The following is a 133170-nucleotide window of genomic DNA, read 5'->3' as shown; positions in this document are numbered from 1 at the left end:
TTTCCCTCCTCCAGTTCTAACCTCTCCCAGATTTCCCTCCCACTCTCAGGTCCCCAGGAATACTTGCACCTGGTTCTTCTGACCAGAAGGACAAGTTCTTCTGACAACTTATTCAGGCCACTCTGTTATCCAATTCCTAATGACTGGTGCTGCATTCTGGGCAAAATGGTGAGGGGGAAAAAAGAGTGAAAACAATAATGGAGACTTCTTCCATACTCTTTGGACCACTGGGCACCCTTCTGCCAGATTCCTCTGACAAGAGAGATTAGTCTTTCCTCGGTGCTTTAGGGCTCAGGCCCATAGCCACTGCGGTGACGTTCCAGACAGGGGCCACTCCTGTGTGAGAGGTAGGAGGGGGAAGAAAAGCAAAAAAGTCAGTGTGTAGCACACTCTTCAGCTCCTGGGGCCCCCTTTCCTGCTTTGGTCAAGAAAGGAGTTTTCTCTCAGAATTCTGATGTCTGTGTCTGTGTGCCATTCCATAACTGGGGCCACGATTAGGTCAAAACAGTGACATGAAAGAGGAAAAATAACCCCAAATATCCCAATACTGGTTTTTCTTAAATTTTGTCTTTCCTCTCCAACTTACCTTCCACTGTTTGCTCTTCAGATTCCTTAAGGAGTTGGGGTATTTTGTATTGGCTTTTAGCTACAGTTTGTGGGGAAAATAAATAGGCTGAGGGCTCACTTCATCTTGGCCAGAGAAGCCAGCCTCAGTAATATTCGACATCCAACAGTGAATTCTATATACAACTTGGATTAGGAATGCTGGTTATGTGGGGATTTTAGAGACTTTGAGGGAATCTGATTTGCTTTGTTTGTTAGTCTGCGTGTGACTCATTTGCATATTAGTAGCTTTCAGCCTTTCAGAAATCATAATGATCCAGGGTCCCAATTTTATGTTCCCATACTGGAAACATACCCTACTGCTCCTACAATCATTACCCGTAATACTTAGTGTCATTGTTGGCTTGTAGGTCTTTTTCCTCCTAGAGGTTCCTTGAGGGCAGAGAATTTATATCTGCCTTCTAGGCTTCTTCCAGTCTCTGGCACATAGCGGAAATGTGATTTTAAAAATGTGATTTTTAATTGTCTGACTTTGCCTTAAAATTGACTTCCTGATTCTTGGCATCATGAGTGATGCCAGTGAGTGGTATTTTTCTGGTTTTGTTAAACCTGTCCGCTAACAACAATATACCACGCGTCCCTGAGAACTGGCCTGGGACAACAGTGGCTCATCCCTGAGAAGGTCAACACTTCACAACCATGAGCATCCTGGAGCGAGTGGGAGAGGTCCCCGTGAATCTTGGCTACTTCAGAGACAGGTAAACTAAAGCAGCGGGAAGTCAGTTGTCTTTCCCTTCAACCCACAATTATTAATCACCGTGAAGAAATTGAAATGGAGAATCTGAGTCAACCCAGACCCATAATGGCAGTTCTGATTTCAATTTCCCTCAGCTGCATAGCGCACAGCTCAATAGACCTTCACAAGTCATTCACTTTTACTTTTGCATGAAGACATCATTTAAGAATACGTTTTCTGCCTTCCTCAGTGTCTCTGACTGCATTAATAACCAAGCACACGGAGTGCCATGCTTCACCGACATCACTGGGCTTGGCGCTGCTGTAGCATTTCCATTCTATGGTGGAACAAAAGCCTTCAACTGGTGTGTCTTTTTTTTTTTTTTAAGCTAAAAAAAAAAAGCATTTACATTCTACTGGTGTGTGAGTGCAGGCAAGGCAATTTCGTGTTATTTTCCAAGGCTTTTCCATACTTGGGGAACTCTGCATCCGAGAGGTACCAGCAAGATGTCACATCAGCCATTCACCTGCGTGTTCCAAATTGAGCACCTGCCCTGTCTGGTTAAATGAGACATTTGTCACACATCTCTGGGAACAGCTCCACACCATCAGGAACTACACTGAATCACACACACACACACACACAGCTCACACTGTCACCAAATTGCTTCAGATGGGAGTTTGATTTCCTCCAGAGAATCTTAAATTCCAGCAAATGGGTGCCTGTAAACAAAAAACACTTCAGACACCTGGGCCATGGACTTGGGCTTCAGGCAAGGCAGAGGGGCTGAGGTTACAGGGAATCCCTGTAGTCTGGAGAGCAGAGACCTGAGCTCCCTGGACGGGAAGCAGGATTCTCTTCTTTGCTGGTGAGCCTGCCGCGGGCCAGTGAGCTGCAGGACTCCATGAACATCTCTGCAGGTCCCTGCTGATTAGCCATTTCTGTGAGTTATCACTCACAGGAGTGCCAGTGCCTTCGTTCTCAGCCAGCTCTTCCTTGTTCATTTCCTTCCCCACCTGGTGGTCAGTGTCCCAGATCTGGGCCTTCAGATTCCTTTTAACTGTGCACAGGAAGACACGCGGCCGTGGTGATGACTTTCAGGAAGAAAGCTCACGGCTCCCCAGCGGAGGGGGCACCCCATGCCACGCTGCGTGGGAAGTACCGAGGCCAATCAGGAGGTGGAGGAAAGTGGTCGGAAATGTGGGCAAAGGGGGCTTTACTGTGGTTTCTATGGGAGGAAATGGGTAAGCAAATGTAAGTAAGTTTGGAATTGGTTAGTTTGAATAATTGCAGCCAGTGCTGGGGGAAAGGGGCTGTCCCTAGTTGCCTGATCCCTGGCTCTGGTGGTCAGAGCAGGTGGGTGATGGCCTGGAATGTGGGAGCATATAAAGTGGGTGGTTGGGGAGGGGGCCTAGGGATTGGTTAGTGTGTACATGAAAGGTGCCTTTGTAGATGCCTGTCATCTCCAGGAATTAGCTCACTCGGAGAGAGGCAGTCCTTCCAGGGTCAGCAGGTGCCCAGATGTCAAAGTGCCAAAATCCAGAAAATAAAAATTGTGGTTAATATGCTGTCTTTACCACTGCTTCTTCTGTCACTGGCTGTGTGAGAGGTACTCACAAAGCACTTCACCAAGTTAAACTCGACTGAATTGGGGGTCTGAATGTGTTGTCAAGAAATCACCCACTTCAGCTTCTGGAGCTCCCTTGAAAAAACACTGAATGGAAACTTCCCTACTTTTCAAATGATGCCTACGCTGCCCTCCAGTCTCTTTGCTACCCATTTTTGCTTGTGTCTATCAACCATAACTATTTTAATTATTTCACCTATGTCCTCAAATTTCTTGTGCTGATAGACCTCTCCAGAACTCCAGGGCTCACATTATTTCCCACCCCCAATCCAAAAGCTTTGGTCATTTTGACATTTTTGTGTGTTTTTAGCTGCTTCTCTTTTCTCCCCCTCCCCTGAAGGAAAAGCGTTGGTGCCAATGAGTCATACACAGAACATGGGCTTTTTTAGAGCCAAAAGGCCCTTAGAAATCCAAACTAGAGCGAGTTGCTTGCAAGAAAGGTGTTCTGCTGGTCAGGCAGGAGAGAAGCAGCTGCCAACAGGAAAGATAGATATGTGTCCTCAAAGAGTGGACTCCATCAGAGCAACATTGTAAGATGCTCAGCTACTTTCTTCTTTTAATTTCAAGACCCCCACTGATTTCCCTTATTTGCCCAGTTCTGGTTCTCCATGGGAACCATGCATGTGGGATCTGTTTGAAATGAGAAATTTATTCTGAAAACATTTACCAAGTACTTGTGAGAAGCCAGGCATTGAACTGGGTCTCAAGCATGCCAAGAAATTGTTTTCCTATTAAGGCGCATTTCATACCCTCAAGGAAAATGAAAGTAAGTAGAGAGTAAAGGCACCAAAATGCCATTGATTCTGCAATTGGAGTCTTTATTAGCATAGTGGGGACCTAAAACAAGAAGCGGAAATTTTCTTCCTGCCTATTTTTCTGATCTGGAGAACAAAATAGGGGATGTTGTAGAGAGTCTCTATACTTTTGCTATACACTCATATTTATCTTCTAATGTCTGATGTATCCAGAGACTCAGTGGAGAAAATTGTTATAACACCAAATTTCTTGCCTTTACTATGGTGACTATATTAATTTTCCCGCAGGAGGGAATGGTGTTGACAAAAAGTCTCTTCATGGAGGGTCTCTTTCTACTTCTCTATGGCTCTGCTTCTGGCATACTGTGGACCTATTGAATAGAAGTATGGGCGTGTGTGTGTGTGTGTGTGTGTGTGTGTGTGAAGATTTAAAAGTATGAAGGTATTTGACATAGAATATTTTATGTTATAGGAGTGTATGTGATTCCATAGTTATAAACCACCTAATATGAGACATGGCATTAGCTAAAATATTCTGAAATTGATATTTAAGTTTGTTTTTTCTTGGGTGGTGATAGTAGTGGGAAAATTCTGTCCAGAGAGAATCACCTGTTATGGTAAGTAAAAGCCATGGTCAATACAGAGAGCAGAATGCAGAAAATCTAAGGCAGTCCAGACTGACTCTCCAACCTATGTGGATGATCTTAAACCCCAAGTGTCCTACTAGAAATGTCCACACCGTGGCTCTACCCAATAAGAGGTTCTGGGAAGCTGTTCCAACATGGTGCAACCCAGACACCTACCATCTGCCAACCACCAATACTCTCCCTTCCCCTCCACATCTTCTCTCTTCAGCATTCCTCCCCTTCTCACCTTGTTTGAGGCAGTGGGAGTAGAAGGTAGGAAAAAGAGCAACAGAACCACTTATTAAAGAACCATGCCGGGGGCGCATGAGTGGGTCCTGGGACGGAGCCCCAGGTCGGACTCCTTGCTTGGCAAGGAAGTCTTCTCCCCTCCCCCTGCTCATGCTCTCTCTCGCTCTCTCACTCCCTCTCTTTCAAATAAATAAATAAAATCTTTTAAAGAAAATGAACCAAGTCACGAATCTTTGCCTCTGTTTGCCTTCTTGTTTTCTGATTCTGTGAAGGTAAAATCATCTGCTGTAAAAACAAATTTAGAGAAGTATTTGCAAAGTCCCACCAAGAGTAAACAGAGAGAGCCACCTCCCCCCCCCCGCCCCTTCCTCCACTCACTAGGCTGTGACATAAGGTAAAATTTGTGCACAGCACCTCAACTCCCTCCACGGTATTTAGGTTCGTTTCCAATTGAGAAACAGTCATTTATCTTTTTCAATTTGCTTTGCCTTTACTGGTGAAGAGTTTGTCAGAAGCCAAACTCCAAAGGTTGTATTGTCGTGTTTCTTATTTTATACTTGGAGGGAAAGACCACCTGAAAAGAATCAAAGTTATTTTAAAACTTAAAATACCATTATACTATAGCCATCCGCTGTTTTGCCAGATAAGCTATAGTCATATATTTAGGCTGTGTGCATTTTCTGAGTCTACCATAATGGCTTCTTCAAATTAAAGATCTAAGTTAGCCCTCATCAGAGAAACACCACCATTGCAAAGCTTCCCCAATTGGCCTCGTGAGGTGTTGGTAGTAGACTCTAGAGGGAACGGATGGTCCCTGAAGAATTAACAAAGTATTGAGTAGAGACTGGAAACCCAACCCAGTCAGCAGGTGCTCTGTGCTGAACAAGGACAAAAAGAACAACAGAAAGCATCCTGCTGGGCGCTTACTCTATTTTATATGTTTTATGGGTATTATCTCATTTTTTACTTCAAAAGTTCATTTTGAGGGATACCCCTTAATACCTCTAGTGTGTACAGAGAAAAATTTTAAGTGTCAAATGAATAGCTCAGTTGGTAAGTGATAGAGCAGGGATTCAAACCCAGTCTTAATCCACATCCTAATATTTTGTATTTGTTCCTCAGGACTTCCAATTTGGTGCTGGCTACCTAAGGAATAATTAAGAATATATTGAATGATTTTTGGATAAGTTAGCCATGTAGTACAGACAGAAAATAGGAGAAAAATGACCCAAGGGGATCACCAACCACCCTATCTCTGTTTTTCCCTTTAACCTGACCATTTTCCACATTATACCTTCATGCAACATTTACTGAGCATCTCGTATGTTCTGGGTACAGGGCTAGGTGGAGGAAACCAGAAGTAAATAAGACGCACATCCTGTAAGTGGTGCGAAGATCAATAAGAGGCTTCTGAAGGCAAACAGATCATTTTTAAGCAATCAGACAACATGGCAAGTGGTGTGGGATTAGCAGACCACGGAGGAACTAGGCAGGACCCACTTCCAAGAAGGGACTTCTGGGCAGAAAGGTGACGGATGAGCAGCAAGAGGAAGCCAGAGGACAGGGGAGACCTTATTAGATTGAAGGGACGATGCGAGCCCAGGTGGGACAAAGAGACGCTGTAGATTTCCGCAGTTTGTTATCGCTGAGTGAAACTTGTGATGTTGGCATCACCTGTGCTGTTGGACAGGGAGGCAAGGGTGAAAGTGAAAGAGAAGCTCCAGAGGCAGAAGGCGGAGGGAGAGAGACAGAAGTCATAGTGCAGACGGGGTAGGGCAAAGAAGAGCCAGGAAGACTGTTCTATCACCGTTTGCCGACATAATTACAACTAAAAGTGCAGTTCATGTCTGTGAGTTCTCTTTGTTTCTCTCCGAATTTCTCCTGTTACCTGTTAAAACAAATGCAAACTAGGTGCTTAACAATTTATTTCATGGCAGATGTTATGATACATCATAGCCAGCAGATGGCACTAAGCATATATAAAATGAATTTCTGCATGCTTTTAGTGGGTCTTACTAAAAAAAATTAATCCAGTTTTCATAATACAGTAAACCTTTTGATAAGTGTGGGGAACAAACAAGTCTGTATTTCAGATTAAGATAGTTTTGCTTTTCACAATATTGTAAAGAGAGTCTAACAAAGCCTAGCTCATCATTTAAAATAATTGGACTAGGCTAGATTAATATCCTGACCAAATTTCAGCATTTAACTCTTCATCTGCACAGTGTGAATGTACTGTGCCTTAATGGTTTGAATGCCTGGCCTCTACCTTTCTCAAATGACTTTTTTCCATTTGGAGAACCCTGAGATCTGATGAGGGTCCGGAACTTTGAGAAAAGACGGGCATTGCATAGGCATAAGGTCCGATCCCCTCTCTTGACAATAGCTGCTGTGCAAAAAGGCTCCTAGGAATTACCCTGAGCACCCCAGTAGGGTTCTAAAAAGAGAGGCGTTTCCTCGGTAGCACCATCTCTGAATGTCAGGAAAATTCATGGCCAAGTAGCATGAGTGAAAGTAGGCTTTCAGCAGTCAGTAAGGTTCTCTGTATTTGTAAACCCCACATACACAGGGAGGAACAGAATCTGTCAGACACCCCACCAGACTGAAACAGAAGCCCGAACTTGCTCTGCCTAGGATGTGGGCTAGCAATCTGCCTAGATGAGCTCATGTCTGTGAGGGCCTATTTAGCCAGAGCGACTCCATCTTGGATTAAACAGCCATTTTGTTGTTTATGCAGTAAAACTTAAACTGACCCTGCCTCCCCCCAGGGGACTTACTTAAAAGCAAGTCCGGGAAACTAGTATAATATGGTCGACCAGTCCCAGGTAACAGAGCCCAAATACAAGGGTGGGTCAGGTCAGGTGGAGATAACAGAGCCCAGATGCAGAGCGGAGTTGCAAGGAGTGTGAGCCCCATCTTTTGGGTGCCAATTCTGACCAAGGTGATAGGCTAGTTCAAATAGCTACTGTGGGGTGAATTGTAATTCAATTGGCCACCCATGTGTGACCTAGCATGACTGTGCAGCTTTCTCTGCGTGTTACAATCTCATTGGCCACCTGTGTGTGCCAGGCTCAACCACATGGCCTTTGCTCTATAAAAGTTAGTCTGTGAGGCTTGGAGGGGTTGCCCTCTCTGTAAGAAGCACCCCCCCCCACCCACTGGTCAGTTTGATTCTCGATGCTTGGCGCAAAATAAAGCTTTGCTTGACCTTCGCTTTATATCAGTCTCGCTCCTTTGATTAGGGACCTAACAATGTCCTCCAGGAAACAGAAGCTGAGATGGAGAAAGGAGGGCAAGGGGCTTGATGTCAGATATGGCCCTGAGAGGAAGTGAATTGGGTGAGGAAGCCTGACAGCTGCGAGGCCCATCCCAGACCCTGGAGAGGAGGAGCAAGGGATACCTGAGCCGGTCTGGGCTAAGTGAGGAGCTCCAAAGAAGAGGCTGCCTGTTTGGGGAGTCCAGCCCTGGGCGGAAATAGCCAGGCCCTCGCACCCGCCATGCTGTCACCCCTCAGGACTGCTCAGAAGAGTGGGGCCTCTTTGAGGCCAGGTCAGAAGCTGCCGGGGCTCAGGTTGGGGACAGTGGGCGAACTCTACTCTGGCCGCTGGACAGTAAGTTCCTCCCTGGAAGACTGTCCCAACGGTAATGTGCCTTTGTGGCTGCCACACAACACTAATTTAAAAAGACTTATTCTTGTTAGATCCCCTTTGTATCCGCTGGGCCTCTCCAATGACGCTGTATGACCAAGCTTCCCCCCACCGCCCCCCTCCCCCGGCAGAGGACCTATTTTTCCGTAGACGCCAGTTCCTACATCCTTGAGGATCCGATCAGTTCAGCGTCTTCCATGAAGGGCCTTTGCGGCTTCATCTGAGTCATCTCAGTATCTATCCATGCATTAGCATAGCTGTTCCGAGGAATTTTAAAAATAAGGGCCATTGTCTATACGCCTTCAAAGGGTACAAATGAATTTTAATCTCAGCCAAGCCTAATAAGTGAGTTCTCTTTGTTTCTGTCTGAAAAAGCTCCTCTAACATGATTCAAAGCCAAATGAAAAGGATCTTGTGATTTGCCTTTTCGGATTACTAATACCTCTCAGAGCCGCCTCCTGTGCACGTCCAATTCGAAGTTGCCTCGAGGTCTTCAGGAGTTAAGATGGACCGTAAGTATACTACTGGATGACCCACTCCCACATGGGGTTTCCTGCTGGATCCTCACGATTCCGGGAGGAAGGTATTATAAAGTTTCCAGAGACATGGAGCCCCGGAGCTGCCAGACTGGAGAGTAAGGGCGTGGGCTCAGTCTTCCCACGGCGGAGGCGGATTTCCCTTAAACCCTGCCACTTGCATGAGTTGCTTGTCTCTGTCCGGTTTACAGGAGGAACCTCAGCCTGCCCGGGCTTTCACGGAACCAAAGTGCACGTCCTGGACGGAGCCATGGGCCTCAGTGGTTCTGGGCTCTTGCATGTGCTGCTTCGCCTTCCTGGAAAGTGCCTTCCCCCTCCCCCATCCCATTGAGTTGGTTACTTCTTACCTTCTCTTTAAGATGCAGATCAAGCAGCATCCACGGGAGGAAAGTCTTCTGTGAAGTGACAGGGTCTGCTCAAGTATCCCTTCAGTTGTGCCAGGGCGTCTGTCAGAGATGGTTATCACCAGTTAGCATCTAAGCTCAAAACTGGATACTTGATTAGGCCTCATTTCAAAGAAAAGCAATGTCTCTTGTTCAATATTACTGAAACCCAGGCTAGAATTTTTTTTCTTTTGGAAAAAAACATCTCTTTATGGATGTGTTATTAAGTAGGTTCATTTTGTATTTCTTTCTAATTTTGGTATTTAATCACCAGAAGAGGTAAAAAAAAAAAAAGGTAAAAAAAAAGAGGGAAAAAAAAAAAAAAAGAAAGAAACAGGGAGCCTAATTTGAAGTCCTAATCAATGTACTATCTTCAAGTTGGACAGTAAAAATCTTGACATTAAAAAAAAATCCGATTTGTAATGTTTCTATATATTATATAGAACATGGATATCTAACAGACATAGTCTATCAAATCCACTGTGCTCGGTTGCAAATACAGAGTTCTCATCCTATGGAGGCTATTTTAAGGCCACGACAAAGCCATTAGATTGCTCATCTTGACAACAAAATGAATTATGAATTGTAATACAATTTCTATGAATGCTGTCTTTCTTCAAAGTCCAATGAACCATGATGTGGCAATTTTTAAAAAGCTGTACTAGAAAATCATCTTTTTTCTTTTCACTACTATTCAGGATTTTTCCAGCTTTTCCTTAGTGCATGTGAATTCCTTTCATAGAAAAAATTTTTAAATAATCAGATTTCCATCAAAATTTCTATTACGTTTTTGCTGTTCAATAAAGGCACTGTCACACCATCTGCTGTTTCAAGAAACTAATAAAACACGGGAGTGGAAGCTCAATGAAGTCTACAGTCTGACAGTGCTTGGCTAGCTAGACCTCAGTCATCAGAACAACTCCTGATGCTTGTTTAAGCACACGAGGGCTACTGAAAGAGAATCTGATGTTTAAGAACCATTGATGTGATATCAGAGCCGTACTTTGAAGGGTGTAAAATATATCAAACATTATAAAGCATATGTAGATCTTAAAGAACTATAAAATGAACACTTATCTACTTAACACCCAGTCAAGAACTTGAACAGGATGGTTGAAGCAGCCGAGGTCCCTCCTGGATTGCATTCTCTGCCAGAAGTGATCCCTAGCCTATGCTCTGCATTAATCGTGCCTGTGTTTTTACTGTTTTCCATCGATCTTTGCTTTTAGGCTATATATAAGTGGTGTACATATTTACACACGTGTCCCATGCCTGATAACTTAGTTTTTTATTCTTAACACTGTATTTGAGATTCAGTCTTCCTGATACATGAATAGATCATTTTCACTCCTGATATGATATTCCATTTTATTTGGTCTATTGGTGGTCCTTTAGGCTGTTTTCAGCTTCTGTCCTCCCAAGATAAAAATAATGCTTCTATAAATATTCTTTTTAAAGATTTAAGAAGTTTACTTATTTATTTGTGAGAGAGGGAGAAGGAGAGAAGGAGCATGAACAGTTGGGAGGAGCAGAAAGAGAGGGACAAGCAGACTTCGTGCTGAGCGTGGAGCCCTAGGCAGAGCCTGATCCCATGACCCCAAGATCATGACTTGAGCCAAAATCAAGAGTTTAACACTTACCTTACTGAGCCACCCAGGCACCCAGTTTCCATAACTATTCCTGTAACTGTTTTCCCTTGCATATTTGCACAAGCATTTCTTTAGGGTAAAATTGTAGGTTGCAGGGACTGCATATTTTTAAAATTTATTAGGTAATAACAAATTATTTTCCAAGAGAGCTGTATCAATTTGTCCTCCTACTACAGTTTCATGAGTTCCTGTTGCTCCCTGTTCTCACCAATTACTATCAGACTTGCGTATTTTGTCATGTGGTTTTAAATTTCATTTCCCCATTTCCTTCTAAAAGTTAAGTTTTAGAAGTTCTAAGTTCTTGACCCATCTAAATTTTATTTTTATGCATTAAGTTATATACGTCCCTATTCTTTTCAAATTTTCCTTTTGCTTCTCATGGTTAAAAAAGAATTTTCAAAAAGAGATTTTTCTTCCCCTTATCTCTAACCTTCCCTCTTTCGAGGAGAATCAATGGATTTATCAAAGAATATGAACAGACCTACAGAGAATATACTTTCTAAAGATTAAGAATATAGGGAGTTTTTATTGGACATGAAACTCCACTAGTTCACATGAGGCCAAAACTGTTAAAAATTTGCTAATCCTGCTTTCTATGTGCTATAAAAAGCAACCCAGTTTAGAGCAATAATGGTTTCAGAAATTTCATACATAACTTAAAAAGTTGACAGTATCTGGCCGTGAATTACGATCACTGAATCTATTTAAACAGGTGAGGTGGGACGCCTGGGTGGCTCAGTCATTAAGCATCTGCCTTTGGCTCAGGTCATGATTCCAGGGTCCTGGGATCGAGCCCCCATCAGGCTCCCTGCTCAGCGGGAGGCCTGTTTCTCCCTCTCCCATTCCCCCTGCTGTGTTCCCTATCTTGCAGTGTCTTTGTCAAATAAATAAAATCTTAAAAAATAAATAAAATAAACGGGTAAGGCACTGAGACTTTGAGACTTGGTATTTAATATTAAATATGACATATTGAATATGGTACAAATTATAAACTACTTTAGACAGCTGAAGTAAAATCTCCAGCCTACAGAGTAGTAAGAATGTCCTAACTCACATGGCAACTTCAACAACATTACTGAACAATGACAAGACAGACTCACTAAAAATCAGTGTCTGTAACACAGACAATCTCTGTGCTGGGCTAGACACATATAAATGCAGATGAATGCAAAGAGGCAATACACAAAAGGAAATGCAGTCATTTAACAGACATGAATAGGTACCCAACCTCACAACCCATGGAACAAATGTAAATTAATGAATAACTCTTGAGTGTCACAAATTAGCAAGAAATAATTTTAATAAGCCTGACCAATGTTAATGAGGGTGTTGTAAAATGAGCATTGTCATACATGGACTTCGGGTGGTGTGTATAATCCTTTTGCAAAGGTAATTTGAGGTAAACTGCATTGTAGGCTTTAAGGGTATCCATATTTTTAAATGAAATTTAACTTTATGGAAACAATCCTAAGGAAATTATCTAAAAATTTAAAAATCTTACTGCACTAAGATATCCATTGTAAAATGTGCTGTTCTACATACACATACATGCAGTATGGGTATCACTCAGTAGGGTCCCCCCTGCCAGCACACACCTGATGGGATATTAGATAGCCATTAAAATAGTCTCTGTAAAACTTTTTCACATCTGCTCTCTGTGTAAAGAACAAAACCTGAAGCGGTTTAAATCATGTTAAAAGAAAACAAGCAAAATATGCCTACCAGTTGGAAGAAAACAGAGAGTAATTGTGCTTGTTGAATATTTATCCTACTTTCAAATTGTTTTTGAAAACAAAAATTCCATGAGTTTGTATTTCTTGTATAATAGACACTTATCAAATGAAATATAGTTTTATTATTAAAATCGACATGAGAGGTGCCTGGGTGGCTCAGTCCATTAAATGTCTGCCTTCAGCTCAGGTCATGATCTCAGAGTCCTTGGATCAAGCCCCGTGTCGGGCTCTCTGCCTAGTCGGGAGTCTGCTTCTCCCTCTCCCTCCCCCCACTCCTGTTCGCTCTCTCTCTCTCAAATATAATTTTTTAAACAAAGTTAAAATTTACATGAAAAGTACTCAGTGTTTTTTGATGTGGTGTCTATCAGCAGCAAAAGAGTAGAAGACACATATTGTTCACTGCAGCTGTACCTCAGGTTCTGACAAGCAGAAAATGGGGGGGGGGTTGTTGTAGCTTGTGTGCAACTCACTTCTAGCCAGTTTCAAATAGGTGCCCATAAATAGGAGCATAGGAAACGAAGGAAGACACTGCCCTGCACTGAGGAAAATCTACCATCACCCAACCCGCAGTGTTCACGCACAGTCTTCACATTTCAAAAAAATAAACAATATGTACAGGAAAGAAGCCAATAGCCTTATTTGTACAAAAGCAAGCTGTAGCCCAGTAGTCCTATTTATTGACACAGAATAAAAGTAGAACTGTTTGAAATTCTGAGATGAAATAACCTAGTATATAACTTGATACTACTAAGCTGGTTCTTTAGAACGCAGGGAGAACGACTGTATGGAACGAACATTTGTTGAGTGACTTAGCTACCTGTGCCAAACACTTTAACCCACTGCCTTACTAATCCTCATCATGACACTGTCAAATAGGTAGTGTGAGTTCTAATTTCCAGGTGAAGAGACTGAAGCTCATTCCTGTAACATGACCGAGCTGAATTAGCACAGTGCCTGGCATACAGTAAGTACTCAATAAATATTGTTCAAATGGATGGTAGGTAATACACCTGGTAAATAGAAGTGCCAGGATTTACAATTAGACTCATCTAGTTACAAAGCTCACACTATTTCCATCACAGTACACTGCCTTCTGTGAGAGATGACGCAGCATTGTTTTTAAATGGCTAAGAAAGATCACTGCCTGTGTAAACACGGTTGATAAATTCAGGGACCTGTGATTTCTACCTTCATATCGGAATTATTTCAATGTCAAAATGTATGCTTGGTAAACGATGAGAAAAGACAGAAAACACACAGAGGATCTTCAGGTGCTTTTTTAATTTTCAAATATACATAGTACATGAAAGTAACACAATCCATAGTAGTACATTTTAATCTGTATGGAACATTTAACTAGTTAATACTATTCTTCCCTTTCTGTTGTTGAATTACAACTTTTTAAAACTTTTTATGACAACACCATCAAAGATGTGTTAATTTTATGTGAATATTAGGTTTTATATTTTTTTCCTTTGTTGCCCCACACACCAAAACAAATTATTTGAAAATGCTAAAATAAGTAAAATGTGGCATGCTTTCTTAGCTTGCTCTGCATCCTGTGTTTAAAATATTTTATGACTATAAAAGTTGAAAATAATTTTATTGGTTTTCCTATGTCAATCCACATAAGTATACTTTTGTATTTTATTAGCTAATACAGCTCTTCTTTTAAAAAAATCTACCAACTTCTTTAAAATATTTCCTATGAAAATATCATCCAAAATGTATTTTATTTTTATGAATATTAGATGTTAAGTCTCCTTTCCTTCTTTGCCCCATACTTAGGCCCAAATAAGTTATTTGAAAATACTGATAAAATGGGGCATGCTTTCTTAGATGTTTTGTATCCTGTATTAAAATATTTTACAGTTACAAAAGTTGAAAAATAATTTTATCAGTTTTCTTAAATATAATCTCCTAACTCCCATACGTGAACTAACCTATAGAACAAAGTAATTTTGTTAGTCCAAATGCAGAGGGCCAAGAACATAAGGGAATTACAAAAACTCCAAGATGACTAATTTAAAGCAGATATTAAAATACTACAGATATGGCATATTTACTGTCTCTCCAGCAGAGAACGAGTGTTTATCTTTGCATTCGGCAGTATCTTCCAGATAATTATTTCCCACTCTCAAAGCATTACTGTTGCACAGGTTTCATATTGGAGGAGGAGATATATAAAACATCAATTTCCTTATCCAAAACCAAAAATAAATGAGGATTTAGAAATATGAGGATTTAGAAATATGTTATTACAAAGATGGTGATCAGAAAGACTATGTCCACTGAATTACAGGGCTGTGGAGATGAAAAATGCCTTTGCTTCATTCAGGATCTAGGACCTTAAAAATTATAAATTTAGCTGGGTTTTCTTTTCTGCTTATGTTTTAACCCCCAAATTTGGTCTTGTACCATAGCAGTTTTTATTTTACTTGAATGTTAAAAGAAAATTCACTGGATTATAAAGACAGATTAATAACCTGTTGAACCTCAGCTGGGAACTAATCAATAGAAAATACTTATTTGGTTGGGTAAATACATTTCAAGACATTTAAAATGTTACTAAATAAGTTGTTTTTAAAAATAGTTAACTTGAAATAATAAAAAACTATTAAAAGCTAGTAAGAGGTCTTTCCCGAGGGTTAATAAAAGCAAAAACAACCTTAATAGACACGTGGTTACACACAAATTTCCTCACAGAGGTAAAGAAGTTGTGATTAGTATCAGGATTTTAAGGAAGTGTCATTTCAGAAACTGCATTAATCTATTGTAAGTGGTTTCAAGAGTCTGAGCTAGTGCACGCTGGTACTGGAGAAAATCTGAAGCATCTAGTTGGGTACAAAAGGACTAACATTTACCTTTAAATTATTAAATGTCATTGTTCTTTTTTTCTTTACAACTTCTAGGATAGACATTTGTTTATGCAGTATGAAATGATTTAATCATTTAAATAACAAGCTTAAAAAGGCTGACATTCAATGGAAACCAATGAAATAATTTACCTTTTGGTAATCAAAATAACCTGAGATCATTTTTAATATCTTCTTTTTAAGGACCCCTTATTAAAGCTTGTGATTTTAATTAATGCAAATAAGGCAAAGTTTTCTACACACTTATTTTCACCACAGTGTGGTGGGTTTTGTTCTCAGTTAACCTTTAATACTCTGTACATACTATTCTGAAATACTGTGGTGAAGTAAGGCCTCCCATCCTTGAGCAAGACACTACATAAGGGAGGATTAGCTGTATTGGAAGGGTCTTCCACATCCCAAATTTCCAGCATACTGCAACCAGGCCTAAAAAAAAAAAAAGGCACATATATATCCATATTAAAAATGTAGTCATATGCAAGGAAAATATATAAATTATAAAGTAGCTCTAAGATTTTTGGAGACTCTCTTTTAAAAGATTTTATTTATTTGAGAGAGAGACAGAGATATGGAGAGAGAGCATGAGTGGGGAGGAAAGGGAGAAGCTCAGCAGGGAGCTTGACACAGGGCTCCATCCCAGGACAGGGATCATGAACTGAGCCGAAGGCTGATGCTTAACTGACTGGGCCACCCAGGCACCCTGAGACTAATTTATTTAATAAAGATTTTAAAGCATCATTTCAAAAAATGTAAGTTCAACTTTTAAGGATAAAAATGAAATTAAATATGTTGTATTTTCATGTTCCACTTAACCAAATAACAAGCATATTATTAAACTTAACAGTAAAGCTCCAATATACATTCATATTTACATATTTAAAATTTAATTTTCAAAATGAAATAAATATAAATATTTGTTCTAGGTCGTATCACCATCCAAACATAAGGCTCATGAGTAGTAGGAGACAGATTAAAGGAAAGCTAATCTAATTCCTGATGAATTTCCCATTTTTGAGTTTCATCTGAGTTAGGTCAACATGAAAACATATAGTCCAAGGTAATGAAGGAAAGCTCTTGTTGGCTAGATTTGTTCTTCTCTACCCTTTCCTATTTTGGGTGGCTTTATAATTGGACTGACTGGGTTACTAGTTCTCACTAGGGAATAACCCTGCATGAGAAGCAGGCAGTAAAGGGAAGAAATCAGGCCAAACAGGCTATTATTTTTTAACAGCTATATTGAAGAAATATTTATGTACAATAAAATACACCCATTTATGAGTAAAGTTTGATAAATATGGACAACTGTGTATAGGTGTGTGAGCACTTCCATAATCATAATATAGAAAATTCCTAGCACTGAAACAATTTCCCTTGAACCCTTCTGCAGTGGGTCCCCTAGCTCCAGCTTAGCCAGGAAAACACTGATCTCCTTTCTGCAATATAGCTTTGCCTTCTCTAGAATATTCCAGATATTTATATTCACTGCAGCTTTCATATGTTATTCACAAAACAATTCCATTCCTTTTCCTTGCATCGATACATGTATCTGTATTTAAAATGCATGTCTTCAAGGGGACACATAGCTGGGTTTTGCTTTTGTATTCAGTCTACTAAACTTTGTCTTTTGATTAGAGTGTTTTGTCCCCATTCATATTTGTGATTACTGATATTGTTTGATTTAGGCTTTTTTTTCCTTGTTTTCTATTTGTTTCATCTTTTTTTTTTAATGTCTGTTTCTCTTTCTTTTATGTCAAGCAAAAAGTTTTACTATATCATCCATTTCATTCATTGGCTTATGCATTTTTTTGCCTCTGTGTGTGTGTGTGTGTGTGTGTGTGTGTGGTTGCTCTAGATATTGAAACAGGCATCTTCAATGTATCACAGTTACTTAACATTAAACTTGGATTATTTCCAGAAAATCATACATTTTATTTTTGTTTACTCCCCTTGCTTGTGCTATTGCTGTCATATATATATGACTTACATTATAAACTCAAAAATATAATGGTATTATCTTTGCTTTAACTAGTCATAAGGTTTTAAAAGATTTTCAAAGGATTTTATATATATATATATATATACATATAGTGATTAATATTTATCCACATTTTTAACATTTCCAGCACATTTTAGTATATCCTGTATTTCTGAATTTTGAATTATCATTTCAATGGCAGTTGACTTCTACTTATGAAAAGAACTAGATGTTTATCGTATCATTCTTCTCTTGCTTCAAGATTTTCTCTTTTCTCCTTGTTTTTCACCAGTTTGACTATGATATTCCATGATGTAGATTTCCTTGGGTTTATCCTAGCTGCATTGTTTAACCTTAATTGGATCTTTAAGTTAATGGCTTTCAACAAACAAAAAATTTTTGGCCAAGGTTTCTTCAGGTATTTTTTTTCCTCCCATTTTTCTTTTCTTTCTTCTTTCTGGTATTACATTACCCACATGTTGAACTATTTAATAACACACAGGTCTCTGTGGCTTTTGCTATTCTTCTTCAATCTTTTTGATTCCTGTTCTTTGGAGTGTACTTTTTTTTTTTAAGATTTTATTTATTCATTTGACAGAGAGAGAGAGATCACAAGCAGGCAGAAAGAGAGAGGAGGAAACAGGCTCCCTGCTGAGCAGAGAGCCCGATGTAGGGCTCGATCCCAGGACCCTGAGATCATGACCTGAGCCAAAGGCAGAGGCTTAACCCACTGAGCCACCCAGGCGCCCCTGGATTGTACTTTTTCTTTACTTACCCTCAAGTCATTGATCTTTTTTCTGTTGTTACATCAAATCTCTTGAGAACTTTTAAAGAACTGTCATTCATTTATTATAATTTTCAATTCTGGAGTTTCCATTTTTCTGGGGAGGGTGTTCACTGTTGAGAATCATATCTTGTCCCTTACTGATATCATGTCTTCAATTTTTTGAACATGTTTTCCTTAATTCCTTGAATATAATCATAACAGCAGCTTTGCAGTGTTTCCCTGCTCAGTCCAACATCTCAACCTATTTGAATCAGATTCTACTAACTTTTTTCTGGAGTATTGAAAAATCTTTTTAAAAAAATGGATTTCCAAATATAAAAAAAAAAATTTTTTTCACAGGTCTGGTAATTTTGGGTTGGAAAGTGAACACTAGAGAAAACAACTGGCAGTGAGTCTGGAATCTGTTTTGTTTTTCTGATGATGTTTTTTGTTTCTGTTCTGGTAGACAGTTAACTTGTCTGGATCTCCTATCTTGTGCAACAGCTATCTCCACTCAGTTTTTTTAGGTTCCCGCTACTTCTTTTTTTTTTTTTTTTTTTAATAAATTTCTTTTCAGCATAACAGTATTCATTGTTTCTGCACCACACCCAGTGCTCCATGCAATCCGTGCCCTCTCCAATACCCACCACCTGGTTCCCCCAACCTCCCACCCCCCGCCCCTTCAAAACCCTCAGATTGTTTTTCAGAGTCCATAGTCTCTCATGGTTCACCTCCCCTTCCAATTTCCCTCAACTGCCTTCTCCTCTCCATCTCCCCTTGTCCTCCATGCTATTCGTTATGCTCCACAAATAAGTGAAATCATATGATAATTGACTCTCTCTGCTTGACTTATTTCACTCAGCATAATCTCTTCCAGTCCCGTCCATGTTGCTACAAAAGTTGGGTATTCATCCTTTCTGATGGAGGCACAATACTCCATAGTGTATATGGACCACATCTTCCTTATCCATTCATCCGTTGAAGGGCATCTTGGTTCTTTCCACAGTTTGGCGACCGTGGCCATTGCTGCTATAAACATTGGGGTACAGATGGCCCTTCTTTTCACTACATCTGTATCTTTGGGGTAAATACCCAGTAGTGCCATTGCAGGGTCAATTAAAGCTCTATTTTTAATTTCTTGAGGAATCTCCACACTGTTTTCCAAAGAGGCTGCACCAACTTGCATTCCCACCAACAGTGTAAGAGGCTTCCCCTTTCTCCACATCCTCTCCAACACATGTTGTTTCCTGTCTTGCTAATTTTGGCCATTCTAACTGGTGTAAGGTGGTATCTCAATGTGGTTTTAATTTGAATCTCCCTGATGGCTAGTGATGATGAACATTTTTTCATGTGTCTGATAGCCATTTGTATGTCTTCATTGGAGAAGTGTCTGATCATATCTTCTGCCCATTTTTTGATATGATTGTCTGTTTTGTGTGTGTTGAGTTTGAGGAGTTCTTTATAGATCCTGGATATCAACCTTTTGTCTGTACTGTCATTTGCAAATATCTTATTTAGTAGATTTCTAATTATTAATTTTTAATTTAATTCTCTATGATTTCAAATCTTTTAAACATACTGAAGCCATTTTTGTGGCCCAGCATATGTTTTCCCTTGGTGAAAACTCCATGTGCCCTTTAAAAGAATGTGTATTCTGCAGAATGTATTTTCCTATACTGTTCTATAAAAGTAATTAGGTCAGATTATTTGATACTGTTTGATGTTTCTATCTTTAATCCTTACACTCTTTTTATCTAATTCTCTCAGCAATGAAAGGAAAGTTAACATTTCCAACTATCATTGAAAATTTGCTTATTTATATTCTATACATTTTAAATTTAATTTTAATTAAAATAGAGCTCTGAAGTTCTGTTTAGATATACACATTTTAGAATTTTTGATGAGTTAATCCTTTTTTCATTATAAAATGTCCATCTTTTTGTGGTAATATGCCTTGTTTTGAAGTCTATGTTGTCTTATTAAATTTTAAATTAATGTGATGTGCACATGCATCAACATTATGATGTTCTAGCTTCTTCTTTTACACGATGTCATTTCTTCTTAGATATATTAGGTATTAAAATTAGCCACTAAAACTTATGAACTTCTTTTCCAAAATGTTTTATAGTCTAATGCCCAATTATCCATATGAGAAATGAAAATTCTTAATGTTAGACTTAATACAACTAAGGACCTCTTAAGTCAAGGAATCTAAAAGAAAGGCCTCAAGATATCCATTAACCATTTTAGAATTTTGTGATTTTTAGAAATTGTAAATTCAGAAGTTAAAAATTATACTTAGGAATGTTTTACTTACTATATCTTCTTGAGTTATCGAAAACTTTTCTTATAGGTCTTATAAATTCAATGTTATCCAGTTGTAGTAAAAGAATGCTAATGTCTCACACTACTGTAAACTCAAATATGTATTTCATAATTCTAATAAAAACTATCATAAAAATGTGAAAAACTATGAAGGAAAGCAACACTTAAGATGTTAAAATTAAAAAATCAGGAAGCTAAGATACACTATAGTTTCTTGAAATTAGATTCTACTGAAATGATATTTATTTTCCTACATGAAACAATTTTAAATAAAATACCAGGATAGTACTTTAATAGAATTAATTTAGAATAAAAATTCTTTTTTTCAGTATTTTTAAAATTAACATATAATGTATTATTTGTTTCAGGGGTACAGGTGTCTGTGAATCATCAGTCTTACACAATTCACAGCACTCACCATAGCACATAACCTCCCCATTGTTCATCATTCAGCCACCTCTCCAGCAACCCTCAGTTTGTTTCCTGAGATTAAGAGTCTTTTACGTAAGTTTGTCTCCCTTCCCATCCCATCTTAAAGAATCACAACTACTGTAATAAGGTAAAACGGTTGTTGCTTAAAGATATTCCATACCATACAACGTAGGGCTCATACTCACTTAGTTCTCACAACACACCATGCCTCTTCTAAAATGTAATAATTCACATGTAACTCCAACAATTTATCTCTCACTTCTTTTGCAGATTTTCGACTATATGTGGAATAAACTATTTTTGTCCGAGCCCTTTACATTCAAAACACAATTAAATATTTTTTAATAAGTTAGAATAGAATGGACTGAAACAATTTTGCTAGTAAATGAAAATCTCAACACTCACTGGGTGGAACACTCATATATATGACCTCAAGCAGCATGAACTGTTTGGGGAACAGCACAGATTATTTTTGGATAGCAGTTTCCACTTTCCTGCTTTTATTTTGCATATGCTAAAACTTACAGTGGTTTGAATTTTGTAGGTACTGCTTGTTAGTTTTTACCAGAAAAAACATCAAGTGACTTAGAGACTACAGAATTCAGGATATAAATTTGCTTTGCATATGCATAAAGTAATTAATCTGCTCACAGAACACATTCGAATAGAGGTCAACAGAAAACAGATTTTAGTAGATAATTTCACCTACTGAAATTATCTGCAAAGCATATGAATTGAAGTTGAAATGTAGCAAATCATACATTTAGACAGAGGGCATCTAGTGTAGCAGTGAGGAAGCTTGACAAACAGGATCAGTCACCAAAATATGGTACAACAGATAATTTGGCCCCCAAATAGAGGAGTTTTTATGAAATCCTGAATAATTACCATTTATGCATTGGATATTTCTTTTTTAACTTACTGAAGTTCAATGAGTTAACATAGAGTGTATCATCAGTTTCAGATGTAGCTTTCAGTTATTCGTCTGTTGCATATAACACCAAGTGCTCAGTACATCATGTGCCTTCCTTAATGTCCATCACCCAGTTACCGATCTGCCCACCCAGCATTGGACATTTCTCAAAATTTCAAGCATACAGGATGTACAATGTCCAAAACCAGACATCAAACTTTAAATGATTTAAAATGTTAACTCTAAAAATAGGCCAAAGATGCATTAACAGGAAAAGATTACGTTGACAATGACTAAAAGATTAAAATAATTGAGAGTTTCATAACTAGCTAACCAAAAACACCCTAAATTTTCATAAAATCATGTAATACAGCAAATTTCATGTACTTTTCTATTAGAAAAGGTTAGTTGTAGGCCATTGGTAAAATAGAGAATGGTTTCTTAAATCAGGCAGAGGAGCTTGTGGGGTTCAGAGCAGGGGCTGGCAAACTATGGCCATGGGTTAGAACCATACCATCTCCTAGTAGTATTACTTAGCAGTTCTACTAGAACAAATAGAATAACATACAGGTTAGTCATAAATACATGATATTTTCATTTTGAGAAAAATTAGCATGTCTGGTTAAAACATTCAATCAGTTGCCAACCTCAAGTCTGCATCCTCGTAATGTGGGTGATTCACAATGGGGTGCAGGGTAGACAGCTTGACACTGGCCATTGTAGGCATGGCACCTGCAAAAACAGCATCTGAAAAACAAGGACATTTTCGCTAATGACATATTTTAAAGAACACCAAAGATCAGTACTTATCTATAATATTTGAACTCAAATTAAGAAAGATGAAATACATTTAAATAATAACTATTGGCATTATTCTTTTTCTTTGCTCAATATTGTCTGCTATAATAATAGCCGACTTTGTTATCTCTGTGCCAGTAACTGTGTTAAATAAGTTTACTAGGATTAAACAACTTAATTTGTAGAAATTTATGAAGTGGGTTCTATGTTATTCTTATTTTGTAAATTAGAAAACTGAGAACCAACAAAGATAATTGACTTGTCAAGTCTATACACCTAGGTGGAACCAGAGCCCACACTCAGGCACTTTACTACAACTTCCTGCCATGTTCAAGCTCAATGTAAAAGACAACGCTACAAAAACACATAGGACCAGAAAGAATTACAAAACTTTATACTTGTTCCGATAATTTAAAATGCCAAGAACTGGGGCGCCTGGGTGGCTCAGTGGATTAAAGCCTCTGCCTTCGGCTCAGGTCATGATCCCAGGGTCCTGGGATCGAGCCCCACATCGGGCTCTCTGCTCGGCAGGAAGCCTGCTTCCTCCTCTCTCTCTGCCTGCCTCTCTGCCTACTTGTGATCTCTCTCTGTCAAATAAATAAATAAAATCTTTAAAAAAAATAATAAAATAAAATAAATAAATAAAATGCCAAGAACTGAGAGACTGTTACAAAAGGCAAGTCTCATGCTATATATTTTAAGGTGAAACTGTGAACTGTAGTTTCTTGGAAGACAAAAATGTTTACTTACCTCCTGACAATTCTATATAATAAATTATTAAATAATTTTGAAGGTTAACATTTTTAATCAATATAATAAAATCACTAACAAGGCATGTTATTCAGATCTACTGTAAATAGCTGAATGTTTACTTGCAAATCTAACTAAATATTCTAAATGTAACTTCAAGAGAGTATCTTTATGTATGACTTAAATTTGAAGATATATAAGTCAATCAATGTAGAAATGTATATTTATTATCACAAGATTCAATAATTAATGATGGAAAGTTCTTAGGCTAGAGCAGTGGTTCTCAACCAGATGTGATTTTATTTTCTAGGGATATATATTTCTGGAGACATTTTTGATTGGCACACTGTGGGGAGAGAGGTATTGTAGGCAACTTGTGGGTATGCTGCAAAATATTCTTCAATGCAGAGGCCAGTCCCTAATGTCAATAGTGCCAAGGCTGAGAAAATGTGAGTTAGAGGATCCCAAAGCCCAGGGATACAGTTATCAGAAAAAAAGTAGGGGAGTCTGTCCAGCAACAGCTGAAATCACTGAAGAGAAACCACCTATGGCAGAGAGAGGGGCAGAAATACTCTGCAAAGTCTTAATTCTTGTTGGTGAGATAAATATGAAATAGTCTTGGACAAGATTATGGATTACTTATAGAAAATACTACAGAATACACTTATTCTCTGGAAAGGTTTTTTAAAAATTGAAATATGTCTGCTTGAGGTGATTTTGAGGTGATTTTTTCCTATAAAGACAGGGAAAAAAGCTAAAAATATTTTGGAGTCTTTTTGAAGTTATTTAGTGAAGAAAATGGAGTATATGAGATTTTAACTCTTCTGTGCGCAAATGGTTTTACAGGGTTGGAAGAGAGAGTCAGCACTGACTGAAGTGATATAAAGGGCACTGTTGACCTCCCCACAGTCAAAAGTATCTTCTCCAATATCTGTTCACAGGGTGTGAAATTTTGATATTGAAGATTTACTTGTCATTGTTAGGGTTAAAATATGATAATGATCTAAGCATTATAGTACATATCTATGAACAATCATTAATTCCTCATGTTAATTAAAATTCTTGGCAGTTATCTAGGAGGTATCTAAAGAGGGCACAAAATTGTTTTCCGAAAAGGTTTGACTGGTGGACACTACAATTAGCATGCTTAAAATCTGTGAGTGAATTAATGACTCTGTGTGTCTGTTGCTACATGTCTGTATACTAGCTTTACATAGAACTAAAGAGCTACATACCTGGTCTAGTATTATATTTGATCCATTGTATCAGTTCCTCCTGAGGCAAATTATTAAATTCTCCTATTATGCTCCATTGATTATGGAGGTTTGCACAACCTTGTATTGACATCACTGTTAGGATGCCAAAGATAACATTCTCAAAACGAACTCTGCAAAAAAGCCAGCCAAAGAGCTGAAATGAAAGAAACCATTTATTTTTAATTCTTATATGAAGTGTGCTATAGGGCCAATAATAAACTCTCTACTAAACCAAGGTGGGTTGTCGTTTGAGATTATCAATGCACTAATAATATACAGAACGATGGTCATCTATTGTTTAAAAATAGTATATATTTTGGAATTATAGGGCCTAATAAAAATGGAACTTTCTTTATCCTCAAAAGAATAAAGAAAGAAACACACCTCATCCTTCTAGTACTGATTTACTACCAAGGATTAAGATTAGCAAATCACAAAAATGTGAAACATCCTGGAACTAAATCCTGTAATACCTGGCTCTAACGGACATCTAAAATAACTATGGAAACCTCACCAGCAGTAACACATACAGTTACTATAGTGTATTGGCACCAAAATGAATACCTTACCCGTCGAGAACATATCAAGGAAGCCATAACACACATGTGAGGTGTTAAAAACAACTTCAGCCTCATGATTAAAATGGCAAGGACAGTGAAGGCTAACAGTTGCAATGTGTGAAAAATCAGCTGTAAAAACAAAACGAAATGATATTTCACTTTATATATTTTTAAATTAATAGATATAATATATACTAAAACTATTATCATTCATTAGGTCAAGGATCTTTTAATTTAATAGTAAGTCTGGTAATATTTATTCATTCATTCAACAAAGATTTAGCAAATGTATACTAAATGCCATGTACTGTTCTGGAGGCTATGGATACAACCGTGAACAAAATAACAGTGAGCAAAGTCTGCCCTTGTGAGACTTACATTTTAGAACATTCACTAATTAGAGATAGAAATAGTCATGGCAAGTAAATGAATCCATTATAGTCTCTTAGAAAGTGAAGAAAGTGGAACAGGAGAAGAAGGCTGGGAGTACACTGTGTGTGGTGTGAGGCCACGAGCTGGAGCAGTTGTAATTCCAAGGAGGACAATCAGGGAGGGCCTCACTAAAGAGGTGGCATTTGAACAGCACACATGCAAGGTGAGGAAGTGAGCCACAGAGACATACAAATATTGAATGCTTCACAAGTTTGTATGTCACTCAGCCAGCAACAAAAATCAGAACAAAACACAAGCTAGATTATTTTTAAAGTAATGGAATCATATATATACATATTTGTACTGATTAGGAGGACACTCATTTTATTAAGATGGGTTTCCACTGAGCAAAGATTTCAGACAAAATTTTTCTAACAGACATACTCATAAAATATCAGCCAGTTCTTCACTAGAAAAATAGACTATGCAACCCAGTCAAGTGTCAATAAATATTTATGTTCGAATTTGCTAATATTCAACAAATTAAACATTGAAGATAATAGGTATTTTCACATATAAAATGGACAACTATTAAATACTGAGTGTTAGAGAAGAGTCCTTGAAACCTACACTGTTGTAATTTGTACATTTAGCATTATTTATCAAGATGTTACAAAAGAGCCAACCCCTTTGACTTAAATTTCCATTCTAATTTAAGGGAATAGTCAAGACCAAAAATACTGTACAAAGAGGATCACTTAAGTGAATTTTTAGTGGCAAAAACAGAAAAAAACCTATGTGACCATTATAGAGGAATAAGTAAATTACCACATTTCCACATGTCTATAGCCATTAAAAGATTACGTGTTAGCAGATTATCTAATGGCATGGAAAATTTTCAATGTGTTTAATTATATGCACAAAAGATTAATTTTGTGAAAATCATCTATCTGTATATATACATGCATGGCTGGGGTGGGAGGGGTGGAGATGGCTACAAAATTATGTACTTAAAAATAGAGATTACTTCTGAATGGTGATTTGTCTGAATTTTACTTTTTAAACATGTTATTTTAGATTAGAAATATATAACTTATGTTTAAAACAAAATGCAAAGATGTGTTTTTTTCCTTTTTAAGTAAAGATGTTTAAAAATGGAATTTGTTAATTTTTTCATTATTTTTGAATCCAAAGTCAGAATGTGGAAGATTTATTTCAAAGTCAATCCTTCATTTTTCCTCAAACTCCTCTTTGGACACAGTTGGGGCCATGTTGTGGAAGGAACAGAAGACATTAACACACTTCACACCCAAATAGGTCTTTTTGTTTAGGACCATTAAATCACAGATTGGTAGATTACATGGGTCATCTTCTTTAACCCTGTATCCGAAACAGAGATCTCTTCTGTCAATCTATGAACTGGCGCTTCACTAATTCCTGATCTCTTCTGTCAATCTATGAACTGGCGCTTCACTAATTCACTAATAGGCATAGGAGTGCCTATTATAATTATGGATGGCTGTAAATGTTAGAAAATATTTTCTGAAACTGAACCAATGTCTCCCTATAATTTCCACACCTCTGCAACTGCACAAAATTAGTCTAACCTATTTGCACATAGCAGTTCTCTATTATTCAAATACTGTATTCATGACTTTGCACTAATCCCACCTTTACCCTTAGAAAGCTTTCTATTTTTAAGTTAAATGTTCAGAAACTTGGAATCATTAGCTCTATGGTGTCATAATTCTGGTTGTCTTGCTCTGAACATGGTACAGATTGCCTATGTTCTATTAAAATGTTAGACTACAATAGGTGTGGTCTAATTTATGCAAGTGTACATCTGACTTCTCCCAATATGCCTTCCTTTGGTTATTCTGAGTCACAGGATGAGACTGTCATTGTCTCTTCGAAATCCCATCACTTGTACTCTATTATTTTTCCCATCACTTCTACCTTAGCACCAACTTCTCATATGACCAGAATTAAATCTAAAGTAGTAACTCTTCTTGACTTTCTTTTATCACCTAAAAGCTGAAAGGACTCTGTCTGCATATGGAGACCTGAAAGATCTTCACCATTTCCTTATCTTCCCTGCACAATGTTTTTTTGTGGGGGAATGACATAGAACAAGCACTCTAAATAGTACCACTCATATTTGTCTTCTATTGTTATCCACATGCTCTAAACTCTCTTCCACTCACAAGCTACAACTGACTTTCTAGGAGCTCTCTTGCCATAGTTAATTTATCTCCTATTCTATCACACAGTTTTCTTTTTAACCTACCAAGTAGAAGACAGAAGGCTACAGTTAAAAAGCACAGTCCAAAATTCTGTACTGTATGTAACATACTGTCAATTTGTTAGTACCTCTATCCACATAAAAATTACTAGGAAAATCCTCACAACATCTTTTAGAAGCCAGAAGCAAGGAAAGAAGAGCAGCTCAGGAAACTTTTCACTCCCCATCCCTGGAATAAGGGAGTGTGACTGGGTAGAGTGTGAGGTGGCAGCTCCCAAGCACAAAGAAAACAAAGTGTAGAAAGTCAGTCCAAATGGCAGACTGACCCTGTCAAACCTACCTCCCACAACAGTTGTGATGATGAGAACATGGTAGAAATACCCTTCACTGGCACAGTTAACAGAGGGCAGAGTATTAGTTGGAGCCCCTGAGGTCTCGGTCCAGAAAGCACACAAATTTAAAAGTGGGCCTTTACATAGGGCTTAACACTAGGCATCATTTTAAGTATTTTACATGTAACTCATTTAATCCTATAGCCGCCATGTGGGATAAATATTGTTGTTACTGTTGTTGATCTGGTTGTTCCCAAAAAGATGTAACGTAACTTGGCTATGATCACACAGCCAGTAAATGGAAGAAGAGGGATCTGGGGCCGGCCAACTCTCGAGTCTGGGTGTTTAACCATTACACTACGCTTCCTTTCCAGTAAACTATTCAACCACATAGTTCTATTAATCTGAGAACATGGAAGGGTACAGACCCCCAACATATATCACTCAATCTGTTTTTCAAAAGAAGTAATTCTTCCCCCAAATTCTGATTACCTTTTAAAAAGCCATCCTTTTGACTGACAGCTGAACAAAAATATCTACAATTAGATCTGATTATACCATTTCTTATTTAACAACAAAGTCCAGGATAGAGTCTACCTTCTTTGCATATAAAGTCACCATAGTCTGAACATGTATCACATCTTTTCTATGCATCAGCAATCCTGATTTGCCTGTAATGCTTAACATACCATATTACCTTATGCCTCCTTTGTACATGTATACGCTCTGACCTTGGTAAACTCCTCTAACATCAATAAAAAAAAAATCTGTCCCTAACTACCCCATCTTCTTCACACAGATGTAATCACTTTTTCTGCACTATTTTTCTACCTATTTCCTTTATCAAGGCACATGTCATTATCTGTTCACATTGCCTGTCTTCCTAAACTACACATTAAATTCTACAAAAGCAGGGACCTGGTGCCTAATAGACACATAAAAAAGATTAAACTGATTAGAACACAGAAGAAAAATTAAAATGGGCAAAATAAGGGTAAATGGAGAAATAAAAGAGAATAAGAAAATAAAATTAATGTGAGAAAAGAGGGCAGAAAATTAAGGAACACTGTGTTTTTAAAAAGCAGTGGGTTTAAAAAAATAAATAAAAGCAGTGGGTTTTGAATACCCACTGAATATAAAGTATGTATGTGCCCTGCTAAGTAAAACTGGGCAATGTGACACAACTGATTTGCGTAAACACAGTTCACGTTAGGCCGTAGCATGTGTTGAATGATTAACAGCACGGACTCTCCTGCTACATGCCCTAGGTTCAAAGGCCTTGGTTCCACAGAGCTAAGGTCCCTAGGTCCCTTCAGCTTTGCGACCCTAAGTTGCTCAACTTCTCCATGCCATAGTTTTCTTTCACCTGTACAACACACAAAACAACTGTACTTACCTCAATGGGTTGTTGTGTGAATGAAATTATAACTATATGTAAATCCCTTCCACAAATGCCCTGCCTATAGGAGGCAGTAAGTATTGACTACTACTTTGAAGACACTGGAAGTGGACTGCCAGTGTTGAAATGCAAGCTTTATTATGAATTAGAGGCAGACCTGAGGAAAACTATTTAATTTCTGTAGGTCTCTATTCTGTGGCCAGACTGCTTTGCTTTTCTTCTTAGACATGTAGCTAGTCTCCATTTCCCAGCTCCCTGCCGACAAGTGTGGCCATGTGCCTGAGGTCCAGCTGAGGACAGAAGTCCACATTTCCATTTCCAGGCCCAGACATCACAAAATCTCCAAAGCAGGATCTTCCCTGTTCTTTCTCCTTTGCTGCCTTCATGTAGACAAGCACATCAGCCCTCCAGGGCAGAGTCTTCCCTGTTCTTTCTCCTTTGCTGATGTGATGCAGACAAGAACACCGCAGATGGCCAAGCTATAATTGGAAGGCATCTGGGTTCCTCAATCACTGCTTGCTGGGTGGGGCGGGGGGGGGGGTCACCCACTAATCAGGAACTCCTGGTTTCAACTTTATGTGAACAAAGAATCAAACTTCACTGAGTTAAGTCATTGAAATATTAGTGTTTGTCTCTGTTAACAGCTACTTTCGTCTAATTAAGAATTTTCTTATTTGCAGAATGGGAATAATATTATGAGAATTAAAACAGCACAGTACATGACACATAGTAACTATTAAAAACATTTGTTATCATTATAGGCTGTTTTTATTAAGTCCAAATTCAGTTGTCCTGTCTTCTATATTTAGCCTTTCTTTTAAGACTCAAAGCGCTATTACTTAAGAAATCGTATTTCTACCCTTATGAGCTTTCTCTTCATATGCCACAACATAATTTGGCATCATATAATGTGTTGTCTTATTTGTTTCATGTCTCTGTGGAAAAATTGTGCATATCTGAGGGCAGCAACACTCTATACCATCTTCTGTATCCCTTAACACTCCAAGATTGTAACTGACTGCACATCAAGTCTGGGTGTGGCCAAAGGCCACCAGTCACAGGGCCACAGATGTCTGCCCTGATGGGCTGAAGCTGACTAGCTCAGTGGGTTAGGAATTAATGCTTTTATTGTTGAATGAATAAAAGAGTGAATGAAAAAATAAAAGCAATTTAATTATGTTCCATGGTCATAAATAAGCCTTCCATTTTTCAGAAATCCTTACTACTTTTCAAAAAAGCAAAAGAACACAGGGGAAGGATCAGCATTTATTACCAATGCTGAACCACTGAACCACTGCTGACAGTGCACTGGCAGCAAGGCAAAATCTTTGTGAATTATCCTTGAACTAGAATTTAATACACAAATATAGCAAAGATTAAAATGAAAGCTTTACCTCACCATGTTCAAGGAGCTGTTTTCTGGAATAAAAAACATTCTCTATTTACTGAATGTCCATTATGATTACATAAATACAAACTTAATTTATTTGTTCTTAGGTTTAAGAAATTTGATTCTCTCTACTCAGTAAATAAAAATTAGACAATATCACTAAAAATTATAAAAATTTGAAAGGCATGATTTATAGTCATCCTATAAAGGTATATAAAAAAAGTCATGCTTTGGTTAAGATAAAATAGATTTTACTGATTGCTGGAGACTATACCTCTAGAAAGATTTAAAGAAAAATAATTTCTATTAAATATTCAACCATGTACATAAAGTTCTGAGCAACCTTGAGTGTTTCTTCAGAATAAACTTCCAGAAGAAAACTTACTGGGTAAAGCATATAAATATTTTTAGTTCTACAAAAATTTATTTCTAAAGAACCTATTGAGCTCTGGGCACTGTGAAGTGAACACAGTCTGAATGGTGTTGATGTTGTTGTTCCCCTCTTAGCTTGTGTGTTACACTCGTACTAGGGGTATGGACTGCCTGTTTAGTTGCTCCATTGAGAAAGTGGAAGACTCTGGTTTTACATGCAGAGGTTTTCTTCTATTATGGATTTTGGGGTTGGAGAGAAAAGTAATGCAGCTCAAGTAAGACACTAAGAGGTAAGGAAGTTTGAGGGCACACACAGATCCAGAGGGTGTTTGTTTGTTTGTTTTTAAAGGCTGGTCAGGGGGTGGCCTGTCAGGAGAGCTGTGCCATCACCAAATCACTCTGCCTCTGTTGCAGCTTGGCCCTGACTTGCCCGGTAGAGGGGGTGAGTAGGGGGCTTCCCACCTGTCCTGAAATCTACTGGTCACAACAGGATCCTGCGGTGAGCTGCTGTGTGCAAGGGAGGACAGGCCCTGACAATAATTGCTGATGCAAATAAATCTAGTAGCTAATCTAAAATATGAACGTACAATGAAATCTGCAAACATACAGATGATATAAATTGATAAAGAGCAATAACAGATGTTCGAAAAAGAGAGGCTAAAGCAAAAGATTAAGAGAGCCGACAATTCTCTGAGGTAAAGGACGTTGTGAATGTTCAGATTAAAATGTCCCATGAGGGGCGCCTGGGTGGCTCAGTGGGTTAAAGCCTCTGCCTTCGGCTCAGGTCATGATCCCAGGGTCCTGGGATCGAGCCCCGCATCGGGCTCTCTGCTCAGCAGGGAGCCTGCTTCCTCCTCTGTCTCTCTGCCTACTTGTGATCTCTGTCAAATAAATAAATAAAATCTTTAAAAAAAAAAAAAGAAAATGTCCCATGAACTAATAAACATGTAAAATACACACACTCATGTACATATGTACATTCATATCTCAAACTCCATAAATTTCCAGAGAGCAAAACTTTATATAAAATTTCTCATCAGTAATGCTCAATGCTAGAAAATAATTGTCTATAGAATTTTTAAACATTTTATTTATTTATTAGAGAGAGAGAGAGATTGAGAGAATGAGTGGGAGGAAGGGCAGAGGGAGAAACAGACTCCCTGCAGAGAAGGGAGCCAGACATGGGACTCGATCCCAGGACCCTGGGATCATGACCTGAGCTAAAGTCAGATGCTTAACTAACTGAACCACCCTGGCACCCAATAATTATCTACAAAATGCTTTAAATAAAAAAACGAAACCAGAAATACCTATTCACCAAACCATCAACTTAATGTGAGGGCAAAGTAAAGGTGTTTTTCAGATAAAAATGTACCCACCAATCCTCGGGTTGAGGACACATGCAATCCTCACCGATGCTAAACTCAGTTGCACAGACACTACACTGCTGAGCCTTCCCCAGGAATGGAAACAGCACACCTTACCCAGCTGGCTCCTTACACCCACCTGCAAGTGAACGTCTTTCCTCTCCAAAACCATTCCTCCATCAAATGTGAAGACATCAATGAAAGGCTATAAGAAACATGAAAAAACAAGGAAGCCTGACACAACCAAAGGAACACAATCATTTTCCAGTAACTGACCCCACAGAAGTAGAGATCTGTGAATTGCCAAAGAATTTAAAATAATTGTTTTAAGAAAGATGAGTGAACTACAGAGAATGTAGACAACACAATAAAATCAGGAAAGCAAGTCATGAACAAAACAAGTTTAACTGCAAACTAGAAGTTATAAAAAAAGAACTAAAAAAAATTCTAGAAGTAAAGAATGCAATGAATGAAAATGAAAAATGCAATTTACAGCATCAACAGGAGACCTGATCAAGCAGAAGAATGAATCTGGGAACTTGAAGACTGATAATTTGAAATTATCCAGTAAGAAGAGAAAAGGAAAAAGAATGAAAAAGAGTGAAGAAAGCTTATGTGAATTATGAAATGCCATCAGGAGAGACAATATTTACATTATGGCAGCCTAAGAGAGAAGAGAGTGAAAAAGGGCAGAATTCTTATTTAAAGATCAGTTGAAATTTTGCTAAATCTGGAGACAGATATGTATACCAAGTACATGAGGCTCATAGTCACCAATACAAATTTAATCTCCCAAATTCACTAGATACATTATAATGAAACTATAAAAACCAAAGACGATGAATTGTCAAAGCAGCAAATTATCTCATATAAGGGAACCCCCATAAGGCTGTTAGTGGATTTCTCAGCAGAATCCTTGCAGGTCAAGAGAGGATGGGATGATATATTCAAAATGCTGAAATTAAAGGATTTACCAATTAAGAATACTTCAACCAGCAAAGCTGCCCTTCAAATGAAGTGAAAGAATAACTCTCAGACAAACAAAAGCTGAGGGACTTCATTACCACTAGACCTGCCTTACGAGAAATGCTAAAGGGAGTTATTCATGTTGAAATGAAAGAATGTTAAGAGTAACATGAACACCTATGAAAGTATAAAACTCACCATAAAGTTAATTATACAGTCAAATTGGAAACACTGTACTGCTGTAATAGTGCCATGTAAATCACTGAAATCTAGTATAAAAGTAAAAAAAAGAAAGTATTTAAAAATAAATATAGCACAACAATTTGTTAATGTATATAGCAATATAAACAGATATAAACTGTAACAGCAAAAGGATAAGTAAAAAGGCAGAATTTTTATATGTGATTGAAGTTAAGTTTTTGTCAGCTTGAAATAGACTGTTATAACTATAAGATGTATTATGTAAGCCTCATGATAACCACAAAGAAAAAAACTACAGTAGATTCACAGAAAATTAAGAGGAAACAAAGCGTTATTATTACAGAAAAAGAATACAGCATGAGAGGAAGAAGGGAACTATGAAACGGAAAACAACCAGATGATAACAAGATAACAAGTCCTTATCTATCAATAACAATCTTAAATATAAATGGATTTAGGGGTGCCTGGGTGGCTCAGTGGGTTAAAGCCTCTGCCTTTGGCTCAGGTCAAGATCCCAGGGTCCTGGGATCGAGCACTGTGTCAGGCTCTCCACTCAGCAGGGAGCCTTCTTCCCCATCTCTCTCTCTCTGCCTGCCTCTCTGTCTACTTGTGATCTCTCTGTTGAATAAATAAATAAAATCTTTAAAAAATATACATAAATGGATTTAATTCTCCAACCAAAAGACAGAAAGTGGCTAAATGAATTAAAAAACAAAAAAACAAGGGGCGCCTGGGTGGCTCCATGGGTTAAGCCTCTGCCTTAAGCTCGGGTCATGGTCTCAGGGTCCTGGGATGGAGCACCACATCGGGCTCTCTGCTCAGCAGGGAGTCTGCTTCCCTCTCTCTATCTGCCTGCCTCTCTACCTACTTGTGCTCTCTCTCTTTAAAAAAAAAAAAAAAGAAAGAGACAATTACATGCTGCCTACAAGAAGCTCATTTTAGCTTTATGGACACATTAAGATGAAAATGAAGGGATGAAAAAAGATACTCATTCAAATGGAAACAAAAAGAAAGCAGGGGTCACTCTACATATCATACACATACACACACACACCTATATATGACACATATCTAAACCTAGATCTCAATCTATATTCCAGGTGAAATAGACTAAGTTGAAACTGTAATAAGAGACAAACAAAGTCACTGTATGATGATAAAGGTGTCAGTTCATCAAGAGGATATAGCAGTTGTAAATCTATATGTAACCCAACATTGGAACACCTAAATAAGTTAAGCAAATTTTAATAGATCAGAGAGGAGAAATAGAAAACAGTGCTAAATAGAAGGGGACTTCAATACCCAATTCCAACAATGGGTGGATCATCCAAACAGAAAATCAATGAGAAAATACTGGACTTGAACTACAATTTAGACCAATGGACCTAACAAATATACACAGAACATTCCATCCAACAGCTGGAGAATACATATTCTCCTCAAATGCACACAGAACATTCTATGGATAGATCCTATGTTAGGTCACAAAACAATCATTAACAAATTTAAGACTGGTGGTCTTTTCTGACCACGACAGTATGACATTAGAAACCAATAAAGTAGGAAAGATAGAAAATTCACAAATACATGGAAATTGAACAATCTAATCCTGAACAATTGATAGGTCGAAGAAAAAATCAAAAGGAAATAAAAAATATCGTGAAACAAATAAAAATAACACAACATACCAAAACTTACAGGATGCAACAAAAGTTCTAAGAGAGGATTTTATGATAAGTGCTTACATTAAGAAAAAAAGATTTTAAATAAATAATTATACACTTCAAGGAACTAGAAAAAGAACAAACTAAGACCAAAGTTAGTCAAAGGAAAGAAGAAACAAAGAAACAGAGGTTGTAAGAAAAATAAATGAAACAGAGACAAGAAACAATAGAAAACATCAACAAAAATTAAGAGCTGATCTTTCGAAAAGATAAAACTTATAAGCCTTTAGTTAGACTAAGAAAAAAAGATTTAAATAAATAAAATTAAAAAATGAAAGAGGGAACATTAAAACTGATACCACAAAAATACAAAAGGTCATAAGAGACTATTATGAACAATTATACACCAACTGGATATCCCGAAGAAAGAACATATTCCTAGAAATAACCTACCAGGACTGAATCATGAAGAAAAAGAAAATCTGAATAAAATTAAAACTAGTAAGGAGGGGCAGCAATGTGACTCAGGGGGTTAAGCGTCTGACTCTTGATTTCAACTCTGGTCATAATCTCAGGTCCCAGGAATTGAGCTCTACATCAGGTTCTGCACTCAGAGTGAAGTGTGCTTATCCCTCTCCCTCTGCTCCTCCCCCCCACACCTCCACTCTCTGTCTCTCAAAAATAAATACATAAAATCTTAAAAAAAAAAAAAAAAACTAGTAAGGAGACTGAATCAGTAATCAAAAAAATCTCTCTCAAAAAAAAAAAAAAAAAGAAGTGGAGGACCAGATGTCTTCACTAGAGAATTCTACCAAACATTTAAATGAGAATTAATGCAAATCTTTCTCGAATTTTTCCAACAGACTTAAGATAAAGGGACATGCTTAATCTCATTTTACAAGGCTAACATTACTCTCATACTGAAGTAAAATGAGGATAATAAAAGAAAAGAATTTTGTAGGCCAATATCCCTGATGAACATAGATGCAAAAAGCCTCAACAAATACTAGAAACCAAATTCAACATCATATTAAAAGGATCATGCAACATGAGCAGGTGGGATTTTATCTTTGGAATACAAGGATAGTTCAATATACACAAATTGATAAATGTGATATGCCACATTAAAAGAATGAAGGATAAAAACCATTTGATCATCTCATTAGACACAGAAAAAAGCATTTGACAAAATTCAAAACTCCTCCATGGTAAGAAGTCTTAACAAATTAGGTACAAAATGAACGTACCTCAACAGAATAAATGGCATATAATATATGACAAGCCCAAAGTTAACCTCATCCTCAATGTTGTAAAATCTCTAAGTTGTTCTTCTAAGATCAAGAACAAGGCAAGGATGCCCACTCTATTTCTCTCCATCTTGTACTAAAAGTCTAATCAATGCATTAGTCAAGAAAAAGAAATTTAAAAAAATAATAAAGGTAAAAGTAAAACTATCTATGTTTGCAGATGACATGATTTTATATGCATAAAACCCTAAAGACTTCACAAAAAAACTGTTAAAACTAATAAATAAATAAAATTGTGGAATACAAAATCAACACACAAAAATCAGCTGCATTTCTACACAATCACAATGAACCATCTAAACAGACAATTTAGAAAGCAATCTCATTTATAATAGCATCAAAAACAATAAAGCACTTAGGAATACATTTCACAAAGGAGAAACTAGACCTCTATACTGAAACCTATGAGACATTGATAAAAGAAACTGAAGACAACACAAATAAATAGAAAGATATTCTATGCTTTTGGTTTGGAAGACATATGTTAAAATATCCATACCACCCAAAGCAATCTACAGATTTAATGCAATCCCTATCAAAATTCAATGACATTTTTCACAGATATAAAAAGAACAATTCTACAATTTATATGGAACCAAAAAAGACCTTAAATTTCCAAGATAAACTTGGGAAAGCAAAACAAAGCTACAGGTATTACACTTCCTGATTTCAAACCATACCACAAAGTTATAGTAATCAAAACAGTATGGGTACAGGAATAAAAAGACACATAGATCAATGGAACAGAATAGACAGCCCAACAATAAACCCATGCATATACGGTCAATTTATCTTTGATAAGGGCACAAACACACAATGGGGAAAGGATAGTGTTTTCAATAAATGATGGATGGAAAACGATATTCACATGCAAAACCATGTAATTAAACTCCTATCTTACACCAGTCACAAAGATTAAGTTGACAGGAGTCTTAGCAATAAATTTTTGAAACTGGCAACCAAAATCACCAGCAACAAAAGGAAAAATAAACAAGTGTGACAACATCACCTAAAAAGTTTCTGCATAGCAAAGGAAAAAAATCAACAAAATGAAAAGGTAACCTATGGAATGGGAGAAAATATTTGCAAACTGTGTATCTGATACGGGGTGAATATCTGGAGTACGTAAGGAACTCATACAGCTCAATGGCAAAAAAATATATGATAATAATCGGATTTTTAAATGGGCAAATGACTTGAAAAGACATTTTGGAAAACAGTATGGCAGTTCCTCAAAAAATTAAAAATAGAACTGCCATATGATCCAGCCATCATACTCTTGGGAATATATCCAAAATAATCAAAACCCATATTTTGAAGTGATATCAGCACTTCCATGTTCATTGAAGCATTATTCACAATAGCCAAGATATAGAAATAATGTAAGTTGATGGACAAGCAGACAAAGAATATGTGGGGTGTGTGTGTGTGTGTGTGTGTGTGTGTGTGTGTGTGTGTGTATACACACATACATACATACATGCAATGGAGTATTATTCAGTCATAAAAAAAGAAGGAAATCCTGCCAACTGTGATAACATGGATGAACCTGAAGGGCGTTATGCTACGTGAAATAGGCCAAAGGAAAAAAATACTTTATGGTATCACTTACATGTGGAATCTAAAAAAGAGAAAAAAGTCAAACTCAGAATAGAATGGTGGTTGCTTGGGGCTGTGTAATGGGGGCTAACAGGGATGATGTTCCTCAAAGGGTACAAACTTTTAGTTATAAGATGAAGAAGTTCTGAGAAACTGATATACAGCATAGTGACTGCAGTTAATAATACCATATTATATAAAGTTTGCTAAGAGTGTGGATCTTAAGCGTTCTCACACACAGAAAGGTAACTGTGAGGTGATGGATGTGTTAGATGTGTTATTAACTTAATTGTAATCATTTCATAATGTACATATAATCATTGTGTTGTATGCTTTAAATACATACATATGTATTTGGCAAAAAATGAAAATTATGAAAGAAAATATTTGGAAATAATTTAATGATTTTGATGTGGGTATTTCTAAGTAATAAATTAACCCAGAAAATGTATAGGAGTGACTGTAAAGAAATTTTAAACTTCTATAAAGCAAAAACCATTAATAAATTACAAACTAATATCCTAGAAGAAATGTTATATACATGTAATAGGCAAAAGGTTACTGTCTATCATATAAAATATCCTATACATCAATTTTCAAGTGGCCAAGAAACATAAATATGCCACGCACATTTGAAAGATGTGAAACTTTACTAGGGAAGACTGGTAAAATGAGTTCCTTTTTTTTTAATCTGTCAGAAAGAAAAAGTTAAATGTTTGATAATACTGGTGTTTACGGAGATGCAAGGAAATGGACACTTTCAGCATTAGTTTTCAGTATTTATCGAATTATAAATATTCATACATTATGATCTAGCAGTCTTATTTCAATATCCTAAATACTAAAATAAGTATGCAAAGAATACATACAGATATGTTCTTACTCTTAACACTGGTTGTTATGACAAAAAGATAAATAGAATCTTAACGCCCACTGATGTGGGAGTGGTTAAGTACTTGGTAATCATTCATGATGACAAACAATAAAATGTGGAGACCACTAAAAAGTATGAAGAAGATATAGGCAGACACCCAAGATACACTATTAAGTAAAAATAAAAAGTTACATAATAATACTGATTCTATTTTTTTATAAAAACACTGTTTTTGTTAATGTTTTCTAGAATGATACATACAAAACCATTTACAATCAGCACCAGTGAGGAGTAGATCCAAGGGAGAGAAACACTCCCTCTTTCCTTGAAATATTTCATCTGTATGTCTTACTATATGCATGTATTATTTTGTAATTAAAAAACTCCTCTACATCCCTCCCCCAACACACACACAATCCTGTCACTTCCAGGAATGTAATCACCTTCTTATTTTGAGCTAAATATCTTCTCCCTTTGGTCCCCTTGAGTCTGTCTTCTTCTACACTGCACCCTCTCAAATATTTGAAGACAGCTGTCATGTAACTCTCAATCTTCTATTATTCAATTAAATATCCCAGATGCCATCATGCATTCCTTATGTGAATAGTTCTCAGAGCTCTAAAAACACTCTTTTTTACAATGTTAAGGCATATTGCTCTGAGGTCCCTCAGACCAGAGCAAAGTAGAGTAGGTCTATTAAGCCCTTTGATTTGGATTTTGACAAATAAGATTAAACTATTCCAACCATAAAGTTCTATTAAGCCCTTCTGATAACCATACGAAACTGTTTACTGAAAATATAAGCATGGGGTACAGGACTGATAGAATCTCTCTGTACTATCTTCACAACTATTCCGTAAATCTGAAACTGTCCTAAAAAATAAAATTCATTAATACATCAAATTTAATCATATATCTGCAAGTATAAAATGTAATTTAAGATTTTCCTCATAAGGAGATTTTCTTCATAATCTCACATGTCCTGTAGCAATGTGTGATTTGAGTTATATTTTTCTCACATATATTTATGCCAGCGAAGTTAGTGACTTCACTTAAACCACCAAAAAAAATGTGATACAGCAAATGGTTTTAACAATAAATGCAGAAAAACTACTTCATGAATACGCAGAGAAACAAATAATTATGTTTTCTCTGAAAGTTAAAAAAACAAGGATTGCTAAAACAAAACTTTAGCTTACTTCTGTTTATGGACTTTATATATTAAAATTAAACTAAATTGATTAAAACTTTGAGTTAATTAAAATAGAAATATCTCCAAAACAAGTCCAAACACATAAAAGAGGTCTCTAAAAATAATACATATTTTTTAAAGAGAACATCTAAGGTTGGTTCATGTCTCCTTTCTTAATCAAACTGCTGGTTTAATATACATTCATTTGATATTACAGTAGTTATTTAATAACTGAATACAGTATGATTTAAAAACAATTATAATTACCTTAGATAAGTATTTGCAGATAAGACACACAAAACATCACGATAAGCCTGTGAATAGAATAAATTAAGCTTTTCTAAGGAATTATGTGACATTTAAAATGCTCTGATTTATAAACATAAACACCCTCACTAGAAAGAAGTGTTTTTATTGTTAAAGTGAGTCATCAGGAGCACTTTAATCCCACCTCTGCCTCAGGCAAATATTTTCCTGAAGTTCTAAATTCTTTTATAAAAAAAAAAAAAAGAAAGAAAGAAAAGGGCGTTGGGGTAAATCTTTAAGGTCCATTTCAACTCTAAAATTCTAAGCTCTTACACGTGGACAGCTCCTTATTAGAGTTTATATTTTACTGGGAGGGAAGTGGGCTGCAAGTGGGGAATTGGTTTCCACCATGGAGGCACCTTCTTCCATGTACTTTGAGACTATTTTATCTTAACCTTCCAAGCAAAGCAGGACTCTCTCTCTCCTTCCCCCAACCCTCCCTTGCCCCACCCGCCCACCTCCTCCCACCCATGCAGTTTATATTCCTGCTTCAGTAAACTTCTGATTCTTATAAAATTAGCTGTGGCATATCTTCCCTGATCTAGGTCCCGCGGAAATAACAACAGAAGGCTGAAGTGCGCTTACCACAATGTACCACTTGATGGTGAGAGAGGAAGGGAGGAGTGAAGGTGAATGTGGGGGCTTAACTGGGCCAAAGAGTTTTTAGCTGCATCCTAGGCAACTTAAAGGTATAGTAAAAAAAAATTATGGGGAACTTCAAGTTTTACACTGTGCATAATATGTGGATGAATGTTTCAAGTGACACAAGTGAGATTGTGGTCACTTAGGCAAGCAAAAAGCCTATTTAGGGGTTTAGTTAATAGAACATATGCACTCATAGGAGTTTAAAATTCAGTGTTTCACAGAAAAATCGTACGATATTTGCTTTCCTTCTTTCTTCCCAGAAGCGATTTCATATAACTGAAAAAGTAAATGAACATCAGAAGTATTCTTGAGGAATAAAAAAATAAGCCACAATGGGACAAATAAAAAGGAAGGGTTTATATGGAGACAGAAAAGTGTTACACTTTAATGGGTACAGGGAAGGGGACATGTCTACGCACACGTGTGTGGGCATATGCAGCAAATGCACAAAAATGCCTTTTAATGCATATGCATGGTTTGAGCTGTGGTGTGTTTAGGAGCTAGTACTATGTTTATGAGTCGTGGGTCTTAATTTTATGAAGATAGTAATAGTGGATCTAGCTGTCATCTTCTCCCATGTTAGCGATATCCCCACTGAGTAGTTAATTCCTGCATTAGCTCCTCTAAGTGGAGCCTTCAAAGAATAGCACCATTTGTCATGATGGAACAGAAACAGGCTAGTGGAGAGTTAGGTGGAGCCAAAGGGACACAGTGTGTAGTTACCCATTTCTTCTTACTACCCCAATCCTCTTTCCAAGTGGTCTCTAGGGAATTGGGTCAAAGGAGAAACCACAGAGATGTAGAGGCAGATGCCTTTCTCACTCAAATTGTTCACATTTTATGTGAAAACACAGGAATGAGAAATGTGGGAGCTGGAACTATAGAGAGAAGAAAAGCAATTTGACTTTAAATAAAGAAAACCAGTTTTAACAGGACCACACCCGGTATAGTAGTAGAGAAATGTTATTGCTATCTACTTGAAGGTATAAAATAAATACATACTGACTTAAGACAACCTCTAAACAATATAAAGATGGTTCAAAAATGCTAAAAACAAAGACCCAGTGTCTTTAGCTAGAATTTTTACACTACTCCCAGACCAAGAAAATCTACCAGAGGTATTTTAGAACATTATTCCTTTTATCATAGTAATACTTCTTTTGTTGGGAAAATAAATAGAATACACAATGTTTTAAAGAATTTCTATACAAAATTCTCCTGTGCGTGTCTTAAAATGGATCAAGATTTGCTTGAATGTGCTTTATATTCAGAAGATACTGAACTGTTGTTTTCCTTTCACAGCTCCTTCGACAATTTTAATTCTTCAAACTGTGCGATTATTTGCTTGAAGCCCACCAAGACTGTAAGTTCCAAGACAGGAGAAGACCTGTTTTATTTGTCCCAGTGGACTAACACTGTGAATGTAGTTCATGGTACATGGTGGGTAACTGATTTCTTTTGAAAGAATAAGAATATCCTTTCTGATGAGGCTTTCTAAAAAACTCATATAATAATTTTTAAAAAACCATATAATACTAAATAAAGAGAAAGCTGAAAAAGAAATTTTTTAAGGGGGTATGGATTCCTCCTAAAAATAAAATGGAATTCCCAGTTATTAGCATTAATGCACTATAGTCCTTATCTTGTACCCAAAAGCAAGTGAAAAAATTTTTTAAAAATACCTTTTTAAAGATAAAATAAGTAATCGTCATAACAACTGGAAGCAATAATGTCTTTGTATATCTCAATGGAGTCTGAAATAAAGCAAATTATTCAAAATAGTCATTTATTAAATTTTACAGTAAATGAGTAAAAATCTGTCAAATTGAGTATCACAATGAAATTTTTTTTTCTTTCTTTTTTTTTTTTAATATTTATTCATTTGACAGAGAGAGACACAGCATGAGGGGGAACCCAAGTCGGGGGAGTGAGAGAGGGAGAAGCAGGCTTCCCGCTGAACAGGGAGCCCGATGTGATGGGGGGCTTGATCCCAGGACCCTGGGATCATGGCCTGAGCCGAAGGCAGCTGCTTAACCACTGAGCCACCCAGGTGCACCTTACAGTGAAATTCCTTAAAGGTAAAAATGTTTTTGTCATTAACGTTATATATATATTTATCAACCTTCATCTTCTACTACAAGAATAAAAATTATAAAAAATTATATAAATGTACCAAAGATTTTAACAGTAAAAAACATTAAACCAAAAATAAGCTATGTCTATTATTTTTTCCTTTCTTTTGGTTTTATCTTTCTTTTATTTACATAATATTAATTCTTAAATTTTATGTTTACTCATCCCCAGACCCTACATTATCATTTCCTGAGCTGCAAAGTTCCATTATTTTCATTGGTGAAACTAGAACAAACAAGGAAGAAAGCCAGTCTATGTAATAACTGTAAATATGAGTAAGCAATAAAATAACATCAGCAGCTAAATAATTCTCATGACCCATTATTGTGGTCTGAGTGATTTACCATGCCACTGAATTAAGTACTTCTTGAAGGCAGGAACCAAGACATTTTCCTCCTTATAGTCAGTCCTACAGCAAACTGCCTCACAGATAAATAAATAGTACTCATAATAGTTTTTGAGTGAATGTATGACTGGTTGGATAAAAAAGAGAATAATGTATGATTAGTAGTATACCTTTCATGGCAGCATCTTGTTAAAATTTTTTTATAATATTTAGAGTGTTAAGTGAAATAAAACTAAAGTTTCTAAAAATCAAAAGAGAATTTGGATTTGAGCAGGTGACCTAGATTATTAAAAGTAATTGAACTGTATGGGGCACCTGGGTGGTTCAGTTAGTTAAACATCTGCCTTCGGCTCTAGTCATGATCCCAGGGTCCTGGGATCAAGCCCATCATGGGCTCTGTGCTCACTGGAAGTCTGGTTCTTCCTCTACCTCTGACCTGCCCCCTGCTCAAGCTCTGGCTCTCTCTCTTCTCTCAAATAAATAAATTAAAAACAACCTTTTAAAAAAATACATGAAAAATATATTTATGTTAAATATATTTAAATATATTTATATTAAAGTATTCAAATATATTTAACAAAAATATATTAAATAACATAAATATATATTTTACATATTATAGAATATGAAATATATAATATAGAATATAATGTATACAATATAATATATAGTATAAATATAAATTATTTATATTGAAAATGTATTAAAAAAATGAAAGCAATTGAACTGTGGATCAGAGAGTATGTTCAGCACTCTTCCTGGATTATCTCACTTAATCATCATCAATAACTCTTTAAGATAGAAGTTACTATATGACTAATAAAAGTTATAATAAAAAAATGATAAAGTTGGATGTCTCTGGACAAAAATTGTGAGTTTCAGACTAAAAGGAAAATTCAAGGGCAAAAAACTATCATACCTGTAGAAAAGGAAAAAAATCAAAAAAACATTCATACCGCTTTTTCCATGAAGTCAAATTCAGGAGCACAGGTGTAAATTAAGGTATCAAAATCTGTATACCTTAGGATTCTGGCTGCTATAAGGTCACTCAAGCGAATCTGGGAAGAAATAAAGTAAAATAAATTAAAATTACCCTAGGAATTATGGTCAATAATAATTGATTTGTTTTATTAGTAAAGTCTACAAAGGAGATAATTCAAGGTCCACAGATGCCCCTCAAAGAAAATTTTTTAAAAAATCCATGAACTATACATTCCTATGCACTGAATTATGAAGAAAACTGAAAACAAAGGGAAATACCACAAGAAATGAAAAGAAGAATAGAGGTCAGAAAAAATTAAACAGAGATGATAATATAAAGAGTGAGCTAAGACCAATACTCACTGAGCAGAAACTACCATGCAGTTAATCATGAGATTTTATAATCAGCATTCATTAAGAAGGAAACTATCTCACATAACCCTTTCACTACATATCACAAATCATGATTAAATTTTCTATGTGTTGTTATTTTCTCAAAGTCTCATACACTGGTTACAATTTTTGGTGCTTGTTCAATTTTTCAGACATACACTCAAGCCATTAAACATAAGAGCTATTCATCATAAGAACAGCAACTACAAACACTACTTTGATTTAGTTAGTTAATTTCCAAGGCCTTTGAAATAAACATCTCCAACCAAACTCAATGTAGAACTCCTATTTTCTACTGATTATTTATTACCTACTGTCAGTGAGACAATTATTTTTCTACTGCATTCTCAGAAGTCCAAAAAAAAAAAAAAGAAGAAAGAAAGAAAGAAAATATCTGGAATGTAAACCTTAATTCAAATTATTCTGCAGGAACAAAAATTATTTTATATCAAATGTAACAATTGTCTGGGTTTTCATTTATTCATGCTTCCCTTAACTATCAGTAGCAAGGATAATTCAGACTTTTCTAATTTGAACTAGGCCTGATGATTGATAATAATTTAATTAAACCACATTCATTTCAAGTCTCAAAACTGTCACATACAGGAATTCACTTAAGAGTACCAAGAGTGTGGGTCACGCGGGGAGGAGTCAAGATGGTGGAGGAGTAGCAGACTGAGATGACATCAGTTTGCAGGAGTTCAGCTAGATAGTTATCAAACCATTCCAAACACCTACAAACCCAACAGGAGATTGAAGAGAAGAAGAGCAGCAATTCTAGAAACAGAAAATCGACCATTTTTGGAAAGATAAAATGACAAGGTGGAAAAACTCACCACAAAAAAAAGAACAAGAGGCAGTACCGAAGGCTAGGGACATAATCAATATGGACATTGGTAATGCATCCGATCTAGAGTTCAGAATGACGATTCTCAAGGTGTTAGCTGGGGTCAAAAAAGGCATGGAAGATATTAGAGAAATCCTGTCTGGAGAAGTAAAAGCCTAATATGGCAAAGGGAACAAGCATCAAAATCCAGGACACACAGAGAACTCTCCCCAAAGTCAATAAAAATAGGTCCATACCCCGTCATCTAATAGTAAAACTTATAAGTCTTAGTGACAAAGAGAAAATCCTGAAAGCAGTCTGGGACAAGAAGTCTGTAACATACGAGGTTGAAAATATTAGACTGGCAGCAGACTTATCCACAGAGACCTGGCAGGCCAGAAAGAACTGGCATGATACATACAGAGCACTAAATGAGAAAAACATGCAGCCAAGAATACTATATGCAGCTAGGCTATCATTGAAAATAGAAGGAGAGATAAAAAGCTTCCAGGACAAACAAAAACTAAAAGAGTTTGTAAACCCCAAACCAGCTCTACAGGAAATATTGAAAGGGGTCCTCTAAGCAAAGAGAGAGCCTGAAAGTAGAAGACCAGAAAGGAATAGGGACAATATACAGTAACAGTCACCTTACAGGCAATACAATGGCACTAAATTCATATCTCTCAATAGTTACCCTGAATGTTAATGGGCTAAATGCCCCCAATCAAAAGACACAGGGTATCAGAATGGATAAAAAAACAAAACCCATCAATATGCTGCCTACAAGAAAGTCATTTTAGACCCAAAGACACCTCCAGATTTAAAGTGAGGGGGTGGAAAACAATTTACCATGCTAACGGACATCAAAAGAAAGCTGGGGTGGCAATCCTTTTATCAGATAAATTAGATTAGAAGCCAAATAATAAGAGATGAGGAAGGACACTATATCATACTCAAAGGGTCTGTCCAACAAGAAGATCTAACAATTTTAAATATCTATGCCCCTAACATGGGAGCAGCCAACTATATAAACCAATTAATAACAAAATCAAAGAAACACATTGATAATAATACAATAATAGTAGGGGACTTTAACACCCCCTTCAACGAAATGGACAGATCATCCAAGCAAAAGATCAACAAGGAAATAAAGATATTAAATGATACACTGGACCAGATGGACATCACAGATATATTCAGAACATTCCATCCCAAAGCAACAGAATACACATTCTTATCTAGTGCACATGGAACGTTCTCCAGAATAGGTCACATCCTGGATGATAAATCAGGTCTTAACCGGTATCAAAAGGTTGGGATCATTCCCTGCATACTGTCAGACCACAGTGCTTTGAAGCTAGAACTCAATAACAAGAGGAAACTTGGAAAGAACCCAAAAACATGGAGGCTAAAGAGCACCCTACTAAAGAATGAATGGGTCAACCAGGAAATTAAAGAAGAATTGAAAAAATTCATGAAAGCAAATGATAATGAAAACACAACTATTCAAAATCTATGTGACACAGCAAAGGCAGTCCTGAGAGGAAAATATATAGCGATACAAGCCTTTCTCAAGAAACAAGAAAGGTCTCAAACACACAACCTAACCCAACACCTAACGGAGCTGGAAAGAGAACAGCAAAGAAAGATTAAACCCAGCAGGAGAAGAGAAATAATAAAGATCAGAGCAGAAATCAATGAAATGGAAACCAAAAACAAAACAAAACAAAACAAACAGTGGAACAAATCAATGAAACTAGGAGCTGGTTCTTTGAAAAAATTAATAAGATTGATAAGCCCCTGGCCAGATTTATTAAAAAGAAAAGAGAAAGGACCCAAATAAATAAAATCATGAATGAAAGAGGAGAGATAACAACCAACACCAAATAAATAAAAACAATTATAAGAACATATTATGAGCTATGATACGCCAGCAAATTTGACAATCTGGAAGAAATGGATACATTCTTAGAGACGTATAAACTACCAAAACTGAACCAGGAAGAAATAGAAAACCTGAACAGACCCATAACCAGTAAGGAGATTGAAACAGTCATCAAAATTCTCCAACAAACAAAAGCCCAGGGACGGATAGCTTCCCAGGGAATTCTACCAAACATTTAAAGAAGAATTAATACCTATTCTCTTGAAACTGTTCCAAAAAATAGAAATGAAAGGAAAACTTCCAAACTCGTTTTATGAGGCCATCATTACCTTGATCCCAAACCAAAGACCCCATCAAAAAAGAGAATTACAGACCAATATCCTTGATGAACAAAGATGTGAAAATTCTCACCAAAATACTAGCCAATAGGATCCAACAGTACATTAAAAGGATTATTCACCACAACCAAGTGGGATTTATTCCTGGGCTGCAAGGTTGGTTCAACATCCACAAATCAATCAGTGTGATACAATACATTAATAAAAGAAAGGACAAGAACCATATGATACTCTCAATAGAAGCTGAAAAAGCATTTGACAAAGTACAGCATCCTTTCTTGATCAAAACTCTTCAAAGTATAGGGACAGAGGGTACTTTTCTCAATATCATCAAAGCCATCTATGAAAAACCCACAGCGAAAATCACTCTCAACGGAGAAAAACTGAGAGCTTTTCCACTAAGGTCAGGAACACAGCAGGGATGTCCATTATCACCACTGCTATTCAACATAGTGCTAGAAGTCCTAGCCTCCGCAATCAGACAAAAAGAAATTAAAGGCATCCAAATCGACAAAGAAGAAGTCAAACTATCACTCTTTGTAGATGATATGATACTTTATGTGGAAAACCCAAAAGACTCCACTCCAAATCTGTTAGAACTCATACAGGAATTCAGTATAGTGTCAGGATATAGAATCAATGCACAGAAATCAGTTGCATTTCTATACACCAACAAGACAGAAGAAAGAGAAATTAAGGAGTCGATCCCATTTACAATTGCACCCAAAACATAAGATACCTAGGAATAAACCTAACCAAAGAGGCAAAGAATCTTTATGAGAAAACTATAAAGTACTCATGGAAGAAATTGAGAAAGACACAAAGAAATGGAAAAATGTTCCATGCTCATGGATTGGAAGAACAAATATTGTGAAAATGTCTATGCTACCTAAAGCAATCTACACATTTAATGCAATCCCTATCAAAATCCCATCCACTTTTTTCAAAGAAATGGAACAAATAATCCTAAAATTTATATGGAACCAGAAAAGACCTTGAATAGCCAGAGGAATGTTGAAAAAGAAAGCCAAAGTTGGTGGCAGCACAATTCCAGACTTCAAGTTCTATTACAAAGCTGTCATCATCCAGACAGTATTGGACTGGCACAAAAACAAACACATAGATCAATGGAACAGAATAGAGAGCCCAGAAACAGACCCTCAACTTTATGGTTAACTAATCTTTGACAAAGCAGGAAAGAGTATAGAGTGGAAAAAAGACAGTCTCTTCAACAAATGGTGTTGGAAAAATTGGACAGCCACATGCAGAAAAATGAAACTGGATAATTTCCTTACACCACACACAAAAATACACTCAAAATGGATGAAGGGCCTCAATGTGAGAAAGGAATCCACCAAAATCCTTGAGGAAATCACAGGCAGCAACCTCTTTGACCTCAGCCACAGCAACATCTTCTTAGAAACATCGCCAAAGGCAAAGGAAGCAAGGGCAAAAATGAACTATTGGGACTTCATCAAGATCAAAAGCTTTTGCACATCAAAGAAGACAGTCAACAAAACCAAAAGACAACTGACAGAATGGGAGAAGATATTTGCAAATGATGCATCAAATAAAGTGCTAGTATCCAAAATCTATAAAGAGCTTTTCAAACTCAACACCCAAAGAACAAATAATCCAATCAGAAATGGGCAGAGAGCATGAACAGACATCTCTGCAAAGAAGACATCCAGATGGCCAACAGACACATGAAAAAGTGCTCCACAGCACTTGGCATCAGGGAAATACAAATCAAAACCACAATGAGATACCACCTCACACCAGTCAGAATGGCTAAAATTAACAAGTCAGGCAATGACAGTTGCTGGAGAGGATACGGAGAAGGGGGAACCCTCCTACACTGTTGGTGGGAATGCAAGCTGGTACAGCCACTCTGGAAAACAGCATGGAGGCTCCTCAAAAAGTTGAAAATAGAGCTACCCTATGACTCAGCAATCGAACTACTGGGTATTTACCCTAAAGATACAAATGTAGTGATCCGAAGGGGCACATGCACTGTCTGTTTATAGCAGCACTGTCCACAATAGTCAAACTATGGAAAGAACTTAGATGTCCATCAACAGATGAATGGATAAAGAATATGTGGTGTGTGTATATATATATATGTGTGTGTGTATATATATATATATATATATATATATATATATATATATATATATATATAATGGAATACTACACAGCCATCAAAAGAAATGAAACCTTGCCATTTGCAATGATGCGGATGGACCTATAGGGTATTATGCTGAGCAAAATAAGTCAGTCAGAGAAAGACAATTATCAGATGATCTCCCTGATATGAGGAATTTGAGAGACAAAGTGGGGGGGAGGGGTTGGCGGATAGGGAGGGAAAAAATGAGACAAGATGGGATCGGGAGGGAGACAAACCATAAGAGACTCTTAATCTCACAAAATAAGCCAAGGGTTGCTGGTTGGGAGGGGAGTATGGAGAGGTGGTTGCGTTATGGACACTGGGGAGGGTATGTGCTATGGTGAGTGCTGTGAAGTATGTAAGCATGATGATTCATAGACCTGTACCCCTGGGGCTAATAATACATTATATGTTAATTTTAAAAAAAGACTATAGAAAAAAAAGAGAGAGAGTACCAAGAATGTGTGTGTATGTGTGTGGAGGTGTGAGTGTGTGTGTAAGATTTGTAATCAGTTGGGTGACAATGTGGAATATGTCAATATGGCAGAAAAGAAAACCATAGACCAAATCAACATAAATAAATAACTTAGGAGGCTTCAGTAAAGTTTACCATAAAATGTAGAGCCCCTACAGATTCAAAAGTTAGGAACAGAAAGGGAAAGAAAAAAGGAAAATGTGTCAGACATACCAGAGAACAGCAGCAACAAAAAAAAAACCTAATGAATCATCATGCAGAGATAGCAATAAATGATGAATAAATTCTTACATTTTGAAATTTTATTTAACCTCAACATGCAAGTAAGCTCATTCTCTTGGAGAGTGATAGCACTTTACCATTCAGTGAGTAAGTAACATAATCCCTGGTTAAAGGTGAAGAAACTTCAGCATTACACAGCTTCCTAACTGGACAGTACTGGATGAAGTGCATTCCAGAGTAGATTACTGTATGATACACTCATGTACACTCATATCCAAACAATAAGTGTGAAGAATCAAAAGTAAATTCCTGCACTGTTTTCTGTTCACCTGAACCAATTAGCTAAGTAGGGGCTTTGGTTTGACAAAGGCTATTCTGTAAGACACTGGCTTTAAAACACACACCACACATCAAGGATGGGTCCATATATTTTCCAGAAGTTGAAAAGATAAAGAATTTTTAACATTTCCCATTTTCCTTTTATATTACTAGAAAACTTTTAAAATATCAAGTCACATCTTAATTTTAGTCTGTAATTATATACCTATAAAATGACATTGAGATTGTGAGAGTTTTATATTTCAAAGTGGAGTACAAACTTCTCATATGTTAACATTTCCAATAAATGTACAATTTATTATTTTAAACAAATGATTTTTTAAAAAAGATTTTAAAGTAATTTACACACCCAACATGGGCCTGAACCCACCTTCCCAACAAGAGTTGTACACTCTACTGAGTGAGCGAGCCGGATGCCCCTATTTGTATTTTAACTGAAATACAAACACATAACTACTTAAGATATTATTAATATTTTTCCTGGATAGCTAAGTCAGCATTTTTTGCTAGTTTTTTCTTAGTGGGTTGAAAAGATCATTGAACTGCACGGTTTTATTACTGACTCAGCCAATAAAAACCCCAGGTCTTTGAGGAAGGCACTTAATCTCTATAAAATAAATAGGTAAAAATAGATGGTTTCAAAGTTTTCATCTATCTACATATTTGCAGGAGTTTTTATGCTTTAACTAGAAAGTACTTACATGATCTGAAACACCTAAGATTTTAGATGTCAGAAATTTCAAAATAATTGTTCCACACAACCAAGCACAACCTTGAATCAGCTAGAAAATAAAATTATAGTACAAAAATTAAAAATTACCCAGTTAAAATATTTAATTATATCAACAAATGTTACAGGAAAATTTTAATCATGTAAAGAATATTAATGATGAGGTCTAAAAAAAAGATAGAAAATTCTGTTTACAAAGGCAAAGAACTAGAAGAGATGACACTGTTATAAAATATGTAACAACCCTAGAGTTCTACAAATTCTAAAGGAATATTTTTAAAGTTGTTTCTTTTCAATTTCTGTGGAAAAAGGATCTATATGCATGTTTCCAAATATTATTTCTAACTGAAAGTTCTTTTTTCAAAAAATAGGATTAAATTATAAAAAATTCTTCTATCAGTCTTTTGGAAATATATCCCTCTTCAAGAAAGGAAAATTTGAAAACTTAAGCTTTTATTTTAAAGAGAGAAACAGAAACTAAAACTTACGTGGGGTTCTGTTTATTTTTTGTTTGTTTTTTGGTTATCCTTGATTAGAAAAGAGCACAAGTGTGGACTTCTAGATAACCTGAGGAAAATTATAGTGGCCTAAATCCTAATCTTTCCACACTTATCCAACAAGTAGAACAATGCAACCACAAATATTAAAAACAGGTAACAGTACAACTTCAAATTACCTGTAAATAGAAAGAAACACCATATATAGCAAAGTTGAAACTCAAGTCCTGATCTAAGCCTTTGTAGAGAATGAGGGCTCTCAAAACCATATGGAAGAGGAAAGAGGGAAATGAGTTCAAATTTGTTCAAACTGAACTGAAATAACTTTAGAAAAATAAAGTCCACTTTATGTGTGAGAAGACTGGAGAATGGGTTATAGAGCAGGGACTTAAAGTGTTCAGTATAAAAATACCGATCCCAGAAAGGCATTACTTTTGGAAAGAGAGGAAGGGGAAAGAAAAAGAGAGAAACCCTCCAGGATAGTTTGTGAAAAAGGAAATAAGCAAGAAGGGAGAATTAATTATCCAGAAAAATAAATGGGGATCAAACAAAAGACAATCACTACTGTCACTAAAAGATGAATTTTGTTACATTAACAAAAAAGGCTGCACCTAGATTAAGAAAACATCTGCTCTAACCACAAAATAATAAGGTGAAAGAGATCTACAATAGCTATAATATAGCTTCTAAAAGAAGTTAAAAAAAATGAGTCAAGCATATCAGTTTATGATCTTTGCTCCAATAAATTAAAATCTCATAAAGCAGAAAAAATCTACAATGCAGAATTAAATGTTGAGTTACATAAGCTCAAATAAGCATTCAGAGAGGTTAAAAAAAAAAAAAACAAGAAAAACTTGAAAATTAAGGACAGAAATGGACACCCCCCCAAAAATTGAGAATACTTAACTAAATATAGAAAATAAATGGAAGAAGAGGAGAAAATGGGGCACCTGTGTGGCTCAGTGGGTTAAAGCCTCTGCCTTCAGCTCAGTTCATGATCCCAGGGTCCTGGGATCGAGCCCCGCATGGGGCTCTCTGCTCAGCAGGGAGCCTGCTTCCTCCTCTCTCTCTGCCTGCCTCTCTGCCTAGTTGTGATCTCTGTCAAATAAATAAATAAAATCTTTAAAAAAAAAAAAAAAGAAAAGGAGAAAACCATTGAAAAATGAAGACAATCTCAAGGTAATAAAGGAGAAGAGATTCAAATAAAAATTCAAAAAGAGCATTGAGGACAGAAACCCCAGGGAATAAAAATGAGATTAAAGAAGGTAGTAAAAGAATCAGAGAAAGTGGCAGAAACAGAGGACAGGCAATGTATTTACAATTAGAGTACCTGAAAAAGAAAAGCTACAATCCAAGAAAACTTCTTAGACATAAAAGATCTGAATTTACATTTGGAAAGGACCCACCATGTACTGACGAAATTGATCAGTATGGTAAACTACCTCAAGGTATTGCCTAGTAAAATTTAAAAATGAAGAAAAATTCCTTAACACTTCTAGTCACAAAGTCCACATAACTTAGAAGGGCAAGAGAATTTGGTCTGCATCATATATGTTAAAAAAAACATAAAAGCACATCAACGGTGTAGAAGCATTTTCAAGACACTCGAGAAAGTAGAAACCAGGAACTTTATATCTAACACAACAATCATTCAGGTATAAAGATTATAGAAAACTAGTTTCAAGCATGCAGTAACTGAGGAAATAATCTTCCTGATTATATAAAGAAAGTTAAAAATTAAAGAGTACCATGGAATGAAATATGGAGAGAAATAGTAAATACAATAAAAATATACATAACATTTATGATATTAATAAAAATCTTTAAATTCTCACAAAGCAAGACCCTCCCTGTGCTGTACAAAGAGGTACAGAAACAGATTCAAAGAGGTGACAAAGACAAGAGTGACCAAAGCAAATAAGGAATCATAGTTTATAATCCTGTCATCACTGAAGTTCACACCAACAAGCATTAGATATAAAACATATTTTGACATTAAAAGACACTTCATGAAGAGAATGTGTATGAACATTTATCCACTGAAAAACAGTCTTTATAAAGCAGAAGTTACTAGACATACAAGGAGAAATAGAAACACACTAATACCTAAAGATTTAAATTTACTTTTTCAATACAAGATAGGTCATGGGCAAATAATACATAAAGCTGTAACAGAACAAATTTTCTTAGTTTTCTTTCATCTGAGAATGTCTTTTATTTCCCCTACACTCCTAAAAGACACTTTCACTGGATGTGTAATTTGTGGATAACAATTCTTTCAGCATTTGACAAACATTTTGCCATCTCCTTCTGGCTCCATAGTTTCAGATGAGGTTACCGTAATCCAAATCTGTTTTGCCTGATAGGTAACACATTGTTTCTCTGCCTAAATTTAAGATTTGTCTTTAATTTTCAGAAATTTAATTATGATGTGCCTTTGCGTGGATTTTGTTGGGTTTATCCTACTTGGGATTCACTGAGTTTCTTCACTCTGTAGATTTAGGTCTTTTATCAAATTTGGAAAGTCTTTAGCCTTTACTTATTCAAGATGTTTTCAGTCCCACTCTCTTTTACCTCTCCTTGTGGAATTTCAATGATATGAATATTTAGATGTATGTGTGTATATGCATCTATCTGTCTATCTGTCTATCAGCAAGGACAGAGTGGTAGCAATGAGGATACTCAGCACTCAGATCTTTGGTTTCTAAATACCATACAGAGTAAGATATACAGTATAATTTTTATTCCACAGGCATGAAAGAATTACTTGGGACTAACAAAGATTTGAGGGAGGAGGTTGCAAATAAAAGTGTCAGTTCACAAAACTTCTTTGCTTTACCTGTCTTTTATGAAAAAAAAAAAAAAAAGGCATAAAAAGCCACAATATCCTTTGTATTGTCTAGATGACTGAGGTGATTTCTTTTTTTTTTAAGATTTTATTTATTTATTTGACAGACAGAGGGATCACAAGTAGGCAGAGAGGCAGGCGGCGAGAGCGAGGGGGAAGCAGGCTCCCCGCTGAGCAGAGAGCCCGATGCGGGGCTCGATCCCAGGACCCTGAGACCATGACCCAAGCCGAAGGTGGAGGCTCAAGCCACTGAGCCACTTAGGTGCCCCTTGTTTCTTCCTTTTGCAAAAGACTGACAATATCAATTATGTCGACTTCAAAATATAAAGGTAAACTGAACATTAATTATATCTCAACTTTTTTCTCCTTAGATTTTTGTTCCTAAGAAATTCTTGAGTTGAAAGCATAATTTTTTTACTCTTTCCAGTCTAAACTGTAAATACTTAAGACAACAAATTTTCTTCTTAGTACAGCTTTGACACAATTCCCTAAATGTCTTTGTACACTGTTCTATTTGTTGTCATTTTTCAATAGTTTGTAATGGAAATTTTTATTTTCTTTTGAGTTCAGTTATTAAATGAGATCTTTGAATGTTCCATTGATTTCCTGGTTTAATCTTTTAAAATCATTAATTTTTCTGAAGTAAAAATCATCTAATAATTCAACTGCACAAATATCCCTATATTTTCATCATTAGGGATGGGAGAAAGCCTCCAGCAGTAACTGGCAACTGTCCATTTTGTTCTTTTGCATTCTGATTAGGAATCTACCTGATCTTACCATAACTTCTCCAGTTTTACCTTATTAATATATCATATGTAATCACATAAATCTTTAATATAGGTTTTATTTTTTAATACATTTACATCTACATTAAAGATCAAGAGAAAAAAAGGAATGTCATCTGTCCAATATTACAAGAATTAGTAATTGCAATGCCTACCTGATAATATATTTATTTGGGAACAAGACACACAAATATAGAGGTAACATGGGCCATCCATTTGCATATTTAGGAAGAAGTCAAAGAGATTAGGTAGTAGCTGAGTTGAAATAAGAAGGGGCTGGGAGACTGTAGGGAAAATGGTATAGGGACAAAAATAATAGTCTAAAGTAGGAAGCAGAAGAACAGACAGATGACAGATGCAGAGGAAAAAGAAAAGGGAAAGTGGGTTCAGGACTACAGACTGAGTTATTTTGAAGAGAAGGTTAGTAAATCTAAAGAGAGAAACTCAAAATTTAGAAAGCAAGGCAGTAAGGGTATAGCAAGATGAAAGTAAAGAGAGGTGTGAGCATAGTGCTGAAATAAATGAACTCATTTCTTGATAATGACTTGTAGATGTTGCTATGAGCTATTTCTCTCCCTATGTGAGTAAGTATTGACCATAAGTCATTCAATTTTAAGGTATATTGTCTATATTCAGTCTATAGAAATACAGAGTTTGAAGAAATGGTTGAAACTATTGACTCTTACCCAAAAGTTGAGTTCAGACACTCCCAATCTTTGAATTTTATTTCTCTTTAGAATTATCACCTAAAATGCACATGATATAAAATGAAACAATTAAATTAAATTGACATTTTATATGAACAATACATTTCAAAAAGTATACAGTGACCCACTTCCATCTTGGCTATCACCACCCATTTTCCTTCTTAATTGTTGATTTTTCAAAATTTGGACCTGGAAAATTTCCTTGTAGTGAGAGCTAAATGCTTTGTGTGCCAAAAAGTTGCTTTTAGGGTCAAGTTAATTCCTCACTGAGTTACTTGAGATGTCTTGTGCAAGCCAATCCTCTCAGGGTATAGATGGTATGTGGGAGGTGTGTCCATGCAAGGGTATATGTACGTCACTCAGCAAAATTAGTGGTCTAAGTTAACATAAAAACCCTTCCTCTTTGAATTCCTAAATAAAATATTTTAAAATGCTTAAAATATGCCTAAGTGAATGTGTAAGAAAGAAAACAAATTTTCCAGGTGCCAGAGAAAAGCAGATGACTTTAAAAAACTGAAACAATTAGGAGAGAATATAGGGTAGTCTTAAAGGAGGACAGCAGAATAAAGTTTTCACTATGGACTTGCACCAAAAGTAGAAAAGGGCTTGGGACTATGGAAGGTAAGAATGTGGACTTAAGACAGGCATAAGCTGGGGCCCTCAAAAACTATACCCTCAGTCCATCTGAGGTGCTATCACTAAATGTTTAAGTTCTACACCAAACATAAGTGTTGAAATTCTAATCCTCAATGTGACATATGGGAAGGTGAAACCTTTGGGAGGTAATTGGACCATGTGGGTGGAGCCCTCATGAAGGGGACTAGTGCTATTATAAGAAGAAATATGGGAGAGATGTCTCTCCACTATGTAAGGATATGGTGAAGGTATCTGTCTGCAAATCAAGAAAAGGGCCCTCACCAAGAACCAAATTGACTGGCACCCTGATCATGGACTTCCATGAAAAATATGAAAAATAAATTTCTGTGTAAGTTATCCAGTCTGTACTATTTTTACTACAGCAGCCCAAACTGACAGACACTCAATTAGTAGGAGTATTCCTCCTACCATTGCTACAAGGTGATACAGTAGTTGTTTATTCTCAAGTTTGGGAAGGAAAAAAAAAAAAGCTTCCTATAAGAAACTGAAATCTTAGGCCTGTGTATTACATAGATTTTGAGTGGAATTTTGCATCATCTAGTTAGTTCAAGGTGAGCCAGGATTCCTGAACTTCCAACAACAGGAAAATATAAATGTACCAGATTATACACTGTAACACTGTAAATACAAAATGTAGACACAACCTACATGCCCAAATATCAAAGAGTAGTTGAATTATCTATGGAACATCCACAGTGCAGTACTATGAAACTATAAAAGGAATGCAGAAGAGCTCTGTGAAATTTTATAGAATGATATCCAGGATAGATTGTTACATGATATCCAAAACAGGCTGATAAGCCAAAGTGCAGAATATAGTATGCTACTTTTCATGTAAATAAGAGGAGATATAATTTTAAAAATATGTAATATTTATTAGTGCAAAAAAAGAAAAAAAACAACTAAATGGGCAAACCAGAAAACCAATGAGATATCTTACAAGAAAGGTACAACCAAGGTGAAAAGAGAGGTGGAGAGAAGGGTAAGAAGAAATGGGAGGGAGTGACATTTTCTGAATATAGCTTTTTGTATATCTCTTATTCTTATAAATGTAATATTTTACCCCAAAAATAAATTATTAAAATCAATCAAGATGGAATTTCTGCTTCTGATCAAGTTGATATAACAAGAATTACACATACTCTCCCATCTGAAATAACTAAACCTAAACAAAATAGATTATAAAAGACTACTAGATGCTAACAAATTGGATTACATAGAAGAGATACATTCCTAGAAGTATACAATCTACCAAGACAGAATCATAAAGAAACAGAAACTCTGAGCACCTATAACTAGTAAGGTGATTGAATAAAAACAAAAACAAAACAAAAAACTCCCAACAAAGAGAAGACCAAGACCAGATGGCTTTGCTTGTGAACTCTACCAGACATTTAAGGGAAAATTGGTGTCAACCCTTCTTGAACTGTTCCAAAAAACTTAGTAGGAGAGAACATTTCCAAACATGTTTCATGAGGTCAGCATGACCCTGATACCAAAGCCAGACAAGGACACTACAAGAAAATTAACCTACAGACTAATATCCCTGATGAACATAAATGCAAAAATTATTAACAAAATACAAGCAAACCATATTTAACAGCACACATTAAAAGGATCATACACCATGATTAAGTGAGATTTATCTTGCAAGTAGGATGGTTCAACATATGCAAATCAATTAACCTAACATGCTACAATACCAGAATGAGGGATTTTTTTTTTTAAAGATTTTGTTTATTTCTTTGACAGACAGAGATCACAAGTAGGCAGAGAGGCAGGCAGAGAGAGAGAGGAAGAGAAGCAGGCTCCCTGCTGAGCAGAGAGCCCGATGCGGGGCTCGATCCCAGGTCCCTGGGACCATGACCTGAGCCGAAGGCAGAGGCTTTAACCCACTGAGCCACCCAGGTGTCCCCAGAATGAGGGATTAAAATCACAAGATCATCTCAATAGATGCAGGAAAACATTTGATGAAATTCAACATCCTATCACGATAAAAACTCTCAACAAACTAGGAATAGAGGGAAATTACCTTAACATAACAAGAGTCATATTTGAAAATCCCACAGCTAACATCATACTAAATGGTAAAGAACTGTAAGCTTTTACTCTAAGATGAGGAAAAAGGCAAGGATGCCAACTTTAATGATTTTTATTCAGTATAGTACTGGAAGTCCTAGCAACAGCAATAAAGCAAGAAAAAGAAATAAAAGGCATAAAAATTGTAAAGGAAGATGTAAAATTATCTCTCTCTGAAGATGATGTGATCTATTAAGAAAACACTAAATATCATACACACACAGTTAGAATTAACTTTTAAAAAGTAGCGGGATACAAAATCAACATACAAAAATATGTTGCATTTCTACACACTAACAGCACTGTGAAAAGGAAATTAAAAAAACACTCCCACTTACAATAGCTTGAAAAAGAATAAAATATTAAGAATAAACTTAGCTAAAGGTGTGAAAGACTTAATACACTAAACTACAAAACATTGCTGAAAGAAACTAAAGACACAAATGGAAAGACAGTATTTGTCTTTCTCTCTTATTTCATATAGCTTGGTGGCACGTTTGTCAAATAACAGTTGATTTATCAGTAGTTATTAGTAATAGTACTAAGTATACAAATCTTTTGTTTCATGTAGTTTCCTAGATGTGTGCTACATTTCAAAATTAAGTGTTTTCATAAAAAGAGGTAGATGATTCCAAGTTCTCTACTTTGTAAGGATAACAAAGCTTGATAAAATGTTGAAAATGTTTTTGAGGAAAAAGAAAAAGGAGGGATTACTTGGTATGAGGCCAAAGAAAAAAAAAGGCTTGGGGAGCAAAATGTCAAAATATAGGGACGATCTCAAGAGTCAGTCAATGCGCCATATATGAAAATTGCCGTATTTTGGTATTACTGAGGTTCATATAATTTCTGATCATGGTGGAAAGAGAATATGTCAGAAACATTCTAGTGGAGGAAAACACTCCATGTTCTGTTTCATGAATATTAGAAGTGTGACTATAAAGCAATGAAACAATTTTACTGAACCACCATTCCAAATACATATTCATATGAGTGTTATCCCATGGAAGTAAGCCACATGAATTACTTTATAGACTATATATAAAATATTGTTAGACTATATATATATATTATTCTAATCACGTTGCCATTGCTCAAAACAGTTTGAAACTCCTTTTTCCAAACTGCCTTCAGAGAGAATTTAGTTATGGTCAAGAAAATCAGTCTAGTTACTGTCAACACCATATTCTGATCAAGATCTAGATTACCCAAGATCTAATCACCTACCTTGTTCACAAGGTTTTGGTCATTTCCAAAATTAAATCCACCCTTGAAAGATGAAGATTTGCCGCCAATGAAGATATTCAAAAGGATGTGCCATAGTCTGTGAAAGCATTTCAGAGGAGTTCCAAAAATGTTTTGGGAAATGGTAAACGTCATTGCAGTAACTATATAGTGTACTGAAGTGATGTAGAAGGAAATACTAATTTTTATTATAAATTATGGCATAGTTTTAAAGTAAGTCTTTTTACCTTAAGATTTTTAAAAAATATTTACCTGGACATTACTTTAAAGAGATAAACTTAATATTGTATTCATTTTTCAAGAAAGAGAGAAAAAGCATTATTTGAGAAAAAGTTTTTCATGTGAGTAAATAATAATCAGGGAAGGGGACTATTTATTCTCCTAAACTTACATTACATGAGTAAACCTACTATATGACAGTTAAAAAAAAAATCTTCATGAGCTTAGCAAACACTTACCAATGTCATTAACAAAGATGAAGAATAATAAGAAGATAAATACATTGGATTTCCAAACATCAATACAAAACAAAGGAGAACTGAAACCTGCCAATTGAAGAAAGGAAATATCTGTTTTATTGTTATTAGATATATAGCATAATGCATACTTCGTCTACAGACATAGTCATTTCTAATACAAATTTGATATGCATAAGTAAGATTAACAAACAGATAGATCCCAGCCAAATGATAATAGAATTTCAATACATGGATAGGTTCTAAGTTTTTCAATACCATAAATTATATACAGAATTTAATCTTATTTCTCTGATACTTGATATAAAGAAAACAGAAAAAAAGCACTAGTGCTTCTATTGATTCAATAATGGAGTGATATAATAAGAAAGACTTAGTCATAAGTATTAATTTTCTGATATTATTTTTGTTGGACTACTTGAGGATTTCTATCACTATCAAAGCTTTGTTTTATTTTCTTATCTAAAATATATGTATGTGTTTAGAAACTGAGATTTTAAAAAGTGCAAAAACAAAATTTACAGTGTCATATTAATGCAAAGTGCCAAAAGTCTCAGGTCTTGGGGAGAAAAAGCAATTTCAAATGTAGTGACAATAATAAATAAAACATTAACATTTTAAAAAGTTTCACCAGAACATAAAACATCTGAATGTTATAGATCTGAATATGATAGGTATAGATATATAATAATGTAATCTATCCTTCTGGATAATATCAATACCATGTATATTAATTAAATACTACTTGCAAAGAGGTACCCCATAAAACAGTAATGTTTTATAAATCCTGAAATCTTATTTTAATATTTGACATTTGAATATTAAAAATGTTACCATGTTCATATAAATGATCTTCTGAAATTTGTTTGGCTCAATGTATCCCACAACATACATGGGAAATAATGAAGCTATCTGAAATAAAAATATTAAAAAAGCAACATGAAAAAAAAGTAAAAAACAAACACTTCACTGTTCATAAGTAAATATAAGAGTTGCATTTATTTCCAATAATCATAGTCAAAATAATTTGAACCAACCTTATCATTAAGAACTAGGAAAGCTAGGGAAAAAATATTTCAAAACCTGTATGAAATCCACAGATTACTAACAAAGCAAAAAAGAATTAGGAAGTTAAAACCAGAGAAGAGATGAAAATATACAGTGATGAGCATGATATTTTAAGTTGCTTTTATCCCAGAAGTATCTGCCAATTCCCACAGAAGCAGAGTCTAACAGAGGCAGTTGAGAGATTTCAATGGACTCAGTACTCAGGACACACCAAGAATGTGATCTCAGCTAAGTCCCAAGCTTTGGTTTGGGCTGTTGTACGAGCCAGGGAGAACGAGAAATTAAACAGCCTTCAGACAGACTAAAGCCCTCCTATGAATTAGCTTATTCTCTCACTGCATGTGATGATTCAAGATTGCTAGTGCCTTTATTTGCCTACCAGAAGCAACTTTCAATCTTCTCTGGAAGAAGTTAATATCAACATAGTCCCAAATTAACTCTGTAATTGTTCATGTACAATATCCAATACCACATCAAAACTAACCAGATAGAGGAGATAAGACATCATCACTATGACAAAAGAAACAGATCCATAAAGAATCTACTTCATGGGTCCGTAGATATTTTATGTAAAAAGTCAGATAGTAAATGTGTTATACTCTGTGGGCCATATACAGTCTCTGTTGTATATTCTTCTTCTATTTTTTTAAACAACACTTTAAAAATGCAAAAACAGCTCTTTTCTTGAAAACTACTCAGAAACATGTTTGGCATCATCAGACATAGACTATCCCTTTGATATGTGCAAAGAAATAACAGATAATACTGAAAATTCCCGGAGAATATTGGAAGCCATAATAGAAAGTGTAATGTGTAACTAAATATTACAATAATCACTATTAAGAAGTCAGAGATGGATTTAAAAACAAATTGAACAGAATCAAACAAAGAAGTGATAAATTGGAAGGTAGAAGAAAACATTTAGAAAAAAGTATAAAATGACAGAAATGAAAAATATATGAAAGAACATAATAGATACAGAACATATAGTGTAAAGATCTAATATATTTTACTGTATATCTCAGGATGGGATGAAGGAATGAAATAAAAGCTATATTTAAAGAGATTGTATCTGAGAAGTTCCCAACATTTGTAGAAGAAATCAAACACTAATTCATAAAATATTACAAATCCCCAAGAAGGGATAAATTAAAAAACAAACAAAAACTTGACCACACTTAGGCATATCATGGTAAAAACTGCTCAAAACCAAAGACAAAAAGAAAATTCTAAAAAAGGTGGATACTAGCTGACTTTAAGACTTCCCCAAAACTGCAGTAATCAAGACAACACAGTATTGGAAAAATAATAGACAAATTAAACAATGCACTAAAACAGAAAGCCCAGAAAAAGATCCACACAATTACAAGCAACTAAATTTTTGACAAAGGAGCAAAGGTAATTAAATGGAGAAATGACAGTCTTTCCAAGAAATGGGAAGACTTGGACATCCATCCACAAAAGATGAACCTAGACCTAGACCTTACACCTTTCCAAAAAAAATTAACTCAAAATGGATCTTAGACCTAAATTTAAAACACCAACTATAAAACTTCTAAAAGATAACATAAGGAGAAAACCTAGATGAACTTATTTGATAATGAGTTTTTAGATATAAAATCAGAAGCGTGACCCATGAGAAAAATTAGTAAATTGGACATTCTTAAAATTAAAAACCTCAGTTCTGTAAAAGACGCTATTAAGAAAATTAAAAGACAAGGAAGAAACCGTGAGAAAATCTTTGCAAAGCTCATATCTGATAAAGGTCTGGTATGCAAAATATACCACGAATCCTTAAAACTCAGAAATCAGAAAATAGCCCAATTTAAAAATGGGCAAAAGGGGCCGCCTGGGTGGTTCAGTGGGTTGAGGCTTCTGCTTTTGGCTCAGGTCATTGTCCCAGGGTCCTGGGATCGAGCCCAGCGGGGAGCCTGCTTCCCTTCCTCTCTCTCTGCCTGCCTCTCTGCCTACTTGTGGTCTCTGTCTGTCAAATAAATAAATAAATAAAAATCTTTTAAAAAAAATAAATAGAAAAATTTTTAGAAATGGGCAAAAGGTCTGAACAAATACCTTACCCAAAGAATATATACAGACAGCAAATAACCACATGTAAAGCTGGTAAATGTAATATTCCATTAGGCAATTGTATATTAAAGCAACAAGGACAATCTTCTACATACCTACTACAATGGTTGAAATCCAAAAACCTGATAAAATTGGCAATTTTTTATAAAATTAAACGTAGCCTTACAATACAATCCACCAATCACACTCCTGGGTATTTACCCACTTGAGTTAAAATCTTACATGCATGCAAAACCTGCAAACAAATGTTTATAGAATCACCGAAGACTAGAAGCAACCATGATGTCCTTCAAGAGGTGAATGGGTAAACAAATTGTGGTATATCCGTACAATGAAATATTATTCAGCAGTATAAAAAAATGAGCTATCCAAAGTCGTGAAAAGACATGCATATTGCTAAATGAAAGAAGCCAGGGTGGAAAGGCAATATGCTCTATGATTCCAAGTACCCAAGATTTTATTTGGGTTACATTTTATTAAATTGAAGGTTGCAAAGCTCTACTGCTAATTACAGTATTACCATTTCTTTTATTTTAGAAGACTGCTTTCACAGTCATTATTATGACTGGGCCCAGGAATTCTTTTGTTTGGGCCTTTGGAGAGAAAAGTCCCATGCGATTTAACATTCAGTAGTAATGAAGTTAGGGGTTCACTGTACAGTTCAAAAATTTTTCAAGTACAGAAACAATGAGTAATTTACTCAAGAATCCCAAGGAGATGTTTGTTTTAAACAGCCGAAGATGGTAATACTTTGAAGTAATAATCAATTTACCTGAATATAGTTTTCGAGGGCTTTGCTTATACCTTAGTTGCTTGGAGTTTAAAATAGTTTTTTTCTTAAAAACAGTGCTATAAATTCAAATTCCTTCAATGGATACTAGAGTACCAATGATATCTCCACACTGACTTGCTCGTGGTAGGGAAAAATAGGCAAGGACAAACAGCTCAGCAAACCTCTCTTCAACACATTATCAAGTGCCTCATAAAACAAGCTCAGCACAGCAAGAAGCTACCATCAAATCTCAGAGTCAGAGGATGCATAAATTGTTACAAGATCAATAGATCAGCTATCCAGAATTTGGAAGTTTAGGGCTAAAATCTTACTCTCAAACCTTCTGTCATTTCTTGTTATCTCAGCCTAAATATCCCACTACCCACTTCCTCTCCCCAAAATAGACAAGGTAGGTTTAAGTGGCTCCAGGTATTATTCTAGGTAATGGAACCCTTTTTATTATGAATTTATTATGAATAAATAATTATTTACTAGAATTTCTACCAAGGACTCTCCTATTACTGCCCCCCCGGATTTATTAAGATATAATTGACTCTTAACAACATATAAGTTGAAGGACTACACATATTGATTGGATACACTCATCTATTACAATGTGATTACCACTGCAGTGTTAGCTGAAACCATTATGTCACAAAACTCTCATTTCATTTTAGCAATAAGAACATTTAAGATCTACTCTCCTAACAACTTTCAAGTACATAAAAAAATAGTAAACTATAATCACTTCACTGTGTATTAGATCCCTAAAACTCATCTTCTTTTTTCTTTTCTTTCTTTTTTAAGCTCCACACCCAGCATGGAACCCAAAGCAGGGCTTGAACTCACAACCCCGAGATCAAGACCTGACCTGAGATAAAGACACTTAACCAAATGAGCAACACAGGTGCCCCCATTCATCGAATCGCAAAAGCATACTCTTTGGCCAGTAGCTTCCTATTTCCCAACCTCCACCCCCACACCCTGGTAACCATCATTCAAGTCTGTTTCTGCTAGTTTGGCTTTTTTAGTTTCCACATATAAGTGATATGATACAGTATTTATCTTTTTCTGCCTGACTTATTTCACTTAGAACAAAGGCCTCAACGTCCATCTACGTTTTCAAACCTGGCAGGATTTCCTTCTCTCTTATAGCAGAATATTCCATTGTGTTTATGTGAGATATATATGTCCCATTTTCTTTATGCATTTATTTGTTGACACTTAGTTGTTTCCACACCTTGGCTAGTGTGAGCAATGCTGCAATAAACATGGAAGTGCAAATATCTCTTTGATATTCTGTTTTCATTTCTTTTGGATATATACACTTAAGAATGGAATTGCTAGATCATATGATAGTTCTATCTTTAATTTTATAAGGAACTTCCCATAGTCTTTTCCATAGTGGCTGGCCAATTTAAATTCACACCAACAAAGCAGAAGGGTTCACTCCTTTCCTATTACATCCTCTCCAACACTCATTATCTCTTATCTTCTTAATGATATTAATCCCTTATAAGATACACAGATAAATAAGATTGGATCCAATTTAAAAGCTTCTGGACAGCAAAGGACACAATCAACAGAGTAAAAATGCAATGTACAGAATGGGAGAAAATATTTGCAAAACATATATCTGATAAGAGCTTAATATCCAAAATATATCAAAGAACTCATAATACTCTAGGGAAAGACAACTTTATTAAAAAATGGGCAAAGGACTTGAACAGGTATTTATCCACCAAAGACATACAAATAGCTAACAGATATTCTCAATGTCATTAATTATCAATGAAATACAAATCAAAACCACAATGATAACAATGTTTATTCTTCCAACCCATGTGCTTGGAATGTTTTTCCATCTTTTTGTGTCTTCTTCTATTTCTTTCATGAGTGTTCTGTAGTTCCTCTAGTATAGATCCTTTACCTCTTTGGTTAGGTTTATTCCAAAGCATCTTATGGTTTTTGGTGCTATAGTAAATAAAATCGATTCTCTAATTTCCCTTTCTATAGTTTCATTGTTAGTGTATAAGAAAGCAACTGATTTCTGTGCATTGATTTTGTATCCTGCCACATTACTGAATTGCTCTATGAGTTCTAGTAATTTGGAGGTGGAGTCTTTTGGGTTTTCTATATAAAGTATCATGTCATCTGCAAAGAGAGAGAGTTTGACTTCTTTTTTGCCAATTTGAATACCTTTATTTCTCTTTGTTGTTTGACTACTGTGCTAGAAGTGCTAGGACTCCTAGTTGAACAATGGTGGCAAGAGTGGGCATCCTTGTCGTGTTCCTGATCTCAATGGGAAGACTCTCAGCTTTTCCCCATTAAGAATGATATTCGAGGGGTGCCTGGGTGGCTCAGTGGATTAAAGCCTCTGCCTTCGGCTCAAGTCATGATCCCAGGGTCCTGGGATCGAGCCCTGCATCAGGCTCCCTGCTCAGCAGGGAGCCTGCTTCCCCCTCTCTCTCTCTGCTTGACTCTATGCTTACTTGTGATCTCTGTCAAATAAAATAAAAATCTAAAAAAAAAAAAAAAAAAGAATGATATTCACTGTGGGTTTTTCATAGATGGAGTCTGTGAGGTTGACGAATATTCCCTCTATCCCTATAATCTGAAGAGTTTTAATCAGGAAAGGATGCTGTATCTTGTCAAATACTTTTTCTGAGAGGACCATGTGGTTCTTCTCTCTTCTCTTATTGATTTGTTCTATCACATTGTTAAAATGTCTATACTGCCCAGAGCAATCTATACTTTCAATGCCATCCTGATCCAAATACCACAAGCATTTTTCAAAGAGCTGGAACAAATAATCCTAAAATTTGTATGGAACCAGAAAATACCCTGAATCACTAAGGAAATGTTGAAAAAGAAAAACAAAGTTGGGGTCATCACGTTGCCTGATTTCAAGCTTTATTACAAAGCTGTGATCACCAAGGCAGCATGGAACTGGCATAAAAATAGACACACAGACTAGTGGAACAGAGTAGAGAACCCAGAAATGGACCCTCAAAACTCTATGGTCAAATAATCTTTGACAAAGCAGGAAAAAATACCAGTGGAAAAAAGACTGTCTCTTCAATAAATGGTGCTGGGAAAATTGGACAACTATGTACAGAAGAATGAAACTCGACCATTCCTTTACACCATACACAAAAGATAAACTCAAAATGGATGAAAGACTTCAATGTGAGACGGGAATTCATCAAAATCCTAGAGGAGAACATAGGCAGCAACTTCCTCAACAGCGGCCACAACAACTTCTTTTAAGACATGTCTCCAAAGGCAAAGGAAACAAATGCGAAAATGAACTTTTTGGACTTCATCAAGATAAAAAGTTTCTGCACAGCAAAGGAAACATTCAACAAAACAAAGAGGCAGCCCACGGAATGGGAGAAGATATTCGCAAATGACACTACAGACAAAGGGCTGATATCCAAGATCTATAAAGAATTCCTCAAACTCAACACTCAAAAAAAACAGATAATCATGTAAAAAAAATGGGCAGAAGGCATGAACAGACACTTCTCCAATGAAGACACACAAATGGCCAGCAGACACATGAAAAAATGTTCATCATTATTAGCCATCAGGAGAGTGCAAATCAAAACCACATTGAGATACCACCTTACACCAGTTAGAATGGCCAAAATTAACAAGACAGGAAGCAACAAATTTTGGAGGGGATGTGGAGAAAGATGAACCTTCTTACACTGTTGGTGGGAATGCAATTTGGTACAGTCACTTTGGAAAACAGTGTGGAGATTCCTCAAAAAATTAACAGTAGAGCTACCTTATGACCCTGCAATTGCACTACTGAGTATTTACCCCAAAGATACAGATGTAGTGAAAAGAAGGGCCATATGTACCCCAGTGTTCATAGCAACAATAGCCACAATCGCCAACTGCAGAAAAAGCCAAGATGCCCTTCAAAAGACGAATGGATAAAGAAGATATGGTCCATATATACAATGGAATATTATGCCTCACCAGAAAGTATGAATACCCAACTTTTGTATCAACATGGATGGGACTGGAGGAGATTATCCTGAGTGAAGAAGGTCAAGCAGGGAAAGTCAATTATCATATGGTTTCACTTACTTGTGGAACATAAGGAATAACATGAAGGACACTAGAAGAAGGAATGGAAAAGTGAACTGGGGAAAATTGGAGGAAGAGATGAACCATGAGACACTGTGGACGTTGAGAAACAAACTGAGGGTTTTAGAGGGGAGGACGGGTGAGCCTGGTGGTGGGTATTATGGGGGGCACGTACTGCATGGAGCACTGGGTGTGATGCATAAACAATGAATCTTGGAACACTGAAAAAATAAAACTAAAAAAAAAAATACAACACAATGCTGTGTTATCTCATACTCATTAGGATGGGTATTATCACAAAAACAAGCAACAATTAATAATGAAGGTGTGGAAGAAAGGGAATTCTTTCACACAGCTGTTGCATATGCAAAACTGTGCAACCACTATGGAAAACAGTATTAAGGTTCCTCAAAAAATTCAAAACAGGGTACCTGGGTGGTTCAGTTGGTTAAACGTCTGCTTTGGCTCAGGTCATGATCCCAGGGTCCTGGAATCAAGTCCCACATCAAGCTCCCTGTTCAGTGGGGAGTCTGCTTCTCCCTCTATCCTTCCCACCCTGCTGTGATCTCTTTCTTTCTCTCTCACTCAAATAAATAAAAATCTTTTTTAAAAAATTTCTGTAAGAAAAATTAAATAGAACTATCCTATAATCCAGGAATCTCATTTCCTAGGTATTTAATTCATTCCTATGTATTTAATTTTAAGAAATGAAAATAGAATCTTGAAGAGATTAGCATTCTTATGTTTACTGTAGCACTATTCGTGTATCCAAGGTGCGGAAATAACCTAAGTCACACTCAGTGAATAAATGGATTAAAAATGTGTCATACACATACAATGGCCTATCATTAGCCTTAAAAAAGAGCTAAATCCTGTAATATGGAACTATATGAATGAGGCATTATGTTAAGTGAAATAAACTAGTTATAGGACAAATACTGCATGATTCCACTTTATGAGGTATCTAGAATAACCAAACTCACAGAAGCACAGAATAGAATAGTGATAGCCAGGGCTGGGTGGAGAGGAAGAAATGGGAAGTTGCTGCTAATCAATGCATATACAATTTCAGTTATGCAGTATCAGTAAACTCTAGAAGTCAGTTACGCAACACTGTGCTTGTAGATAACAATACTGTACTCTACCTGCACTGACAAGTCCGTGAGGAGCAGATGTCTCAAGTTAAGTGTTCTTACTACACACACACAGATGCACTTAAAAATTTTTAAGACACATTACATAAAAATAAAAAGAATGTTTAACAATTATGGACATCATAAATTGATCAAAATATTTAAGTAATAATTTGCAGAACTAAAAGTAGACATCAACAGATCATTGGTGAAGTCGAAAATTTTAAGACACTCCTCCTCTAGTAGGTGAAATAAACAAAAATAGTAGATATATAAAAAATTTAATAGCAAAATTAACATATTTTGCCTAATTAACACATGTAGGGCTATATACCTAAAACTACAAAATAGTCAATCTTTTAAAATGCAACAAAAATAGAAAATTGAATGTACTCTGTTATCTAATTGCTTTCTATATATGGAAACAAATCTAATGAAACATCTGTAAGATTTCTAAAAATCTATGTAACATTATTGAAAGAAATTAAGCAAGAACTAAATAAATAGATATATATCATTTTAATGGCCAGAAGACACACAATTTTAAAGATCTAAAAAAAACTCAAAAAGATTTTTTTTACTGAAATGATACTTTTCTTCAAAATGAAAAGGAAAAGAATATGTATGGAACCTCCTGAGATTTCATCTAAATTTGGGGGGTGGAGGAGAAACAAGTCTAGAACACAGGTTTTAAGAGGCATCAGGAGAAAAAAATGCAATTGCTTTCTGCTTGTCTCCTATTGAACACAGCTCATTTAATAGAATAGTTGCAGTTTGTTAAAAGGAAGTTCATAAATTCACCTTGAGAAGAAAATTAATCTTGACGCTAATCATGAAAAATGTGTCATATAGGTACTTAGAAAGCAATTAGATAACACAGTGTACTCAATTAATTATAGTTTTATAGTTTCACAAAAAAGTACAGAAATATTCTTCAAATGCATATTTATTTTATTAATGCTGCATGAAAGCTGAAGGCATTTTAGCAAGGAAGTAAGGTAATTTAGTCAAGTGTATAACTTTCAATAGAGAAGAGTTCAAAGGCCTTAGAGCTGCAACAAAAAATAAATTGGAAAATGCTGGAGCTTTGCGATTGGACAGAACTTGATTTTAATTTAATCTTTGAGTCTTTGTGTCTTTATCTGTAATATCCATCTGAATGGACTCCTTGAGGATTAAATGAAACAAACTCTAATACTCAAGTATAGCATATGTTAGTTTCCTTTTCTTTCCTCTCATAGACCAATATTGTTACGATATCTAAGTCTAGACCACTGCCCTTAAGAATCACAAATAAGCTCTGGTTAAGAGAAACATTCATGGGTGAAAATTCTGCTCAGTTGCTGAAATGTTACTTGAATTGCTGGTTGAAAAGAGAGCCCTCTCATTTAGATACAAGTAACAGAGTCAAATTCTGCTGTGAAACTGTAGAAAATGGACTTTTCTTCTTCCCTCCAGATGAAGGTTTCAACATGCTCTTGCAAATATTAGCCTCAAGGTGAGTAGGTCTGAGGGTGAGTGAATTTTTTTTTCCCCAGAAAACAGAAAAGAGTTTTCAATCAGTTCAGGTCTTGGACCAATTTTGTTCCTGAAATCAGAGATGAGGGCATTGTGCATTGAAAACATAAAATTGAAACTGAACATAACACTCTTCTGTATGCTAATTTTTGATTCCCTGTTACTTATACATAGAATTTAACAGAGATGGACCGTGAAGACATTATGCTAAGTGAGGTAAGTCAGAGAAAGACAAATACTATGGTATCACTTACATGTGGAATCTTAAAAAGCCTAACTTGTAGAAACGAAGAGTAAAATTGTGGTTATGAGGGGCTGAGGGGTGAGGGAATACAACAGACATTGGACAGAGGGTCCAATTTGCAACTAGAAGATGGATAAGTTCTAGATATCTAACACAGAGCACAGTGGTTATATTCAATGCTGTATTATACACTTCAAAGTTACTTAGAGACTAATTTTAAATGCGCTCACCACAAAAAAGATATAAGAGTTATGTGACCTGATATATTTAACACTAAGGTGGTAATCATATTGAAATATAATAATGTATCAAATCAACATATTGCATACCTTAAACGTACAAAATGTTGTCAATTACATCTCAATAATTAAAGAAAAAAAACAAAAAAGAAAACTAAAAGCCTAGCACATCTTTTGAATGGAGAGAAAATCATTAAAGCAATATCAAAATTACCCAAACAGCTACTTAAACTGTCTCATTAGAACTAGTGGATTAATAAATGTGCTTGCAAGGAAGTGACGCACATTAGAAATCTATGCTGGCATGAGCAAATAATGGAAACCACAGACTTTCCGTGTTACAACATGGAAGGGCCAACTATAAGGAAGTAAAGCAGAGAGAATACTTTAAACATGCAGCACCAATTAAGTTGAGTTTATAGTTTAATTTTTGTAACTAACCAGCAGCACAAGCCTTTCTTGGCACAATTTCTCACTGCCAATAGAGAACATTATTATTATCAGTGTTGGTTAGTTAGGTGGAAAGGAGTTCTAACATAAAATTGGATATCATGAAATTTCATCAAAATTTTACTACTTTCCTAGCTCAGTTTCTTGCCATTAGCTACTTAGTTGTTTTGGGGAAACAAGATATGGCCTCAAATTCACCCAAGTAAAGTCATGATTGAAGCTCTGAGAAATGGTGTCCATAAAGACCCTATTCTTCAGACAAAAGAACCAACAGTTAGCTAGATTAGAAGCAGATACCCTTTACCATGAAGAGCAGGCTTCGCCCTTACCATGTTGTGTAACTTGACATCCAAAATGATTCCTAAGATAAAAGGAAGATCTACAGGCAAATATATAGAGATAATCTCAAATACACACAAGAAAAACTTTGAATTAAAGTAACAGGAAAAAGTCTTTTGCAGGTTGATCATTAAGATCTGCCTAGATAAACCAATACATTAATAGAATGTAGATTTATATAATTTTTTAAAAAATCATACACATATACAAACTTTATAATTATTCCACATTTTGAAAATCTATTAGGGCAGAAACATAATGACATTATAAAACTTCTAAAAAACAACAAAGTACATCTTTCATTCAACTTAAATTAGCTTAAAATCATCTTACCTGTGTAAAAAGTATAAACTGAGCAAACTGCCAGGGAAGCATAAAAGCAACATTGGAAAAACAGAGTGCAATAAAATGCCTTCTATTATTGTTCGAGGTCCTTAATAGAGAGAATTGATACCGGTAAGTTTTACCATAAAAGTAGTCTATCACTAAACAGAAAAACTAACTGAAAAATGATGAAATCTAATGACCACTTACCTTTGATGTAAGATAACAAAATGCAGTTGAATCTAAAGCCCATTAAAAAGAACTGAATAGGGGCACCTGGGTGGCTCAGTTGTTAAGCATCTGCCTTCGGCTCAGGTCATGTTCCCAGGGTCCTGGGATCGAGCCCCACACTGGGCTCCCTGCTCAGCAGAGAGCCTTTTTCTTTCTCTCCTTCTGCCTGCCCCTCCCCACTACTCATGCTCGCTCTCTCTCCCAAATAAATAAAATCTTTAAAAAAAAAAAAGAACGGAATATAACTGGGTTACAAAAAACTTAGCGTAAAACAATCTTACTTAGAGCTTTAAATATTGTAACTAGTTTATCAGTAAATAAGATACCTTAAACATTAGAGTTTCTTCTCCTTTCACTAATGCATGATATTACAAATTTAATACTCCAGCAATGTGGTCAGAAAATAGTGTGAACTGACCCTGCATATCTCAAAATATGTAGCCTATACAAGCAGCAAGTTTTACATACCACTGCTTTTAGATTTCAAAAAGCAATGAAGAAAATTCTAGGTGTTGGTGCCATATTAAGTTAACAACTATGAGAATGTTTTAAAGGAAAAAATTAAAATAATGACTGAAAAAGAATTCTAGAATGCAGTTACAAACTACTGCATATTGAAGTTTAAACTGTCCAGTCTGGGGTGCCTGGGTGGCTCAGTGGGTTAAAGCCTCTGTCTTTGGCTCAGGTCATGATCCCAGGGTCCTGGGATCAAGCCCTGCATCAGGCTCTCTGCTCAGCAAGAGAGCCTATTTCCTTCCTCTTCCTCTGCCTGCCTCTCTGCCTACTTGTGATCTCTGTCAAATAAACAAATAAAATCTTTAAAAAAATAAAGAATAAAAAAATAAACTGTCCAGTCTGCAATGGAAAGATGTATCAATTAACCAATACCTTTTACCACAGATAGTTTTAGTGTCTTTTAGAATATGAAAAAAGAAATGTAAACATTTTGTGTAAATAATAAAACTGTAGCTGTTCTTTTTTATAAAAGGTGTATTCGATTTTTGATAAATCCTTATAATATGATATATAAATTTTCAAATGAAAAAACTTAAATATTCATATTGTTTAGGGATATTATCACAAAATATATTAAGTTCTCTGTTATCTTTTATTTACCAAACAAAGTGACTTTTGGTTAATCTACAGAGTATATAGCTTATGTACTCAAGGCTACAATCCTAAATGTTGTAGTTAACACATTTCATTCCATGAAACCCCAACTGGTCAGACTAAAATCACTTCCTAAAATTAGAAAATAAACCATCTTTCCAGGAATTTAGATCACCTAAAACGTGTAGTCTAGACTCAGTGGAAAGAAATTTTTTACATAGTAAATTTAGATTATTTTCTCAACTGGATACTCTATTTTAAAGTAACTAAAAGGGAAAACTAAATTTAATAATTATAACTTAATAGGTTGAAGTATATTTTAAGAAACTTAACTTATAATTTATTTAGATTTATTTTATAAATAAAATTACCTGAGAATCAAAGTTAAAATGCACATCTGAAGTACAAGAAATGGATATGAAAAACTTTCCCGGAGAGGTGGTGTCCACATTACGCGGGTAGCCTGAAATCAATAAAATATTTACTTCATTTTATGTTCCATTGCAATAAATATTAATCTAAAAGTTATGAGTAGGCTGTTCAAATAATTTTAAAACTAGGCTCATTAATTTCTGAGTGCCTGGGATAGCTTCTCCGTTTCTGGAACTCTCTTAATGGGCATATAGGCATTAGGTAGAGAGCCATTAACTAGCAAGACCAGACACAAGAACGCCAGACGTAAGAAAACCTAAAGGACAAAAAAAGGTGGTAGTTACAGGAGCGGTGAGAATTTTGGAAATGAAAAACCAGATGCACATTTCAGCTCTGCAGTGAGGACACTCGCATCCCAGGGCTTTGGCATGTATGTATGCCCAGAAAAAAATCTAACCAGGTATCACTTAGGGCATTCGAAAACACCAAGAGAGTTTATACATAACAAGTTTAATAAGTATAGACACACACTACAAGTAATTAAGATTGTCTCTGAATTTGTGAAATATGCCTTTAAAAGAGTTAACTGTAAATTTCTAAAAACAACTGAAAGTATTTTGAAATCACTGATGTGATACATAAATGAAAGTACTGACACTTTGTATAGACTTTAAAACTAATTATTTCTAAAATGTAAGTGAGAATACTATAAAAGTTTTGTATCAATAATTCTAAAATTCTAGAAAGAGTTAAAACTCTTATAAACTCTTATTACTCCTCTTCCAAGAAACCAAAACTAAATTTTAAAAGATGAATTATGGTATGTATAAGAAAGTTAATTCATCTGGCATACTCAAAGAAAAGATTTTGTCTTTACATGAACATATTGGTGACAATGCATTTGTTTAAGTTTACATATTTATGTACGTATAATTTCTTTGATTCCTTTGCCTAACTGATTTTCTAAAATTCACCAATTATTTACCTTTCCTAGAAGTAATGGATAAAAACTTCAATCCTATGTAACCCATTCCACAACATATTACATATTTTGTTTTCAAAAGCTAGTAGTCATACTCTCTCACTTTTCACTGCCACCTCTCATTCCCGAACAGGATCCGGCACAGGTTAAATATTCAGTATATTGCTGAATGAATCTAACATATTCTAGATAAGTTTCTATGTGTTCTTTGCACGTGAACTATATCCCATTTGACTGGGTTAGTAAATTTCTATTTTGAGTTCATCATGTTGTGTAATTGTAATTGAAAAGGCAGCATGATGTAATAGAAGGAAGCAAGGTTTTAGAGCCAGACAGATGGAGAACTGAAGCTCAGTTTCACTAGATTTTGAATTTGGAATCTTGTATGAGTAACATAACAACTATAAATTTCAGTTTCATATCTTCTACTTGTAAGGATAATAACCACCTTCCATAAAAGTGTGGTAGGAGTAAATGAGATAATGTTTATATAAAGTGCCTGAATTCAACAGGTACAGTATTTCCTTTTCAGCAAAATACAGTATTTGGTTTTTCTACAAAATATAGGTACACTAAAAATCAGGCAAGATATTTCATATCATAAATTCTATTATGTAAAAATGTGGACAAACATGATTAAAATATGACTATTAACATAAAATATTGCTAAGTCCTAAATAACATTCAATTATATATTGTATTGATGAATATATTTCCTTGTTCCTATACAGCCCCTTCTATCTTAAAAAACTGTTTTCTAGAAAACAAACCTCTCCATGGTTGAAAAAGTAGCACAAAACTGTAATTAGACCTCCAAGTTGAGTCCCACTGTTAAAAAAAGAGTATACATTAATAATTAATAAAATATAGTGTTTTACAAAATTACCTTAGAATTTAAAGTCATATTTAAATGCTATAGTACAAAACAATGTAAAATAATGCCAAAATTTTAGAAGTACACATGTAATGTTTTAATCTTGAATGTATAAGTATACAAAGTATACATATAAAATAATCTGAATTTTATAATTTGTTGTATTTAAAAGGGGAACGCTCTTACACTGTTGGTGGGAATGCAAGTTGGTGCAGCCACTTTGAAAAAACAGTGTGGAGATTCCTTAAGAAATTAAAAATAGAGCTACCCTATGACACTCCAACTGCACTACTGGGTATTTACCCCAAAAATACAGATGTAGTGAAAAGAAGGGCCATCTGTACCCCAATGTTCATAGCAGCAATGGCCACAGTCACCAAATGGTGGAAAGAACCAAGATGCCCTTCCACGGACAAATGGATAAAGAAGATATGGTCCATATATACTATGGAGTATTATGTATCCATCAGAAAGGATGAATACCCAACTTTTGTGTCAACATGGATGGGACTAGAGGAGATTATGCTGCGTGAAATAAGTCAAGCAGAGAAAGTCAATTATCATATGGTTTCACTTACTTGTGGAGCATAAGGAGTAACATGGAGGACATGAGGAGAAGGAGAGAAGTGAGTTGGGGGGAATTGGAGGGGGAGATGAACCATGAGAGACTGTGGACTCTGAGAAACAAACTGAGGGTTTTGGAGGGGCGGGGGTGGGGGGATGGGTAAGCCTGGTGGTGGGTATTATGGGGGGCACGTATTGCATGGAGCACTGAGTGTGGTGTATAAACAATGAATCCTGGAACACTGAAAAAAGAAAAGAAATGAAAATGATTTCTTAAAGTTGCCTTTTCTTCAGATATTGTCATCACTGTATCCACAGCTTTACACTTAGAAGATAATAAATACCCCCTGAATGATGGAAGAACAGAAGGAATGAGCTCAAAACAAGCAAAGCTAATGGGAAGTGATTTACCATTAATAGATTTTCACTAAAGGAAATTCAAAGGATGCCTTTGAAAAGGAAGAAATTGCGAGGAGGAAGGTGTTAGAAGCAAAACAACTAACTGCAGCCTATAGAATGTAGGATCATGTGGATATAAATCTAAGCAAGATTTGACAATATAAACAGCAATAATAGTGCCTGCTGTGGAAGGGTAATAGAAGCACTTAACTATGATAATAATTTTAAGATGTGAGGGGCTATTTTGAAGCAAATTGTCCTAAAATTCTTTGTACTGATTAGAAAATCAGTACAAATCAATCAATTTTGGACTTGATTGATAAGTCAGACATGCATGTTACCATTTTATCATTAACCACCAAAAGAATAGAAATGGGAAATTTCTATTCTTCTTTCCAGGTTAGCTCCAACAGGAGAGAGTGGCCAGGGTAAGAAATAAAAATTTACCCCCAATTCCTATTTCTTTTGTTTCTCATATGCCATCACTTTCAATCTCTTCACAGTTTTGGTAACACTTTTATAACCAACATTTGTTCTATCTACATATCCTTCTCAAAGACTGGAGCCCAATAATGTATTGATATTACAGAACTGTGTAGCCAATTTAAAGAAGACCATCACCTCCTGAGGAGCTCTCCCAATGAAAAATATTAGTTAAAAAAAAATTTAGTCTGTGTAACATTTTTGTATTTTAAAAAAGCATAATATGAAATAATTTCAAAAACAGAACATTTTAAAGCCTGCCAACATAATCTAAAAGTAATTCTTTTCCCTCAAAATGCTGATGAGTTTATATTTTCCTATAAGGCATACATAAGAAAGTACATAAAATTTTCTAGTTCCTAGAACAATTATGGAGTGAACATACTTGTAACTAAAAGCATAATTATCATTGGAATCGAAAATTGATCACACCCTGAGTCCCCATGTGACACCCCTTCAGAGAGCCACTATCCTGATTTTTGTGATTATTAACATAACCACATCTATACACATATACATACTATGATTTAATCGTTCTTAAACTTTATACAAATGGAAGATGCATCTTTTAAGTTTTTGCTTACCTTCATCATTCAACACTATATTGTTAAGATTTGTCCATATTGATGTGTGTAGCTATAGCTCACTCATTCTCAATATTGTATAGTATTCCACTGTATTAAGGAACCGTAATGTGTACATTTCTCTGTTGTTAGACATTTGAGTTGTTTCCAGTTTGCAGCTGTTACAAACTATGCTGTTATATTCTTGTACATACTTCCTGGTGTATATGTACAAAGTTTCTTAGGCATATGTATACTTACATATCTATATGTATTAGTATAATTGATACACAATGTTACATTAGTTTCAGGTATGCAACACAACGATTCAACATCTCTATACTTATGCTGTGTTCCCAAGTGTAGGTACCACCTGTCACCACATAATGCTATTACAATGCTATGGACTATATTCCCTATGCTGTACCTTTCCTCCCTGTGAATTATTCATTCCATAACTGGACGCCTGTATCTCTCACTCCCCCTTCCCTATTTTGCTCATCCCCACTCCCTTCCCCAGTGGCAAGCACCAAGTTTGTTTCCTTTCTTTATAAGTCTATAAATTTTAAATAGGAATTGCAGAGTTAGAAGATATCTACACCGTCAACTCTACTAAATTATGCACAGTTTTCCCAAAATAATTGTACTAATTTATATGTCCATCTGCCATGGATAAAGGTCCTTTTTGCCAATCTAGTACATATAAAATAGTATGTCGTGGTTTAAATTTGTATTTTTCTGATAATTAGTGATGGTGGTCAACTTTACAAATGTTTATTGGCAATTTGGAATTCTTCTGGTATATATCTGATCACAAATATTTTGTCTACTTTTCTATAGGGTTGTCTGTCTTCTTAGTCTTTGTCTACCCTCTAGAATATATATTCCATGAGGACAGAGATTGTATTCCTGGCACCTAGTGTAGTGATTCTGGTCACAGTAAGCATTAAATAAATTAATTAAATCATTGAATTAATGACTGTAATGTCTGGATACCATGTTGGGTATATATTTTGCAATGTTTTCCCAGTCTGTGGCGTATCTTTTCATTGTATAGTATATCTTGAGGAACTTAAATTCTTCCTACCAAATTTATTAGTTTTTTTCTTCATGGCAAAACTTTTCTTAAGTTTTCTTAAGTTCAAAAGAATCTTTTCTTACCTCAAGTTGCTGGTATTCTTCCATATAACATTCTAAGCATTTTATAATTTTGTCTTTGTATTTTTTAATCTAACTAGAATTTAATTTTCATATAGTTCTAACTTCTCTTTGTTTCTTATGATCTTCCAATTATTCTGGCAGCATTTATTGAGAAAATGGTCTTTACCTACTGATGTGCAATATTCACCCTATCATATACCAAGTGTTTTTAAATGGGACAAGTGTTTCTGAGATCTGCTTTATTCCACTGATCTACTTGTCTAATCCCTATGCCACAATCACATTGCCTTATTTACAGCAGTTTTATAATACAGAAATGATTACTAAAGCTAGTCCTATCTTGCTCAGAATGTCTCCATTATTTTAAGCCCTTTGCATTTCTGAACAATTTTAAAATCGGTATTTACCAAGGCAAACAAAATTGGCAATGTATTGAATCTACAAATCAATTCAAGTAACTCTCAACTCTTAAATATTGTCTTCTAATCCATGAATTATTTATAGTTAGTTACATCTTCATTTATTTAGATCTTCCCAAGTCTCTCAATAAAGTTCTACAATTTTCCCAAAGAGGAAAAAAAGGTCATATATATTTCTTGTCAGATATTTATCAAAAACTTTATGCTTTCAATACTTTTCTAAATGACATCCTTTTAAAATTTCACTTAAAAAACAAAGTATAGATTTATAATGTCTGCATACTAATTTTTGTATTCAGTAAAATTATAAATTCTTATTATTTTAATACTTTATCCATAGTTTCTTTTGAATTTTCTACATAAAATCATGTGATCTGCTTTTAAGGAAAGACACTTGTTTCTTTTTTCAAGTTTTCCAGTCTTTATACTTACTACTACTTTTTCTTGACTTACTGTGCTGGATAGGATACCTGGTACAATGTTGCAATGTCATAATTTTTTATTGGTACTATGCTAGTATTTTTATGCTGAAAACTTCCTAAAACAAGAAGTGTATATCTACATTAATGTCTATATAGACATAAAGCCTACGAAAACCCAATATGAAAACTCAATACTTACTGAAAGATTAGATCTAGATTTTTAACTTTAAATGTTGTGCAGTTCAAGAATAACATTATAAAGAAAGCTGATGATCAGTTAGGAATATATTCTGCTGCAAGAAACAAAACCTAACAAAAGTGGCTTAAATAACATGATGTTTATTATATCATTCAACAAGAAAATGAAAGGTAAGTGTCTGTTGGCACTGGTTCAGCAGCACAAGGACATTAGGGCAGACTTATGTTATGTTTATGGCCTTTCCCTCATGGTCACAAGATGACTGCAGCAGCTCCAGGTATAACACACTTAAGTTCAAAAGCAGGAGACAGAGAAGGGGCAATGGAAATCTGTCCTTTTGTGAGACAGACAAATGCTTTCCTAGGTGTAAACAAGACCAATTTCACCATATTTTTCACTGGAAAAACTAGCTCATATGCCTATCTCAAGAAGCAATGGAGAGTGGGAAGCAAAATATATGATTGTCATAATTAACTTCAGCCTATCATCTGAGACTGGACACATTGCTACCCCAAACCAAATTGTGGTACTATTAACAACAAAGACAGGCTATCAAATATAAGTGTCTGCTACAGTGATACACATTTTCCTCTACTGCTTTCTTAATTTCACATGTACAGACATTAAAATTAGAAATAACCTGCCACTAATGCCAACCAAAGATTCCCCTAACATTATAATAATTTTACATATTGTCTAGAAGTATTCTCATTAAAAACTTTGTTAAGGAATCTTAATTAGTTTAAAAAAAATCCCCACAAGGGTAAGAAAGAGGCTTTTAAGATATTTTAGTGACAGCTCTAGTTTCTGATTGCATGACATTAGCTAAGTTTCTGAAAAAATAAATTTATAAAATTTCCTATTAATCAATTAATCTCATAATTATCCTCATCATTTAATCAGAAAATGTCAGCCAGTCCTTATAAGCCCACTGAAATATCTCTTAATACAGTAATCTTACCTCAGGTATGCACCATATAAGAAGAACAATCCCATCATTATTCCATTTAAAATAAAAATCACAGCAACATAAAAGCAAGCAGGGTCTCCCAATCCTTTAAAAAGACACAGGTTATTCAGTATTTAATGAATAAAAGACTATAAAGCAATCAGGCATAATTATCTCAGTGCTTTGTAATCAAGGGTTCATGAACTTGCTGAAAACATTTGCTGTTCAGAGTGCTGGGCAGCACTCTATTTAATAGTTACATTAGTACTTCCCCTTACCTAAGGTATTATTATGCTGTAATGATTAGTGGGTGCTTCACTTTGTTTAGGTGATGCTATTGTTCAGTGTCTAGAACTCTCTGTGGAGTCACTGCATGCATTACAGGAGAAAACCCACTGCATTATTTTTATCCTTTGCTAGGTTTTAGGATGAATTAAGATATGGCCCCTGACGTCAAGGAGCACATTAAGTCTACATGAGATGACCTAATTATTTGATCCATTACTATGTATGGACAAACCTTAGTTCTTAATATATCCCAGGTATAAACCTGTGTGTGTGTGTGTGTTAGTAAGAAAATACTCTTATTACTGACTAACAGAACACAGAAAACTTAAAGAGCTTGCCAAAAATTATTCAGGTGTAACTGATGGAGCCAAGATCTGAAGGCTGGTTTTTGTGATTCCTTCTATTGTAGTAACTTCAAGTCACACCACCCCTCTTCCCTGTCAGATCACCTTAGGCTCTGTCCCAGGCGCTCTTCTCTTCTTGGTCTGCATATTCTCCTCAAAATATTCTTTAAAAATATTTTTACTTATTCTATTTGAATTCAATCAGTTAACACATAGTGTATCATTATTTCAGCTGTAGAATTCAGTAATTTATCAGTTGCATATTAACACCCAATGCTTATTACATCACGTGCCCTCATTAATGTCCATTACCCAGGTAACCGATCTCTTCCACCTACCCTCCAGCAACCCTCAGTTAGTTTCCTATGGTCAAGAGTCTCTTAAGAGGGTTTGTTTCCCTCTCTGATTTTGTCTTATTTTATTTTTCTCTCTCTTCCGCTTCTGATACTCTGTTTTGTTTCTAAAATTCTACAAATGAGTGAAATCATATGATAACAGTCTTTCTCTGATTGACTTATTTTGCTCAGCATAATACCCTCCAGTTCCATTCATGTTGATGGAAATGGTAAGATCATCCTTTTTGATAGCTGAGTAATATTTCATTGTATATACACACACACACACACACACACACACACACACACACACACACTATCTTCTTTATCCATTCATCTGTCAGCGGACATCTGGGCTCTTTCCATAGTTTGGCTATCGTGGACATTACTGCTATAAATATTGGGGTGCAGGTGCCCCTTTGGATCACAACATTTGTGCTTTTTGGGTAAATACCTAGTAGTGCAATTGCTGGGTCATAGGGTAGCTCTATTTTCAACTTCTTGAGGAACACCCATACTGTCTTTCAGAGTGGCTGCACCAGCTTGCATTCTTACTAGCAGCGTAACAAGGTTCCCCTTTCTCCACATCCTTGCCAACATTTGTTTCCTGACTTGTTAGTTTTAGCCACTCTCCACAATGCAGGGATAGAGGAAACATACCTCAATATCATAAAAGCTATATATGAAATGCTTTCCACAGAGAATATCATTCTCAATGAGGAAAAACTGAGAGCTTTTCCCCTAAGGTCAGGAACACGATAGGGATGTCGACTCTCACCACTGCTATTCAGTATAGTACTAGAAGTCCTAGCCTCAGCAATCAGACAACAGAAGAAATAAAGGGCATCCGAATTGGCAAAGAAGAAGTAAAACTCTCTCTCTTCACAGATAACATACTTTACGTAGAAAACCCAAAAGACCCTATCCAAAAATTGCCAGGTCTCATACGAGAAACCTTAAGGAAATTCTTAAACTTCCAAGGCTCCAAAGATCATCTGTACACAGATGACTCCAGGTTTAGAGTCAGACCAGAACTTTCTTCTTTCTATATGTGTCCAGGCAGGTGGTCTCTTGACATCTCCACTTTGAGGTCTCCCAGGTACTTCAAACTACTGTAGCAATTCAAACCTGCTACTTTTAAAATGTCTTTACCATTTGAAGAAACTCAATTACTTAAGCCAGAAACCAGTGTTACATGACTGCACCCTCCTTCCCCTCTCTCAACGATCGATTACCAAATTTTGTCAATTCTGCTTCTAAAATCTCCCAAATATCTGCATTTCCCAGTTATTTGTCCTGCAGTCAGCTGCTGAGAGCATAACAGTCTCCCCTCTGTTATCACTGAACCCACTTTTGTCTTTTACTAATATCTTTTCCATATAACTGGCAAAATAATGTTTTTTAAATACTAGTTTATGAAAATCCCTCAATGAATGAGAAAATCCTTAGCCTGCAGGTGGCCTTTCCTTTTCTGACCCTCGCTTACATGCCCAGCATCATTTCACAACATTTTTCCCTCTTTCTCTGCACCCAGAAGTCTAGCCTTTTTTTCAGTTTTCTCTCATCTTGGGACTTCTGAATATTCTTGTTCCTATTCTTTAGACACTTCTCCCTTACTGCTATCCTTAACAACCTCATTTTCTTACTTGTAATATACATCACAAGTATTACTACCAATCCTCTTCTTATGTGTAAACTCTGTGAGGGTGAGGTCCGTGTCTACCTGGGTCAACCTGATCCCAACAGCAAATACTAACCTATCACTTTGTAACAACTTAATAAATATCATATATGTACATATATACAATTAATGACAAAAAAGCAACATTTTAGAAAGAAACATGCCTTCACAGCTTTGAACTTCATTTAAAGGTTCTACCCTGGTGACATTCCAGCAGGTCTTAGCTTCTAGCCCAAATAAATTCATTATTCCCACAAATATGCGATACCAGAAGGCTATAATCACCTACAAAGACAAAAACAAAAAGAGATGATAGAAGAAAAGATCCTATCTTCATAATAATTTTTCCAAAATACTATTTTATAATGTTTTCCTTTGACATTATAAATTTTGACAAATTTATTTAAATCATTTCACTTGGAAAACCATCATTTAAAAATTATATATATATATATATGTATATATATGTATATATACACATACATATACACACACACTAAACTGAAGTTGTATGTTACTAATTAGTGAATTAGTGCACATCTACAAAAATTTGTTATGATCACCATCTCTGCAATATATTCTTGTCATCAATTCTATAACATAAATAACAGTAGCTATAAAATAGGTAAATAGCATATAATTAAAACATGATGGTGATTAACAGGAAAATATAATTATTTACAGGAATATTTCATAACATTTCATTTATTGAATTTATTTGCTACACGGACTAAAAAATATAAAACCAATTGCATATGGAATAATAGCTCCTGTGCCCATTAAAACTTTTTTTTTCAGCATAACAGTATTCATTGTTTTTGTACCACACCCAGTGCTCCATGCAGTCCGTGCCCTCTCTAATACCCACCACCTGGTTCCCCCAGCCTCCCACCCCCCCACCTCTTCAAATCCTTCAGATTGTTTTTCAGAGTCCATAGTCTCTCATTGTTCACCTCCCCTTCCAATTTCCCTCAACTGCCTTCTCCTAACTCCCCATGTCCTCCATGCTATTAGTTATGGTCCACAAATAGGTGAAACCATATGATAATTGACTCTCTCTGCTTGACTTATTTCACTCAGCATAATCTCTTCCAGTCCCATTAAAACTCTGACCAAACAGGTTTAATTAACCAATTCTTCCCATTCTGCAAACCACTTTGTGAAGTTTAAAGAAAAGGGAAAAGAACAACCATAGAAAACTACAAACAAAATGCTCATGCCTAGGAGATTTGGGAAAAATTTATAGATTTGGGAAAAATAATGCAAGATCATTGGGGAAAGAATAAAAAATAAAATAAAAATAGAGTTCAAAGTGAAAGCAAAAACCACCCAGCACTAACTATTTTTAATATGTTGGTCATCACCCCTCCATTCTTCCCCTTGGTATGTAAAAAACACATAGCTAGATCTAGTTTTCAATAATATTATATAAGATGTTAATGTAATACACAACACCAAACATCATAAACATCTATCCATGAACAAAAAGTATAAATTTATTATTTTATCACTTTTACAAACTTGACCTTATATAAAAAATTGTAATATATCTTCTTACGTATTTATCATCCATGTATAAAAACTTACCATATTAAATGTATGTTCTAAATCTAGAATTATATTCATTTCTGAAAATTAGTGTGATATAATAAGAAAGCACTGCTTTAAAGTCAGAATTGAGTCGAATTCTGACTCTGTTATCCTCTGACTCTTTTGATATCCTCAAGGAAATCCTTCAACCTTTGAACCGTGGCCACCTCATTTCTAAAATGATGTTAACAATAACCATCTTGCAGGAGTGCTGGGGGATTAGAGCTTACATGCCAGCATGTAGTTAAGCCTTAAATGCTTTGCCTTTTCAAAATATATTATTCCAAATTTAACTCTTTATCTTTGGGAAAAATTAATCTCCTTATGAACACAAAAAGTATGGACATTTCATTTCAACATTGAAGTACCATAACAGGTTGCAAGCATAACTAGATCTTCTCCATACTGTATCTATGCAATGTGAAATAAGACTGAATGATTCCTTCTTGCCTCATCCTTTATGATACTATCTATTTATGTTATCATGATTACTTTTCCATAACATCAAGGAGATTGAAAACTGCTAATTATTCAGTATCTTTGAATAAGTAAAAAGAAAAAAAAATTAGCTCATGTCTTGGAGAACATACTGTTAGAAATTAATGGGACAAGAAATAAGCATTTTATTAAAGTTCTAAAAATAGCCCTAAAACTAGTGTAATAAGCTAAATCTTCATCTTACATACACAGAATAAGTCAACATTAACTAAAATTGAAGATTCGAGAAATCAGTTGTCTTTTTTAACTTTTGCACTTACACCAGGGTCCTACAGATAGTCATCACAGGAAACAAGAACAGAAGAGTGTCTCTGAAGTGTAAGCTGGGATATAAAGAAAGCTGGTGCAGAAAACAGCTTCCTTCATCTTAGATCTTAGGTGTATACTACACAGTCGTTACTACTGAAAATTACCTTGAAAAATACTTACAGAATAAAAAAAGGGGAAGACACCTGAGTCGCTCAGTCCTTTAAGCATCTGACTCTTGATTTTAGCTCAGGTCAGGATCTCAGGGTCATGAGATCGAGTCCCACTGTCATGTTCCACACTGGGCACGGAGCCTGCTTAAGATTGTCTCTCTCCCTCTCCCTCTACCCCTCCCCTGTCTTTTTTCCCTTTCTAAAAAACAGAAATAAAAGAAATTTAAATAAATCTGGGAAACACCCAACTACTTGGAAATTAAGCAACATAATACCAAATACCCAATAGATCAATGAGAAAAATCACATGGGAAATTAGAAAATAACTTGAACAGAACAAAAATGAAAAGCAATATATAAATAGTTAAATAATATGAATTTCTGCTTTGGGGGAGATGGAGTAGATATACTTTTTGTTGTTTCTCCTGGAAATTACATAAATCAAATATAAGAAGACCCTGAAAGGTAGAGAGAAGGCAAACCACCTAGGGATCTTAGGACCCAAAGAACAACATGGTGATGCGTTTTCTGGACTTTACTTTTCATTTTGAGATTTGGAGTTAAAGAGCCTGAAAACAAGAAATACTAAACCAACCAGACACAAAAAAAGACTGACAAAAGCCTGTTCTCTCTACCTAAAGGACCAGGAAAGTGGCAGCCTGGGAATACATAAAAATGTTATAAACAATTTTCTCTCTCTTCACCCAAATAGCACAGAAAACAACAAAAACCTATAAGGTGCCACCCCCACCAACAAAGGTTAAATTGGGAACCTAGACTTCAACCTTCTCTAAGCTTTTAACAAGTCATCTTAATTCACCCACTAAGATGTTGCAACAGAAAGCCAAGAAGGAAGCTCTCTATCTCCATGGTGTCAGTATAGACTACGTGAGGAGCTTGGACTTCTACCCCAACCAGCAATAAGCCATTCTTTCCCCTTCCCAGTGTGGTAATGTCAGAGGAGGCCTAGTGGAGTCAGGGCTTTCATTACCACTCTGGGGTAACCAGGCTATCCACACAGTGGTGTCTGTAGAGATCAGAGTTGGTCAGAGCTCTGATCTCACTCAAAGGTAATGAGGAATAAATACTTCTACCTTGGGATCAGCAGAGGCTGGGAGAGAAACCTGGACTTCGATACCCATCTGGCAATAACTGGATAGCAGACATCCTCATTTCTTTGCTGGAGTGATGCCAAAGAAAGCCACTTAAAACTAAGGTTTAAATAAAACCAGTTTCATAAAATAATGTTCAAATATCCATCAGCTGATGGACACTGATGTCCAATATGATGAAACACGCTCATCATATCAAGAACTATAAAGATTTCAAACTGAATGAAAAAAAAAAAGAGATTCCAACAATGAGATGACAAAAAATTAGAATAATTGCTCCAATTAGAAATTATGCATGTGCTGGAAACAAAAACTCAAAAAGTCTCAGGAAAGAAATAGAAGATATTAAAGAAACAAACAAATATTTCAGAACTGAAAAAGACAATAACCAAAACTAAAACACAGTGGATGGGCTTAACTGATGAATGAAAGGATAGAGGAAAATAATCCATGAACTCGCAGACAAAGCAATAGAATTTGCCCAATCTGGGAAACAGAGAAAAAACAGATTTGATAAATAAGTAAATAAGGTTCCCTAGGAACCTCTTGGACTATAAGAAAAGATCTAACATTTGTTCTCACTAAAGTCTTGAAAAGAGAAAAGAAGAAACCAAAGCTGAGCAAAACAAAAATAGGATAAAAACAAAGAAATCCACACCAAGACAAATCACATTTTTTAAAACGTTTAAACATCACATTTGTGAACACTTGTGAAAACTAAAAAAATAAATAAATCAGTAGGTAGATATATAAAATAGCAACAAGGAAGAAAAAAAATCTTACCTAAAGGAGAAAAACAATTCAACTGACAATAGATTTCACATCAGAAGCTGTGAAAGACCAGAGTGAAGTAGCATATTTAACAAATGCTGAAAGAAAAAAACTGTCAACCTAGAATCCCATATTCAGCAAGTAAATAAATAAATAAATAAACAACCTTCAAGAATTAAAGGGAGTTTGACATGAAAGATGAAACAAAACTAGTAAAGTATGTTTCTAGCAGACTTAGCCTGAAAGAATGGCTAAAGAAAATTCTCTAAACAGAAATGAAATGATAAAAGACGGCATCTTAGAACATAAGGAAGAAATTTTAAAAATGGATAAGATAAACTTCTAGAGGTTTTTTTTTTCCAAAGATTGTATTTATTTATTTGACAGAGAGAGAGATCACAAGTAGACATAGAGACAGGCAGAGAGAGAGGGGGAAGCAAGCTCCCCATTGAGCAGAGAGCCCAATGTGGGGCTCGATCCCAGGACCCTGAGATCATGACCTGAGCCGAAGGCAGAGGCTTAACCCACTGAGCCACCCAGGTCTCCCGACTTCTTGAGTTTTTTAAAAATAAGTTTGAAGACTAAAAGAAATATCATAGTACTGTCTGATGTGGTATTAAATGGATGTAGAGGAAATATTTAAGATGATTATATTATAAAAGGAGAAGGGTAAAGAGAGGTATACTTGATATTAGCCAAAAGGCCAAGAAGCGATGAGGGTAAAGAGATGTAAAGACAGGTAAGTTTTCTGTACCTTATTTGAGCTAGTAAAATGATAACAGCAGTAGACTGTAGTAGTTATGTAAAGTTATGTATAGGTAATATATCTAATACATAGCTATAACAACTAAAAATGCTACATAAAGAGATACATTCAAAAAGGATAGATAAAATAGAATTTAAAAATCTTCAAATAACCCACAGGAAAGCAGAGAAAAGAAGAGACAAATGAAAAATGAAAGACAAACAGAAAAAATAAAAGACTGAAGCTGAAACAGATTAATAATTACATTATGTGTAAGTCATAAAACACAACAAATAAAAATGTAATATAGACAGATTAAAAAACATGACTCAACTATAAGAAACAGACTTCAAATATAAGGTTAAAGGCAAGTTGAAAATAGAAGGATGAAAAAACGTATCATGTACATATTAATCAAATGAAAAAAGTTTGTTACTATCAAAAAATTAGACTTCAAGGCAAACAAAAATATGAGCAAATGGGGTAAGGTTATATATTGATAAAAATCTAACAAGAGGATGTAGCAATACTAAATGCAATGTGTACTAAATACACTGTTATAAAATATATGAAGAATAACTGACAGACCTAAAAGGAGAAATAGATGGATCCAGAACTATAGTTGGAGACTTTAGTATCCCTCTCCCAACAATGGATGGATTATCTAGACAGAAAATCAAAAGGATTGAGAAAATATCACCACCACTATCATTGCACAGGATCTAGTCAACATTTATAAAATACTTTACTCAATAACAACATAAAATGGAGCTTTTTCAAGTGCTCACAGAATATGTCAAGATGAACCATATTCTGGGCCATAAAACAAACCTCAATAAACTTAAAAGAATCAGAATGATACAAAGTATATTTTCTAAACACAATTAATTTTTTTTTAAAGATTTTATTTATTTATCTGAGAGACAGTGAGAGAGAGCATGAGAGGGGAAAATGTCAGAGGGAGAAGCAGAGTCCTTGCTGAGCAGGAAGCCCGAGGCAGAACTCGATCCCGGGACTCCAGGATTATGACCTGAGCCGAAGGCAGTCGCTTAACCAACTGAGCCACCCAGGCACCCTACACACAATGAATTTAAGCCACAAATTAGTAACACAAAAATAAACAGGAAATCTCCCAATACTTGGAAACTAAAAAAAAACCCACTTTTAAAAATCCATGAAGCAAGGGGCACCTAGCTGGTTCAGTTGATAGGGACTCTTGATCTTGGGGTTGTGAGTTCAAGCCCTGCACTGAATGTAGAGATTACTTAAAATTTAAAAAAAAAAAAAAGTTTTTTAAAAAATCCATGAATCAAATAGAAAATCTCAAGGGAAATAAAAATATACACTAAATTGATTATTAATGAAATACAAAGTTTTCAAGTCCAGCATCTTAGAAGCTTATTAGTTGCAACTCCATCCTAACAAGCAAAAAGCTGAACAAACTGAAAAATGAGCAACTCTTCTTAGATTCCTTCCTTTGACTTTATGTAAGCAGATTCTGGCATCTTTAAAATTTAAGAGGAATTTTTGATACTCTGCCCAACTATAAGGACACATACAATCAATAAGCCTTAAAGGTTCCCTCCTTTTTATAACATCACTGTATTCACTATTTTTATGATAAAAAAGGATCATTCTACAAATATTTTTCCCCAAACAGTACTCACCTCTGGATAAAGATGGAAGCGTTTCACTGTATTAATTACAAGGGGATATTCAGTAAGCCTGTCATTCATTATCATCCAGAGTCCTTCCAAAAATGATGGTGCTTCAATAATGGTCTTGAAGTAGGAATAATAAAGTCCCTTAAAAATGCACAAATTGTTGATGTAATTAAATATGAAAATATTTGAACAATTTCTTCTGAATAAAAGGAAAAATCAATAATAAGACTTCCTATTTCTCCTTGCTACTGCATTGTTGGGCTCAAAAAAAGGCATGCCTTTTCAAGTTACCACTGTGCTATTCTTTCATATTTTCTGCATGTTTGAAAAAGAGTGGGAGGGATAGTTAAATGTTTTAAAGAGTTTTTCTGACCATGGCTTAAAACATAACTACAATATATTTTTAATTCCAGCACACCTGATTTTGCCCCATTTTGAGATGTCTAGAGGTTGAGATCTGATGAATTCTGGCATAAACAGAGATGCTTTCATGTCCTTGTGCAACTCTGCATATAGATACTTTTTTTTCTACCTCTTAAGAAATAACATGCAATGATCATAAGCAAAAATGAGACAGAACTTAATGTTTGCAACTTACTTACTTCCTAGCTCCATCTAACAGCTCTGCACGTGTCAAATGTTATGTCAAAATAAATGTCAATTAACTACTGTTGTTCAAGACACAATGCAGTCCTGAGAAAGGGATTAATTTAGTGTATTATTCCAGCACAGGAAATAATGAATTTATTAGGCCAGCCAAAGCACTGTTCAGTTAAAACTCAGAGATTAACGAAAGCATGTTGTTTCATATTACTTTCTTCATCAATTTCTTGCTTTTCTTCCTAAAATCGAAAAGCAAATAAAGGCCCACACTGTTTGTAATACCCGCTCCCAAAAACATTAAAATAATCTTTAACTCTACACTCATGCATGTCTATACAGCTACTTCGTTATCAACAGATGAAGCAATGCCAGGCTACTAAGTTGAAGTTCTGTTTTAGCTGATGTCTGAAAGAGCATTCCTCGGATTTTTGATTGGTAAATTATGAGTTCACATAAAGATTGTTCCTTTTGGCTTAGAAGGACAAGACAATACTACAACTAAAGGGTACTTAATATGAATAAGCCACTATTTAGAGAAATAAGAAATACACAGATATGTTTTTATTAATAACATCTATTGTTTTTGTGCCAACTACTGTGTTAGTATGTTTCATTCATTATCTCCCTTCATAGTCAATAAAATCCTTAAAGCTGGCATTATTTCTAGACAACAGATGAGATTACTGAGAATCAGAGGTTAACTGCCTAGCCATCACATAAGGAAGCAGAGACCTGCTATCTGAATCCAATTATCTGTCATCAATGCCCAGACTCTGCCACAACTACACAATTTATTTAAGAATATCTTATATCCTCTTTTGGGAAATAATACCTACAAAACACTAAAAATTTAAATACCATGCAAATGCTCATGTATTCATTTTTTTCAAAGAATTAAGTGGGAGGATATTAGGGTAAGATCTAAGCCATGGTTAAGATACCTCCATTAGACAAATCTGCAGAGACAGAAAGCAGAACAGAGGTTACAGGGGGCTGGGGAGAGAGTTAGTTTTAATGGGTATAGTTTCTGTTTGGGGTCATAAAGTTCTGGAGATAAATGGTGGTGAGGACAAGCAATTTCTGATAACATTCAGTATCCCTATATCACTTCTTAAATGTTGTCTTTTCTCTCCTTCTTCCCCAGCTATGCTAATTGATCTTTTTTATATTAAAAGAGTCTGCATTAGAAAAGTAAGGTAGTGAGGTAAGTCAAAGAATCCCAAAACATTTTCTATTTACGTAATAAACCTAGGTTATAGTTTGAGAAACAGTGCAACAAAAATCCATTTCAGTTCCTAATAAATGTCTGCCTTATAATCTTACTATTGTTAAACTACAAATTAATTTATTATAAGAAACTAACCATTTCAGTTCGGAAAGTCATCTCCCGTTCTAAAGATGATAGGTGGGAAAAATGACGATCATTTTCAAAAAGTGTTACTAAATGTATCCTAGAAAAAAAATGAAGCACCATATTCTAAGAATAAGAACATTTCAAAACCAGTACTAAAATAGTTAAGTATTAAAGTACAAAAACCACAAAAGGAAAAAGAATAAATTTTATAATAAATGAGATAATTTTATAATTTTCTTAGTAATTTGTGTATTTTTAGGCATTTATAATTTAGTGTAGCACATAGCTGAAATTCCTTACTTCTTGGTTCTTAATTATAACTGTTTATCTAAACTCCTCTGGTTTCTCTGTCCCCTTCCACTCTATGCCTCTAAGTCAGAACAGAGGCAAGTTTTTAAGTTTCATAAGTTATTCTATTTTAACAGTTTTGAGAAATGTCTCTGTCACTTTCAGAACATTGCTTTAAATAAAATTACTTTAGATTAAAGCAGTTTAAAAATAAAGAGAATACCATGTAAGGGATCAGCTTGCAAGTGCCAAAGGACAAAGAACTATACTTTAAGATATATGATTAGTCCAACTCAAGAAAAAGCAGTAGGCAGTAAAAATGGGAGCATATGTGAAAGTAAAATTAGTCACCAATTATGCTACCCTAAATTTAAATAGATCTTTCCAAATAAATAGAAAACAAAGTTCCAAATATCAACCCTGTCTTCCACTCACCTTGACTGACATGCGAGATGTATGTCAGGATATCAACAGCTTTAGGAAATATTTCTTCCCAGTACAGTCTTAGTTCTAAAATCAAAATCTCCCTGCAGACTAAGTGGCCAGAACAGCACTGTCCCAGAAGGACATGAACACACACTTCCCAAAAGTAAAAATTCCTGAGCTCAGGTAGAAATGAAAATACATCAGAGGAAAAATATTATTTTATTTATAATTTTTACAAATAGATGACTTGTGTAAAGTAAGGTACATTATACACACACTGAAAGTCTCATTTAATCTGTATTACTACAGCCCAGTCTTTATTTTCATTTCTACTTGATTTCTAATTGACGAGGTGTTACCTCTAAGCTTATGTCACTAAGAACACATAATTACTGTAAAATAAGAGTTTAAGATGAAATAAACATGCAAAGTACACTAGGAAAAGCTAGAGGTTAAAGAAATAAAGTAGTGAATTCTTCAGTAACAGAAAAATATTTTAATTCCTAAGTGCTATTCCTCTAACACATCCGTTTTGTAAATTTTGCTACACATACTTTTTCAAAAAATTACGTGTAAACTGGTGCACAAACACATTCTACACACATAGCAAGTGGCTATTGTTTTATTGTACCAAACAGCAATGTCAATTTTTAATCCAAATGTTTTTATTTGTTTAAAACTGAAACAAATCTTACCAGTGCAAAACTCCCACAAAGGCAGCTGGAAAAACAAAAAAAGGCATTAAAAGCTGCTTTATTATAATATACCTTTAAAACAACTATTTCAAATGCATTCCATTATATTCCTGAAGAGCAGATACAGGAAGATGGCTAGCTAATTCTATCTACATAAAATAGGAAAAATTTACAAACTGACATAAAACAAATTATGAGTAGTGCCTTCCCTCTGCGGGGGGCGGGGGGAGGAGTTCAAGGAGCAAAGGGAAGTTTGGAAGACGATGTTGCATTTACATAACTTGCCAAAAAAGTGGTGAAATCATTAATGATTTTGACCTTTGGAGGGGATTTTCAGTTTATTCTCTCTTCTCCCTCTTATTCTCTATTTCTTTATGTAAATTTTTTAAAACAAGCACATATATATACACGGTGCTCAGCTCAGTCCTTTCAGAAGTGACTCTAGCTTACAGGAGCCATTCTAAACCATCTTCCCCAGGGCTCTTCAGATATTGTTAAATGCAGGGAATCACTTCCTCAGCAGCACACCTGAAAGTCCCTATTTATGGAGTTTTGATTGCTCCCAGCCTGGTGGCCTGGGAGATTCATCTAGAGTCGCCCAGCCTGCACCCTATGCATGAGGCTTATCAGAGGGTGTGGAGATGGGTCAAACAGGATCACTATTTTGGGTATGGGTTTCTGAGGAGCTCCTAATACTGTCTGTCCCCTTTGCTGGCTGGGATGCTGCTTGTTTTCAAGGATACCATAAAACTGGGAGGGGGCATAGGATAAGGCCAGATTAAAATGCCACCAAACCCTGCTGTTCTTATACAACTGCAGTAGTGTTTTTGAATACATGCTCTTTAGAGTAAACCTTTGGTTAACTTATAAAGTTTTGAAAAGTTGATTTTGACAATTTTCCAAATATTTTGGTCATAATCGTGGAGGAGTAAATTTACTCAGCTATTCCTAAAGTCCTGCCTCCCCTCCAAGATTTTATAATAGTACTTCTTACAAATGTCCCAAATATACTTGGCAAGTCATTTTAAGAAACCACCAACTTTAGCCTCTCAAAAATTCAAGAAATTATCTTGACTAACAAAATAAATGTGAATCGATAAAAAAAATAATAACAAACTATAACGTCAAAAAAAAAAATTCTCAATCATGCTTCTCCAGAGCTTGTTCTCCATATTCCTAACCATCCTGGGCTCATTCCTACCACTCTTCAATACTTCTCAGAAGACCGTGATCAGCAAACTACAGCCCATGGTCTGTTTCTGTACTGTCCACAAGCTAAAAATTCTTGTCACAATTTTAAAGGGTTGTACAAATATGGAAGAAGAAGAATAAGCAATGGAGACTATATGTGGCCTGTGAAGCCTAAAATATTTACTACCTGGCTTTTTATAGAAAAAATACATACTCACTACTTATGTTAGCTCTTTCTAATATGTAATATACCCTGAACCACTTTGAAATTTGACCTATACCTTCTTTCTAAAATTGAAACAGATGCCTTTTTGATAAGGCTTCATTAGCTTTAAGATACATATGCCATCCTATTTCAGCCATGTTTCTTTTCTCATTCTTACTCTCTAGACAATCACATGTATTGGCAAAAACTCTTAAAAATGATGTTAATGGAAAGGGGAAAGATCAAATATCCTACTAAATCCATCTAGCCTTCCATATATCCTCAAAATACTCTTGTGTCTTTCAATCCCTCCCGACTCCACATTCCACACCTGAAAAAATGATAAAGTGCAATGATTCCAATATTCTAAATGCAGGAAGTTTTATATTGCCTCTTCCAAAGATGTGATAAAAAGCATGTCTCCTGATGCCTGTATCCTGTCAATCTCACCTCTGAAAGGGACCTAGCCTTATAGTTCATTGAAACAGAGATCATTTGATATAAGTTCTCCCAACTTCTCTTATATCCACTTTTAAAATTTCTCTACATACTAATCCTTGTTTTTCTATTCTCTACCATCTCAGCCAAGGAAGTATCTCTTCTCTTTTCTAGTTAGCTTCTCAAATTTGTGTCTCTAATTCCATCCTTCTCAAATATTCCAAGACTTGGCTCCATCAACTATTTCCTCTCTTGGAACCTAATCTCACCCTCTCCCCGAGATCTTTCTCTACAGCCTTCAATTCTCCTAAGCCTTAAAACATTTCCATTGAGCTAAAAGCCCTTCAAACTATGACATATTCTGTCCCCCCCATTTGCTGATGAGATTCTTAGCCAGCTACTTTCTTCTAAGTTCCTATAACTTAAAAAAAAAAATGACCAATGACATTTTAGTTAGCAACATCAATGGCCTCTTTAAAGTCTTATGTCTTTCAAACCTCTCTGTAGGATCTTGAATTTCTTCATCTTTTATTACACCAACCCTTCTAGTTCTTCCATGCTTCTGACCACTCTATTTTAAATGCTTTTCTGACTCTTCCTTTTCCTCTCATCTCTTAAAACTAAGTATAAGGGGTTTTCCCAAATATCTCTGTTTTGCCCACTTTTCTTTCATTGGGAGTATCAATCTTCAAGTTTCAATCCACTTCTACATGGATAATTCCCAAATCTACAGTCCTCGCTGCTAAACTTTCTCTCTTTCCTTCCACCTCACCACCTACCCAGTCCTCACAAGATGCTTCCATTGCTCTCACCTCTGTCCTCTCTTCTCCATTCCTGTTGTTAACTATCTCATTAAAACCACTATTGCCTGGATTCCAGTATTTAATTATTTCTTTCTGCTTCTTTTTTCCATCCATCTCCAGTCTATTTTACAAACCACTGTTAGGTTAATGATGTTACTCTATTTAAAAATTATTCAATGTTAACATGGTGAATGTACTAAATGCCACAGAATTATTCAGTTTAAAACGGTTAATTCTATATGATGTGCATTTCATCTCCTTAAAATTTTTTTTCTTAAAGAATCAATCAATCAATCAATTAATTCTACAGAATTAATTTCAAATTCCTTAAATGAAATTTTGAATTAGACTTTTCACAGCTGGTCCCCGCCAACCTTTTGAACTGCCTTTCCACTTCCTCCTCCTTTTGTATCTTTCCTTTTCACCTTACTTTACCTTCAGGTTTTCTGACTTCTTTGACTTCAATTATGCCATTCTGCTGGCTTCTAATACTTGTTCTCTGCCTCACAGATCCAAATGTTAGCCTTAATGTCACAATTCTAATCCCACCTTTTCCTAAAAGTCTTCTCTGATCTCAATTCCCATCTCCCATCCTAAAGTATTAGTTTGCTCTTCTGAACTCTCTTAGCACTTAATATACTGGGTCATTATTTCACACAGCACTCACTGAGCACTGCCTTCGGTGTGCCAAACATGGGTGCTCAGGAGCTTGTGTTTGGGACGGCAAAACAGCCTGGTATCAAGAGCATTCTGATTCTGGATGTGGGATGTTATCTATTGCTTTAGTTAGACACCTGATAAAATGTAAGTGTGAATTCCCATCTATTATTCCTCTGGTACTTGTAACACCCCAAATGTGGAGACTCCTCCTTCTTTAACATCAGCAGTCAACTTATGATGAAAAGAAATCACAACAACTTACATTAGTAGACATTTCTCTGTTTCAACATCTATCAGTAGCCAGTCTGATCAAGGACTAGGCTCAAATTTGATTCTAATGAAACAGCAACAACATTTAAATTAACTCAAAGCAACAGAAAAGGAAGAATGTAAATGAAGAAAATCTTTCAAGAGCTTAAACTAGTAAAAAAGTCCCCAAATCTAGGCAGTGAGGTTCCACAGCAATATGAAAGTAAATGAGTACTGACATGAGAGAATATATTGCCTGACATGAGAAAATATATTGTCTGATTTGACCTTATTTCCACTATTAAAGATTCTCAACTAATTAAGCAATGCTTTACTTAAGATACAAACAGAGCATATGTGTCCACCATTCTTAAACCTGCGATAAATGCTTGCCCTAAAATGACATTTTGTTGGTGACAAAGGGGTGATCACTACACCCCAAAACCCTGGAAAATGTATTAAAACAAGAGCAAAGGGAGCTGGAACTCTTGTCCGAGATTTTCTCGAGCTTGGACATTGTCATTAGGACGGCTAAGCTTGTTTGTTAAACTGATCTTTAAGACTCACCCAAACCACCTGACACCCCAGGCTCAGAGGGCACCCTCCGGCCTTGCCACGGCCTCTCCCGGCCCGTTCTGCTCACCTATGCCCAGAGAGGTCCTGCTGTTGACCTGCCGTCTCCGCAACTGCTGCACCTTGTCGCGGAGCTGCTCCAGCAAACAGGTGAGGAACTGGAAGCGGCCGAGAAGGAGGGTCTTTGCGACCACCTCCATTTGCATGCAATTCTGCGCGTTCGGATTTCGGGTCCTCCGCGGCGAGTAGCCCCGGGCGCCCCCCGGCAGGTTCCCCCCGCCTACGGGCAACGGAGGCTGCGGCTTTTCCACCTGCGCCTGCGGCTCCTCCATCTCCGGCTCCCCGGCTCCGGTGGCCCGGCGCCGCCGCCTGGACGGCATAGCGCGGGAGGAGTGCGCCGGCTCTGAAGCCGCTTCTTTGAACTTACTCCTCGTCTGCCCGACCATTTTCTCATAGTCCCTGTTCGGATGGAGCTGGGTCTCTCTGGCGCGGGCCCCGCCCAGTCGGGCGAGGTCCGTAGGGCCCTAGTTCGGCTCACAGCCTCAACGACTTGCCCCGGCCGCCGTTGCGGGCAGCCCGGTCGTCATGACGACCGGGAAAGCTGAAGGGCGGGGCCTGAGATCCCGGCGGCCCTGCGCGGCTCGTGCGTCCTCCACGCGCCCCGCGCACTGTCTCGGCGCGCAGGCCACGCGCACGGCCTTAGGGCTCTGCGTCACGTGCATCCCCCCCAGGCGCACCGTCCGCCGCGCGGCGCCGGCGCACTGGCCCACGCAAATCCCGCGCGCATCCTCGCGCGCCCGAAGCCTTGTGCCGGGCTGGGCTGCAGGGTCCGACCCGCTGGTGGGGAGGTCGGAGAAACTCTCTTCGATTTCTTTCTTTTTTTTCCAGTACAGGCTTAGCCTTTTTGTTTTTACCAAAAGGTCATTTCTACCGAAACGTCTGGAAGTAATTAAAAGGTAAGAGATCTTAGTTGAAAGAAAGAGCCATAGAAAGAGCGAGGGAAGAAAGGGGTGCGCCTCCCACTTTGGGAACAGCTTTCTCCCTGCCCTGAACACCTTGCATTGGACATTGAGTTTCTCCTACATAGTGGGATTGGCCCAAGGCCATAGGCAACATGTGGCAGAACAGGCCGAGCCAGGTGAGTCTAACTTCAAGGCCCCGGGGTTGGCCCAACAGCGGGCTGATACCGGCTTTCCCCTTGGAGGACGGCGTTTATAAATCCATTCTTGAAGTATGTGGGCCTTGAAATTGAAAGTGATTTTATCAGAAAAAAAAAATGCGTTTATTAAGGAATAGCAGAGAAATGCAATTCAGGACATATGGGCAAAACGATAGGCAAGTACAACAAGGGAGAGGAACTTTCGAGAAGGAGCCAGTTGGGAGGGGTTATTTTGCACAAAAATCCACTGGACAACATTAAGAGTGCACGGTGAAGAGGACTTCTCATTGGAGGAGTTGCCGGCTTGGCGAAGTTCTTGCGGGAGATAAAATTTACACCTTTTCCTGTTAGGGCTTTTAAGGGATGATTCTTTGTAGTTGTTGAGTCTTCCGTTCGGGGTCTGTAGTTCACCTCCACTGGCACAGTGAGGGAGCTCCCCCTTCTGGCATATAGACTCCATTTGAAATGAGGTTTCCTTTTATTAATTTTCACAAGTGAAATTGTGTGTCTCAAGAATGTTGCCAAGACAGAACTCCTTGAACATAAAATCATTGTGCTCAGTGCTCTCACCTTCCTAAACCAGACCCTACCTACCAAGCCCCACAGTCACATACATGATGCCATAGCAGCTGGCAAAGCTTTATGGACGGTTCATTGATATTTTCCATGTCCTCTGGCACCACTGGAGTCCACACTGTTTCACTTTCCATTTGTTTTGAACTCCCTAATCCCCACCTCCCCCATCTAATAATCTATGGCTCAGATTAATTTTCCTGTTACAACATCTCAGAAATGTTCATGGTTCTCATAGTCCACAAATGAAATGTAGTGCCTTCAATAATGTGCCCCAATCTGCCTTTTCAACTTTAATTTTCCACTTCTGTGGACACAGATCTTCCATTAATTTTGAGTGAGTTTAGAAGGAGTTTGAGTTATGCTCCGTGGAGATCGTGAGACTTCATAACTATCCCTTTACTCATACCAGAAAACTACCATATGCATTTCTCCCTGTGCATCTGAATTCTTTCACCTTCCAAGCCCCAGCCTACATTAATTCCCCCTTCTCTAAAGGTCTAAAGCAACTATTAACAAGTATTCATCTTGTTACTTATTTAAACTCAGTAAGTTCTGTTACAAATTTGTTTTGTAAGCTTTTTTCAAGGAGCATTTCTACATTCCTGGCACTATGGGTTTCTTCTTCTTCTTCTTCTTCTTCTTCTTCTTTTTTTTTTTTTTTTGGTGCTTAAAATATTGTCTCATTTAATTCATATAGTAACTTTGTACAAGTTAGAAAACTGAGGATCAGGGCTATAGCAATTTGCCCAAGTTTTAACAGTTAATAAATTGTCCAATAGTGAGTTTAAAATGAAAGGTATTACAGGATGGCTGATAAAAATATATTATTGAATAAATACGGAAACTCAAAATACCTTATTTTTTTAAAAGATTTTATTTATTTATTTGACAGACAGAGATCACAAGTAGGCAGAGAGGCAGGCAGAGAGGAGGAAGCAGGCTCCCTGCTGAGCAGAGGGGCTAGATTCCAGGACCCTGGGATTATGACCTGAGCCGAAGGCAGAGGCTTTAACCCACTGAGACACCCAGGTTCCCCCAAAATACCTTATTTTTATGTTTTAATATTTTTGAGAAGAGTAAGTGGAATGTTATATTATTTTTATTAGAGTTATATTAGATTCATAAAATGAACTGGGTAGATTTGGACCTTTTTGTATTAGAACATCTGGTTTGGGAACCTTTTTTATCCTTTAATCTTTCAGTTTCCTTCATGGTTATTGGTCCATCTACATTGTCTGCCTCTTCTGGGGACAATTTGAGAAATTTGTATTTTCCCTTAGACATTTCAAGTTGGCTGAATTCTACATCCTACTCTACCTGAGGTTAATATGATTATGTGTGTTTAAAAAAAAAAAAGTGATTGCTCGATGAATCTCTTTATCCTTAAACTCTCTGTGATTTTAATAGATGTGTTTCTTTTAAGCTGTATGTTGTTGAATATTTTTAAGATAATCTGAGGGTACTTGTTTATATAGATTATTCATTTAAGTGATTTTATATACTTTATGTTTTTTTCATGAGGGGTGGGCATTTTTGTGGGAAGGAAGGAGTGGCTGCTACTGGGAAGTTGACCAGATGTCATTTTCAGTGCCATTTTCCTGTATAGTTCTGTATTGAACGTTCTGATTTTGGTTTCCTGCCCTTCCGTTTATGTTCCATTTCTTATGTTACACTTTTTGGTCAATTTGTTTGCTTCCTGGAATTTCCAGTTGCCTCTTGGATCACTGATTGTATTAACAGAATAAAGCATATTCTTATATCCTTGGTTTCGCCCTTGAAAGTACTAATATGGTCACTTTTTCTATTTAAAAAATAATTTTTATAAGAATGTTCATTGCATTATTATTTCTACTGGTGAAAATTAGAAACAATCTCAACATCAAATAATGAATTATAGAACACTCATGCAGTGAAGTGTCCCCACATTGACATATTCATTCATTTGAATATTGAATAATATTGAAAATACTCATGATATAGTGTTTAAGGTGTAAGAAGCAGAATGTATATGATTTAGGCATATAGTAAATACATGATTAAGTATATAGCAAGTTCCATTTTAAATCTGTTACATAGTGGACTCATACGTGGAAGATTCCTGTGGTGTGACCTTAAGCTAGTAACTTAGCCACTCTAATAGTAATCTTCTGAAAAATGCTGAAGCACCTAAAACAAATACATGCTTAATTTTTAAAAAAGTTCCTATATCTTGTCTAGATGACCATATTAAAATTATACAGGTCAGTATTACTTAATATTTTGCTAACCTGAATTCTTTTTCATTAAATTATATTTCTATGTAGTTCTATTACTAGACAGTAATATGAGTTCTAGGTTCATTAGTTAACTTTAAAAAAACTGAGAGACCATTGCATAAATATGTGTTTTCTTACTAAGAAGAGGAATAGATTTGTATATGTGAGGGAAAACATGGCTGAATAGAATCATGGCACATTTTCATCTTTCTACAACTTCCAACAGCAGTCACTTATTTTACCTAGTTATTTTGCACAGTTATTTGAGTTGTATATTAGCTACATTCTTATTAATGACAATATCTTAAACCAATATGCCTGATACTTATCTATGATGAACTGATAATTAAAATAAAACATTATAATTTGAGGGGCACCTGGGTGGCTCAGTGGGTTAAGCCATTGCCTTTGGGTCAGGTCATGATCTCAGGGTCCTGGGATCGAGCCCCACATCAGGCTCTCTGCTCAGAGGGGAACCTTCTTCCCCCTCTCTCTCTGCCTGCCTCTCTGCCTACTTGTGATCTCTCTCTCTCTCTCTCTCTCTGTCAAATAAATAAAATCTTTTAAAAAAACATAATTTGATATAATACAAGATATTCTTGAATATCGTATCCTATTTAAAGTGAATATGCCTCGTGATTTAGCAAGTCATTTCTCTTACCTAGAGATTTCTAATTCAGTCTGTTATATAAAACTCACTTGTTTTCTCTTTGTCTCTCTTAGTAAAGCCATTGGTAATTTTAACCCCAAAAATGCAGTGAAACAAAATAACCAGCAGATGGCAATAATGACTTATAAATCAGAATTTTAAAAATTTCGGTAGTTTTAAAATTCATTTTTAAAAAAAGAAAAAAATCACTGTTCTTGTAATAAATCAGTTTACTAAATATGACATGTAGGGAAACTCCAAATTTAATCCTACATAAAAATAATTCTGTTGCATATTTTATATATCAAATGATTAAGATACTCATGACCAACATTTGGTTTTTGAAATAATAATGACTGCTTAAATTTATTCAATTAATTTTTTATCAAGTTTAAATGTTTGAACTTTACATAAATATAAATTGAAGTGGATAGCTAAGTTATATCTATATCTAGCTTGATTATATGAATCAGGAAAGAGAGGTAATTCAGTGAACATCATTTTGAAAAGGTTAAATTTTCCACTATAATAACTTACCAAACCAATTTCGCTTTAATTAATACTCTTCTGCATAAAAGATGGGTTTTTATCTGTGTTGTTTCACACTTTCTTATACATTAAGGTACTTTTTTCCTCTTCAGCGGTACAAGGAGTTGGAATTGGCATCAAAGTGTGTACCTCTAGCCTGTCACCATTAGATACTTCCAAAAATGGTAGCAGAGTTTTTAGGATCTCATAATTATGTCAACTGTAATTGAACTGCATATCCAAGATTCTTTTAGAGCCATTTTATTTAGTCATTTCTTCCTTTCAGTTAAGAAGTTTTAGAAGGGTGAACCAAATGAAACTCTTCTATTTTTGTAGGACTTCCTATAAAATTGCAAAGACAAAGAAACTTTTTAATTTAATCATGTATCTCTTTTTTTTTTTGTCTCAAAAAAATAAGATATCTATAGGTATGTGCTTCTTGGTGACTGTGGGTTTTCTAATTGGTCTGTTTCTATATGTTAAAAGATCTTTCAAATTCTTCTTCGGCAAGTTGCCTCCACTAAAAGAAATGTTTTTGCACATGTGTATTTTATAAAACAACTACTTCAGTCTAAAACCGTTACACATCTTGGATTGATTCATTTTTTAAATAGTATGTTTGATGCTGTTGATTTACTTTATAGATCCTCCTTTAATTCTAGTTGGATGCAGATGCTGCTTCATAGGAGAAAATGGAAAGTCACCAGGTTGTGGCTAAGCATACAGCTTGAACGTAAACACGTCTGTATGTAGTGCTTTGCATGAGGCTGCCTTTTCATCCACATGAGAAAGGTACCAATGGTAAGCTGGAATTTCTAGGAGTTCTACTTTATTTTCTGTGTCCACCAGGGGCTTATTCTCTTTCTAAAACTGGAGCTCCTTCTGCCATCCGTACTCTGCTCAGTTGTTACCAAGCCTATTTAGATGAAATGAGATCTCTTTGCCCTTGACAGCTTTATATAGGCAGAGTTCATTCAAAGTCTTTGATTCTGATTCGTATTTGTACAAATACCTAAGTAGCAAGAAAAATATGTGTCTTGAGTCATACAGTGCCCTGTATCCAACTCTCTTCTTACCACTGCTTCCCTTCTCTCCTCATTTGTGTCCCCCTGCGTTCGGATTCCACCCTGAGGGTCTTCCTCTCTGCAGTCTACCCCACAGTTTATCCTCATCCTGTACTCCAGTTGTTCCACTTCACTGTCAATCCAGATGAGCTAAGCCTATCTCCCTCTAACCTGTTCAGCCCAGCCCCAACCTGGCCTCCCCTCCATCCCTGGTCTCTGTTTTGGGTCCTCCCTGCTGTCCAGCCTTTTGGTATCATGGACTGCATTACTTCTATGCTATAGCAGAACTAAGTTGGAACCAGACTATAAGGGAGAAGGAAAAACATCCCTAAGTGAGTGATAAGTGTTTACATTAAAACCACCAGACTCTTGCTTTGGGCAGCAGAGTCCTGCTTTCACATAGATACTGACCCATCCCCAAAAGATAAATTTCCTATTTTTTGCCATAACCTAAAACTCTTCTTGAGATGCTTACCAGCGACAGTACTATAATCTACTAAGAGAGAATTTGTTGGGTTATGCAGGTTTTATGTTTCTTGATTAAGGTTGTTTATATGGGTTCAGTAAAGGTAATGTAGACTTTCAAAAAAATTTCTTAACATTTAGAAATATTTGGGGCACCTGGGTGGCTAAGTGGGTTAAAGCCTCTGCCTTCGGCTCAGGTCATGGACCCAGGGTCCTCGGATTGAGCCCCACATTGGGCTCTCTGCTTAGCAGGGAGCCTGCTTCCACCTCTCTCTCTCTCTCTCTACCTGCCTCTCTGCCTAGTTGTGATCTCTGTCTGTCAAATAAATAAATAAATCTTTAAAAAAATTTTTTAGAAATATTTGAGGGGGTAGCATGGTATCTCATTTACGAGTACAGACAGGATTTGAATCCTGGCTATCTTGCCGATCTACATTCTGAGCACTAGTTTTCTCTACACCATAGCTTTTTCATACCTCAGATGGAAATAATAGCTCCTACCTCAGAGAACAGTTGCATAGATTAAATAATGTATATAAAGTGCATAGATATAGCAAATGTTCTATAAAAGATAGAAGTTAATGCCATATCAAGGCTCAGGGAAGAGAGGGAATTATTTATATCATATTTTTCCTGCCCTAGGGAGTCCAAAGATTTAGTTACGATTCTTTCTAGGAAAAAAACCTGGAGGGGATAAAAATAAATTAATATAAATGGAGGGTCTAAGGCCATACAGTGCTATCAAATAGGCAGTATTATCTTCCTTTTACAAATTAAAAAAAATGAGGTAGGGAGAGGATTCTAGAATGCCCACTCTTAACTCACAAGTATGTAAGATTTATTCCTCTTGAAGTCCTCAAAGTTGACAAGTTGGGCACTAAAAATGGAAATAAAATACTTGCTGCATAGCTTTTTCTATTATGTTTTAAAGTAACAGTGAGCTATAATTCACATACCATAGAAGACATTCTTTTAAAGTGTAGAATTCAGTGATTTGAGTATATTCACAAAGTTGTGCAACCATCACTACTAGTTCCATGTTTTCACTACCCCCAAAAAAGGCCCCCATGTCCGTTGGCAGTAATTCTCATTCCTCCTTCCTCCCAGCCCCGGGTAACTACTAATCTGCCTTCTATCTCTATGACTATACCTATGCTAGGTATTTCGTATAAATGGAATCAAACAATATGTGGTTTTCTGTGTCTGGCTCCTTTTACAGGTTTTCAAGGTTCATCCACGTTGTACTACTTATCAGTACCTCATTTCTTTCTATACCTAAATATTCCATTGTATAGGTATGCCGGATTTTACCCATTCACCAGTTGATGAACGTTTGGGCTTTTTCTACATTTGTCTATTATGAAAAATGCTGCTGTGATATTCATGTACAAGTTTTTATGTGGACATGTGTTTTCATTTCTCCTAGGTATTTCGCTAGGAGTGGAAGTCCTGGGCCGTATGCAACTCTGTTTAACCTGTTGATGAATTGCCAGGCTGTTTTCCAAAGCGGTGCACCATTTTCCCAAAACCGAGGTACAAGATTTATTTTCTTGAGCCTCTATTGTTTGTTAATCTACTTGTCTATTATTCACCAATACCATACTGTCTTTATTACTTTAATTTCATAGTAAGTTCTGAAGTCGGGTGTGGCCAGCCTCCAACTTTGTTCTTCAGTATTTTTTTGGCTCTTCTGGGTCTCTTGCCATTCCATATAGAGTGAGTTTGTTGGTAGCCACAAAAGTTGTTGGGATTTTGATTGATTGGGATTATGTTCAATCTGTAGATCAAGGGGAAAAAAACTGACATTTTGAGAATATTGAGTCTTCTTATCCACAAACATGGAATATCTCTCTATTTATTTAGATCTTTGATTTCTTTCATCAGAGTTTTATAAAGTTTTCCTCATATAGCTCTTGTACATGTTATATTTATATACATATATATATAATATATATATTACATATATATAAATACTTCAGTATTTCTTTTGCCTTTTTGGGTGCTGATAATAAATAGTGTTATGTTTTTAATTTCAAATTTCAGTTGTCCATTGCTGATATACGAGAAAGCAATTTACTTATTTATATTAATCTTGCATTCTACAACCTTGATGTAACTTCTTACAAGTTCTATGAGTTTTTTGTTGGAAGCATGTTAATGTTCTATATTTTTTAAAAAATGAAGAATGAAAAGGAAAAAAATCTTTAAAATTGTAAGCAACTGGCTGGCTTGGTTGGTAAAGCATGTGATTCTTGAACTTGGGTTCATGAATTCAAGCCCCATGTTGGGTATAGAGCTTACTTATTAAATAAATAAATAAATGTTTATTATTAAGAAAAAAACCTATTAGAAACTGGAAAGTGAACCCAGTTGTATTGTGAATGAGTGACATAACCATACAGGAGGATAAAAAAGAAACTGATCTAAGTAACTGCTAAATGTGTGACCTGACTGTATTCCCTTAGTTGGGGGTGGGGTGGCAGGGAGCAACTGCAAACAAAAATCTGAACTCTTCTTAGGTTTGTTTATTGAAGTTTTATGAATGAAGCAGTATGAAATTATTTGGGGTATATGGTAGAATTGAGTAAGTATGTTGATGTTGGGAGCCAGAGTTCTCCCTGTGGAAGAAGACACATACAGATATAGAATAGGTCAAAAGCAAGGGGAAAAGGCCCCTATGGGAGTGCACTGGAATTGGAAATAGCAGCATAACCCCATGATGTCTTACACATCCTGTACACACACTTGTGTGTATGCTTATATACATATATATCCCCAATTCTGTTGGCTGAGATGGCCTAGACACAAACATACCCTAGTGATCACATCTGGCATCCAGATTTTGGTTTCTAATATAGTTCCTCAACTAAAAGGAATCTGATTCCTTGGACAAATAGCTGGTTCCAGAAAGCGTACAAGATGAGCCTCGAACAATGTTATGCCAGAAACTGAAGTGCAAACACACACACACTAAAAAACCAATTAGGGCATGTCAAAAGGACACAGGAGCCAACTTGAGGAGCTCCAGATGACCAAATCTGGGGTGATTTGAGCATTAAGATAATTAAGAATGGTAATAAATCATGAAATATTGAAAAACAGGAGTTCTTTTGCCATGAAAGAGACAGGCCAAAGAACTGTACTAGCTTAAAGGACTGAAGAAGCATGTTAACTACAAGCAAGATGCACTCCTGCACTGGATCTGTGCTGAAGGAAGAAATTTCCACAAAGGACATCACTGGGTCATTTGACAAAATTCGAATACAGATGGTAGAACACGGCATTTTACCACTGTTAATTTTCCCAAATTTGTAACTCTCCTGTGGCTATTTAATGGAATCTTCTTGGTTTTAGAAAGTGCACTTCGAATTACTTAGGGATAGTGAAGCATGATATGTGACGCTTACTCTCAAATGGAGGAAAACAATTTGTATATATTACATTTGGGGGGGGGGGCGGCTACATACACTACCTCAGTGTGGATGCAAATGACCAAACAAATAGGGGGAGGTTCACGATGGGTGAATCTGGGTAAAGAGTATTTCTTTATACTCTTTATACAGTGTTTCTTTATACTATCCTTGCAGCTTTTCTGTCAGCTTGGATTTATTCCAAATAAAAGATTTTTTAAAGGTTGGTGTTTGGCATGCACAAAAAATTAAGAATAATAGAGCAGGCTTCTGAAAGCAGAAGGTATGATAATGTCAGATATTCTGAAGGACTGCCATGTAGAAGGATTAAGACTTTGAATTTAGCTAATCTTATTTTATATCGGCCTGCTTTGTGTAATACCATTACAGCACATTCAAGGGTTCAGGGCTGGAATGAGAGGTAGTTCTTTAAGCTTTATGGAGTCTTCAGTATTATTCCGTACAGAGAGGCACAAAGTCCCATGATTCTAAGTGTTCATCAGGAGGAGTGAATGAGTGAAAGGGATTAGGTGTAGAACAGGAACCAGTGGGAACTTGTGAGCAGTGTCTTCTCTATAGGCTTCCAGATACAATTAAAGACAAAAAACAAACTCTGTATAGCAATCTTGTTGGCTGTGTCTGGCCTGGGAGTGGCCAGCTATTACCCCTAATCTTACCTAATCCATTTTTTTTTTCCAGGTGAGCAAACGGGTACCAAAAGTCATGAAGCAAGTGTGTAAGATAAAGAAAGGTGTAAATGTGTGCATATATATCAAAACACACCATTTTTAATGAAAGAAATTAATATCCGCACATGTGTACTTCTGTACAATTTTGGGTAATATATAATTTTAAGCTGTTTACAAATAACATGTAATGCTTCAAATATTACATAATGTTGATAATACATTTCTAGCAGAAATAAATATATTGCACTTAAAAAGAACTTCATTAGATGTTACTTCATAGTATTAAGCTTATAACTTCTTTTTTCATAAAACATTTCCCCTGCCCTTCCCCCCACCCCCAACACACACACTTCATCACAGTGACTGTTCTCACGCAATTCCTTAAGCAAATGAACACAGCAAACGACAGAACTGTGATAGAGTCTACTAAAGAGGCTATATCCAATTTTATACTTCAGGAAATAAAAGACATTCTTTCATGTTTCTGAAAATAAGAAAAAAATGAATACACATTTTAATGTATCAGAAGTAAAATACAACAAATTGTATTTTTTGTCCAGATGTATTGTTTTACCAATGTTTTTATTTTCTTATTATCAGGGGAAGGGATTAGAATTGAGGGAGGGACAGAGAAAGAAGGGCCAGAAAATACTTAAGGATTATTTGCCTATTAAATATTTATAAATGAACCGTTGCGTATTTAAGCATGCTGAAGAAAGATAAATATTAGAATATTTTATAACTGGCATGGAATATTAGGGAAGAAATTATTTTATGGTTTTCTAAAGTTTTAAGAATCTGTAACCTTCCCTTTGCTTACTTACAGAAAATCCTTGCATTCTGAAATAATATAAAAACATGTAAAATCCATTCTTCCACCCAAGCTGTCTAAAGGAGTCAGCTGAAAATCTTTTCTATGTCCACTGCTTGCTTTCTTTCTAGTCTAGACTAGGGTATAATAGCTTTGTTTTTAATGATTATCAATTCCATACATGTTTATTAATGTAAAGTTTCCTTACTTAGTGGAAGACTGAATAAAAATATTGTTTTTCTTGCAATATGTGACCCTGCACATTACATAACTGAGTTTTTGGAACTTTAGTTGCTGAGTCATGGCTAAGTTTGACTGCTTATTTAATGGGGTGATAAAGTTATCCTATCCATTTTATTTGAAGCTTATTTTTCTCAATAGAATTCAGCTTAAATATTAGTAAGACGGGCTGAAGAGCTAACATAAAATTTAGAAATGGGTTAAATACCCTAACCTCTCTCTGAAAAATCCATAGGCAGTATGGGAATAGGGATCCTTTTCTTCCAAAGCTATTTTTTCTTGGGCATTTGGAGGATGTCTTTTTTCTTTTTTTGCATGAGGGGCTAGAGATGTTGTGGCTGGAGAAGTGTAGTAACAGATGTGGATGAGAGTGGGAGAGGGGAGATCTTGGAATACCCCAGAAGTTAATGTAACTTCTATAATATGACTCTACACAGGGTTTTTCTTAGTATCTTTTTAATACCTCCCATTCAGTGCCATCTACTAGGAATAACAACAAACCTTTGTTAGAAACTCAAAAGGACTCGTAGTGCAACCTAAATTCATTAATATAGAACTTGTAACCTAATAATTTATTATATATTAGACACCAGATGGATATATTTAACAACCTATGTACTGCTAAGAGTGGACAGAGGAGGGGGAAGACTTGGAAAAGTAGTAAAAGAAATAACTGAACTTACTCAGCATTATTGATACATGTTTTAAAAATAAATCAGGTCTGCAGAACCTACTAAGATATGAATTAATCCCTTCAGGTTAGATAAAGCAGTTCTGGAAGGGCCTCATTTTAGCAGCACTGCACATTAGCCATGCATTTTGATACTGTAATAAAACTTGGGGGAAACCCTGGATTTATTCCAAATATACTATAACTCATGCTCTGAATTATTCAATTGGCTTTCCCACTATCTAGTTCTTGCAATTACTTTTGGTAGGATAGATTTTAGACTTTAAAATCTTAAATACCCAAAGAGTTAAAGAATCAACAACTAGAATAGCTTAGAAAGACCCCGGTTGGAGTAAACTTCTACCCTTGGTTCTCATGGCTAGGATGACTTTGATCAGTTTAAGCTCCATTGTACCTTGTGCTTTTTATTTCTGGTTCAAATAATGCCAGATACTTCAAGAATACATCCAATTTAGAATTTCAGGTGTTATTTCCAAAGAGCATGCTTTGGTATCCTAGTTTTTGCTTTTCTCTAAGCGCTCTACTTATTTTTAGCCTTATATTGCTTAATTACAATATCAAGTTATGAAGTCAGGAAATACTGGCGTAAAACCATATTTAGCAAAAACATACAATCCTACTTTAAGATCTGTCAATTGGGAAAAATGTCTAAGTGGTATTGAACTGATCTTGTCATTCTCATCAGAAGGATTCACTTTAGTAGACCAGCAATTTACCAGAGTATTGAGTAGCATCATGTTAAATAGCATCTAGTTTTGTTATTCCTGCCATAAGCAGCAGTACTGTGTATTGAAAGGAGCACTTGGCAATAGGCCAACTATTAAGTGTCAAATCCCTATCCTAATCTGTATGGTTATTTAAACATTACTCAGAGCTGCTTTTTTAAGGAAATGCATTATCTATGCTGTGTTTGAAAACAAACTACCTGTGGATACTGTAGCATAACATGCAAGAAGTTAGAAATTAGCCTATGATGTCTGCATAGGACCTGGAGATGCTTGGCTGGCACAGCCCATGCTTCTCCATAAGTAAACTGTGGGACATAGTGGAGAAAAACAATTGACAAGTCCAGCAACAATGGCATCACATAGACAGGCTATGCCATTATGCCTTGTCTCATAGACTAGAAATGCCCCAGAAAAGCATTTGGTATGGAAAAGCATAACAGAACAACCAAATAAAATTCCATGCAGTCTGATGTGATAAGTATATTGCGTTTACTCCCGCCTCTACTCTCAGCAGTGATATTTCCCATCTCTTTTAACAGGTTCAGTACTTTTACAGTCAGAACAAAGTAGATACAAAATTTAAATTAGGTTAAGATAGAGTTCTGGGGAATACTATAAAGAAGATAGGTTATATCTCATAGCTAGAATGTATTATATCTAAAGTTGAAGGACTATAAACTTCACTAAATTTCTGTTGTTAAGGAAATGGACTGTTAAAAAATTCCATATACACTTCCCTGACTGTAAATGCTTAGATACATGTTGCCACCCAATACAGAGATTATATATCGCTAAAATATCCTCAATTACTAAACACTAGAGGAAGGCTTAAGAAGACATTAAGAATGCAAAATAGAGGGTAAATGCTTTACACTGATTTACAAGCACTGCCAGTGTTTTAGTCAGGGGGTCACTGAGTTGACCTATGATTTCATATAATGGACTAGAAAAATGGTAAAGGAGTCACTGAATGAACGGTAAGAAAGAAGGACAAACCAGATATAGGTGCACATAAGTCCTTGTAAGCATAGGTTAAATGGTGGCTATACGGGCATTCAGAATGGTCATTCACAAATCCTTGTCAATCAGTGGTAACAGCTAATCTAATAACAAAGCAGATTTACCAAAAATGAGAATTTGGCCCAGGACATTTTACCACACAAAAGGTCTCCCAAAGCTAAACTAAAAATGAAGAGACCTTTGGTACCCATGGCAGAGAAATTCCCTTCAGAACAGGGCAACCGTCTTGTTATTGCAGGCTGAGAGAAAGTCTCACGTGGCATCTCCTAGAGGCTTTAGAAATGTTCCTCAGTGAGTAAGTCAGTAGTGCACTTAGAATGCAGCCCAGAAAAATAAAACCTCAGTTTTACGATGTAACACATAGAGCCTCTTGCTTCAAAATTGTGTATAGGTTTTTCCAACACAAACGACAAGTAATTGCAAGAAAGAGAATTAGGAAGAAAGAAGACAAGACTGGGAAAAAGAGCTTGTCACATACTGGCCCCTCAGTATTACAAAAAGAACTTTGTAAAGTCATTACTACCTATTCATCCACAAAATAGGATGCTTCAGCATTGTCTCGGCCCCTTCTCCAGCAAACTAATACAAAGGGAAACTAAACATGCCTAAGCTACAACACTACAAATGTTTCTCTATTGGCTCCCATTTTTCTACAGGGAGAAATGGACTTAAGTTAGTCACTATGCATTACAGTCAGTATGTTATATATATTGCCTCTTTGAAGATTCTTTTAATCTGTGGAAAGCAGAAAGAAAACCATATCTACACATTGATTTTATACATTACTGCATTGACACAGCATTTTTAACTGCTAGGTATAATGCACCTTAAGATTCATCTGCCTTGGGTTATTAAATTTCCTGGATAAGTTAGTATACTATTGGCTGCTGGACTTAGGCTGGATAAGTCTACATTGATTCTCTCTCGAACCCAAGAGCTGTCCCCAAACTACACATGACTCCTGGTCTGTGGTGCACTCCCTCAGCAGTAGGTTTAATTGTGAGTCCAGCTCTCCTCTTTAATAGGTCCCATGTCTCCTGGAGAGCTCCTGCTCTAACACCCGACATCCCACCCACCCAACCCTGCCCCGTATTTCCATACCCATTTGCACATTCTAGATCTGGATTCTCCTAGGTTTAGAAGAGTCATACAAATGGTGTCATCACAGCAGAGGAATGGCGCAGTCCTTGGATAGCAGCGTAGGGCCCCTGCTGAAAGTAGTGATGGTACCGGGGCATGTGGAATGAGGGGAATGTCGGGCCACTCCCCTGCATGGAGCTGGCAATAGCTGATGGTGTCAGAGGCATCCCAAGTCGGCCATAGGGTGGCAACGAGCCCTGTATAGGGTGAGGAATGGGGGTTGCTATGGATGCTGTGCTGGTGCCCAGTGCAGTCAGGGGCTGGGGGTGCTGAAACCCGGGGAAACTGGATGAAGAGGACACCCAGGAGCTGAGAGACAAGTTCTCGGATGTTGTAAAGGCTGACCCTGGAAGGAAAAGAACTCATTAGACTAGGAACTCTATTTTAGTGCGCAAATCAAGAATTACATTATCTATAAGGACTGATTTATTTTTTTAAATATATAATAGATCTGCAATTTAAAAAGACAAGCTTGTCAACCATGAGTCACAGCTAACTTTCCAGGTAAGATATCATTTATACCATATATGGAAGAGAAAATTTACTAAATAGAAAAAGCCTTAACTCATTAGATGGTCTACATACTCCCAGAGAATGGCCAAAACACTAGAACCCTGCCTGGAAGTGATAACTGGATTCCCTTTAAAGGAGCCCAGATGGCTGCTATCTGTCCTGACCTCGACAACATGCCTGGAAGGTAGGCTGCACATACGAGCCTCAACAAACTCACTGGTTTCTAAAGGCATTGTGAAAACTCCCAAAAATGGTTTTCTTCTTATAGCTTCCATAATTCTTTATTAAATATTTGACAAATTGAGGGGCACCTGGGTGGCTCAGTTAGTTAAGCCACTGCCTTCGGCTCAGGTCATGATCTCAGGTCCTGGGATCCAGCCCCACATCAGGCTCTCTGCTCAAGCAGGGAGCCTGCTTCCCCCTCTTTCTCTGCCTGCCTCTCTGCCTAATTGTGATCTCTCTCTCTCTCTCTGTCAAATAAATATATAAAATCTTTAAAAAATACACTTGACAAGTTGCAAGAGTAAGATTTTCTTATATCACAGCATCCACAAGTTTAAACAAAAGTTGACACAATTTTCTAACTGTATAATTAATTACTAGTAGTCCATTTGGATTTAATTTCAAGAGATGTCCTGTATTTTGACAGATTACACTAATCCAAAAGGACATAAAAATTTGACAGAGGGCTCTGTCCCCACATGAACATCCCTGTGTTGAGGGTTAGGCACCTTCTGGACTCCCAGCTGCAAAGTGCTCCTCTGTGAGCCTTTGGGACAGAGGAACTTCTCAGTATTCCCCCACTGTCACCACTGGGGCCACTGCCTGTACATAGTGCCCTTCACTAGGAAAATCTTCTAAAAAGTGTTTTCTGGGGTACCTGGGTGGCTCAGTGAGTTAAGCATCTGCCTTTGGCTCAGGTCATGATCCCAGGGTCCTGGATTGAGCCCCACACTGGGCTCCCTGCTTAGTTGGGAGTTTGCTTCTCCTTCTCCTTCTGTCCCTCCCCACCCCTGCTCATGCACGTGTGAGCTCTCAAATTAATAAGAACTTTTAAAAAGTAAAGCAAAATAAAATAACTAAACGTGTTTTTCATTTTAGTCATCGATCCTAATAAGATAGTTCTGGAATATCTTGTAAGAGAAACAGATACAGTCCTTGATTTCAGATTATAAAATTGGGGTTCAGAAAGACTAAAGGACTGCTCCCAGAGCCTAACAGCTCTTTGGTGGTAGATCACAGACAAGTAACTCCTGAGCCCTGACTGAGAGGCTTGATGTCCTTTCACTAGAAAATCACAGGAAACCATCAGGTAGAAAAATTACTTAAGACTCTGAAGCAAAATAATGAGTTGTATGAAAATCAGCCTCAGGAGCTGTCCTTCCTCAAGAGACTCCTGAAATACTTTTGGGGCAGAATGCTCCCTGAGAACTACAAGTTTCATCACTTACTTTTCTTTCTCATTCTGGGTGCTCTTGCTCCCAGCAGTTACTCTGCCTGGTAGCTGTCTTACCTCGATTCTGTGTTGTCTGAACCTCATCCCCCAGCACATCCTCTTCTCCTCCATAGGTACGGATGGGTGAGCGGGCATAGGAATGCTTCTGGATCAGGCTCTCCACACTTTCCCTAAGTTAGAGAAGGACACATCCTGAATAAACTGCAAAGTCCTTGGAGATGAAGATGGGTCTGAAAGATAATTTACTAGTCAGTAAAACCATCTTCTCAGCCAAAAGATGCCCACTTCAGGGAAAGGAGACATTCAAAATATGCACATTTATGCCACTACAGACTCCTCAGAAACATGACCTCAGACGTGCAAATATAAGCAAATGTAACTGGATAGGATAGGGACAATCCCCAGAAATCCTACAACATGGAAGACAAAGAGGTGAACAAGGAACTGGAATGTAGAGTTTAGGAACATGCGAATGTAGAGTTTAATGATTTGAAAATTGAGGGAGTGAAAATCCTGAGGAGCTGCAACGACTCTTCTAACTTCATCAGCTAATGAATATAAAACAAAGACTTGACTGATACGAACTGCACTTACTCAGCATCTAATGAAATGCTGGCCAGAAGTTCAGAATGTCATTAGTCATAAAAAGACAACATTCACTAGTAAACCCAGTAAGCACACAAAGTATGTGACAATATGGGTAGTTGGGATAATGTACACTTTGAGATTCCTGTTGCTTTAAGACTGAAAATAACAGAAAATCTCTAAAGGACACATAAAATGGCCATTAGGAAATTGAAACCCCCCAAATAAATTGGTCCATTGACTTTGAAAGTGGTCTTCCTGTTGAAACATGGTCTAACAAAGAATGCAGTTAACTTTAAAAATGAGAATTATATTGGTATTGGCCCATTTGACCAGCTGTTGTTTTGTGGGGGGGGGGGGGGGGGGAAGCCAGCAAGAGTTTAGCCAAAGAATTCTCTGCAAAAAATGCAAGTTGATAGCAGATTACAGGCTTATATAGTATACATCTCTAAAATAGCTGTGGCTTAAAGATCAACATACCAAAGGACAGAAAAAAGAACTAAACAATTGAAAAAATTGTGTGTTGAATTTCACATTGAGGGGACAAGGAAAGCAAGTAAAATGTCACAATAGCTTTTCAAAATGTAACATCTGTCAACATTTCATATAGATATATAAACTTTACTGGTAAAAAAAATACTAACAGTGTATCTGGCCTTCTAGAAAACTTGTATACTCCGAAATGAAAGCATTTTGTCATATTATATAGCTTGCAAGTGAGAACATAAGGGTAAGCTTAAAAGAAAAGTTAATTGTAGCAACTATTCAAATTACATCTCCATTCCCAGGGAGTTTTAAAATAAGCATACAGTACCAACATGCAGTCAAAATGATTGGGATCCATATCCAATAAATTAACATACAGCTAGCTTAAAAAGTAAAAATATTTCCATATTTACTGATATGGAAAGAACTCTAATATATAGTAAGTGAAAAAAATACAGAAGATATATAGGCATAAAGTATGTTACCATTTGTGAATTTAAAACAAGGAATATATATGTTTGTATATGCGTAATACTTCTGGAATGTTCCAGTTTCAGAACAGGAAACTACCTAGAATAGGTCATCTCCATATGGTGGAACCAGGGATTTGAGGGACTGGAGCAATGTTTCCCAACCTTGTCTTGACTCTCAAATTTGTCCCAGTTCCACTTGAGTCCCCTGGGGCTCTTAACAAAGAAAAGCTAAATTGAGGTGTAATTAATATACAACAAATGGTATATATTTAAAGTGTCCAATTTGACCAGTTTGGGGCGTATGTGACCAGTGACACCACCACCATAAGTAAGATAACAAACACACCTAACACTGACAAAAGCTTCCCCATGCTTCCTGGTCCCCACCCCAACAAGTCTGACCGAGGAAACCACTAATAAGATTTCTGTTCCTACAGATTAGTTTGCATTTTCTAAAACTGTATGAAAATGAAATCCTATCTTATGTTTTCTTTTTTTTTCATGTTTTCTTTATTAATCTGGCTTCTTTCCACTCAGCATAAATATTTTGAGATCCATCATGTTGGAGCGCATTATCAATAATTGAATCTTATTCTGAGTAGTGCTGTGATCCAAGCTATAGTATGGACTATAGTTTACCTGTTCACCTGTTGAGCAACATTTACCTTGTTTCTAATTTCTGTTACACAGGAAGCTGTTACCCATACTCACGTAAAATTTTTTAAGTGGACATATGCTTTCACATCTTATTTTCTAAAAAGGTTTTTAGTTACCAAAAAGGTTTTTAATTACAAATTTCAAAACTATCAGTCTGAAACCATAAGAGACTCTTAATCTCACAAAACAAACTGAGGGTTGCTGGGGGGAGGGGGGTATGGAGAGGGTGGTAGGGTTATGGACATTGGGGAAGGTATGTGTTATGGTGAGTGCTGTGAAGTGTGTAAACCTCGTGATTCACAGACCTGTACCCCTGGGGCTAATAATAAATTATATGTTAATAAAAAAAAACTATCAGTTTCTTCTTGAATGAATTTTAGTAGTTTGTGTCTTCAAGGAATTTGTCCATTTCATCTAAATTATTGAAATTATAAGCTAAGTATTCATAATATTGCTTTATTATCCTTCCTTTCAGTATCTGCAGAATCTGTAGTGAAGTTACTCCTCTTTTTCCTGGCTATGGTAGCTTGTCTTCTCCCTTTGTTTCCTAATCAGTTTGGGTAGAGGACTGCCAATCTTAATATATCTACTTTGGTTTTGGTCCCACTGATTTTATCTATTGTTTTCCTATTTTTTATTCCACTTATTTCCATACTGATGTTTATTACTTCCTTTCTTCCACTTACTTTGGGTTCTTGTTTGTTTGTTCATCTTTCCTAGTTTCTTGTCATGAAGCTGCAGTCATGGATTTGAGATTTCTGTTCACTCCTACAGCAGGAATGTAGGGGTGACTCAGTCAGATAAGCGTCTGACTCTTGGTTTCAGATAAGGTTATGATCTTGGTGTTGTGAGATCAAGTTTGCATTGGGCTCCACACTCAGTGCAGTCTGCTTAAGATTCTCTCTCCCTCTGCCCTCCCCCTGCTTGCTCTAGTTCTCTCTCAAATAAATAAATCTTTAAAAAAATAAAAATAATGTGGGAATGTAGCCTATAAATTTCCTCTTTGTTTTAGCAGCATCCTCCAAGTTTTTATGGGCTATATTTTCATTTTCATTCAATTCAAGATATTTTCTAATTTCCTTGTTGATATCTCCCATGACCCTTGGGTTATTTAGACATATGTTATTTAGTTTCCAAATGTTTGGGAATTTTCCAGTTATCTTCCTGTTAATACTGCTTTCTAATATAATTCCATTGTGGTCAGAGAACATACTTTGTATGACTCAAATGCCTTTAAATTTTTGGGACCTGTTTTTTGGCACAGGGTATTGTCTATCTTAGTAAATGTTCTGTGTGCACTTGAAAACAAAGTATATTCTGCTGATGTAGGACAGAGAATTTTATAAGTGTCAGTTGGGTGAAGTTGGTTAACAGAGTTGATTAAATCTTCTATATTTTTACTCATGTTCTACTTGCTCTACAAGTTTTTGAGAGAGGAATAGTGAGGTCTCCAACTATAATTGTTTATTTTTCTATTTCTCCTTACAGTTCTGTCAGTTTTGCTTCATGTACTGTACTCTGAAGGTCTGTTAGGCGCATAAATATGTAGGACTGTATGGTCTCCTGATGAATTGAACCCTTTATAGGCATACCTCAGAGAGACTGTGGATTCAGTTCCAGACCACCCCAATAACATAAATATAGCAATAGAGCAAGTCAAATGAATTTTTTGGTTTCCTGGTACATATAAAAGTTATGTTTACACTACACTGGAGTCTATTAAGTGTACTATAGTGTTATGTCTAATGAAAACAATGTATATACCTCAATTAAAAAATAGTTCATTGTTAAAAAATGCTAACCCCATCTGAGCCTTCAGGAAGTAGTAATCTTTTTGCTGGTAGAGGGTCTTGCCTCATTGCTGATGGTGCTGACTGATCAGGGTGGCAGTGCTGAAGGCTGGGATGACTGTGACAATTTCTTCAAGTAAGACAATGAAGTTTGCCATATAGATTGACTCTTCCTTTCACAAATGATTCCTCTGGGGCATGTGATACCATTTGATAGCATTTTACCCACAGAAGAACTTATTTCAAAGTTGGAATCAATACTCTCAAACCATTACTGCTGCTTTATCCACCAAGTGTATGTCATATTCTAAATCCTTTGTTGTCATTTCACCAATCTTCACAGCCTCCTCACCAGGAGTAGATTCCATCTCAAGAAACCACTTTCTTTGATCATCCCTAAGAAGCACCTCCTCACCCATTAAAGTTTTATCATGAGCTCATGGCAATTCAATCACATCTTCAGGCTCCAATTCTAACATTAGTTCTCTTGCAATTTCTGCCCCATCTGCAGTTACTTCCTCCACTGAAGTCTTGAATCTTCAATCTGTAAAAAATGCAGCCTCTACAAATCACAACAAAGCGATGTGCAATGTAATGCAGTATGCCTGCTTCAGTATGAAATGATCTACTATATCCATGGTAAGTGCTTTCCTCTGAAATCTATGATATCAGTAGAGTTATTCCAGTCTTTCTTTTGACTAGTGTAAACATGGTATATTTTTTTCTATTGCTTTCTTTGAACTTGTTGCGTTTATATAAAAAGTGCATTTCTTAAAAGGCAGCATATATTGGGATTGTGCTTTTCAATCCAAACGGACAATCTCTCCCCTTTAATTGCGGTATTTAGTGCATATATATTTAATGTGATTATTAATATGGCTAGGTTGAAGTCTGTCATCGTTCTATTTGCTTCTTACCTTCCCATCTGCTATTTACCCTTTTCTTTTTTTGTCTTCTTTTAGGTAGCTTTATTCTTTCATTTCATCTCCTTTGTTCATTTATTAGCCATAACTTTTGTTATTTTAGTAGTTGACTTAGTATCATAGTAAGTATTTTTAACTTACTACAATTTACTAGGCAAATGATATGATACCACTTCAAGTATACTCAAGACTTATAATAATATATTTCCATTTCTCCCTTCCATCCTTTGTGCTATTTGTCAAACATTTTACTTTTACATGAATCCAGCATTACATTGTTACTGTTTTGATTAAATAATTATTTTTTAAAAGATGTAAAGAATATGAATCTGATCTACTTATCCTTGTAGTTACCATTCCCACTGCTCTTCATTCCTTTGTGTAGATCCAGATTGACATCTAATCTTCTTTCTACCTGAAGGACTCCCTTTAACATATTTGTAGTATATTTTGCTGATGGTGAATTCTTTTAGCTTTCATATATCTGAAAAATGTCTTCATTTTACTTTTATTTTTTTGAAGATATTTTTGCTGAGTATAGGATTCTAGGTTGACAGACACATTTTCTTTCTGTACTTCAAAAATGGTGCTCTACTATCTCCTCGCCTACTTTTTTTTTTCTATTTACTTTGTTTTTGTAAAGAAATCTGATGCCATCCTTATTTTCATTCTTTTTATGTGATATCTTTACTTCCCTGGTTGCTTTCAGTACTTTCACTTCATCATACATTTGAGCAATGTTAGTATGATGGGCCCTGGTGTTATTTCTTCAAGCTTCTTGAGCCTCTTTGGATTATGTGTTTTAAGTTGTCATTATATTAGAAAAAAAATTTGGATATTACTACTTAAATATAATTGTTCTCCCACCAACCCCCAACTTCCCATCTATCTTTAAGGGTCTCCAATTACACATGTATTAGACTGCTTAAAGTTTTCTCATAATTTACCAATATGCTTCACCTTTAAAAATTTCTCTTTGTTCTCTGTGTTTCACTTTGGATAGTTTCCATTGCATGTCTTCAGTAGAATTTTGATTTGAATATTTTGGACATCTTCCATCTCTCTAATTTTTTGAAATAGATATAATTGTTTTAATGTCCTTGTCCTGTAATTGTAATATTTGTAATATATAAGTTTATCACAATATTGGTCACATTTTCTACCTCTTTATACTTCTGTTAATTTTTTATTAGATGCAAGACTGTGAATTTTATCTTCTTGGGTGCTGGATGTTTTTGTATTCCTATAAATATTCTTGAGCTTTGTTCTGGGATATAATTAAGTTACCTGGAAATAATCTGATCCTTTTGGGTCTTACTTTCAAGATATCTGAGGGAAGATTGGAACACTGTTTTAGTATTTCCTCACCATTGAAGCAAAAACCTTCTGAGAATTCTATCAAATGCCCTGCAAATCAGAAGGTTTTCCAGTCCATCTGTTAGATGTCAGAACAGGCACTATTCCCACTCCTGTATAAATACTAGACCCTGTTTCCTCTAAACTTTTCAGGGGTGTCCTCCCCCTCCCCCAGCCTGTGGTAGTTTCCTTGGATGCATGTGCTAATCAGATCTCTGCTGAACAGTCAAGAGGGATCCCCTAAAGATCTTTGGAGTTCTCTTATCCTAAAGTCTGTCCTGTGGATTCTGTTTTGGTCTCAGCAGACTCTTAGCTCTAACTGTTAAACTCAGGAAATTTGCCAAGCTCTGCCTGTATTCTCTGCCCTTGTGCTACAGCCTGGATATACTCTCAAACCATATGCTAGTGCCATCATAGGGCTCACCTCATTTGATTCCCAACCCTTGGGGATTACTGTCTTTTTTGCCCAATGTCCAATATAATAAAAAAATTGTTTTGTATATTCTTCATTATTTAAGGCAATAGAGTATATTTGGTCCTTGCTACTTTACCTTTACCTGAAGCAACGTCCCTCCTGGAGATCTTCTAAAAATTTGAAAACCCAGGCCACACCAACAGAATAAGTAAACCACAATCTCTGGGGGTGAGACACAGGCTTTGGTAATTGTTAAAGTTCCCCAAGTGACTCCAATGGGAATGCAAATTTAAGAACAGAGGAAAGGTATGTGATGGATGTTTTTCACCAGATACTCCCCTGTACCCTCTGAACTTTGAACATATGTATTGTTTATTCAAAATTAATTTGAAATCATAAAAATGTCATGAAAGTAATACTCTACCAATTAACAACAACAAAAAAACCAAACTGCTGAACTAAACACCAATACTTGGTAAATTTCTTATAATGAATTGATAAAACTTATTATTATCATGCTGATTTTTATATAATATTGAAGTATATATTTTATATAGTATAGCATTGAAGGTAGAGTGGTATATTGGAAATATCATGGGCTTTAAAGTCATTTATCAAATGGATGAATGTTTAGATGAGTAGGTGGGCCACCCAGAATCATTTTCACATGCTAGTTCTGTTACTTCCTTAATCTCTCTTCATCTCTAAATTGAGGAACATAATACCAGCCTCACGTGGCCATTAATTCATCCAAAAATATTTACTAAATACTTATAATGAACAAAGGACTATTTTAAGAATTGTGGATATAGCAATAAACAAAACATAAAAATCCCTAACAGGACAGTAGTCTAGAGGGAAAAGAGAGAGGGAGACATTAAGAAAAATATGGAGCACATTAGGTGATGATAATAGTGCTATGGAAGGATAAAAATAAAACAGGGACTAGTGATAAGAACTGTAACTGTGAGGATTAACTATGATAAGGCATTTGAATTGGCCAAAACAAAGTCTGGCACATACGAGTACTTAGTAACCCATAAAAGTATCTAAAGCAGGTAAAAATATTTTATTCTCTTAGATTATATTTATCTCCAATTTATTCTACCCATCTAAATAATCCTAATTCAGAATAATGAGATCCAAACAGGAGGTTTTTTTCCTGGTGACAGAATACTAAAGTTAGCAGAGAACTTGACTACAGTGTTATCTGCAGTTCTACTATAAAATTATATCTATCATGGAGATAAAATGTTAAACTTAAGCAAATCCATATCACCTGTTTAAAAGTGAAACCTATATTAAAAAATCTCTTGAACAGACTTGTTGAATCCTTTGACTTAGACATATTGAGATGAAAATAGTTCATCATTTACTAAGAGGCATAATAAATACATTAAATGCAAAAATTAATGGAAAGGATAATCTGGCATGACATGGATGCTAATTAATCAATTTGCCAACCACCCTATATTTTAACCTTTATATGCCTACACTCTGGTTAATGTCGGACCCCCCACAGCCTTAACAGCAGATGTCACTTCCCCAAGGACTTAATTCACTACAATATTAGAGAGTGACTGTCTTTGTGGGTTACTCAGGTCGTTAAGAAAAAAGGCAAGTTAGCTTGGCAACCCTTACTAAAATGAAACTGTAACACACCAAGCTGATGTCCTTTTAGTCCTTTTAGTCACACCAGCGTGTGTCATACTGTTAATATTTAAATTTAATATTTAATTATTTAAAATGAACTTATGTGGTTATCTTCACATGAGAGAGGAACTTGCTTCAAATAGCCTAGGAAACATTTTCTCACTGTATAGTTACAAAGGAATGGCCATCAATGAGCCCATTTTGGGTGATCTATTTCTGAGGTATATTCCTCTTCCCATCCTATGCACATAAACTGCTCAATCCAAGCATTTAAATTCAAAACCAAAATGTAGTATTTGCTTCTCTAAAAGTACCCTTATATAAAATCACTTAAACATCTTTCACATACACACCCAGATAAATCACTTCCCAAATATAATGAATCACTGCCTTCTGAAGTATCTTGCTTTTCTTTAAGAAGTACATTATATTCATTTTGTCCTTGGTAGATCACTGGTATCATTACTTATTCTCATCTCTAAGAGGGAGGAAAAAAAGGATTTTATCGAAGTGATTTACTTGTGTCAGGCCTGGAAGTGAACTGAAAGCAATGGCAGTTCTTACATAAAGGATGGCATAATTGAATTATTGCCTTTTAAGTGATTAAAAACAGTGGTGCAGTATCAGCGCCCATCTCTTTGAAGATGTGGCAAAGAGTAGACAGCCCGCTTTGTTTACTTTGGGTCTAATCCCTGTTTCTAGCAGGATGAAAAGTGCAAAGAATCTGTTAGCCTAGAAACCCTATTGGAAGGACTTCTAAAATACTGTACCCTGAAAAATAAGGGATGACTCACCTAATGGGTTAAGTGACTTAGGTATCACAAGCTATGACCCTGTCTTGTAATGCTCAAATCTCTAAAATCCCAAAGCAAGAGCCCGTAGCTTTAATTCCTTTGGATTTAATAAATAAAATAGGGTACCATTACTAAAGTACCATTATCGGCCGTTCTAAATATCTAACACTATATTATTTTTCTAGGCAGAAAAAGTACATTATTACCTTACATATCTTTAAAAGATCTCTTTTGACTACCATGTAACCATCAATTCCAAGAATAATATATGTGTGAGAGATGCTATCATAGTCAGAAGGTGGGCAAGATAAAGGGTAGCTACAGTGATTATGTTGATCCTGCCAAAACATTCAGACCTGTTTGAAGTCCCTGTTTGTTCAAACTAGATAAGCAAAACCAACACCCCCTATCAGTATTGGAACTGATCGCCCATCCTTGTTTCTGAAACTGGAGTGCAAATTTCTCAGCGTTCAAAAAGCAAAACCTTCCTTTTCTCCTCCCTTCTTTCTTTGCATCATCACGATACCTAATACATTCCTCTTCTACCGTACTTACTAGATTGATCACAGTCATGTGTTGGCATGACTGTCTCTACTACTGTGCTGCTGGCCTTCAAACAAGGAGAGAACAATACTTAATCTAAGCAGTAATTCTCAAACTTCATTGTGCTGTGTCTCCCACAAAATTCCCATGTTGACATCTTAATTCGCAGTGTGATGGAAGTAGGAGGCAGGGCCTTTGGTAGACAATTAGGTCTTGAAGGTGGAGCCCTAATAAATGGGATTAGTGCCCTTGTAAAAGGAGAAAGGAAATCTTCCTTTGGTTTTCTCTTTTCTGCTTTTCAGCCATGTGAGGACACACTGAGAAGATGGCTATGAACCAGAAAGCAGGCCCTTATCAAACACTGAATCGGCCAGCTTCTAGAACCATGAGAAATAAAGATCTAGTGTTTAAGCTACTCAGACTGTGGCATTATTGTTAGAGCAGTCCAAACTAAGACAGTGCATCAGAATTAACTGGCGGACTTGTCAAAACACAGACTGTTGAGCCCCACCCTTGAGTTTCTGATTCTGTAGGTCTGAGGTATGGCCTGAGAACGTGATTTTCTGTGTGTTTCCAGGGGATGCTGATGCTGCTGACACAGAGACCACTCTTGGAGAACCACTGCCCGTAGTGTCAAGGTTAGTGTCAAGGTTACAAGTATGTTCACTGGCACTTTCTTAGCTTGAATCCTAGCTCTGCCACTTGTGAGTTGTGTGCCTGTGGTCAAATTGCTTCACTTCTCCATGCCTCAGTTTCTTCATCTGTAAAATGAGAATATTAATATGGTCTAGCTCTTAAGGTTATTATTAAGATTCAATGAATTAACACACATAGAGAGCTGGGATATAATACCTGGGATATAATAAGCATTAATAAATGTTTATAGATAAAATTAAATTCTTGCTGTTATTGAGTAGCAAGATCAGGTGTTCCTAAAGCTGGTTACAGAATCATGACCATTTTAGATAACATTAGGACTTACAGATACTATAACTTGCCATTTTTCACTTAAACCATCCTATACTATACAGGTCAGGGAGAAAATTAAATAGAATTTCAATTTGCATTCTAACTTTCTCTCCTAAATACAGGCCTGGGAAAAAACTGTTTAGGGAGAAAATGTCAAATCCATTAAAATCAATTCTATTTGACAAGAAACAAAATATTTAAAGTTGTTTTTGCTCATCAATTTGTTTAAGTTTACATCGTCTTCCTGGGCCTCTGTAAATAACTCCTTGTCACAGTATTTCCCCAAAGATATATGCAGATAATGTTATAAATTACTGGAAGACAATATATCAATATGTGTAGCTTCCACAAAGTACTTAATAAATGAAAACTTTAGATAATATAATTTGAGATGCATTATAAATCATTAATTTTGAGAACTGAAATATATAATACAATTCATCTTAGAAAAGCAAAGTAACTCTAATTTTTTAAAAAGCTTTTAGACTTCACTTTATTATTTATTTCACTTAATCCTACTAGTTTTTCTTTCCAGTAGTAATATATATTTCTGGTTTTCTATTATCACTAGCAACTTAAATAAGTAAACTGAACCAATTGTGGGTAGAGGGGAGAAGCTATTATGTTTAGTTTCTAAGTCTTACAGCTGTGACAACTAGAAGAAAGCTCAAAGAAAGCAAAGTACAGATCACTCAGCCTCTAAATAAACTTTAGTAAATTGTGAGGTAGGGAACAAATGTCCTTCATACACAGACAGAAAGACACAAGCAAGAAAAAAAAAAAAAAAAGAGGACAACTTACAAGTATAAGCCAATTGTGAATAACTCTGCTACTCTAATTACTGACTTACTGGTTTGTTTAACACTACTTTGTAAAATAAATGCTTCCTCTTATAAGCTCTGGATAAATGAATTAACATTTTCAGTGCAGAAACACAGCTTGCTAGTTAAAGGAATATTGCAGTGACTGTAAATTGAAAAAAAATTAATTCTGTTGAAAGCCATCACTTCCTTGAGATTGTTGTCAACAGATTATTTTACTTTATTCAACTAACAGATTTTATTTAGTAGCAGACTTTAATCCAGTTACTAAACAAAACTGCTTTTCTTTTATGCATGTAGGCTCTTAGACTATCTCTCCTTTGGAAATGATTTTAAAAAATGTTTCTTTCCTAAGAAGGTGTGTGACTGGATTCCTTATTTGGATCTGGGTTTTGATTTCTTCTATAAAAAGAGGGTGTGGTAGGCAGCTGGTGGGCTGGATTAGATGATCTCTAAGATTCATATGGTGCTAATGATTTATGAATCCTTAAATATATAAAAAGGAAAAATTAAAAATAGCTATTTTGAAAAAGTCCAGTGCTAGTTGTAAAGAACCGTGGACTCTAAACCCCTCATCTACTAAGTGTACCCTGAGCAAATCCCTTGCAGTCTCTGGGCCCTCATTGCTTCACTGGTATAATGATACATAAATTGTTGGGTGGCTCCCCAAGTCCTTCCAGCCTCAAAATACATATTTCCTAGAAAGCTTGGCTTCAGTGTTTTTTTGGAAGTTTAACCGCAATCTATTAAGGCACACTTAAGTATGAACAATATAATTTAAAATATTTTTCTTATGTTGTAATCTGTACTTAAGAAAGAAAGAATATGCCAATAATTAAAAATAGAGTCATTTTCATTTATACAAGATTGAAGTATCAAATACTGCTCAATCATCTCAGAGATAAAATTCAGTTTTTAACTCTTTGATTTCTGTCTCTTCATTCCGAGCAACATCACATTTCTGGAGTATGTCCCTCCAAGCAGAGGTGACACAGAAGTCTTCTGTCCTCCCCTATTGCAGAAAGCCCTGGCCTGCTCTGTGGCTCCTGTTACGGCAAGTGGGTCCCAGGGGAAAACTGTGGATCACTGGGAGCAGGGGCAGATCTAAAGGGCAGGGTTTTAGCAGACTTCACTGAAATTATATTTCAATTTTACATCATTACAGACACTGCCTAATCTACTTTGTAAGAATCTCCATAATGCTCAAGTATCATTGTATTTATGAAAGATTAAGGGAATTAGCAAGTTTTATGAGCATAACTCTTTCTCTATTCACTCAGTTGAAGCTTAATCTACATATTTTTTCAGCTAATATGGTCCCTTCCTCCTAATATACATTACTTCTCTCCTTTGCTTAAATCTATTCTGCTGGTTTTTCTCCAAAGACAGGATATAAAAGTGATATGAGAATTTATGTTGTTGGCTATCTGGGCAACAACTATGAGGCTGGACTAACCACTTCACAAAATGCATGACTGGGATTCCTGAATATCAGAATTCTCTTTTTTCAAAAGCTAGCCAAAATGCTTAGAAGTAGTCCAATATCAGCAGATATCCTGAGAAGAGGTAAGTGCAGATGGAAAGGAAAGATGATCTAAGAGCACAAAGAAGTCTCACTCGACCAAACCTCAAGAAAAAGGTAACTGTTACGTCCAATGAGATGTCCTTCAGCAGATGAATGGATAAAGCAGATGTGGTTCATATATTCTATGGACTATTACTCAGCCATCAGGAGGGATGAATATCTACCATTTGCATTGACATGGATGGAGCTGGGGGGGATTATGCTAAGTGAAATCAGTCAATCAGAGAAAGGCAATTATCATATTGTTTACTCATATGTGGAACACAGGAATAGCACAGAGGACCACAGGGGAAGGGAGGGAAAACTGAATGGGAGAAAATCAGAGAGGGAGACAAACCATGAGAGACTATGGACTCCAGGAAACAAACTGAGGGTTACAGAAGGGAGTGGTAGGGGGATGGGGAAACTGGGTGATGGGCAGTAAGGAGGGCATGTGTCGTGATGAGCACTGGGTGTTATATGCAACTAATGAATCATTGAACACTACCTCAAAATCTAATGATGTATTAGATGTTGGCTAATTGAATATAATAATTAAAAAAAAGAGGAGAGTTTTAAAGAAATAACTGTACTATCAGACAGCTGGAGAGAGTATTGAGCATGCTATCTATTCCACTCTACCAAGCAGTCCATCAAAATGGTGCAAGTGCCAGTGTCTGGAGGGGACCCATGTTGTAGAAAAGGGAAATCCAGATAATCCTCCCATTTCACTTCACCCATGAATTCCCACCTCTCTGCCTCTCAAGGTATCAGTAGAGCTTTTTTTTTTTAACTTTTTTTTAAGATTTTACTTATTTATTTGACACAGAGAGATCACAAGTAGACAGAGAGGCAGGCAGAAAGAGAGAGAGGAGGAAGCAGGCTCCCTGCCGAGCAGAGAACCCAATATGGGACTCGATCCCAGGACCCTGAGATCATGACCTTAGCCGAAGGCAGAGGCTTAACCCAGTGAGCCACCCAGGTGCCCTCAGCAGAGCTTTTGACAATTCAAAAATTATTCCACTGGGAAGCTTATTAGAATACAGTGAAGGGAGAGTCTTAGATTATACTCCAGTGACTACTCATTATAAGGAAGCACAAGGTACAAGGGGAGTAAATGAGTAACATTTCAGAGGACGGATGGTACCTTCTTTCCATCCCTTAATGACACCTATGAGTGAAGAAAACAGGGACACAGCAAGTCCAGGTAATCCTCTTCCGGGAACTAGGGATCCTCCTTTGTCTTTTGATCAAGGACAATAAGAAGGAAAAACAAGGAATCTTTTGGTCATTCCAGAGAAGAGACTATATCACTTAAATGGGAAAGAATATTAGATTGCCATCAGAGAGCGACAGCTACACTTTACATCAGGAGACAATAACACCATAGTTAAGATATGGTAGGAAAGAAAATGTGAGGCAAGGATTATCTATCAAGTCAAACTGACTTTTGCAAATAAAAACCACAAACTCATGTTCATGCAAAAGGCAAGGAGCACTGGCCCCATGAGCTTTTCTTGAGGCATCTAGCAGAAAAGGAGCTTCAGAAAACCAAAATGGGGAGACAATGACATAAGATGCATCTGTGGTCATTATATCTATATTTCCTTGAAGAACTAAGATTAAACCATGGTGATAAGAAAGTACATGTGGGGGTGCCAGGGTGGCTCAGTTGGTTAAGTGTCTGCCTTTGACTCAGCTCATGATCTTACGGTCCTGGGATCAAGCCCTGCATCAGGCTCCCTGCTCAGTGGGGAGTCTGCTTCTCCCCCTTCCCCTGCTCTCTCTTTCTCTCTCAAATAGGCAAATAAAATCTTTAAAACAAAGAAAGATAGAGTACCTGTGTGATGAGTCTATACTCTGACAAGGTAAATCAAGTACAATTCTCAAGAATGGGAGGAGGATGGGGAGGGAAGATGGTAAGTAGAATAAGGTTGTCAGTCATCTGTATTTATTAACTGAGATTAAAGGGTAATGACTTCAAATGCTTAAAAACAGGGAAAGTGGGGGAAAGAGAAAAGTTACTAGTTAATTTCAATTCTGTTCATAGGAGGGGACCTACAGAAAATTAGAAACAGGGGACTAGGAGTTTTTAGAAGGCATTAGTGTAAAGGAAAACAGAGTAAGAGTACAAACCTCACTAGATACCAAAAAACAATAGTACAAAAAAAGGTTCCTAATAAGACAGACCACACAGCAAGAGATTATTTACATAATGCTTGTTTATCTATTTAAATATAACAAAGCAACTGAACTAAATTCAAACATATTAATATGTACATTACATATATACTTTATATATGTTTTATACTAATGTAGTGTGTATGTACAACCCATAATATTAATGTACATTGCCATGTGGAAAAAAACAAGGTAGAAAATGTATAGAGCATGTTAACATTTAAGAAAAAGAGGGAAAAATATATAAATGTATACCTGCTTATATTAAAAAACACGCTGAAAGGATAAATAGTCCGTTTTTTGTTTTTTTTTTAAATGGTTACTTATAGGAGAAGGAAGAAATAGGGTGGAGGGGATTGGGAGAGAATCTTGAGATCTTTGAATAAGCCATATTCTGTAGATCTGTCTTAAAGCCATGTAAATCATTTATTAAATAATCATGTAAGAAAATTACATTTTTAATTCAAAAAAAACCCAGAGAATACAGTAAAACAAATGAATCTAAATGTATGTCACTGGGTAATAAGAAAAACTGCATAGGGAAATGCTCCCAAATGACTTTAGAACGCTCTAGAAGTGAAAGAAGAAAAAGAAACTAAACGAACCAAAAACACCCTGGCAGAATCTACACTAAGGATGAAAAGAACCACCACAAAAAGATTTTCAGCTATTTTTAGTTGCCACATTGTTGCAGGTATGTGATTCACATATCCTGAGACTGTTATGTATCTGCGCACTCCAAGATAAAGCAAATGAGTTATGATAAAACATTCCATCATTCCCTTTATTAGCGAAAGCTGGATTCACAGCATGAGAGAAGAGATACAGACAGAAGGTGGAAGAGGTTGTGTAAAAGCCCAATCGCCCTGAATTTAAATGAAAAGTGTTAGTTTGAACTCATGTTGGATTTTATCTTTAAAGTTCATGGGCATGTGCCCACCCTCTTCAAACTGAAAGCTTAGGTGGAGAGGTGGTGGCTCACATTTTACTTATTTGAAGTTTTGAGTACCCGGTTCTTATACATTTCAAGGATGTTACTTTGCCATTTTAAAACGCAAATCTGAAAAATATTAGAAAAAGCATTTTCTAATTCCCTCACAATAAACAGGATGATGTTTTA

General features: G+C 36.0%; 2 protein-coding genes across 3 annotated transcripts in view; both read right to left on the bottom strand.

Annotated features, from left to right (window-relative positions):
• Nucleotides 1-15617: 15617 nt before the first annotated feature.
• On the bottom strand, nucleotides 15618-100114 carry DPY19L2 (dpy-19 like 2). Of its 2 annotated transcripts, XM_032871777.1 has the most exons (22): nucleotides 99517-100114; nucleotides 95328-95352; nucleotides 93928-94015; nucleotides 91965-92102; nucleotides 85327-85447; nucleotides 82527-82620; nucleotides 77252-77309; nucleotides 75499-75590; nucleotides 73796-73895; nucleotides 62348-62425; nucleotides 61496-61582; nucleotides 57039-57098; nucleotides 52191-52271; nucleotides 44820-44921; nucleotides 43067-43138; nucleotides 40701-40747; nucleotides 30896-30920; nucleotides 25166-25285; nucleotides 24576-24750; nucleotides 22440-22539; nucleotides 21065-21190; nucleotides 15618-15807 (listed from the first exon to the last, which is right to left on the bottom strand). In XM_032871777.1, the coding sequence occupies exons 1-22, from the start codon at nucleotides 99890-99892 to the stop codon at nucleotides 15657-15659; spliced, it is 2316 nt and encodes a 771-aa protein (XP_032727668.1). In that variant the 5' UTR covers nucleotides 99893-100114; the 3' UTR covers nucleotides 15618-15656. The 2 variants fall into 2 exon arrangements, with proteins under 2 accessions (XP_032727668.1, XP_032727677.1); XM_032871786.1 differs by lacking the exons at nucleotides 52191-52271; nucleotides 57039-57098.
• Nucleotides 100115-110292: 10178 nt separating this feature from the next.
• The window catches only part of TBX20 (T-box transcription factor 20), a 57808-nt gene continuing 34930 nt past the window's right edge, over nucleotides 110293-133170 (bottom strand). The window contains exons 7-9 of the mRNA XM_032871768.1: nucleotides 116898-117010; nucleotides 114833-115217; nucleotides 110293-110725 (exon numbers count right to left, since the gene is read on the bottom strand). Coding sequence (XP_032727659.1) covers nucleotides 114877-115217; nucleotides 116898-117010 — 454 coding nt within the window. The 3' untranslated portion in view covers nucleotides 110293-110725; nucleotides 114833-114876. The remainder of the gene's footprint in view (nucleotides 110726-114832; nucleotides 115218-116897; nucleotides 117011-133170) is intronic.

The sequence above is a fragment of the Lontra canadensis genome, unplaced genomic scaffold (genome assembly GCF_010015895.1).
Source record: "Lontra canadensis isolate GAN:19392208 unplaced genomic scaffold, GSC_riverotter_1.0 scaffold2, whole genome shotgun sequence".
NCBI lineage: Eukaryota > Metazoa > Chordata > Mammalia > Carnivora > Mustelidae > Lontra > Lontra canadensis.
Note: the sequence above shows the minus strand (reverse complement) of the source record. Positions and strands in the feature narration are given on the sequence as shown.

Coding starts and splice junctions, on each gene's coding strand:
- DPY19L2 (XM_032871777.1), bottom strand. CDS start 99,892: ATGGTCGGGCAGACGAGGAGTAAGTTCAAAGAAGCGGCTTCAGAGCCG. Junction 73,896..75,498: donor ATTTTAACTTTGATTCTCAG/GTAATTTTATTT, acceptor CTCTCTATTAAG/GACCTCGAACAATAATAGAA. Junction 62,426..73,795: donor AGTTTATACTTTTTACACAG/GTAAGATGATTT, acceptor TTTTTATTTCAG/ATAGCTTCATTATTTCCCAT.